At 40.2% G+C, this 127492-nt stretch overlaps 2 protein-coding genes and 1 long non-coding RNA gene across 3 annotated transcripts; 2 read left to right on the plus strand and 1 right to left on the minus strand.

Annotated features, from left to right (window-relative positions):
• Positions 1-5522: 5522 nt before the first annotated feature.
• Positions 5523-55018, minus strand: LOC140623064 (uncharacterized). Its single transcript, XR_012022743.1, has 3 exons — positions 54854-55018; positions 48322-48460; positions 5523-6198 (listed from the first exon to the last, which is right to left on the minus strand). It is a non-coding gene; the product is annotated as an uncharacterized lncRNA (long non-coding RNA).
• RAB8B (RAB8B, member RAS oncogene family) lies at positions 8813-70513 on the plus strand. Its single transcript, XM_072809016.1, has 8 exons — positions 8813-9043; positions 54994-55054; positions 57977-58037; positions 59889-59966; positions 60877-60966; positions 62159-62224; positions 65273-65323; positions 66115-70513. Exons 1-8 carry the CDS (start codon positions 8920-8922, stop codon positions 66205-66207), a joined length of 624 nt encoding a protein of 207 aa, XP_072665117.1. The 5' UTR covers positions 8813-8919; the 3' UTR covers positions 66208-70513.
• Positions 70514-78295: 7782 nt separating this feature from the next.
• Positions 78296-112120, plus strand: APH1B (aph-1 homolog B, gamma-secretase subunit). The gene is made up of 7 exons (XM_072809020.1): positions 78296-78495; positions 79766-79936; positions 86207-86277; positions 87334-87456; positions 100070-100197; positions 107317-107511; positions 111724-112120. The coding sequence occupies exons 1-6, from the start codon at positions 78383-78385 to the stop codon at positions 107482-107484; spliced, it is 774 nt and encodes a 257-aa protein (XP_072665121.1). The 5' UTR covers positions 78296-78382; the 3' UTR covers positions 107485-107511; positions 111724-112120.
• Positions 112121-127492: the final 15372 nt, after the last annotated feature.

Genomic DNA, 127492 nt, shown 5'->3' on the forward strand with positions numbered 1-127492 from the left:
TTTCATTAGCAGTTTTTCTTAATCTGAATATTCATCCTGGCCCCAAAGAATCACCTATTGAGTCTTATTTTTTTCAGCATTGTTATGTTGTCACCATCACTTATAATTGTAAATCTTAAAAATGAGTAATCAAAGAGTTCTGCTTGATTTCATATTAACTGTTTCAGTTCTGTCTGAACAGTCAGAGCAAGGAATTTCAAGAGAGATAGGGTGTTTTATCATAGGTTCTGGAGCATTCAGCATGCTCCCTGATTAACTCCATTTTAATAAGCCTTGCTGCTATTAAACAAGACCCAAAAAAAAGTCTGCATTTAAGGTTATTCAGGAAATGATTATCCATGTTAAGTAGGAATTGGAGGCAGGGATATGACTGGATATGGCTCAAAATACAAAGCCAAGTCTTATTTTTCTCTTAACCTTCGAGATTGGCAACCTAATAAATTGCTGTTGCCACTCCAGGGAAGACTGAAACTTTGCACTCCTTGGAAAAGAGAAGTACAGATAACTGAGTCATAAGGTGAATTGAGTGCTGTTTGGAACAAGGAACTAGGTGTCTTGGGCTCCGTTCCCAACACCACACCCTGCCTGGCCTCCAAGAGACCCACTAGGCTTTGAGGCTGTTGATAAATCCCTTCTGTTCACCAGGGTGTTTGGTTCACCTGGGAGACCAATGTCTGTAAAACCAGAACCCCCAAGACAGGTCTGTTATGGGGGTTTGGATTCAAGAGCCAAAGGATTTTTTTTAACGATTTTATTTATTTATTCATGAGAGACAGAGAGAGGCAGAGGCATAGGCAGAGGGAGGAGTAGGGTCCTTGTGGGGAGCTCGATGCAGGACTCAATCCCAGGACCCCAGGATCGTGACCTGAGCCAAAGACAGATGCTCAACCACTGAGCCACCCAGGCATCCCAAGATCCAAAGGCTTCTCTAGACAGAAAGAGATGATCTAATCTGGCTCCCCTCATTTTACAGATGAGGAAACTGAGGCATAGAAAAGTTGTTCTCCTTGTTTAAGGTCACAGAGATAGTTAGTGGCAGAGCTGGGAACAGAACCCAGGTTACCTGGTGTTCTGTCCAATCCTCTTTCTATTACAAAACCCCAAAATGTAGAAAGTTCAAGGCTGGGATGCCTGGGTGGCTCAGTTGGTTGAGCATCCGATTCTTGATTTCAGCTCAGGTCATGACCTCAGGGTCCTGAGGATGAACTCCTATTGGGCTCCTTGCTTATTGGAGAGTTTGCTTGAGATTCTCTCTGCCTCCCCCCACCACACTCTCTCTCAAATAAATAAATAAATCTTTTTTAAAAAGAAGAAAAAGTTCAAGGCTGCTAAAATGTTGTTTTTGTTTTTGTTTTTTTAAATATTTTATTTATTTATTCATGAGAGACATAGAGAGAGAGGCAGAGACACAGGCAGAGGGAGAAGCAGGCCTCAGGCATGGAGCCCGACATGGGGCTCGATCCCGGGTCTCCAGGATCATGCCCTGGGACGAAGGTAGGCACCAAACCATTGAGCCACCCAGGGATCCCCTAAAATGTTTAACCTTAGCTTCTTGCTGAAGCTGAGTAGAAAGTAGCCAGGTGTGTAAGTGCCGATATTAATTCTGGCTTTGGACCACCCATCCCTTCCTTGCCTCTTCTTCCCAGTTCAACATAAATTCATCTGCTTAAGAGAACAAGTTGGAGTTTTCCTGGATTCAGCTCCATGATTTCTTCAAAAATTCCAACAGAACCAACCATTTAGGGGCACCTGGATGGCTCAGTGATTGAGCGTCTGCCTTTGGCTTGGGTTGTGATCCCAGGGTCCTGGGATTGAGTCCCGCATTGGGCTCCTCATAGAGAGCCTACTTCTGCCTCTTGCCTATGTCTCTGCCTCTTTCTCTGTGTCTCACATGAATAAATAAATAAAATCTAAAAAAAAAAAAAAAAAAAAAACAACCACTTAGCAGTACTCCATACAAATATCAATATGCACGTGACACCGAAACAGGTGGTAGTATTCACTTGTTGGTTCTATAGCCTGTCTCTTCTTTTCTCTGTTTCTAATGAACCCTATGGTTTAGGTTGAGCTTGACTCTCTACTCAGCTCTACCCCAGTTGGTCTAGGCCAGTCTCTTGGATCCTAGGATTGCTTCATGCAGTACAGTCAGGCCCCGTGGAACTCAACTTTAGGGTATTTACGTAAACTTTTGAGAAAGAGGATCCTCTACATTCTGCTTTGCTGAACCTGGAAGCAAAGAGTTTGGGGAGTTTCAGGAAGACATTTTGTGACCACATTGGGCTGGCCTTTTGAAATAAGTGTTGCTTTGAGGAAGCATTGCTAAGAAAATGAAAGAAAGAAAACCCAGGTCCCAGGCATGTCATTTGAGCTGCTAGATTACTCACCTGTCATTAGTTTTATATCTGATTATTTTAGTACATGATTAAATAAATATTTTCATTACTTAAGCCATCTAGTGTTCTATTATTTACTGTCAGAAGCATCTCAAACCTGTTATGATGCTGATACTTTCAGGATATGTTCACTTTGTGTGTGTGTTTTTTTTTAAGATTTTATTTATTTATTCATGAGATACAGAGAGAGAGAGAGAGAGGCAGAGACACAGGCAGAGGGAGAAGCAGGCTCCATTCAGGGAGCCTGACGTGGGACTCAATCCTGGGTCTCCAGGATCACACCCTGGGCCGAAGGCAGGCGCTAAACTGCTGAGCCACCTGGGGATCCCCGATATGTTCACTTTGCCATTGGATCGGAATCCATTTTATAATTCCAAAAGGCTTTCTTTAATCCTTCAAGTTTATAAGAAACTCTACCCAAAATGCATAGTATTTACTACATATGCCTTATTTGAAACAAAATCCTACATAGCAATGTCTAGGTTAATGAGAGGAGTGGATTTTACTAAAATATTTTTATTATTTTTTATAAAATATTTTATTGTCAGAAATTTTATGTTAGAGAAAGAAATATGAGGTATTTGAATGGATTCCTTCCAGTCCACCCTCTAGTAGAGTAAAATATTGATCCCAACTCTCTATGCAGGCTAAGCTTGACCTCCTCTTTCTGCTGGCTAGACTCTACCCAGAAAAGGAAACACTCAGAATTGTTGCAACTTGGGTGGCTTCCTTTGCATTCTAGATGATTAGGTATTCCCTCCTGATACCAAGAAAGAGTTTTGCTTTCATCTGGGCATTGGCCATAGTCCTTGCCCATATTCTAAGGGCCTATGCTATAGATGGCCTCCCATTCAGTCATGTTCTTTAACCCAGGCCTGAAGGATGCAGAATGTCCACATGTCCCTCTACACTTTTTTTTTAATTTTAAGATTTTATTTATTTATTCATGAGAGACAGAGACAGAGACAGAGAGAGAGAGAGAGAGGCAGAGACACAGGCAGAGGGAGAAGCAGGCTCCATGAAGGGAGCCCAACGTGGGACTCGATCCTGGGTCCCCAGGATCACACCCTGGGCTGAAGGCAGTGTTAAACTGCTGAGCCACCCAGGCTGCCCTGATATGCAAAATATTTAGCAGTCTCTTTGGCATGAGCATTTGATCAAGCAGATTGGAAGCCTGACCAAGAAGAATGTATGTCCAAATAATTAAAATGGACACCCAACCAATCAAAAAGGACGCCTGACAAATCTGAATTAAAAGCCAACCACTCAGAATGAACACCTGACCCATCAGAATAAATGAAGTGTATGCAGCCAAATACCCGTCTCCCATTTATCACTGAACTTTTCACTTGTGGATTCTCCTCGTAATTAACTAGGAAGCAAACTGAGGGCAGGGACCTCGTGATAGATCTCTTTGTATTCTCCAAGTGGCCTTGCTGAGCTGGTTTCATAGTGTGAGCCTAATGGATGTTTGTTTGAGTGGACGTTATTCATCCCATGATTACTCAGAAAACATCAGTGGGTGGAAAGAGTACAGTTTGTCCCTCTTGGATGAAGATAATTATAGATTTATCCCACTGGAATATCACTAAACAAATAGCATGTTTTTGGATGACACACAAGTGATAAGAGAAATTGGTATTTTTGAGGGCTTATCATTCAATATGATCTTGACATGATGGAGAAATAAGATATAATCACATTGGTTTCTTAAACACAACAATGAATAGTATACTTACAGAATAAATGACTTATAAATACAAGATAGTATACAACCAGAAAGGTATTTGTGAGGCCAAAAATACCTAGGTCTTACAGCAAATAATAAACTGAAGGTCCCAGCTGATTAAAAAATAGAAAATGGTTCTCCTTCTGCCTGTGTCTCTGCCTCTCTCTCTCTCTCTCTCTCTGCGACTATCAAAAATAAATAAAAATTAAAAAAAAAAAAAAAAAGAAAGGGATCTCTGGGTGGCGCAGCAGTTTGGCGCCTGCCTTTGGACCAGGGCACGATCCTGGAGACCGGGGTTGAGTCCCACATCGGGCTCCTGGTGCATGGAGCCTGCTTCTCCCTCTGCCTGTGTCTCTGCCTCTCTCTCTCTCTCTCTCTCTGTGACTATCATAAATAAATAAAAATTAAAAAAAAATAGAAAACGGGCATGATAGTCAGATGTTCATTCACTTATTTAATAACTTAATTGAGTACCTACTTAAGGCATCATGGTAGGCGTGCTGGGGTCACAGTGAGAAATTAGCAATGTCTTTTTCCTCAAAGACCTCAAGTTTTGTTTTTGTTTTGTTTTTATTTATTTATTTTTAAAGATTTTATTTATTTATGAGAAACACACAGAGAGAGAGAGAAGCAGAGACACAGGCAGAAGGAGAAGCAGGCTCCATGCAGGGAGCCCGACGTGGGACTCGATCCCAGGTCTCCAGGATCACGCCCTGGGCTGAAGGTGGTGCTAAACTGCTGAGCCACCTGGGCTGCCCTTGTTTTCATTTTAAAGAATTTATTTATTTATTTATTTATTTATTTATTTATTTATTTATTTATTTATTTGAGACAGAGAGGCAGAGGGAGCAGCAGGCTCCGGAGGGAGCCTGATGTGGGACTAGATCCTAGGACCCTGGGATCATGACCTGAGCCTAAGGCAGACGCTCAACCACAGAGCCACCCAAGCCTCCCAAGAGCTCAAGTTTTAAGGGAGAGGACAAAGAAGTACACAAACTATTAGATAACAGAGAGAGAACTTATTCAATGGCTGAGTCATCAGTCAGTGAAAATAATCACCATGAAGGACATCTTTGTAGCCCACCGGGACAGCTGTGCTCAACAGATGGCAGAGGACCAGAACCCAAGAGTGTTTGGACAGAAGTGTCAACACTGATGGGTGCAGACTGATGATAAGAAGCTGCTTTTCCCCCTAATTTTTCAGGACCATGTAAGCTCCCGGATTCTTCTAGGGTGCAGTTAAGAGGAGGAAAAGCCCCACTGATGGTAGATACCAGTTTGCCAGCCTTTGACAAGTAGGGATCTCAACTGAATTTAATTTCATTCAAGCAGTTAAGAAAGGTGACTTTTCTTACACTCAAGTTTTATAGAGCAATTTAAAACAGTTGAAAAATGCTTGCATGAGTTTGAAGATTTGCCTAGAGAACACACAGACCCTCAAGAATATGTGTAGATTCTTGGGGGGTCTTTGAGCCCCAAATGAATAAACTGTAAGAAGTGAATATTGCACTTGACATTGTGCAACATGGCAGAGGAAAGCCAGCTTGAGGACAAAATAAACATATAGAGGAGGGCAGCAAAAGAGATTACAGGAAAATGAACTAAAGTTCTGATCCAAACCAGCCTGAAGCTCACCCAGACCTCCCACCATTCAGACCTCCTTTCAGCATCATTACCCCACCTCATTAGAAAATTAGCAGGGAAAAGCTCAGATTGACCTAGCCTGGTCATGTCCACCTCTATGGCTGGAGGAGTAAAGAACCATGACTCACAGCCATGACTGGGAGGAGAGCAGCTTCCCAAAAGCAGGCAGAAAGAGTGCCAGCCTGACAAAAACCACAGAGGTAAACTCCTTGAACATCTAGATGTCTGTAAGTCCAGCTGCTGTGTACACGTTAACCTTACCAAACGCTTCAATAAACATTTACAGAATCAGATTGAATGTGCTGGTCTTGCTAGTGCTCTACAGTGATGTAGCATTTCAAAGATGGGTCTGGGCAACTGGCAAAAAATATTGATGTGGTTTCCTCAGAGCACAGTAGCATGGATTTTTAGAAGGGGGTCCACTGATGCCACCTGGAGAAAGAAAGGAAGGTGGCAATGAGCATCCTGTTCCACATGGTACCCTCAGCTCTACAAATATACTCATTGTCCAGTCTTTTGAGCAAAGTACCTTGATTTAATAGTACTGTTACTACAATATGTTACTAAGCAACATATTGTACAAATGTAAAAATTAATAATGCATAAAGAAAACATTTGGATTCTTCCTGAAATAGTGTCCACATATCAAAATTCTTGAATAGTTCAGCGGTGATGCATAGGCTTACCTACCACCTAGAAAGTCCCAATATTATATACACGTGGTGGTAGAGAAAAACCAGGGAAGTGAAAATAAGACAATTTTTTTTTTTATTCCCATCAGTTAACAAAATTCCCCTAAGGAAATTTAGGGACTTTAAAATTCCTAACTCTGACTTCTTTTCTGAACTTAAGTTCAGTGCCACATCAGTATGTTCTTACTCATAGAGAAAAATGAATGCCAACAGTAGCATGCAGAGAGTGGGGCTGAAGTTTATTTTAATCAGTACACATTTGATAAAAGAAAGATTTCACTGGTTTTTAAGTTTTTCCCCCCCCCTTCTTTTCCAAAATGAAGGTGAGGATATAGAATTGAGTTGTTCATGCTTGTTCAGTCCTAGTTGAGTTCAAATTCACAGATTTGCCCAAGTATTGGCGGGGGGGGCAGGGAGGCTTAGCCTGTGCCAGAGGGCAGGGCCCTTCTCTTGAGGGGACAGAAACTGACATTGACCTCCTTAGAGCTTTGTTCCCATCAAGTGGGCTCTAGGAATTAGACGTCAGATTGGTAACAACTCTCTGGGTACTGTTATCAATAAGTGTGAGTTACTCCTTTCATCTTCTTTCCACATAGAAGGTGAAGGTCAACACTAAGGCCAAGTGAATCTTTTGCCATAGCAAGACTAGGAATAGCGAATCACTGGCACTTTTTGTGAAGTCACAAGGTACTCGAGATGTGTTTTAGAAAAGCCTACTGTCTTGTTTAACTAACTGTCCCAAGTTTTTTTCTTATTCTAATCGTTGAGTCCATTGGCTCCCTTAATAACCTCCTCCAACCTTCTGGAAGGTATTTCCTTAGATCTAAAGTAAATGCCTAAGCCCATGGTTCTCAATTATTTTGACCTCAGGACCTCTTTATCCTCTCCGAAGAGCTTTTGTTCATGAGGGTCTTATCAATCAGTATTTGACATATTAGAAATTATTTTTTTTAAGATTTTATTTATTTATTCATGAGAGACAGAGAGAAAGGCAGAGACACAGGCAGAGGGAGAAGCAGGCTCCCTCCGGGGAGCCTGATGTGGGATCCATCCCAGGAACCTGGGATCACAACCTGAGCCAAAGGCAGACGCCCAACCACTGAGCCACCCAGGCGCCCCGACTATTAGAAATTAAAACTGAGAAGGGAGCAGAGATGAGAGAGGGAGCCCTGACTGGATAGAGTTTCTGATCCTAGACCTCCTTAGCCTTTCCTTGCCCTTTGGCTTTACTTGAGCCAGGAAACCTCCCTTCCAGGAGATCTGGTGGGATTTCTGCCACTAGCAAATGGAAGAGGCCTGAATAATATATCCACAAAACATTTAAAGTATAGTCTAAATCAGTAAGTAAAGGATTAAAGTGAGTATAACACAATGCTGCCCCCCCCCCTTCATTTGTCATCCACTGAGAGCTTACTGAGGGCTTAAAAAGTAACCATCACCACAAACATTTCTACAACGCCTGTGGATGTCAAAGTGCTTTCATATTAAGTTGTCTCTTAATTTTTCTCTACAACCCTATGAAAAAAGTTTGTTTCATGCCCATTTTGCAGGTGAGAAAACTGGGGCGCAGAGACGGAGCAATTAAGCCGCTGAGCCAACACTCAGTAAAATCCAAATCTTATTCTCTAGATCCCAAGGGTCATAGTTCCTGCTTTGCCACTTTATAGGGCGCAGACCTGTAGCACAAGCCTTAATATTTTCAATTCCCAGATTGAGCCCATCGCCTTGTAGGGGGAGAGGGGTGGTCTGCAGAGCAGATCCTCTGAAATACCCCTGGGATCTGGCTCTGGTCTGTGCGAGGAGAACATGACTGGGGCTCAAGTTAGAAAGGCAATCATTCTCGCGGAGCTCTGCAACCGAGGGGCTGCGGGAGGGGGCACCGAGGCGGTGCGGGGCAGGAACCCGCGGAGAAGCCGAGGCGCCCCGCAGATAATCCACAGGCTGCGCCCCCGCAGCGGGCAGCAAAGAAAGCATCCCCGCTCCGGGGCCGGGCGGAAGAGATGCGCCAGTCGTGGGACTCGGGTTCCGAGGTCTGGGTTTGCAAGGCGCCCGCACACAAAGAAACCGTCAAGTTGAGTTCCGGCCGCACGACGCGCGGAGCTCGACGCGGAGCCTTCTTTCCCAGCAGCGGTGGAAACGCCTCGTCCGCCCGCTCGCCCCGCACGCAGCGCATCTTCCTTTATCCCCGGGGCCGCTCCGACCGCGGGCGCCGGGCACGCCCGAGGCTCCCGCAGGCAACTACAAGTCCCAGCAAGCCCCGGGACGCGCGGGCTGTGATGACGAGGCGCCCGCGGATTGGCCGCTCGGGGCGGGGCGCGCAGGGCTTCTCCAGGGGAAGGGGCGGGCTGCGGGGCGGGGCGGGCGGCGGCGGCTCGGCGGACACGCCCCCTCGCCCGCGGCCCCCTCCCCGCCTCTCTCCGCCGCTTCTCTCGCTCCCCGGTCAGAGGGCCGGAGCGAGAAGATGGCGAAGACGTACGATTATCTGTTCAAGCTGCTGCTGATCGGCGACTCGGGGGTGGGCAAGACTTGCCTCCTGTTCCGCTTCTCCGAGGACGCCTTCAACACCACCTTCATCTCCACCATCGGTGAGGGAGGGGCCGCGGCCGGGCGCGGAGTGAGAGGGAGATGGGGGGCGGGTGCACGGGCCGAGGGGAAGGCTGCGGGAGGGCTGGGAGCCCCAGCCGGGGGACCCCGGGGGCTGCAGGGCGGCGAGGGCGGGGGTGCAGGAGGGGGGCGAGGGGCGGGCGGGGACGTGAGGCCGGGGGGCGAACGGGGAACTTGGGGGCAAAGGAAGGGGAAGGGGGAGCAGAGCGAGAGGGACCTGGGGTGATGGGGGGCACGACAGGGTTGGGCGAGCGACAGACAAGGTCTTAGCGGGACAAAGTGTGTGTGTGTGGGGGGGGGACACGGAATCTCATGGGGAAAGAGAAGGGGGTAGTGGGTGTGAGATGGATTAAAAGACAGGAAAGAGGAAGGAAATGCAAAGGGGGAAATGAAGCTTTGGGGGAATGGGAGGGACCTGAAGTAAAAGAACAGAGGACACGAGGGACAGGAGAGGTGAGAACCCAACCATCAGGAGGAAATTCGGAGGAACGAGTGACCGGGAGGCGAGGGGTGGGGGCCCCTGGCCACGGGAGGGCTGGATCTCTGGTCAGGGGAGGGTCACTCTACAAAATTGCAGGATGGGGAGAAGAAAGAGTTCAGGGGACCAGAGGGCGGAGTGAGGACAGGTGGTGGAGAGAGTAGAGGAACTCTGGGTGTGAGATGGAGAGGAAAAGGAGAAGCAGGACCTGCAGCCCTGAGGTCGCGCAGAGAAGAGGGAGAGCATGGGGAAGGGAGAACAAGTGGGGAGCATGGGGCGCAGGACTTTCTCCAGCCACTGGGAACCCTGGTTACCATTTTCTGCCTCCCTTTGCTTTTGCTGCTCAGCTGCAGGAGAAAGAGCGAAATGTGACTAATGGTGGCACAACGTACACAGTGTTGGGTTGTGCTGTGCGCGTTAACCGGTGTTGGGAGAATCGGTGGCTCTTGGGAATGGCGTGGTCAGGGAAGACGGGGTTCACCCCTTCACCACCATCTCCTGACAAACAACATTTCTCAACTTTTTGAATTCTTGGGCCTGACTGTTTAGGGACTTCTCCGCGGAGGAATTGATCTTACATCCTGCCTGCCTCGCCTCCCTGTGCATTTTGCCTTGGTTTTTAATGATCACTCGCTAAACGAATCACAACACACAAGTGTACCCCCCAATTACTTTGAATTAATTGTTTTTCCTGGTCTTGGCTGGGAGCTGTCCTTTCTACCTTTGTACTGGCGGCCTTTGTGCTCAGGTATCAAAATTTATAACTTACCATAAACCGAAGAGCAAATCAAAGCTGGTTTTAAGCTGCCTGTACAAGTGACCTTAACATCATTCCCTTTGTCAAATAAATAGCTGCAGTTAATTAAGTACCTTAAGAATCTTAGCGTTTGGTTGTCTGGGTGATGCTTGTGGTTTCTACTAGTAGCTCACTTAAGCACCTTTCACATGGTTCTTTTGGCATATTTCACCGTCAGTTTCTGGGATTATTATGGGGCTAGTGCTATGGTAACAATCGTATTTGAATATTGTATGTTTTAAGGATAATTTGCCTTTTTTTTTTTTTTTTTAAAGAATGTTTGGGCATAGAGTGCTCTTAAAATTGAGAACTAGGAAAGTCTATGGTTTGTTTGTTTGTTCTGGCGTCTTTCATATGGATTGAGTGCTCTGAAACCTCCCTGGTGTTATGATGTCTGGGCTTAGGGAAGTTTGAGTTGCAAGTTCTTGGCAGTCATTATTGAGTGGGACTTTTTCTTTTCTGAGGAAGCAGATTTTAAATGTCATGTCTCAAGTATATTCCTAAGAGACTTGGTGGGAGCTGTCGCAGCAATTAAAGGACGTTAGTTTTGGATGCTGGTACCAATTTCAAAACCCCCGAATAAACCTTTTGCATTGTTGATTGTATAGTGCAATCCAGATGGTAAAGGACAGTTTCTAACAAGTTGAGTGGGTAGCCTTTTGTCCATTCTCTCTGTGTGACCCTCCCAGAAGCATTCTCCTGTGTCGAAAGTGAGTGAGTCTTGCTGATGCTGTTTCTGTTAAGCTCCTTGCATGACTTTTGCTCATTTGAAATAGCTTTGTTAGTTTCCCCTTAATTTTTGTCCCACATTTTCTGTAAGGGTATCTGCTTCCTTTTGTGATAGTCGCTTTTAAAAATTACTCTTCATGCTGATGGCTTAGAATCTTTCTTGTATGGATTTTTTTTTTTTAAATTGAAATTGGTTCTGTGAAGGGTTGCAGCTATGAAGGCAGGAAAACCAGTGTCCCTAAACTGTGTGGAACGGAAGGTAGACGTTAAATGGGATGAGTTTCATATGTGATTTTGGTCTTTATATTTTCTGTGGGGTGGATGTGGTTAAAAGAGGCTATATCTGTGTCTTCAGTTGACTTGGAGGAGGGGAAATCCATGCCTCTTATGTAGCCCCAGAGCCCAACAGGAAGTGGTATTGCACTGCCTTCAAACAGTAGAAAAATTTATATACCTGAAACCTCATGCTTTGCATTTGAAATGAGGCTGGGAAAAGAAGGTGAATATTAACACCATTCTAGTGGAAAAAGTTCCATGCATTCTTCCCTAACCACAAACATCAGCTTGGGGTGTCCACATCTCTAGCAGCAATAGCACTCCCCCCCGCCCAGACCTCTCCCCCATCAGCTGGTGATCTGAAGATGTGGAGTTGGTGGTCCATCTCCTTCCAGTCCTAATTCTTTTTTGAGGTACCTGGGTGTGTAAGTTCTTGGGCTTTTCTGACTGGGTTTTGACAGGGTCTGCCTCAGCCTTGCTGATGAAACTCGATAAGGTCAACATCACAGGAAAAAGCTATTTCTTAATGGCTGAGGTTTGTGTGTGCACTTTGGTAGATGTGTATGTGTGCTCATTTCTTCCGTGCAGATACATACTTAATTTTAATGTTGCTTTGTCAAAGTTTTAAGTCGTTTTTTTTTTTAAGAATTTATTTATTTATTCATGAGAGACACATAGAGGCAGAGATATAGGCAGAGGAAGAAGCAGGCTCCCCTTGGGGAGCCTGATGTGGGATTCGATCCCAGGACCCCGGGGATCATGACCTGAGCCGAAGGCAGACGCTCAACCACTGAGCTACTACCCAAGTGCCCCTAAGTCATTTTTAAAAAAAGCATCTGCCATCTTTAGACCCTGTTTGATAGTGGTTTTGCTGTCATGAAAGGAAGGAAACAGTCATTTTGATTACAGGTAAGGCCGTCTCTCGAGTACTTTCTTCTCATTTCTTTATTTTTTTTTTTTTTTTAAGATTTTATTTATGTATTCATGAGAGACAGAGAGAGAGGCAGAGACAAAGGCAGAGGGAGCCTGACGTGGGACTCGATCCCAGGTCTCCAGGATCAGGCCCTGAACTGAAGGTGGCACTAAACCGCTGAGCCACCCGGGCTGCCCTCTTCTTATTTCTCTAAGATTCTGCTACCTTCTCTGATATTCCAGCTCCTCTCATTTCCTTTCTGCTCTTGGGAATGGTGGAGGATGCATTATCTTTCACCTGACCCATGGAGAATCTTTCAGTGTATCAGTCAGATAATATTCCTTAACTATTGAGTAGGGATGTTTTATCCATTTGAAATTACAGGCCCAGTTACTAGGACCAGCCAGCCTTTCAGTTCAAATGTTTGAGAACTGAAAAAAAGTTTTTTTCTTCTTCTTCATCTTTAAAAAAAAAAAGTTATTTACTTGAGAGAGAGACAACAGAGTAGAGAGAGCATGGAGGGGGCAGAGGGAGAAGCAGACTCCCTGCAGATCAGAGAGTCCGATGTGGGGCTGGATCCTAGGACCCCGGGATCATGACCCGAGCTGAAGGCAGACGCCCAACCAAGTGAGCCACCCAGGTACTCCTGAAAAAAGTTTCTCAATGAGCTCCCCCAAACCTCCCACGTAATCACAACTAATGTTTTAAATGTCTGCAATATGTGATGTTAAGACAAGTAGGAAATAGTAATACAGTCAGCTCTGCATTATATTTCCTGTGGGATGTAGATGCGGTTTACTATTGATATGAGGCTGTACCAACCCCTTGAAATGGCCTGTCCTGAGCAAGGGGCTGCTGATAGAACAGAAAGAGAAAACCCAGCCCTGTCCTTTCACCTCTAGCTGGACAATGTGAGCGTCTTCCCTTTGCTGTCTCTCCCCTCCCCACCGCATCCCCTTTCCTGTTAGGGTATTTCCTGAGTGGTTTCATTATTTAGTATAGTCATAGTTTGACAGCAGAAAGAGTTGAGATTATCACCTTTCTGCCCCTGCCCCAATTGTGTCAGTAGGAAATCTAAGGTTAAGTTGACAGTGTCAAGATCACACAGCTGGTTGTTGTAGAACTTCTCATGAGCCCCCTGGTTCAAGTTTGTGTGACTTCTCACAGTTGAGCTGCTGCTATTTCTGATCAGTCTGATCATCGTCTCCATAAATCTAAGTTACCACCTTTTCCAGGGAGGAATTAGATTTTGCACATATGTTTTTCTGCGAGGAATTTCTCCTAGGCATAACTCAGCATATTATGGCTGTCCTTTGCCCTTTCTTTTGTGTCCCTAGTTACAAGTTGGAAGATCAAAGTGCATCCTGTCATTAAAATTCCTTCCACGTGCAAAATCGCTAATGAAATCATGTTAATAGCAGCATGCTGGTTAATTGTTGCAGCCTGGTCTCATCAGAGCACTTTTAGATGTTTTATTTTGTAATGCTGCATTTTTTTTTTCTTGGATTCACTTTTCCTAAAATCAGGGGTTGGCAGACTATGACCACGGGGCCAGATGTGGCCTGCAGGTTTTGTGTCATTGACAAGCAAAGAATGCTTGGTAACGTTTCTAAAGGGTTATTAAAATAGAAAACAAAGACCAATACGCAACAGGGACCATCTGTGTTCCACAGAGCTTAAAATATTTACTGACTGTTCCTTTATAGAAAAAGTTTGTCGACCCCAGCTTAAAATTAAAAACTGTTTTTGGTTGGTAGCAATTCAAGGCTTTTATCAAGACTTATTGACTGAAAAACAAACTTTGTCATATTTACATTTTTATCCAAGATGTTATCAACATTTGGCTGAGCATAATCCAGATATGTAGAGCAAGTTGATTTTAATTTTCATAGTTGTTTTCCTTAGTTTCAGCCTCTCAAGCAAAAATATGCAAGGAACATGCAACTTCAAATTGAACATTTTGTACATAAAGTCTTACTTTAATGTCAGTTGTCTTCTCTCGAAGCTGTCAGATTTTTCCCTCTGATAGCTTTCATAACAATACTCTTTCAGAAAGAGTAGAACTTAATGCTTGATAATAAAGGGTTGAACGTAACCTTCTCAATTCATGTTCTAGTGAATGGAAAAACCATTCAGCAAAATAAGAATGGGTGTGGGGAAACTGAGTCTTGGATACAATATGGATGTGTTTTAAGACTAAGCATACTTGAGGGGCGCCTGGGTGGCTCAGTCAGCTCAGGTCATGATCCCAGTCCTGGGATCGAGCCCTATAAAATAAATAAAATCTTAAAAAAAAAAAAAAAAAAGACTAAGTGTACTTAAAAAAAAAAAAAAAAGAGTTTTGCCAGCTGTTCTACATGGCAGCAAATCAGGGAGGAGGTTCTCTGGGCAACAACACCAAGATTGTTTGGACCTACTGAGAAAGCTGGAGGGAAATGGGTTCGGATATTGTCTTGGAAAAAAGTCTAGCCTTTGAAGACCAGGAAAAATTTAGCAGTTGATTTTTTAATTAAATCCGATAACTGAATCTGAAAAGAACCATGGAACCAGAAGTGGAAGACTGAAGAGCTGCTGGCATGGCCTGGAGGCTGGATCTGGTTTAGGTCTGCCTGCCTGCAAACGGGGCCGTTCTGGGGACCAGCTCTCTTGGCTGTATTAGAATTAGGGATATTTTGCCGGTAAGAGATTTCACACAGGATGCAGAGAGGGTTGGAGTGGGGATGGAGAAGTAGATTTTAGCTAGTGAGTAATATTATGGAACATAACATAATTAGGGAGCTTCTGAAATATAAGTAGCAGGTGAAGTGGACTGTGCCATGTTGGGTGTTAGAGAGCATGGCGAAGGTAGAGGAGCAGTGGGTCTGCAGTCAGGTCACATCCTAACCTCTGCCATTCCTAGTTTTCTGGCCTTGGTAAGTTACTTGTCCTTCTAGGGCCTTAGTTCCTTTATCTTGAATGGAGTCTAATAATATTAAACCAACTTCTCAGGGTTGCTGCGAATTCCCTAGAGCAGGAATCAAGCCTTATTCACCTTCTAAATCTCCGAGGCCTGTATTAAATGACTCATCAACTGGATGAATGAATGGCTGGATGGATGAATTGTGAAAGCACTGCATGAGCTATAAAGCACTGCTTGAATTTTGGTTATTATTCTCTTTCATAGTATTATAATTAGATTATGTCTGAGATAAGATCAGAAGTGCTTAATTGGAATCCTTAACACAAGAATGGTATTTTCCCCAGTAAAAAATTGTTACATATCTTTCTATTACCGGTTTTAAAGGGATGTTTTAGACTAGGTAAGATATCACATATCTTTCAGTCTCCATAATAAGCTGTTTAACACCCCGCTTCCAGTCCCCCACTGACATAAATACCAAATAGAAAATGAGTGAAATCATTGGGTTTGCTTTAGAAGAGCCATTTCAGCTTTGTCTCTGCCCATTAGCTTCAAACAATGCAACAGATGCCTGTTAACAGTTTCGTGCCCAGTTTTAATTAGCAGATGGAGCTCTGTTTGTGTCTGTACTCTGCCCAGTGCTTGTTTGAGTGACAGGGTAGTGAGTGGATTGGAACTGGGCTGGGCATGTGGGTTGAATAAAGCCAAATTCTGTTTTGAAAAAGATGAATATAAACATTTATTGTATAGAACTTCTTGTGTATCTCACTGGAATGGCATGGTGTCTAGAGTAAAACTAATGTTTACAGTTATGTTCTCTGCTCTTCTTACTGCTCTAAAATTACGTAAGGTAGAAAAAAATTACCATTTCATGGCTTAAATGAAGGGCTTTACTGTCATGAAGTGGCTTTCTTTGGAGACCCATTTCAATATTTTGGCATAGTATGTTGAGGAATATGCAAAGCTGGGATCCAGTAGACTTGAGCATGAATGCCAGCTCTGGTGGCTGGGTGGCGGCCACCCGCAGCGCTGCCTGGTGGCATCCTGAGAGACCAAGGGCTGTGATGAATTCCTGACCTCTGCCTGGATGATGGAGGGAGAAGGTGGGTGGCATCGCCCTACACATTTGCCATCTCTTTCCTGAAGTGTATAGGTTTGCTGTACATCATCTTCGGGCTAAATTTTAGTATTACAAATATTATCCAGGAATGATAATTGGATACGTATTATCCGGAAATGTGTCCTTTTCCTCTGCTTGTTTTGTGTTTAGAGATTTTTCTTATTTTGAGTCAAATTAATAAGAACCTTAAAGGAATTGGGTACCTGATTGTCTTTAGAGGAAGAAACGTCTGCCTTTTTATTTATTTATTTTTATTTTTTTTAAGTTACTGAGTGAGTAACTCTGGACTTCTTTTGGAAAGCCACATAAAGTGGTGGAGGCAATTGGATGGAAGCTGTTCTCTGCAGCAGACCTGTTACTTGACTGTGGTAAAATACCTTTTTTCTTGGGATCCCTGGGTGGCGCAGCGGTTTGGCGCCTGCCTTTGGCCCGGGGCGCGATCCTGGAGACCCGGGATCGAATCCCACGTCGGGCTCCCGGTGCATGGAGCCTGCTTCTCCCTCTGCCTGTGTCTCTGCCTCTCTCTCTCTCTGTGACTATCATAAATAAATAAAAATTTACAAAAAAAAAAAAAATACCTTTTTTCTCTGTCTTACCTGCAGCATTCTGCATCAGTTTGATTGGGCACTTTGGTATTTACCTGTTGCTGGACCTTTGGACATTTTCCAGGTAGCTCTCACATTCCTCAGCCCAGAATGTTCATTCTTGGTTCTAGGAATAGATGCTAAAGCTCTCTGTGTCCTCATGTTCATCAAATTTAGGCTTGCTGTCACTAAGAGAGAGGCTGGGACAGTGCTAGTGGCGGCCTTGTGATGGCACTGCAGAACTTCAGAGCACTTTGCAAAAGCTAGGTTAGGTATGGAATCCCACCTCATTATAAAAAACCAAACACAAGGTGGCTAAGCAATGTGTAGTGTTGCAGAGCTTTCTGCTGGCAGAGCTGGGACTGGCATGACTTCCCCACATCACATTGTAATTTTGCATATTTTGGCAAAGAACTTAGCGGTGGTTATTTTAATAACTTATAGATGAGGAATATGCAAAGCTGGGATCCAGTAGACTTGAGATCCAAGTTGAGGAAGTTGAGGGATAGTCTCTAAAATATACAGTCAAGTTTTGACATGAAACATAGGGTGATCTATTTAAAAGTTGAATTGTAAGAGTGTGTTTCTTACGGCCCTATGCAGAATTTATCTGGAATAGGTATCACAAAATATTCTAATCTCATACACACAAATACACAAGGTCCATCACAAAGAGTAAATAAATGAAAGTTTGCTTTGTGAGCAGTGACTAACCCTACTATAATTTGTTTGTTGCCTCTGAATTTGGATGGGGTAACTGTTCATGGCTTTCAACAAGGAACTTTTCATTTTTTCTTTTCTAAAGGTCTCTGAATAAAATCTTGAGATAGCATGGGAAACAATTTTTTGTTGAGAGTTAACTCATTCAGTTTTGGAATGATTCAGACCACTGTCTCGGTTCAGACTTCAGTTCACGAACACTTCACCCCTACCAGGGCTTGGGGAAAGGGGTTGTTGGATCGGGAAGAGGAAAAGAATGAGAACAACATTCTGCCCTTTGCCCCTGTCCATTTCTTTGGCTACTCTTTCAGTCTCTTTTGTTTTTGTTAGTCGCTGGAGAAACTATTAGGTAAGGAATTAGAAACTTCTGCCTCTTAAGAGTGTGAGCATTGGGGCATCTGGCTGGCTCAGCCTGAAAAGTGTGTGACTCCTAATCTTGGAGTTGTGAGTTGGAGCCCCACATTGGGTATAGAGATTACTTAAAAATAAAATCATTAAGAAAAGGAATACATAAAAGGGTGTGAGGATTAATGGTGACTTTGACTCCATTGCTGACTTATATTGTTTAGAACTTGTTGGTAAAGAATTGGTGCTTGTCTCAGTCACAGCCAACAATGAACAGTGACAGGTTAAGTTGTTGAAAAAAAATTTTGACTGGGTACATTTCCCATTTTGTCTATTTACTATTATTTTGAAAATTTCCAGTCCTACAGAAGCATGACAAATTGGTGGGACAAGCAAAATAATTCCTTTCACTTCCAGAAAATTCCATTTATTTATTTGTTTGTTTGTTTGTTTATTTTATTTATTCATGACAGACACACAGAGAGAGGGGCAGAAACACAGGCAGAGGGAGAAGCAGGCTCCATGCGGGGAGCCTGACATGGGACTTGATCCCAGGTCTCCAGGATCGCACTCCGGGCTGAAGGCGGTGCTAAACTGCTGGGCCACTGGAGCTGCCCAGAAAATTCCATTTATAATCAAATTTTAAAACATGCATACATAATATCAGATGTGTCTCTCTCTTGGCCCTTCAGCCTTCAACCTTGACAAATAACATTACATTTGAAATTTGTGTTGTGATCTCAGTATACAATTTAGCACATTTTTTGTTGCAATCATCTATTATTGCAAAATATATAATACCCTGAAAAACAATTGGTGCATGTTTGCAATCAGCCCTGCTTAAGCCCCTCCCAAGGACAGTTAGATTGGGCCTCTTTTCTCATTGTGAAAGGCAGATACAGGCTTCGATGGTTTTCATAGTCTCTTCTGGCTGCGGCATTCTGTGAGTCTATGAAATCAAGTAGTGTCTGTAAAGAAAAAAGGATTTGTCCGTTCTTCAGTTAATGGCTATGGGCGAGGGTTCTTTTTTGCAGGTGGATACTACTGTCTTGATGACATGAAGCCAGAAGGAAGAAATAGTAACGCTAGTTAATTTCAGTAAAGCCTGTGTTGATCTTATAAATTGGTTAAATTTTTTGTAGTTCTAAAGAGATTGCTTAATGAATTTGAATCCTGTCCTTAAAAAAATGCTTTGGTTCAAGGTGCCTGGGTGGCTCAGTTGGTTAAGCGTCCAACTCTTTGTTTCAACTCAGGTCATGATCTCAGGGTTGTGAGATCAAGCCCCATGTCCAGCTCTGTGCTAGGCATGGAACCTGCTTAAGATTCTGTCTCCTGGGGATCCCTGGGTGGCTCAACGATTTGGCGCCTGCCCAGGGCGTGATCCTGGGGTCCTGGGATAGAGTCCCACGTCGGGCTCCCTGCATGGAGCCTGCTTCTCCCTCTGCCTGTGTCTCTGCCTCTCTCTCTCTCTCTCTGTGTCCCTCATGAATAAATAAACAAAATCTTAAAAAAAAAAAAAAAAAAGAAAGAAAGAAAGATTCTGTCTCTGTCTTCCTCTGCTCCTCCCCCACCTAAAAAATGCTTTGGTTTGAATAATAAAGCTAAATGTCACCAGAAAAATATCCACATGAAAGTTGGAAAAATATTTTTTTGAAAAGAAAAGCATAAAGTATTTTAAAGTTATCTTGTTTTCTTTACATAAAACGTGGTGAGTGAGGTAGGTGAAAAATAATCTTAAAAGATTAAGAAGGTTTTTTGCTGCTTAGGTTTACTAGTGCTGAACTTCCCTTTGACAGATGAGGGGCCCGAGGCATGGAGATGGCTCCAGGTCCCACAGAGCTAGGCCTTGAGCAGCAGTGTTTGGATTTTAAGTCTCTTTTCTCTTGCACCTCCTCTGCCTTCACTTCTCTTGCTATGAGAAGACACTAATGGTATAGCAAACAATCTGGGCATAGCCAACATTCTGTTGGAGAAAATTCAGGGATTGAACCAGGAGATGGAAAGTCCAAACCCATCTCTGCCCTTGATGAGCCATTACTTTTAGTCAAGGCTTTTAGCTTCTTCCGGTGATCTTTGCTTGCTTTCTTTCTTTCTTTCTTTCTTTCTTTTTTTTTAATTCTTTTTAAATTTTATTTATTTATTTATTTATTTATTTATTTATTTATTTATTTATTTATTTATTTATTTATGATCTTTGCTTTCTTACCAGTTGAAAGGAGAGGCTGGCAGTGGGGTGAGGTTGCTTATGAAGTTTAAGTTTAGGGTGGGAACTGCAGAGATTTTCTAAATTCTTTACTAATGTCAGACACTAAGTTATTCTTCTTTTCACTAACTTTACTTATTCAGCGACATTGTTTCATTCACAAAATTTTGAGAGAGGAAAGAGTAACAGGAGGAGGATTGCCAGCAATTTAACAGGATGATCAAGAGGGCTCCAAAGGGGTAAACAGAAGAGGTTGTGAAAGCGTGGAAGAGAGGTAGAGGAAAGTTTCTAGGAGGGAATGGCATCTAAGCTAAAATCGGAACCCAAAGGAGGACTCAGTTTGACAGAATGGGAGAGCACAGGGAGGGAGGGCTCCCCGCGGCAGGTGCACCAGACAGCATAGCCCTCTGGAGGAGCTCAGGTCACCCTGCTTGGCCAAAGCCTCAGTGAGGTGGGAGGTGAAGTTGAAAGAAATCAGCGGGCAGGCTGTGATGGGCTTTTAACCTGCTCAAGGGTCTGGACTTTGTCCTGAGAACAGCGGGAGTCACTGAGGGTTTTATGCTGGGCCCGGGTAGGTTAGCAGACAGTATCCGTGGCCTCTTCCCTCATCTGGACCCCTGTGTTTCCGAAGGGCTTTCACTTATATGTATATTTAAACTCCTCCATCATCACGTCTATGGATAGAGGTTGCTACCTCCCAGTTCTGGAAGCTACCGTTCTGGGAGAGTCATTGACTTGACCCATCAAGTACAACCCAGAGGAAACCCCGACCACACTCTGTCTACAGCAGGCCCCTCTCTCAGAGCGGGTCCCTGCCTTCTCCGGGGGACTGACTGTATTGGCCCCGAGGCTGTGGTAGCAGTTCCCCCTCAGGGGTCAGTAACAACTGTGTAAAGTGACTTGAGAAGCGTGTCACACGGAAAGATGAAATCAACCTCTCCCCAGACAGGCTCCTGTACAGCTAATGCAAACATGTGTCGCCTTGCCCATTGGCCCTGGGAGGTCAGTGAACTTGTGGTTTGGGGTTGTCTCTTGGCCTCTAACCCTGTCCCTTTGGAAGCAGTCAGATACGGGGGCAGGAAGGGACAGAGTTTAATTATGAATCCAACTCTCTGGTGAAAAGGGACCTAATTATAATGGCATCTTGGGACTGCCTTTGCCCAGGGGCTGTTGGTTGTTAGGCTTGTACTGTTGGGGCCTGAGATTGTAATGCGTTAGGAACAGCTGCTGTAATTGTAAGCTGCTTTCCTTTGACAAATTAAGTTTCAACTTTGTGCTAGCCTGTCCTATTCTTTTTTTCAGGGCGAAACTGCCTCCATTCCAGGTTTTCTTTGAAAGTCCAGTTTAACAGTTTACCTCAGAATCACACGGACATTGTAGACTAGACTCACACCTGACTTGTTTGCTAGCCCCAAGTCTCCAGAATGCTGCTGTGAGCCAGAAAAGCAGAAAGGCCCGAGCAGCTAAACTTGATAAAACAAAGTCCCATTTGCTAAAACTCAGGATGTTGCCTGCTAGGGGAGCTCCTGGGTCTCTTATTTAGCCTCTGCCTTCTGGAGTTTTGCAATGGTCATTTGTTTCTCTGAGCCCCTGGAGGATTAGGAGCAGAGCTGAGGTAGGCCACTGGCTTCTGAGAGGAAAAAGTGGCAGTGTGCCACTGCAGCAGGGGCAGTTGTCATAGGACTGTGGGCAGCTCAGTAGTAAGCTCCTAGGACTTCCATTTCTTCAGAAGCCAAAAGGGATGTCCTGTGCAATACACTCTAAAGACCCTTCCAGGGGCAGCCCCGGTGACTCTGTGGTTTAGCGCTGCCTTCAGCCCAGGGTGTGATCCTGGAGTCCCAGGATCGAGTCCCACGTTGGGTTCCCTGCATGGAGCCTGCTTCTCCCTCTGCCTGTGTCTCTGTCTCTCTCTCTGTGTGTCTCTCATGAATAAATAAATAAAATCTTAAAAAAAAAAAAAAAGACCCTTCCAAAACTCTCATCCTAAGTGATCAGCAAAGGATTCACTGACAAAATGGAAAAAAATAGATTTAGGAACACAAAATAATGTGTAGATAAAAGAACTTGGGCTGCTGAGACAAACTCAAGGTCAAGTTTTGTTCAAGAGTCTTGGGCAAATGATTTAAGCATTTTCTTTATCAATAAAGAAAGGATAGTAACTCCCTTTCAGGCTTTTTGCTTCATTTTATTTTGAGAATGAAATGCATCATCGTGTGTATATTATCTTCAACACGTGGGACACACATAAGAAAGGTCTCTGAAAAAAAAAAAAAAGAAAGAAAGGTCTGTGTGTGAGCAAACTCAGTCCCAGTCCTACCAAGGCTGTGAGGGAGGACCTTCGCAATCCTCAGGCCTTCACTGTTATAAAGCACTTGCTTTTAGTAAAAGCTACATTTATCGAGTGCCTACTATATGCTAGGTACAGGTCTGGGGATTTTACATGATCTAACATTTCTCAGGGATCAATCCATGTAATTCTCAAAATAACCTCTTAGGTGCATTCTGCTGTTATTCCCATTTTCCAAAAGAGGTAATGGAGGCACAGAATGGTAAAATAACTTCACATAGCTGGTAAGTAGTGAAACCAACCCAGATCTGAATTCAGGCATTCTCATTCCAGAGTCTGCTTTTAACTACACTGTGCCTTTCTACACCATCAGGGACTCAGAAATATTATAAAAAAAAAAAAAAAGAAGAAGAAGAAGAAGATTAGTTATCTTCATGGAGGCAGTGTGGTGCCAGGTGTCCTGACCAGACCAGCTGGGTGATGTCACCAAGTCTTTTGACCTCTTTGGTATCAGTTTTCCTTTTGTGCAGAGGATTGTTGTGAGGTGCTTTAATGACGGTGCTGTACTAAAGCATTTAGCACAGGGGCTAGTGTGCAGCCAGGCTCAGTAATTGGTGAGGAGTTTTGTTTTTTCCAGGTAATTTAAGAAGCCCTTGTTAGAATGAGTTCCATAAAAACTATGGGAACATTTTGATTACTTAATGGGGTATGTTTCAGTTTTCTAGAAAATTCGTTCTGAAAGTTAAGGCAATATGCATTTTACAAAGCCAGAATTAGAAATATTTGTCTTTAGCCTCATTCTCAGAGTGAAGGTGATTGTCCCTGGCCTTGGCTGGCCTTAAGAAGGTGTCCAAGAGCAGTCCTTGACCTCAGGGCCAGCATGTCAGTATAATGTAAGGAACGAATTCTCCACAGCCTTCTGGCTGCTGCAGACGCCCGGGGCATCTTGAATTCTTCCTGTGGTTGAGAACAAAAACAAAAACAAAAAACAGTGCAAAGTACCCTGTCTAGGAGGGACAAATGTTTCAATTTAAATATTCCAGCTCAGTGTCCTCTGTTAGGGTCCTGAATTTTAAGTGCAGCGACTTTCTGAGGGAAGTCTCCTGAATTTTAATGAATTTGTTTGCATACATGAATTTGAACAATACATTAAATCTTGAAACACCGTAGCTGATTTTAATGGAGTAAATTACCCAACTTGAAAGTTAGTTGATAGGCTTTTCTTTACCAAATAATCAAGATGATGATGCTTTAGTCTCAAAAAAAAAGTCATTAATCATGATCTTACAATATCGATACATGCTATTAATTTCTTTTTAATCATTAAACTGTCTCATCAAGAGAATTAGGGGAATAAATGTGTCAGTATGAGTGTAAAGCATGATTTCCCCCTCTCATGATATTTTGTACTTAATGAGTGATTACATGAACATGGTAGACATAGAGCTGATATTGGGTTTGGTTTAGTATAGTACTTGCTCTGGACCACAAAGGTGAGGTGAGATGCAATTCCCTAGCTTTTAAAAGTATTTTTAAATATTAAAAACATATATACAAAGCTGGTATAAGAGGTTGGCGGAGGCCATGTCTTAAAGGGCCTCCCTGGGTGGTACAGCGGTTTAGCGCCTGCCTTTGGCCCGCGATCCGCCTTTGGCCCAGGGCGCGATCCTGGAGACCCGGGATCGAATCCCACGTCGGGCTCCCGGTGCATGGAGCCTGCTTCTCCCTCTGCTTATGTCTCTGCCTCTCTCTCTCTCTGTGTGACTATCATAAAAAAAAAATTTTTTTTTGAAGGGCCTCAAGGGCCATCATAAAGAGCACAGATTTGGGGATCCCTGGGTGGCGCAGCGGTTGAGCACCTCCCTTCGGCCCAGGGTGCGATCCTGGAGTCCCGGGATTGAGTCCTGCATCGGGCTCCCAGTGCATGGAGCCTGCTTCTCCCTCTGCCTGTGTCTCTGCCTCTCTCTCTCCGTTTCTCATGAATAAATAAAATCTTAAAAAAGAAAAAGAAAAAGAAAAATCTTTAAAAAATATAAGTTTATTTTGAGGCTTAATAGCATTGAGAAACCATACTCTGGAACTCTCTGGTCTAGTTCATTCTGTCAGGTGACGTTGTATCCAGGAGAGTATCTTATCTTACTAATACTTACTAATAGTCTTCAGATGGTCAGAGTCTTACCTTCTAATAAAGTATAAAGATTGTGATGGTGAGTTCAGTTAATGCTCTGAGCAATGAAATGTGCCAAAATGGGGGAAAGAGCAGAAGCATTCAGAATATCACTTCTGATTCTGGCCCTCTAGAGGACGGGAACCATGACTTGCCTCTTCAGAGCTTGTTTATCTGATGCTCAGGCACACAGTGTTTGTAGAAAAAGTAAACTAACACCATCCATTTCCTTCTGAGGACTGGATCTTGGGCTCCTGCAATAGTGACATCTCATCCATGAGCACATACGTTAGCTTCAAAGGATGTGTAATTATCACCTGTTACTGCTTATGGCTTTTTCTAGATGCAAGAGTGATAAAATCAACCTGTTTTCTCTTTTACCCAGAGAACAAATGCCTGCTAACTTCATTTATGCTCAGGCATACATGCACACTTTCTGGCGCATGGGAGGACCTTGGAATGTTTGTTGAGCGAGTGTACAGTTGATGGCTGATGCCATCTTCTGAAGTCCCAGCCGTAGATGGCTCACTCGTGTCTCTTCCCATAGTTTCTGGAAAAGACCCCACTGCACCCTAACAGGAGCTTCCTCGACCTTTTTCCTTGCCATCTCTAATTTCTGGGTACTTTCACCTTCCCTCGTTTACTTTTCCCTTCTCTCCAAGGAGGCAGTGGTGACCTGTTGATTTCATGAAATACCTTCCCTCTCTCTTGTGACCAGGCCCTGGCAGTTGTCATCTTCTCTCTTACATCTTCTGTTTTTTTTTTTTTTCTTTCTCTTTCTCTGCTGGCCCTTTCTGCCCTGCTTTCAATCCTGTTGAAATTGTCCCCATTTTGATAGGAAGACCTGATAAATGCATTACTTCCTCAAGTTACCCATCTCCTTTTCCTTTGTTGTTTGACTCCTTAAAAGAGAAGTCTTGTCACCTACACTTTTCTGTATGTCCTCATGCATTAACCCCTTGAAATTCTGCTTCACAGGCTTCAACACTGTATCCAGGTCACCCTGTCCTCTTCATATATCCAGGCCAGTGGCCCTTTCTCTATGCTTGTCCCTCTTGGCCTCTCAGCAGCCTTTGGCACTGTTTTATTACTTGCTCCTTGAAACTCATTCTTCTACCAGCTTCCAGAATTGTCTGCTCCAATTTGCTTCCTACTCTTCTAACTGTGCCTCTGTTTCCATTGGTAGCCTCATTTCGCCCCCTCCCCCCCTTTTTTTTAAAGATCTTATTGGGCAGCCCCGGTGGCTCAGCAGTTTAGCGCCACCTTCAGCCGGGGCATGATCCTGGAGACCTAGGATCGAGTCCCACATCAGGTTCCCTGCATGGAGCCTGCTTCTCCCTTTGCCTGTCTCTCTGTCTCTCTGTCTCTCTGTTTCTGTGTCTGTTATAAATAAATAAAATCTTAAAAAAGAAAAGATTTTATATTTATTTATTTACTTACTTACTTACTTATTTTAAAGATTTTATTTATTCAGGAGAGACACAGAGACACAGGCAGAGGGAGAAGCAGGCTCCATGCTGGGAGCCTGATGCCAGACTCAATCCCGGGACTCCAGGACAACGCCCTGAGTGGAAGGCAGATGCTCAACCCCTGAGCCATCCAGGCGTCCCTCATTTTGCCTTTTAATTGAAGTCATTGTCCAAGTATCCTGTTTTTTTTTTTTCTTTTTTTTTCCTCTTTTGGAAATTAGGCACTTTAATACAATTTGTCATCACACTCGTCTGTGTGATTACTGCATGAAGGTCTGTCTTCCTGCCAGATTGACCCTCTGTGAATGCAGGTACCAGCTCTGTTCTTCATGTGTACACTAGCACCTAGTACAGTTAAATAATCTCCAAGTGATAAAGGAGGTAGGCTTGCCCCCTCCAAGTCTTCCATGTAGGACTCCCCAACTTCTTCTTCTTTTTTTTAAGATTTTATTTATTTATTCATGACAGACACACAGAGAGAGGCAGAGACACAGGCAGAGGGAGAAGCAGGCTCCCTGCAGGGAGTGTGATGCAGGACTTGGGTCCTGCAGGGAGTGTGAGGCAGGTCCCGGGATCACGACCTGAGCCAAAGGCAGAGGCTCAACCACTGAGCCACCCAGGTGCCCCCCAACAACTTCTATTTCGTTATATCCCCAGCCTTTCCCAAAGTCCTGCCCTGTATATCCCACCTCAAAATGAGTTCATTTCCTCCTCTTATCTTGTACCCTTTCATGAATTTTCATGTATCTTTTAACACTACCATCAGTTTTGTTTTGTTTTGTTTTTCATTTATCTAGGCTCAAGACCTGGAAGTCCTCTCTGGCTCTTTCCTTTTCCTCAAACCCTGCATATAATTTGTTATCAACTCCTTTCCGTTCTTTCTTCTACCACCCTTGTATATGCCCTCCACACATCTCACCTGGATTTTGCAGTGTCCCCTTGGTTTCCTGGACACTTCCAGCTTTACTTGGGCAACACCCCTGATCCTCATTCTATCCTGTACACTTTAATCAGATTCATCGTAGAGCACAGCTCTAGATATTAATCATACTAATCCCTAACTCCTCTTCTTGAAGGTCTTATTTTTCACTTTGCCAGTTGAATATGTCTTTCTCAGTCCCTCCTTTCATACGGTGAGGCTTCAGTTGTATTTCCTTCTGTTTCTTACAGGAATCCTACACTTAAACCCAGGGCCTCCTGACTTGGTACCCAGCAGGTTGTGGCCAAGCTTTCACCTGACCAGTGTAAGGTTTCTAGCTACTCTTTTTTGGAAGGAATGCCACTTTTAAGTTCCCAAAATTATGTGCTTCCTACATTTTTAGAAGTCAGATGCTCTGTTACTTATAAAATGCTGGTGATAATAGATGGTCATTATTTATCTCACTATCATTTGTAATAGAATTCTTGCTATTTTATTGCTATTTTCAACCTAAGGGAGAAAAGGCAATTTCTAGCCCAGTTTTCTCCCCAAGCAAATTTTATGGGATAACAGTTCCTAGCTTAGTATATTCCTTCTTTCAGCTTCTTCCATTCTCCCTACCACCACCATGTTTTTTCCCCCTTGAAATGTTACCAATTCACAAAGTTAAAAAGTCTAGGAATCACTCTACCCAGAATGGGATGTTTCATGAACACACTTCATATCTGCCTGTTGACATCCTGCCTTTCCTTCCTGATGCTCCTCAGGATGTTCCTTTCTTGTGGTACCATGTCAGAGCTTTTTCCCTGCCCTCATACCTCTGGAAGATACATCCTCTTTCCTCAGTGGTCCTTTGTACGCTGTAGTACTTTGGACTTTTGCATACCTCCCATGTTCTTCCTGTGTTCAGGTGGAACTGGCTTCTTTCTCTGCAGCCCCATCTCCCCACTCCCGTGATAATTTTCTTTAGGGCAGAAGCTTTCTTTGTGTTCTTTGTGTTTTTTCTTTATGTTCTTTGTGTTTTTTCTTTGTGTTCTTTGCATTGCTAGACATTGTAGTTGGTACATAATTGGTGCTCAAAAAAATTGTCATGGAACTGAACTCTGAGGATGATACTGATAAAGTAATTAGGTAAAGCTCACATCTTTGGGGTAAAGGTCTTTAAAAGTGTAAGTTCAGGATTTTTTTTTATTATTCTGAAATTAAAATTACAGTTGCTTACTAAAACATGTTGAGAATAATTGCCCATTTATCTTTACCAACATGAGGCTTGAACTCACGACCCTGAGATCAAGACCTGAGCTGAGATCAAGAGTTGGATGCTCAACTGACTGAGCCACCCAGGCACCTCTGCCCAATTATCTTTTTTTTTTTTTTTAAGATTTTATTTATTTATTTATTTATGAGAGACAGAGAGAGAGAGAGAAAGAGAAACAGGCAGAAACAGGCAGAGACAGGCAGAGGGAGAAGCAGGCTCCTTGCAGGGAGCCTGATGTGGGACTAGATCCTGGGACCCCAGGATCACACCCTGGGCCGAAGGCAGGCACCAAACCACTGAGCCACCCAGGGATCCCCCCCCCCCCAAATTATCTTTTAAATACAAAATCATGTTAAACTGTAGCTATAGCTATCTCAGCACTGGGGTAAGGTCTGCAGTGGTTGTGGTGGTGGAGAAATTACACACCTCATTTAACATCTTTTGTGAAACCTGTGAAATCTTTGTTGGAACATTGATTTTGATTTCATTTTGACAGAGGGGCCCTGCAAATTTTTTTTCGCCCAGGTGATAGGCAAACATTTCTGTGCCTCTGGCTTTCTCTAGAGTTGTCAACACCCCGTAAACTTTGGCCTGATCTAGATAATGAGGCTTTCTCTATGTGTATGAGCAAGCCATCTATGAGCTATATAAAAGCCTGTCACTTTCATTTTTCTTTAAGAAACATTTTTATGGGCAGCCCGGGTGGCTCAGCAGTTTTGCGCTGCCTTCAGCCCAGGGTGTGATCCTGGAGACCTGGATTGAGTCCCGCATCAGGCTCCCTGCATGGAGCCTGCTTTTCCCTCTGCTTGCTTCTCCCTCTGCCTGTGTCTCTGCCTCTTTCTCTCTCCGTGTCTCTCATGAATTAATAAATAAAATTTAAAAAAAAAGAAACATTTTTATAAGTGAATTAGGTTTTTCTTTCCACTTTGTCTACTTCTGCCCTGCTTTCCACCCCCACCCCCACCCACCCAGAATCTTTGGTTACTGAGTTTGAATAATGCAAAAGCACAGCTGGATGAGAAATAGGTAATACAACAGCTGGGTCTCCTAGTATAAGTTTGAGGCAATCTTCAGTGCAAAATAGTTTATACCTTTGGGTTCTTGACCTTCTGTAGTAGGTCATGTTTCATCATTTCCACTGAGGTACTGAGATCATTTTGGACTGGGAAAAATGACAGGGTTTCTGACATAGAAGACCTTGGCAGGAGAAGGAAGATTGTGCCACTGCCTGTTCAGTCTTGCCTCTTCTACTGAAAAGAGGATGGGGGAGGGTGGTGAGTGGTGCTGGCAGTGGTGGCAGCCACAGCTTGTGGGCATTGACCAGTGGACCAGTTTGTAGCCTTCTTTTTTTAAACTGTAGGCTGGTTTTCTCTTATGAGCGACTGGTAGGTAAATAAAAGATGAGAAATTGAATTGTCTCTTGGGGAAAATGAAAGCTTAACATTATACCACAAGCATTTTCTAGCAGCATACTAACAATACAATGTGGTATGGTTCTAATTAACTCAGAAGAGCCAGACCTTAACTCAATCTAAGGAAAGTTCTTTTGCCAAAAGATACTGCTACTCCAGGTGACCCCCCTGGAGCCCTTGCAGTATCAAAGGACAAAAGCAAGGATAGAGTTTGGGAGAGGATTCTAGGGTTTCTTTGAGATATGTGTCTTGTCTGCAAAAGCCCAAGTAAGAGTGAATGATCAACTCTGCTTTCACTGGTTTCAGTGTTTTGCATTAAAATCTCTTTTGGCTTCTCTGGCCTACCTTTTCTGTTTTGACAGGGGGATGAATAATAGAATATCCTTTGTATGTTAGAAATACAGCAATTGCTGAGATCTTGGGAGAAATTCAAGAACAGATGTTTCTGACACTACAGTGAAATTCTTGCTCTGTTACGTGTTGGGAGATTATTGTCTCACTTACTGGGATATTATAACTGTGCTCTGTTCCAGGCTGTATACACTCACGCCATCTCTCATTGACAGGCTTATTTCACCCTGCTGTATCTTAACTGTGTTGGCCATTTGAACAGAAAGGAATATATAAGACCTTAGGGAGAGCCTTAATTTGAGATTTTCTTTGTAAAATTTTTTGGTACTGTGTTTAGTAAATATTTCCTTTAAGTATATCTGTTTTTAAAAGATTTATTTATTTGAGAGAAAGAGGGTGCTCAGGGAGGGGCAGAGGGAGAGGGAGAGAGGATCTCAAGCAGACTCCCCGCTGAGCATGGAGTCTGGTGTGGGGCTCAATCCCAACACCCTGAGATCATGACCTGAGCCGAAACCAAGAGTCAGATGCTCAACAGACTGTGCCACCCAGGTGCCCCAAATATATCCTGTTAAAAGTAAAAGTGAGTGTGGTAGAGTTCAAAATTAACCTCCAATTAAATCCAGTTATAGTTTTGGTGGATTTTTTTTTGCTAAGAGCCACATTTTCCTTGTATTGCCTCATAGTGACTGATTATAGCCCTCATATATATCCTCTCTAAAGGTGAAATGCCCCCACTTAGCTGTTCAGCATCACTAGGAGCTCTGTCTTCCCAGGACAATGCATCGTGGTCCTGCCTGAGTTGGTGCCTTGGTGCATACCGAGTGGAGCGTGCAGAAGTAGTTCACAGCAGAAAGCAAAACAACAACGAAAACTTGATCCCCAAGGGACGCCTGGGTGGCTCAGTGGTTAAGTGTTTGCCTTCGGCCCAGGGTGTGATCTTGGAGACCCGTGATCGAGTCCCACGTCGGGCTCCTTGCCTGGAGCCTGCTTCTCCGTCTGCCTGTGTCTCTGCCTCTCTGTGTGTGTCTCTCATGAATAAATAAAATCTTTTTTTAAAAAATAAAGAAATAAACCAAAATATTAAAAAAGAACAACTTGATCCCCCCCCCAGGTTAATGTTGGATGGGGCACCGTGTTTGTCATTTTTAGGCCTCCGGGTTCGGAGGAAGGGATTTCACCAGCACCTTTTCTGTTTCTGTTCATGTTCACCCGTGACTCATATTTATTCTAGTCTAACCCCACTTTGCTTGGAAAGTTTTTGTATTAGAAAATATCACTTTCAAGTAGGGGAGGGGAAATTCTGCTTGAGCCTCAGAAGAGTCAGGATATTGTGGCTATGATTTGGCCTCACTTTTGACTCAAGAAAAAAATAGGGAATCCTTACAAAGAGAAGTGTTGTCAAGTACAGAGTGATTTTCATAAATAGGGCAAAGAAATGTCATCTCTGAGCTTTTCTGTGGGAAGGAGGGGGGTGGGTGGGGATCAGGGAAATTACTACAAAATTTTCCTGCGTGGTAGGGAGATAGCCTCTGGACTTCCTCACGTTTCTCTATTCACTAACACAACTCTAGTGAATTGCCTCCCGATTGGTATATGAATAGGAAGAAAGACACTAGAACTCTTAAACTTGATCTTGAAAGGCCCATCTTCACATATAATCATCCACAGATGTCTGTATGTGATTATATATTCCCGTAGAGAGGGAATGATAAATGTAAATGAGGACCATGATATAATTTTGCCTTGCTTGCTTGCACATTTTCAGAATATAATTAAAAGCACATGCCACTGTCAGTAGTCAACTATGAGGTTTGTGTTAGGTTTTTGTAAGACTCTGACAGAAACCTAAAGCATGTTTTAGTATGAGTCTTCCCTCTTCCCACCCTCCCCACCCTGCCCGCCTCCCTTCTTCCTTTTTCTTTCCTTTCTCAACCCTTTGAAATCAAAAGGAAACTCATTATTATCTCTTCAAAATGAGAGATCATTTAACCTTTAAGACACAGATTAAAATAATTTTCATTTTTCTGCTTCCTAGCTGGTACCTGCAATTGTAACTAAGTTATACTAGATAATTGCTGACTTCTTTCTTCAAGTAAAATCCGATGAGGATAAAATGTCTTCTAGGCACTATTTTACTACCTAAAATAAGTGGATATGTAGGGAGGTAACACGTGGGAAGGGAGGCAGAGGTTAGGTTAGGGGAGCTAGCATAATATGACTTAGTTCAGTGGATTGGTATTTAGTAAATCATCATTTACTAAATAGTGCCAAATGCCCAGAAAAGCCACTGTACTGCCTAAGGACTTTCTTGTTCATTTAGTCACTCAATTTATGCTTAAAATTGTAATGTATGCCTCTTTTAAATTCCAGTGGGCTGTGAATTTATGACTTTAGATGATGCAGCTTTCATTTAAAAAATAATGAGAAAAAGCTTAAGTTGTAAATTTAAATTGTAAAATGGACACACACACAAAAAAAAAACTGTGAAAAAATAGAACAATCTTCCTCTGGTTAAGGGCAGTTCTTACATGACTTCTTAACGGCTTTGTTTATGAATATTAAAAGTTAAAATGAATAAATTTTGTCTTCCAAGTAACTTTCTACACTTGTCATTTATTCTTATCTCTGTGTCACATCTGCTCTTAAGAACAAAATAAAAGTGGCTTCCTTTTCTGCACCAACTTTGTAAAATGTTGTTTTAAGAAATTTCCAGTGCTTAAAAATTCAAACTGGTCATTCTTTTTAAGATATTACAGCTTGGGAAATAAAGGGTTTGTCCAGTGTAACTATCCAAGAGCTTAATTTCAGTTTGAAAAAAAGAATTCTGCAGTGGTGTTGAATTCCTTAGAAATGGGTGTGCTCAGTTTCTAACTCTTTCCAAAGCTTGTGCATCTGACAATGGATGTGACCAGGGCAGGATCTCCTGCCTCCAATTTCAGTTCAGCAGTTCATTTCTCTTTTCTTGTATAACCCTTGTGATGCGAGTTTCTGCTCTTGAGAGTTCACATTTCTGGGTTTTCCCCTCCTAACTTAACAACTGCATGTTGTTAAGTGGTGGGTTGCTGTTGGGTTTTTTTTTTCCTAACGAAAAAAAATATATTTTTTAAAGATTTTATTTATTTATTCTTGAGACACACACACACACACACACACACACACACACACACACACACACATAGGGAGAAGCAGGCCCCGTGCAGGGAGCCTGACATGGGACTTGATCCTGGGTCTCCAGGATCACACCCTGGGCTGAAGGCGGCGCTAAACCACTGAGCCAGCGGGGCTGCCCGAAAAAATATTTTCTATAAAATACATATATAGTATTTATATTTATTTTTCTTGTTTAATAATTAAGGTCTTTCAAATTGAACAGGGCATCTAAAGCTCTTCTCTCCTCATAACTTGTGTCTCATTATCACAGAGTTAGGTGTCTGCGTTCTCTACAGGATTCCGAGCTGCTTCCCCATTCTAAACAGGGCAGATACCTACTGTTACTGTTTATGACCAAATACCATGTTTGCCACAAACCACCAGCTGGGTCCTGGGGAATCTGGAAGTTGAAGTCTGGTGTCTGCATAATTTGGTTCTAGGGTTCCATCATTGTGCGTACACAGCCCCTCCTCCATGCCTTGATTTGAACATTCACCTTCCTTCACCCAGACCTGTTTCCTCTTGTATAAAATGGGCATATTAACCCCCATATAGGCTTGTTGATGAGAGTAGTGATAAAGTATACTAAGTACCTAGCACAGTGCCTGGTGCTAAGTGGGCTCTTGAGAAGTGATAGCTATTTTTATTAATAATGCCCTATAGCTATCATTATAGCTATCAACATCATCCGTTGAGGAGGTGAGGGGTCTTAGAAGAGTATCTTGAGGGGTATTATTTGATTCTGTTATACAGAGTTATCTAATCTGATGCTCATTTTGCTTGACTACATTTTGTTCTTTGGTACAATTCATGCTGTAGCCATTCTGTGCTGATTTAAACAGGAGTCCTTGATTTTGCAGGCGGTAATTTCGTCATTCAAAAGGTATAGTCCCAGGCAGCCCTGGTGGCTCAGCGGTTTAGCGCTGCCTTCAGCCCAGGGTGTGATCCTGGAGCCCCAGGATCGAGTCCCATGTCGGGTTCCCTGCATGGAGCCTGCTTCTCCCTCTGCCTGTGTCTCTGTCTCTGTCTCTCTCTCTCTCTCATGAATAAATAAAATCTTTAAAAAAATAAATAAAATAAAATAAAATAAAATAAAATAAAATAAAAGGTACAGTCCCATTTCATTCATTTAGAATGAGGTCAATCACCAAACCCTGTTGAACTCTTCTGCCTTTTTGTGATGGACCTTTGTCTCTTTTGCTTCTTGGCCTTAGGCCAGTGGATCAAAGCATCTCAGGTGATGGAGGAAGCAAAACCTCTGGTAATGTTATGCTAAAAAAATTGGGCATGCTGCCCAGTCAGTATTTCCTTTATTAGAATTCTCCTTTCTCTCCTTTAAGGGTTAGCTCCTTGCTCCTTTCTATGTTTCTTTAACCACAAAAGAGAAAGAACAATGGTAACAATACACATACACTCACTTTTTAATGGCTTCTTAAATTTAACAAATATTTTAGTTTTTACTAGGTCCTGTAGTTAGTTGTCTTTGTTTTTTTTCTGTCATTAAAAAGTGAAGCTAGAGTGGCCTCTCCTTATCAGCAATAGATTTTTTTAAAAAGAAAGAAAGCATGTGACCCTTGGTTGACTTCCAGAATGTTCCTTAGGCCAACGTTTTTCAGTATGGGATGCAACCTAATATTGGGTCATGAAGTCAGTGTAGTGTGTCCAGATCAACTTTTTTTTTTTAATGTTGGGGAAGAGAATAGACCAGAATATAAGAGAACAGAAAAGAAAATACAGGAGTCCATAGCATGTACTAAAGTAACAAGGGATAAGTCGACTGCTACTTTGTGAAACATCTGTTTCAGTTATATAGTGTATAAACATGCACACAAACATATATCACATGTGCTGTGATATTAAAAAGTATTTCTTAACTGTGGGTCAAAAAAGCTAGGAATCCAGGGCGCCTGGGTGGCACAGTCAGTTGAGCATCCAACTCTGGATTTCAGCTTAGGTGGTGAGCTCATGGTTGTGACATCGAGCCCCATATCAGCTCTGGGCTCAGCATGGAATGGGCTTGAGATTCTCTCTTTGCTCTCTCCCTCTGTTCCCCCCACTCTCCAAAAAGCTAGGAAGCTCCTGCTATGGTTGCATTTGTCACTGAAGAGTTAAAAAACAATTTTTTTTTTTGAAAAAGCAAGTATCTGGAGGCTGTATTTAATCAGATAAAACCCATTTTTTCCCATGAAAGAAAACTGGGCCTTTTAACTCTCAAGCTTTTTATTGATGGAGGGCTTGATGCTGGTTTGACTTGCTCTGTTTTTGTTAGGGTCTTTTGGGTAGTGAGCCTATTGTCTCTCTCCTTTTCTGGTTTCCTGCTTTCTTTTCTCTAAGTGGACCCTGGAAGCCATTCTGGCTGTTGGAGCAATGGCAGAAGTTTTTAGACAGCAGAGACATCTGCAACATACGGTTTTGTGATTGGTGCCAGAGTTTTTTTGTTTTTTTTTGTTTGTTTTGTTTTGTTTTGTTTTTTTTGGTGCCAGAGTTTTAAGAACATTGTGGTTTGGGGAGAAAGTAAAACTCTTTAACCAACATGAACTATCTAATTCTTTCTTTCCCCCTGGTGGTAGCACATGTATTATTATCCTTCCTGATGTGATTACAAAATTGGTTTTTATTTACTTGTGTGTGGATTTTTAAAAAGCACTTACATTCCTACGCCTGTCTAAATTAACATGTTACTTGAAGGATTAGAGTTGAGACAATGGTAACAACCTTTACTTCAATCCATATCTCTAGAAGAGACTGCATTGTTGTCTTTTTTTTCCCCCCATTCTACAATGAAAAGACATCTATTTTATGTGTGCTTAATACTGTGTTTTGTTATTTTCTCAGTAAGTTAAAAATTTTAGTGTTTGTGTGTATATGTGTATGTCTTTTTTTTAAAGATTTATTTATTTATGATAGACATAGAGAGAGAGAGAGAGGCAGAGACACAGGAGGAGGGAGAAGCAGGCTCCATGCAGGGAGCCCGACATGGGACTCGATCCCGGGACTCCAGGATCGTGCCCTGGGCCAAAGGCAGGCGCCAAACTGCTGAGCCACCCAGGGATCCCCCTATGTATGTCTTTCTTTTGATCATTTAAAATTATACAAATGTTATATAACTTGTCAGTCATTAAGATGGCATACCGGTAGGATCAGTTTGGAGATATGTGAATCTGATTGTATTCAGAAGTAATTAATCAATGTCAAGGAGTAATTTTTTGAGTGCCTGTGAGTGCTTAGCAAACAAGAGCAATTCTTCCTAAAGGAATTGTGGTAGGTAAAAGATGAGGCTCCTGCCTCATAAGGACTTACCTCTCATTCATCCCTGTAAACATCTACTGAGCACCTGCTCAGGTGCATCACTGTGCTCAATTGCCTGCCTAAATCTAATTGCGAAGCCAAAACTTGTTATATGAAACAAAAAGAATAATGAAGTGCCATCTCTAATGATACCGATTCTAAATCCTCCAGGATTTTGGGGTAGAGAGTGAGCAGAATCGGCTAGGGTAACTGGATGACAGAGGAAGTGGAGTTACTGAGTCTTGAGCCATTGTCAGCATTCCAATGGGAAGGATGGAGAATATTATAGACAGTGGGGGAATCTAGACAAATGTTTAGAGGCAGAGAACATTAGAGTACAGCATGAAGGAGGCATTTCTGAGGGTATGTTCTGAGGAATTGTGGAAAATAAGGCTGGGTATGTTTGGTGGGTGGGGACATTTTCTTTTTTTTTTTTTTTTTAACGATTTTATTTATTTATTCATGAGAAACACAGAGAGAAAGAGAGGCAGAGACACAGGCAGAGGGAGAAGCAGGCTCCATGCAGGGAGCCTGATATGGGACTTGATTCCGGGACTCCAAGATCACACCCTGGGCTGAAGGCAGGCACTAAACCACTGAGCCACTCAGGGATCCCTGGGGACGTGTATTTTAAGGTGGAGGGATAATTGTGGCGTTTCATAAGCTGAAAAGGTACCCCACATCCTGTGGGTGCTTGTAATCTACTTCGGGAGTAGGAAGGGATTGTAAATAACTATGAGGCTGTCCTATAAGTACTGTGCTAGAAGCCAGTACTGTGATGGAAGTATTATAAGCCTTGGAGTCACCATGTTGGTGGCCACCCTTGAGCTATATTGGGACTGCTTGGGCTTGGGACCTGGCAACATCGCTGACTCAGTGAAAGACTTCCTTTTTGGAACAGGCCTGGCTCCTGACTTGCCAGCATATGACACTCCCAGTTCACCAGGTCATCCTGTCCCAAACTGCCCAGTTGATTGTGAAGCTGCAAGATCAAAATAGCCAGGGCTGCTTCCCATCTCCGGCTGGGGATCCTGCTGCATTCCTAGACCGGTTCCCAGGAGCTTCTCCTTCGGTACCAGGGCATGGGTAGAGATCTGCTCAGGTACTTGCCCTCTGCCCTAGGCTCACAAATTAATGGTGGAAATGTTTTCTTTAAAGCAATTGTTGAAAATAATTATTAATGTTTCATGTTAATGGAGAATCATGTTTGACTAGCGTTCAGCTTTCGCAGTTACACGTCCGATCTCTGGCTTGTGATACTAACGCACATTTCATTCTTGCTGCTAAGCGTTAACCATATGCTTGGTTAGGTTTCCCTCGGCTATATTCCTCCCTCTTGTCCTGCCGAAGCTCCTGGGTTTCCTGGCTTCAGGCTGGGTTCAGACAGAGACACTGGCAGGAGATGGGAGGAGAGGAGATAAAGGAGACACCAGGGTATTTCTCCTTTTGCCTTTGTGCCTTGGGGAGCTTCTTCAGCAGAAGCTGTTGCTGTGGGGCTCCAAGTTTTAGTGGACAGGACCACCGCCTTATTGGGCAACACCATCTCCTCCTTTTGTCTCTAGCTTTAGGGGTGGTAGTGGCTCTGTGCTCTTGCTAAACCTTTTACCTTCTATCTGCTCTTTGGCTCCCAGCAATGTCATGGCTGATGTAATCAATTCCCTGCATTAAGAAGTTCCTTCTGTGGTAAACACTTGAAGTGGATTCTTTTTCCTAATTAGACTCTGATACACTAATCCAGAAAAAAAAAGAAGTTTTTCTTTTGTCTTTTATGCTTTTCCCCCCCTATGGTGCAGCCTCAGAAATAGGTATAAAATAACCTATTTCATTTATCTAACTGAATGTCTCCTAATGAAACAGTGTGATGTAGTGAAAAGAGCACTGGGTTTGGAGCTTCAGTGATGGCACAAGACAGTCTACCGGCTGGTCCTCTTTAAAAATTTTTATGAGCATTTGTTGTTATTTCCAACATAGTTTCTTTCTCATTATAAGCTCAGAATTGGAAGATGCAACCACCATTAGATAGAAACAAGTTATGTAAAGCATTTATCTCATGTCAGAAGACGTTAATGTGCATGTAAGTTATCCTCCAGGTGGCCAGGAAGCATATTTGACCAGTGATAATACTCTAGGCATCCCATACTTCTTCGATTCTTCCTAGCTTTCCTACAGAACCAAGAGCAGATTCCCTAGGGCAGCATATAAATGTCATAGTTCCTGTCTTATAGACTAACATGGGATGGATTTCAGTCATAAAAGCAAACAATTGCTTCTTCTCCTTCTCCTGAAATCTCCTTATTTTGGGCCTTGCCTTGGTGGAAAGATTCAAATAGACTTGCAATGATGGAGTCTTTTCCAGTTTGAAAGGTGCCAGGATGATCAGATCTATTTCAGATTAATCCAGAATAAGAATTCTTTTTTTTTTTAAGATATTTATTTATTTATTTATTTGAGAGAGAGAGAGAGAGAGAGAGAAAGACAACGCAAGCAAGTGGACAAGCTGGGGAAGAGGCAGAGGAGGAAGGAGAAGCAAACTCCCCACTGAGCAAGGAGCCCTGTGCGGGGCTGGATCCCAGGACCCCAGGACCTGAGCTGAAGGCAGATGCTTAACCGACTGAGACACCCAAGTGCCCCCCAGAAAAAGAATTCTTAATGCAATGACTATACTAAGCATACTAAAAGGACTCAAAGAGGGAATACCTAACATTCAAGTCCCCTAAGAGTGGACCTGTTCTTCTTCCATGATATAGAGATGACCTGGAACTAGATTCAGCTTTCAGTCCTCTGTTGGAAACTGGTTCCTCCCCAATCCTTTGTAATCTGAGTTAGTAGTACATGGCGGGGAGGGGCTCTGGAACGTCATCCCCTTGTTCATACCCCTTGAGTCACAGAATTCTCATTCTTAGCATAGTGAATGGCCCAGTAAAGGGAGCTAGGCAGACCTGGGTAAATATCCCATCTTTGCCACTCACTAGCTTGTCATCTTAGACAAGTTACTTCACCTCTTTGAGCCTCAGCTTCTTTCTTGGTGAATGTAATGGAGGGTAATGATAGCTATTTCCTAGAGTTACACTTGGCACATAGTAAGTTCATAGTAAATGGTAGCTCTTTAACATAATTTCATCGTGCTTATCAGATAAAGGACCCGGAGTCAGGAACTCAGGATTACAGCTGAGCTGCAGAGGTTTGCTGAGCCCCCGGCCTTAGCCAATATAAGTTAAAATTGACAGAGTTTTTAACATTCTCATTCCCTGTGAATGTTACGTATGCTCATATTGATTTTCAGTTAGTCATTAAAGTTCTTAGAGTTCAGAGAAAATTTCAACTTGACCAAGACAATAGTATATATACTGGAGTGATGGCAGGGAATGTGAAAGTGATGGTATAGTGAGTGCCCTTTTTTTTTCTTTTAGAGTTTGTTCATTCATTCATTCATTCATTCATTCATTTTAATCTCTATATCCATGGTGGGGCTCAAATTCATGACCCTGAGATCAAGAGTCACATGTTCTTCTGACTGAGCCAGCCAGGTGTCCCCCCTCCTTTTTTTTTTTTTTTTTTAACTGTCTTAAACCTTAATTCAAATTGGTTCCTAAACAGCAGTGAAAAACTGCTCTTACCGTGTTTGCTATTTGTGATAGACAAATGCCACTTGTTTACTCTCAGCCTTTGGGGAGATAATTCTACACTTGCCTGTGGAAATGCCAGAACTAAAGCAGGCAGTTTCATATCCTAGGAAATCATGTTTCTGTTGGTTCATTCATCTGTCATTAGTTCCTTCTTCTGAGGAGCAGACCTTAGAATATTACCTTTAATAATAGACACAAGTGAGGCATAGGATTTTCACGGTAGGAGATTGTAATGACCAATCATAGCCCAGGAGCTCTTTCAGGCCCATACCTTCATCTCTGTGTTCCTCAGTGCCTAGCATAGAGTCAGGCTCATGTCAGGCTCAAGACTTCTTATCAAATTACATATTGAGGGGCACCCAGGTGGTTCAGCAGTTGAGTGCCTTCTGCTCAGGTCATGATCCTGGGGTCCTGGGGTCGAGTACCGCATCGGGCTTCCCATCGGGAGCCTGCTTCTCCCTCTGCCTATGTCTCTGCCTTTCTCTGTGTGTCTGTCATGAATAAATAAATAAAATATTTTTAAAAAAATACATTTTGGGACACCTGGGTGGCTCAGCGGTTGAGTATCTGCCTTGGGCTCAGGGTGTGATCCTGGAGTCCCAGGATCAGTTTCTACATTGGGCCCCTACATGGAGCCTGCTTCTCCCTCTGCCTGTGTCTCTACCTCTCTCTCTCTCTGTGTCTCATGAATAAATAGATAAAATCTTTTTAAAAATGCATATTGAAATTTGACCTTTCATTACTTGACTTGATTTACATCTAAGCTACACCTCACTATATCTGTTATAGGTGCTCAACTACTCCTTAGTGGATCCTTTGTGTAGCCAAGCAGTCAGTTTTCTGTTTTATAATTTGAATAATAGACTGTAGTCACACACAGACTGAGGAGTTGATTGCAGAGTTGACAGAGGCCCAAATCTGACACTTCTCTGCCTCGGGAGAGATCGTAATCTCGGGAACGTGGACTTCAACCTTGAGGCCCACAAAGACTTATCTGAAGTAGACTAAATATCCATTTTTCTGAATGTACAGTTTTTTTGCTTTCTTCTGTTACGTTCAGAAATTCACGCAAATAATTGCACTCCAATGGCTAAACTCTTTTGTTTCCCCAAAATGCCCAGTGACATCTTCCTTCACGTACCTCATTCTGCTGACAGACCATTTAGGGTCAGAAATACACAGTCATTGTGGATCATGTTTCTTAAGTCCATTGTCATATGCATTTCCTGACCTAATGGCGACACTGCCCAAACTGGGAGTGCTAACGTTGTGACCACCAGATGTGGAAATCCTGCCCCAGGCTTGCCTGAGGACATCCTTAAAATGACAAGTGTGTCTATAAAGTAATCATGTGAGTGAATAATTCTGTTTTTGCTTTTCATATTAATTACTGAGGGTTACAGTTAAGGTGCTCCGGGGCACTTTTGGGTCAGTCAAAATCTGGGTAGATGAATTTAATGTTGTGAAATGCCACCTTTTCAGTGACAGAGGTACAATTTTCACCTCAGCAGCCAAGTGTGTTTTGTTTAGCTTTTTCTCAATTCTATATATATGGCAAGACTCTGGCTCAAGCCACCCGCTACACACCCAAAGGCCAGAGTTCTCTACCCTCTGTGTCCCTGAATTTACCTTAAAATAGTCTGCCTACACCTGCTGTTTCTTTCTTCCAAATCATATCATAGTATGGGGCCTTATGAGTAGAAAGATGAGTTAAAAATATACAAAGCAGATTATATACGAAGACCACTTTTGCTCGTGTTGTTTGTGTGTGTGTGTGGGGGGGGGGGATTCCCCATGAGCCTCAGCTGAGCAGCTTTTAAAGTCCAGTGAACTCACTTTATGAAAGCTTGCTCTCTTGCCCTCTCCTGTTTTAAGCTGATTAGATTAATTGAATATGATTAATAAATTATAGTATGGCAAACTCAGAATTATCTGTGTTAATTAGGGACAGGAATAGCATGGAAAAATGAAATCTTCAGATGTTGTCTCTCCTCTTGGCTTTGTCTCTGCAGTTGCCACAAAGACGCGTCATGTGAAAGCAAGCTCACATTTCCTTATCCCTTTCTTTGTTTTTCCATACATTCTTTTTCAGGTGACAGCAAATAAACTGGAACTGAAGGAATTAGGGAAAGAGGGGCAAATTTGTTCAATCTATTTGGGAGATACTGGTTGCAGTCTTCAGTTAGGACTCTTTTAAATGGAGTGCATGAATTAGTTATTTGGTGTACTTTTTTAAAAATGCTTTTCCCCCCAACGATATGGCATTATACTCATTTTACTTTAATCTAGAATTTGAAGTATAGTTGTAGTGAGTACTACTTCAGCTATAGTATGTGTGACCTTTTTTTCCAAAATCACTTAATGTTATAGACATACGTATTTATATTTTGTTCCTGTTATAATATTATAATATAAACGCCTTCCAAGTTTCTGTATAATCTTGATAACGACCAAGGTATACTTTTAATATATTAAAATGTAATACTTTAAAAACATTCCTTCGTGGTGAAAAAGACACAAAGTCTTCAGTGGTTATTCCAGCATTGAGAAGTAAAGGGGGGGATGTGGGAGGTTTGTGTGTTATTTTCAAAGAAGTATGGGGGAAGCCCTGGGTGGCTCAGCGGTTTAGCGCCCTGCCTTTGGCCCAGGGCATGATACTGGAGTCCTGGGATCGAGTTCCACGTCAGGCTCCCTGCATGGGGCCTGCTTCTCCCTCTGCCTGTGTCTCTGCCTCTCTCTCTCTCTCTCTCTCTCTGTGTCTTTCATGAATAAATAAATAAAATCTTAAAAAAAAAAAAAAAGTAGTGTGTCTCTACCTCCCTAAAAGAAGATGTCACTCAGGGGTACCTGGGTGGCTCAGTGGGTTGAGCCTCCATGCAACTCTTGATCTGGGCTCAGGTTTTGATCTCACAGTTGTGTTTCAGCCCCACATTGGGCTCCATGCTGGGTATGGAGCCTAATTAAAAAAAAAAAAAAAAAAGATCTCACTCACTCTGGTATTTTGTGGTAGGCAATAAAGGACATTGTCCTCCAGGACCCAAGGTCAGACTGGAGACCTTCAAATGAGTCTTCTGTATCTTACTTACATGCATGTCATTTGGGGCAACCTCCTGCTTATGACCTGTTTAAAAAACATATTTTGTGTTTGTAACTTTGAAAAACTTGCCTGAGAAGAAAGACGGGTGCTAACATTCAGTGATCCTCAATGCATTTCTCCAGGGTTTGGAAAGAATAGTCTATTTTGAAAGAAGTGGGTAAAGGGAAACATAAAGTGAATAATTTCTTTTATCCAAGATTGAGGGCCAGAGTGGAAACTGCAGTTAGTTTTCTTGCTCTGATGCCCAGGTCTTCTTCTATAGTTATTGGGTGCAGGGATGGAAAGCCTTGAGTAGTGTTCTGCTTTGAAGTGGTTTAATAAAAACAAGCTGATAAAATATAATTTGAAATGTTTTTTGTCAGGACACCTGGGTGGTTCAGCTGTTAAGCGCCTGCCTTCAGCTCAGGGTGTGATCCTGGGGTTCCAGGATCGAGTCCCACATCAGGCTCCCTGTATGGAGCCTGCTTCTTCCTGTGCCTATGTCTCTGTCTTTCTCTCTGTGTATCTCTCGTGAATAAATAAATAAAATTTTGGGGATCCCTGGGTGGCTCAGCAGTTTGGCGCCTGCCTTTGGCCCAGGGCGCGATCCTGGAGTCCCAGGATCGAGTCCCACGTCAGGCTCCCGGCATGGAGCCTGCTTCTCCCTCTTCCTGTGTCTCTGCCTCTTTCTCTCTGTGTCTATCATAAATAAAAATAAATAAATAAATCTTTTAAAAAATCTTTAAAAAAGAGAAATGTCTTTTGTCAATTTTAGAAAAATTATTTTATGTGGTACTGGATGATTCTCTGAGCCATTGATATCACATATCAGGACAGCTTTCTAGAAATGGTCTCTTATTAATATTGTTTAGATTTTCTTTCCTTCTAACCCCAAACACAGGATTTGGAAATAAGGAGCATAATGATCAAATGGAAGGTCTGAGGGTAGCATTTTTTGATAGCTCACTCATTTTATGCTTTGATAGAATTACTCATTTTTTAAAGATTATTTATTTAGTTATTTGAAAGAGATTGTGTGGACAAGAGGGAGAGGTGGAGGGAGAGAGAATCTGAAGCAGACTCTGTGCTGAGTGCAGACCCCAATGTAGGGCTCGATCCTACAGCTGTGAGATGACCTGAGTCGAAACCAAGAGTCATATGCTTAACCAACTGAGCCACCCAGTTACCTCATTCTTTGTATTTGAAGGGTTAAAGTGGCAATTAGCTGGGAATAAAGGGAAATGAAATATGATGTATTCTAGTCCTTCATTAGTCCACACTGCATCCTGTAGATCTGAAATATGAGTGAGAGAAGATCTTGGATTTACCAACCCAGTTAGTACTGGGTTTTGGTATCATTGTATTCAGTTAAAAGCCAAGCCAAAGAAATAATGGATGGCAGCAGCCTCTGTCACCCTCTAAAGTAAATAAAATGTCTTAAGTATATAGAAGTGGAGAGTTTTATATACACACACACACACACACACACACATATGCATACTATATATACTGTAGAGTATATATATAATATATACTATATATAGTTTATATATATAGACAAAAGGCAAAACTATATATATATATATATAGTTTCATATACATATATATATATATATGAAACTATATGTAATGGGTCCATGGAAGTGTTTACTTCATATGCATGTAAGGTTATACTGCTGTTAACTTTAAACTTTTGTATCACGAGGGAGTGCATTTAAAAATCAGGATGATATAATCATTTGTAAAAGTTTTTCATTTTTGATTGGGAAAAACTATATTCTGTTCATGCCATTTTTGTTGATCTTTGTATCATCCTTTTACTTGCATATACTCCATCTGTTTGTTTTAACCTTATTCATTAGGAATAGCTTATTATAATTACCCATCTGTCACCCTGGCTACCGTGAGCTGTAAGTGCTGCTTAATTTTACTATACTTTTGTGGCACTAATATTGGTTTTGATCAAGAACAAGCTTTTTTGCTAACTAGATTCAGAGCACTGCAAGTTTGCAGTTATGTTTGTTTATTTTATACTCTGATCACTTTCCTTTTATCTAAAGAAAAATCAGTGGGAAAAGAAGGTGGGAGGGGGTGAGGTAGGTGTTGCAGGAAAGAGATTATGACTTGATAGTTCTTCAGTCTGCCGTAATTGGGTACGGACACTACCCTTTGCCTCCCCCCTGCCATTTAAAAAAAAAATGATTTGTATTAACTTGGTGAGGAAAATTACTAAATTTTGCATTTTGTACCAATACAAGCTGAAATCTTTCTTAAACAAGTGATTTGGAAATTTTCCTGAAAAATAATAAAATTGTAGCTAAAGTTTATTTCAGCCTTGGTGCTGATATATTACATTGATAAAATCTTGTTTTTCCTCTTTTAAGAACTCATTCTTGAAGGGAAAAAATACATAATTTGTTTTTAGTTAGTTGTATCACGTAATGTTGTTACTTAGTTATTTTATATGTATTTTTTTTTCTTCTTAGCTTTCTTTTGCCTTCAAATGAATGGAAAATATGATACATAGTCAATACTTGGAAAGATCCAAAGGATCAGTTTTACTGCATTTTTGGTGCAACATCATTGGAATGTAGTTGTAATTTTTTCCAGTGATAATTCCAGTGATTTGGCAGTATGGTTTTCCCACAGCAACAGTGTGTCAAATCAGAGATTTGCTTTTCTATTTTCATTTTTTGAATAACCACAGTATTCCCTCACCCTTAAATGAAACCAACCTGACCCCGAAGTGTCAAAGACAAACAAGAAAATTCCAGGTTTAGGAAACTGATAGTGACTCATACTGGAGAGGTTTGCCTGCTACAAAGGTATACTTTCTCAGAAACAGTGGCTGGAGCAGAAGAGATGCAGCTGATTTCATTTGGAGCAGTTTGGTTCTTGAGATGGTTTTGAATTAATAATGGGGAAAGGGATAGAAATCTCAGAGACATTCTGAACTTTTATTTTTCAGGAAAGCTTAATTCATATATTAGGCTCTTTATGAAAAGAGATTTTATTGAATGTAAAACATCTGTTCATTGAAAACCTCTAACATCCACATTTTAACAACTTCAAGCATATTACTACTTCCAGATTGAGTAACACTTAAAACATATTTCCTTTTGAAAATGCAAGATTTGCAAAAGAAACTTGTCATGCATTCATGTGGTCATTCTCAAATGGTGAACTGAATGTTGGATAATCTCTGCTGGCCCCTTAATCAGATTTAAATTTTTCAATCCTTCCTAGGTGTTTCTGCATACTTTATCTGAGTTGTAGTTGTGTTATTGCACATTTGCTATTTTTGGTGTGTGTGCGTGTTTTCTCTTGACATTTGTATAGTTCTAGCATTAAAACCTTTTGTTTGTCATTCAACACATAGATTATCTTAGCATAAATTATCATTTGGTATATAGTGAGTTGTTATTTTGCCCTTTTATTTCCCAAAGACATTTTAAGGATTAATTAGATCTTCATAACTTAATCTATAAAGCCCTTTAAGACTCTCAAATATAGACCTTACTTAAAACTATTCTTATCTGTACTGTTTTTATATCTGTCATACATACATTTATGTATGTAATTCTTCCTAATTTCTAGAATTAGTTTATGAGTTTATCTTTTGTTGGTAGGATTAGATTGTATGGGTACAAATGTCTTACACCAAAAATGCCAAAAGTTGAATTTGATTCAGTAACAAGTACAAACTTTTAAAACAGTGTAAAGATGTGCAGCTATTTCAGCAGGAAGGAGTAATATGTGTCACTATTGATTTACACCATAAATGAGGTTTAATTTAATGCTTCCTATTCATAGAATAGAGGAACCAAAGAAATCTGAAAACTTCTGTCTTTTTGGTATGATGCATGTCTTTTTTAAGGGCAGACTATATTCACAGACCACTGTGATCATTATAAACTGTTGTTAAATACCTTCTAAGCTTACTTTTTTTTTTCTTTTTGCTGCTAAACTTTAGACTTTCTGGTTTTCAAAAAGGAAACCATATTGTAAACTTGAATTTAAGCAAACTGAAAAATTAAGTGGTTCTAAATATATGCAACAAAATTGGTACTTGGTGAACATGCTTTTATGAACTTACAGAATGTGTATTCACAGAACAATGCTTTGAACTCCTCTCTTTCAATCTAAGTAACATTCTTTTTTTTTCTTTTTTTTTAGAGTGGGGAGGGGCAGAGAGAGGGAGAGAGAATCTTAAGTAAGCACTTTCCACCCTGAGCACTGAGGCCAAAGTGCAGCTTAATTAATCTCACAACCCTGAGATCATGACCTGAGCTGAAATCAAGAGTCAGACACTTAACCGGCTGAGTCATCTAGGGGCCTCAATCTAAGTAACATTCTTTATTTCTACTTTTACACATTTTCTCAAGTCCTTTATTTTGGAAAAAAAAAATATTTTAAAGCTTCAAACTGTGATTCTTATGTTTTCCATTTCAGTAATTTGTTTTTGTAATTAGAGATTTTAGCTAATTGTCCTAAAGTCAGCTACTGTAAAATCTCATTAGTCTCCATGTTGAAAAGTTCACCAAAAAAGCCTAAGCAAAATGAGGTTGTCAAAGTTGCAAAACTGGCAGTATCCACCTACCCCATATCTTCATCATTAATAATAAAAATCTCAAGAAAGGAAGTGAATGTAGCCATTTCTTTAAAGTGGATTTCAATATTTGGGACACTTTTTTCTATTTCTGGAGTATGTCTGAAATGTAAATAGACCAGCCACATAACCCATATTCTGATAGCTTGGGATCACAGATGTTTCTAAATGTACTTTTGAAACCAAGTACATTTTTCCCCTTTTAATTGTGAAAGTGCATTTTTGGACTTCTGCTTCTTAAAGTGGGTCAGAGGGGATAGATAGATACCCTGTGTTTTTTTCTTGTTGATGTATGGCACCATGAGTAAACCCAGCATTAGAATCTTTCATTGTTCTCATTCATCGAAAGGGTAAATGTCCCAGAAACTTGAGTTATTATTTTTTTTCATGGATCTCTTGACTGCAGCCAAGTGGACTTTTTATAAAAGCACTTGAGTGGGAACCAGGTATGGATCATGTCAGTTCAAGGTCCCTATTGTTTCCCCACCCCTCAATTTTCCTGGGTCAGCTTCCTTCCCCAAGTAACCCAGCATAGTTCTAAGGTAGAAGAGAGAGCTCTGTGTGTTCTAAGCTACAGTACCTACAGGGCAAAAATGCACCCAGATCACAGCGAGTCTGAAGGTCGGGACAACTGGCTTGTTCCAGAGTTGTGAAAGCCAGAAGTGGTCCTTCTTCATACTTTTTCCATACTGCAGCACAAAATCAGGGCAACCTCCCTGTGCTCTTGAAACAGAAAAGATTGTTAGTAAATAAACATCTGTTGGCTGACTAATTTGACATCAGTGTAAAATAATTTTGTCAATCTGTTCCCTCTCTGTGTTAAATTATATCTAATTTGTGGAATGACAGGTGGCCCAGTACTGCTCACTCCAAGATCTGTTAACTATAGACTTAGGTCAAGTTCAAAGATTCCTTCCCTCTGTTCTACTGGCCAGGCCCTCTCTTCAGCTGCTTCCAACCACACTGCTGGTTTCTGAGAAATAGCTGATAAGCAGTGCTTTAGGCAACTGCTCACGCCAGGTTCCTCCCAGAGCCTCACTGCCAGGTCTTTGCCTGTTCTTGTTAACTTGGGGCGCCCCAGACAATGCAGAGGCCTCAAGTACAACTTTACCTTCTCCTGAAAGGTGCAGGGCACAGTTCCCCACCCCCATCCTGAGGGGGAGGGAGGATATCCTCTTCCTTCACCCACTGGAATGGAAAATCAGAACTCCTTTGTTCCTCTCCTAGAGTGCCACTCCCAAGTGACCAAATGTGTATTCTTTCATTATTCTTAGCCCAGATAGAACCTTCTTTTTCCTCCAGGAAATGCCCCTGAACTCACTGCTTGAAATCTAAATGGCTAGCACTCCTTGCTACCCTAAGCCCTCACTTTCTGAACTTGATCTAATCTTGCTATCACCCACACCCAGTCACCAGGGGCTCACAGGCCCTCTGTATATTGAACAACGTGGGAGTGAGGTAGTGTCTGCTTTCTCCCCCCCACCCTGCCCTTGACTCACTCCCACTAAATGTTTTAAATTGCCTTTCCTCTAAATCTGGTTTCGTTTTTCTACTGTCATGAGTGTCTTCAGATGTCATTTCTTTCAAATAACTACTTATTGCTTCTTAAAAATTAGGAAAAGTTTCAGGCATACAAAAGTGTACCTAATATAAAACAGTCTCACATTCAGGTACCATCACTCAGTTTTAGAAATAATATATGATAGAATTGAAGTCCTCCTGAACCTCTCGTTAATCACCTCTTCTTCTATTTCTTTTCAGAGGTAGCAGCTATACTGATTTTGTTTTTTGTTTTTTTTTTGGGGGGGGGTTGTTTGTTGTTTTTTCTTAAGATTTTATTTATTTATTCATGAGAGACACAGAGAGAAGGCAGAGACACAGGCAGAGGAAGAAGCAGGCTCCCTCGTGGGGAGCCCAATGTGGGACTCGATCCCAGAACTCCAGGATCATGCCCTGGGCCAAAGGCAGACAGATGCTCAACCATTGAGTCACCCAGGTGTCCCTGTACTGATTTCGTTAATAGTCCTTCTCCTGGATGTTTTTATACTTTAATTTCACATGGATGTATATGTAAATGATACATACCATGGTTTTTGGTATTTTTGAAATTCTATAGGAATGGTTTGAGTCTGGGAAATTTCTGCAGTTGGCTTTTTTCAGTTCATATTATGTTCTTAGATGCCCCGTGTGTTGATAAATGTGACTCCTGTTCACTGCTTCTGGAATCCCCTGTGTACCAAGGTACTCTCCGACTCAGGGATGTTCCCTTTGTTGCTAGTGATTTGCTGTGGACTCTTAAAGAGCAGGCCTCCCCCAGGGAGACATGGACATCTGTACACGCCTCTTTGGAAGGCCTGATCTTTAAATGCCAGGTTTGATTTTTGACCCCCCCTTTTGAGTAAGTCTTTGTGAAACTGATTAAGTTGCTATATCAGCCTGGGCCTCAGTTTTCTTAGGCACACAAGGAGGACCGAACTAATAAACCTTCTCTGAGGTTCTTTCCAAGCCTAGAATTCTGTGATTCCTTTCCAGCTTGCTTCTCTGCCTCCTTATAGTGCATAATGTATATTGGTTATGAGCTACTGTTTAGCGTGAGAATCAGTTCGGAAAAAGAGAGAGAGAGAGAGAGAGAGAGAGAGAGAGTGTGTGTGTGTGTGTGTGTATTTAAATTCAAAATGAAAATGACTTGGAGCCCCTTGGGAATGTTTTCTTACAATGTAGGTTTCCTATTTTATTGACTAGATAAATATTAATGACAAAACTGGCTCTACTTTAAAGCCATTAAAATGTTAATATTGGGGCATATTCCAGTAAACATGGAAGCAGTGATGGAGTCTTCTCTCCTGAGCATAGATGTTGGGCTGTGTTGCCAGCTGGGCAGGCTGCATGAAGCCTGGTGGCTGATGGATTGCTCATGAGTTGGGATGACTCAGGGTCGTCATTTTGAACATGAGGTATCGTATTATGTGCTGCCAAGAAATGATGCTTTCTAAACGATTATTGAAATATGAAGAGCTTTTCTTTTTACCCTAAGCATAATGCCCTTCAGAAGCTGTGTTTTTGAGATTGTATAGTCCTTTTAAATTAAAAAAAAAAAAAAAAAAGTTGCTCCCTTCTTGCCAGAATGAGCTGTGGTTCTTGTTGCTGTTGATATGATAGTGCCCTCCTTCTTTGCAATCTCTGATCATCTGAGGCTAGGGCACAGGCCAGAGCTTTGGAGCTATAGTCTCAGGGACTCTTGGGCAGTGAAGTTCGTGATTTAGTGCAGAGATATTGTGGCAACTATCTGGGTTGCTCATTATTTTTATTTTTATTTTTTATTTTTTTACTTCATACTTTCTGTTTGTGGCTAAACACTAGATGAAGTAGTAGAGTTATCACCAACCTAGTAACATACATGTTAGGGTAGTAGTGATAGCTGTTATGATTTGTCCATTTCATATAGCTATGAATATAAAATTTTACTAATTGATAGATTGGAGTATTTTTCCAACAGACGCTATGACTGATTCAACAGCTTTTCTACTCTCTCCTATTTTTAGCAATCCTATGGGTCAGGGAAGTGACCCAGCTCAAGGGATGGGTCTTGATTAATCTAAATTTAGGGATGAGTTTAGATTAATCCAATCTTGGTGACTACCCATGGCTGTGATTGGTTCCAAAACTCAGCATTAGGTCCTAGGACATGACATTCTTATAGTTACAATTCTAGAAATGAAACATGAAGGAAAGGTTGCTGGAGGCCCTGGGGAAACATTTCCTCACTTTGAAGTGAGAGGTGCAGGAAGATGATATCTTTTCTTCTCAGTATTGTTGTTGTGGTCAGGAACCGTTATCCGTCAGGGGATGAAATTGATAGTCCCAAAAGGGCAGAGCCAAAGGAGGTACAGAGAAATGAGCCGGAACTACTGGATTGAGCCATCCCTGAACCACTGGGCCTATTCTATGAGTCAACAAATTACCGTAAGCTAGTTTGATTTGAAGTTTCTATTATTTGCAGCAGAAAGCATCCTAATTGATATAATTACATTACTATATTATAACTGGTTATTCTAATTCTGGAGTAGTCTCAGGAAGTTATCTTTTCTTTAAATTTTAAAGTAAATGTTAATCCAAGGCGCCTGGGTGGCTCAGTCGGTTAAGCGTCTACTTCTTCTCAGGTCATGATCCCGGGGTCCTGGAATTGAGCCCCACATTGATTGGGCAGCAGGCTCCTTGCTCAGCAGGGAGCCTGCTTCTCCCTATCCCTGGCCTGGTACTCCCCCTGCTTGCGCTCACTCGCTCTCTCTGTCAAATAAATAAATAGTTTTGTTTTTTTTTAAGTGAATGTTAATCTACCATGTGGTCTACTGATGTTATTGTTAAACTAATTAATGTAAAGATCTTGATTTTCATTGTAGTAGATTTCTTAGCAGGCTTACTATTGTCACTATAGTATACTAAAAAAACTTTGAACTTAAAAAGGTGTTCTTAGTTCTCCCCACACCTAGTAGAATGTAACCTTTACTTACTTACCTAAGAGTATTTAACCTTTTATCATCTACTGTATACGTGTTTCTCTATGCAGTCTAACTAGCAAAGAGAGGATGGATGGACCCCTTGCTTAATTTGAGAGCAATTCAGAGTAATATGTTAACAAAACCAAATAGCACAGGAAGAAACCAGGACTTGCCACATCAGGGATGGACATAGCCGAGTTGAGAGCTGAGAGAGAGGCCTGGGGAGGACCCATGGGTAGAGTGAAGTCCTCAGGGAAGCGGGCAGAGCCAGGTGAGCCAGGTGGCCATGCACATGCAGAGAGGAGGAGGTGTGGGGCCAAGCAGGGAGGTGTGTGGTGGCCCTTGGAGAGAGGCCCTGAGGGTGACTGTCAGGAGAGCAGTGCCTCTGAGAGGCTGTATTGCCAGGCAAAGGAAGTTGGACCCATAGCTTCTTAAGTATCCCGGTGCCATTACCACAGAGATTGTGAACAGTTATTCTGGCAGTGTCGTGCAGGGAAGTTAGACCAGGGAAAGATGTTGGCACAGAGTCCTGGGAAGCTGTTACCACAATTCATGCATCAAGTGATAAGAGCTGCAGGATAATAGCATCTGAATATGTAATATCTTACATTTATATGGAATTTCAGAGTTCCCAAACCACGTTTAAACACGTTATCTAATTTATCTAATTAGGTCCCCCTCCTTTTTTTTTCATGGATGAGGATACAAAGGTTCAGTGCAGTTAAGCAACCTCCCAAAAGTTCTCAATGACAGAACCCAATCTACAGTCTAGGTCTTTTGAGTTTCAGGTCCAGTGCTTTTCGATAATAATATAAATGGCATTTTTCATTTTTATTTTTTATTTTTTTTAAGGATTTTATATATTTATTCATGACACACACACACACACACACACACACACACACACACACACACGCAGAGGGAGAAGTAGGCTCCATGCAGGGAGCCTGATGCAGGACTCGATCCTGGGACCCCAGCCCTGAACTGAAGGCAGGCGCTAAACCGTTGGGCCACCGAGGGATCCCCCCATTTTCCATTTTTATGAAATTTAGGTTGTACTGTTTTGTCTATCAGCTGGCTCCTGACAGCAGTGTAAACAAAAGCTAAATACCACAGCTCCTAACTCTTCTAAACATTGAAAACCTCTGAATAGTGAAAAGATGGTTAAGTATCACAGATAATGGTAGAACTTCCTCAAATTACAGAAAGGTAACCCTTCTAACAAATACAAAAAACAAGAGGCTGGATCCGTAGAAAATTTCCTAAATGTTTTTAAATGAATGAAGAGTGTTTGAAACTTTAGGGAGCCTCCAAGTGGCAGCTTTTATGGGTGCTATCAATATTTATATGTAGAAACATTGTAGTAACATAGCTGTTGAAGGCTTTTCTCCCCCCACCCTAGCCCCCCAAGAACAGCATTTAGTGTTTAAGTCAGTTTAGGGGATATGTAATTGACATATTTTCTTGAAATGTCCTGGAAACCACTTTTAAGGGGCTCTGGACAGAATACAAAAGAATAGAAAAAAAATCTAAAAGCTGAATAGCCAGATGATAAGGATTTAGCAAATTGCGTCCAGTTGTATTCGTTAACTTGTCTCTTCAGAGAGTAGCAGCTTATTGCTGATAAGTGATAGAGCGTTCTGATGTTTGTCAAGGATTTTGTGGTTCTTTGTATTGAAATTGCTAAGCGAGTTTTGAACTACCATAGTCGGGGGGGAAAGCAAGTGAGGGAGGGTTGGACTTTTGACCCCCAAATGACTTTCACATGGTTCCTGGCAGGCCTGCTTGAGTGCTACTTACAAGTTAGAATCACCTATTTTAAAATTAGCAGTGCACAGGTCCCACCCTTGACCAACTAAGTTAGAATCTCCGAAATTGGGGAAAGGAGCAGACCTAGTCATAAGTAGTTTTTGAAAGTTCTCCAGATAATTTTAAGTTCAGCCATGGCTAAAAACTATTCTAGCTATTTCAGCTCCAGCCAGTAAGATGCAAGAAACGTTTATTAAAATGTACAAAAGAGGGACGCCTGGGTGGCTCAGTGGTTGAGCGTCTGCCTTAGGCCCAGGGCGTGATCCTGGAGTTCCGGGATCTAGTCCCACATCGGGCTCCTGCAAGGAGTCTGCTTCTCCCTCTGCCTTTGTCTTTGCCTCTCTCTGGGTCTCTCATGAATAAATAAATAAAATCTTAAAAAATATGTTTAAAAAAATAAATGTACAAAAGATACTTGCTGGCTGTATAAAATAAATACGCAGATTTTCCCATTCTTGAACTGAAATAGGCAGGTTTGGGGGCTTGAGGTTTTGTTTTTTTCCTTAGCCAGTTGCAGATCCTAAAGAACACATGGAAGGAGATGGAGGAAGACATTGTAAAGAGGTCCCACGGTGATTTTTAGGGAAGGATGGGGCAGGAAAGGGGGTAGGAATCATTGTTTATATGTATTTCAGGAAGCAGAAAATATGGCATGTTCTCAGTCTATCTAAATTACGTAACTTTGAGGGATGTGATCCATTTGTATCAAAATAATGAAGCATATAATACATTGCATTTAACATGTGTGGGAATTCTTTGCAGAGTAATTAGCATTCCTTTCTTCAGCCTGTATTCAGAGGAAACATACCATTCACACCCTCTCTGTGTTCACATTTTCCAGTGCGTTGGAGAGCTTTTTTTTTTCAATAGAAATCTTTGTCCTTTTCCTAATAAGACTTGGATTATATTTGGAGAAATTTAGTATTTCTTTCTTTCTTCTTCTGGCAGGAATTGATTTTAAAATCAGGACGATAGAACTAGATGGAAAGAAAATTAAGCTTCAGATATGGTAAGTAAAAAATAAAAATAAAAAATTATACACAAAGTTTCTACCTTAATCAGGAATTGAAAGTGGGAATTAAAATGTGAATTGTGGTGAGTTAGAGGTAACTTATGATAAATAAAACATCTATTCCTTATCCGAACCAAGGGGAAGTGGGTAACTATTCAAAGGTTTCTCCACCAAGAATGGGAAGGTAAGGAATGATCTTACAGCTGAGAGAGATCTGAGACCTCATTCTTCCCAAACCCTAATTTTGTAGGGAAGGAAACCAAAATCTCAAGAGTGCATGCACTTTTTCATTGTAGTTGTTGCAGCTTTGAAAACAGATAAGGCAAGAGTAGTCAAGTGGTAGGAACCCTGAATGCGGGATCCCTGGGTGGCGGCAGCGGTTTGGCGCCTGCCTTTGGCCCAGGGCGCGATCCTGGAGACCCAGGATCGAATCCCACGTCAGGCTCCCAGTGCATGGAGCCTGCTTCTCCCTCTGCCTATGTCTCTGCCTCTCTCTCTCTCTCTCTCTCTCTGACTATCATAAATAAATTAAAAAAAAAAAAAAAAAGGAACCCTGAATGGGTTCTTCTATGGAAGTACAGATCTAGGTTCTAGGTTCTACCCCTGAACTGAGGGCTTGGGCCAATTGCTTCCCTTCTTAGGGCCTGTTTTTCCTCATTGGTAAATTGGTTGGTTAGCCTGAAGACATCTAAGTTCCCCTCCACATCTGACACTTTATATTTTCATGTTTCTTCTCTTTAAATAAAAAAATGGGGATCCCTGAGTAGCTCAGCGGTTTAGCGCCTGCCTTCGGCCCAGGGTGTGATCCTGGGGTCCTGGGATCAAGTCCCACATCAGGCTCCCTGTATGGAGCCTGCTTCTCCCTCTGCCTGTGTCTCTTCCTCTCTCTCTCTCTGTCTCTCATGAACAAATAAATAAAATAAAATAAAAAATGAGGACCACTGAACCGATCCAGTGTGTAATGATGACAGCAGTAGACAAAGCTTAGAAATTTAGAGCAGCATAGATTAAGAAGCAGATAGGGCAAAATAGTAAAGTAATTTATATCAGCTTTTTCCTTGGGCTCTCTTTCTTCTTTGAATCTCAGAACCAGGCTAGAACTAGAGCATGATATTGAAATCCACTAGTCCTTCTTTTACAGAGGAAGAACTTAGGACTTAGAGTGGTTAAGTCCATCAGAGAGCATCTGTCTGGGTCAATGATAAAGCTGGGATAATGACCCAAATATGGAGCATTGTGTCAGCTTCATATATTAGCCTAGTGTAGTGGTTCCCAGTATATTCGTTGGAAAACATGGTGAAGGTTACCATAGGTTTCCCTTTGCATCTATTGATATTCACTAAGAGGCCAGATACTTTAAAGATACTAAACTAAAAAAAATTTTTAAGGAGAACCAAAGAGAATTTCTGACTGTGCTGAACAGTCCTGAGCATAGCACCAAGAAGCATTTCTAGGAGCCTGTGGGCAGTCAGCTAGCAGTCAGCTAATTAGAACTTAATATAACATCATAGCACTATTTATCAATACTCTCAACAGCAATAGACTACATTCAGTTTTCACAGCCTACATTTAGTATGGCAGGGTTTTTCCTCCATCCTTACTGCAGAGCTGGTTCTAAATAAAGTAGTATGTTAGACCAAAATAGTTGGTTGGCTCAAAGTTACTTGGCTTCTGTTTTCCCCATGATGTGTTTGCCATATACCAAACTCCGGTGCCCTGGGTATCTAATCCTGACCAGTGAGAGAATGACAAGATAAGATGAATACTGTGGTGGGGAGCCTGGCCCTGTCCTAAGCAGCTGAGACCTAAGATGCTTAAGGGTGTTCAAGGTTCTGAGCTATTTAGTGGTTTAGTGGTAGGCCATAGCCCACCTGAGCCTGTTACCTCTTCTGCAGAATGAGGATGGGGGTCCTACCACTATACTGGGCTGTGATGGGCATCATGTGAGCACAGATGAAAGTATTTTGTGAGGTATAGATGAATGTTAAGGTATTTATTAATGTTTTTGATTTGTTATATTTCCCTTGGGCCTCCATCTCTTGTTTGGGTTGGTATGCATCAGAATTATAGTATATTTCCACAAATGCCTCTCTCTCCCCTGCAATTAAATTGTACAATTTAGTTTGCCTTAGTAGCACAGGGAGTGGTTGTGCGTGGCAAATTTAGAAATACTGATTTTCCCAGATACCAAAGAAATTTGACTCCCTTTAGAGGGATTGTTTCAATCAACGTAATGAGAAATTTCTGAATTTTTCCGAATGTATTTTAAGAGAATGCCATCAGCCAAAAAGCAAGAATACATGAAAGCTTATGTAATTTTGAGGTGGTATTCATATTTTAAAATCTTTGGAAACATTGTCAACCATTATGTGTGAAACTCCAGGCTCCCATTTAATCCCAGGCTCTATAACTGAAAAAGTTCTTGAGGAGATCCATTTGAGTGTGCTCTGCTGAGCAGAATTTACACAGTAGTAAGTCCAGCCCAAATGCTTGCTTTGTACAAAAATCAGACTTTCAGTCAAGAGAGCAAAATGCCTTAATCATTAGGCATTTATAAAAAGAATTATAACTACCTACAGGGATCCAAGAATTTAGAACTATTCTCTATTCTCTCCCACGTGTGTTTGACTAATAGAACATGCCAGTTCCTAGCAGGGCCATGTATTTTCCTGTTGCTGCTTTTATCATGAAGGTCCAAGTTTCCCACCAGAGTCATTGTGAGCTCCTGACAGGCCCCTGTGGCCACCTCCGCCTCCAGCTCACAGACACACAGCAGGCTCTCCTGGTGTCCCATTCCCCTTTCCCTTGAAACCACTGCTTTTGTGAGCAGACCAGAATTCTATCCACAGCTTAAGATTTCTCTTCAGTGATGCTGGTGATAACTTTTAAAACCACTCTCTCCTTTGTTTCAAATTTTAGGGACACAGCAGGTCAGGAAAGATTTCGAACCATTACAACAGCATATTATAGAGGAGCCATGGTGAGTGTGTTTAAGGGTTTTATAACTCTTCAAGTGAAAGTAAAACATGAATATTCATTTGTCAAGTTCATAGGATCCAAGCTAGAGTCTGGTACAATGGGGGAGATAGGTTTGGGGATATGGAAACAAGACATTTAAAGGCTTTTTGTTGGTTTTTTTTTTTTTAATGTTCTTTGTTTAGTAACTGCATGTTTTGCCATTGGTCTTCATAATATTAATCAGGTAATTAACTTGTAGATGTTTTGGAACTCCTGCATATGTTCTGAGCGATTGTATATTTTTGCAAAAGCTGGGAGACCAGTTAAAGACAATGACAGTAATTCAGGTAAAGGCTAATAGATGAGAATATGAATAAGGCCATGCATGAGAGTTGGAGGGTCAGAATCGGGCGATATTGTGGTTGTCAGGCCTACAGGACTTAGTGACTCCCTGGCTATGAGGAGGTAACTCCCAGGGGTCTGCTTGGGCTGGCTGGCAGGGTTCTATTGCCCTTTAACAAAACGAGAATACAAAGAGGAAGACAAGACTTAGAGGGGACAAAGACAAGCTTGTGTTTTACTCAGTTGAATTTTGGTGACCACACGGGACATTTGGGGGCTGCTATCCGGTCATTGGTCTTCAAAGCACATCTGACCCTGTCTATCTTTTTCATTTCATCATGTGCCCTTCTCTGTCGGATCTGTGCACTCTTACCAAGCTGACTTTCTTTCACTCAGTCCAGTGAGTTCTGGGCCATTCTGGTCAGCAGGATACTCACATTTCTGTTGGTGTTGGTACGGTGGCTTTCCCTTTCACCCCAGCCTCAATTCCATTGCCCAGTTCAAGTCTGCTCAGACTTCAGGTCTTGGCTTTACTGTCATTTTCTCAGGGAAGACTTCCCTGACCAACCCATCCCCTCAACCAGATTAGATCGGCATTTGTACTCAAAACTCCCCATACTTCTTTATAGTAGTTGTCAATGTTAAAACAAATTGAATAATTATTGGTTTATTGTTTTCTTTGCTAGCCGTCCATGAGAGAGGAAGGGGCCTTGTCTGTCTTCTTCACTGCGAGTAGCACAACATATAGTATAAGGCACATAGTACGTGCTCACTAAATACTTGTTGAGTGGATAGACAGGTACATCTAGCACTTAACACAGGAGTGTGGTCTAGTGATAACAGATTTTGGAATAGTTAGCATACAAGTGTCAGTTGATATATTTAGAAGATAAACCTTTTAGAAATAGAAGATATGATGGCCTTTAAAAATATGATGACAATGCCTTTCCTTAAACCTGTATAACAAATGTATTATAAAAAAAATGTATTATATTTTAAGTGTCTATGATTTATGTAGACAGTGACACTTTGAACAGCCCATATAAGAAATAATTTTTTTAAGTGAAAAAAGAAATAATTTTAAAGCGGTATGGATCTGATCTTAGTACAGAAGTAAGAAACAAGACATTTCTACTTGCAATAAACAAGTACACAACAGAAGTGATTATCTCTTTCTCTCATCACTATCTCTGTTTTAACTTAAACACTCCTTCAACTCTAGTTGGTGCTGATTCTTATCACATGCAGTCAGATATAAAAGGTGTATCACCTTTACCATAATCACTAATTCATTAAAGGTTAACAGTAGAAATGTTTACAGACTATTTATTTACATGGTGTGATAGTGTAAGAATTTATTTATTTATTTTTCCTTCTTTGTACTTTAAAATTTTTATTACAAATCCCTTTTAATTAAAAAGATAAAATAAAGGACAAACAAAAGGTTTCTGGAGGGTAGGAGTACACTGACATTATATTCTATAACTTTAAGATATATGAAATACTAAATAAAGTTTTTTTTTCCTTACAGGGAATTATGCTGGTCTATGACATCACAAATGAAAAGTCCTTTGACAATATTAAAAATTGGATAAGAAACATCGAAGAGGTATGTATGGGAGGAGAATGATGATAGTAGAGAGGAGTCCTGCTGGGTGCTTGCTAAGGGCTCCTTCTGTCTCTGGAAGCGGCAGCTGAGCTGCTGAGAAGTAGGGCATGGGCAGGTCAGGCCCTCTTGTTCTGAGAGCACCACAAACAGAGTGATCTCTGGTGCTGCCAGTCCGACCACTGTCAGACGGGGAGGTACAGAGAGAGGAGCAGTTTCACAGAATTTTAAACTTGGGCCAGATCTTGAAAATACTTTAATACAAGTCCCTAGGTTACACATGAGAAAACTGAGGCCAGAAAGAAGGGACTTGTGCTCCTATAGCTTTAGCATCTGACTCCCAGAAAGATATCTCTTTATTCTAGCAACTTATCATTTTTCCTTTCTAACATTTTCTCCATCGTAGATATTTGAAATTTGTTTTAATTCCAGGTTGATTGGTATTAAGATTTTTTTTTATGTCTTTGACATTACAGAAAGAAATCTGACTTTAAAGTCATTTTGTACACATTTATATTAACTTACATGATTTAATATTTTGTGTAGTTCAGAATCCAGAATACTTTCTCCATTGGCTCACTCACTACTATTTTCTTTTCTTCTTTGTCCCAAACTAATATTTGGAAGTTTTGTTGTTGGATAACCATAGATTTTATTTCTGTTTGTTCATGTACAAAAAAAAGGCCTAAAAATGGCTGCAAGCCTTTGGGGGAAAAGTTTGCATAGGCTCTTTGCTGTAGCTTTTCCCTCCTCCCATCTTTTAAATTTTTCTCTGCATCAGCCCTTGTGTTGAGCAAAAGATTATTTGTCTTATTATTAAATTTATGGATGTTTCTGACAGGTTAGGATTTGTTTATTGAATAACTGTGTTTTGCTCAGGCTGTTTTTATAACATACGATTTTCTCCTTGCAGCATGCCTCTTCAGATGTTGAAAGAATGATCCTGGGTAACAAATGTGATATGAATGACAAAAGACAAGTGTCAAAAGAAAGAGGAGAGAAGGTAAATTTGAACCGAATGCATGAAGATTGGAACCTATTCACATGAAGCATTTATTTCCTCAGTATTACTTAATTATTGATTTCAGTGTGAAAATTATCTGTATTTTAATCCTTTAAAAAAACAACAAAGAGATGTAATCCATACTTGAATGGTATGAATTAGTATTCAAGATCCAGCTCCATATACTGTGTAGTCATGACTCATTCCTGAAGAATTTGCTGTTTTCTGGGAGATACAAATTGCTCCTTTTTCAAATTCCTGCAGCTTTAGAGTTCAGGCTCTTTTCTTCCACATCTGTGTGAAAATGCCCAGTTTTAAAGATCAAGTAAATCATTCTCTTCAAATAAAAGTAATAAGATAGGAGAAATTTAAACAGTAATCATTTCCAATTCATTATTTTTTTCCTAAGAATATTTTACTCCATATTAGATTTAGGTCATTATGGATAAACTACTTTAAGTTACCAAACTGTGGGTGTCATTTATAGGCATTTCTCTATTTTGTTATCCTGAAAAATAGCAAGAGTGTATTACATGTACATATTTACTCCCATGACATTTTTCTAAATTAGCTTAGAGGCTTCAGTTTTTAAATCTTGGAATTTTGCTTTAGCCTTTTTTTAGTGATACATGCAATATATATTTTGTTTTTAAATCTGTCTGCGAAGTTTTTTTCCCTTAAGAACGTTCATTTAATCTTGTTATTTTAAATGAACTGGGAGCTTTTTGGAGTAGATAGAAATAGAAACTAAATAAAAACAAAAAGCAGTGCGTGCTCAGTATTTAAAGCTTTCATTCTTTTATGTACCAATTTATTAACAAATAATAAGTCAGTATAGTAACCATTGGAGAGTTGTACTTTGGGTCAGGTGAAAGGGATCAGTGAAATCCCCAATTAATGATAAGAGCGGGTATGTGTCTCATGGTTTTTCTTGTAAATATATTAGAGAGCTAAAGTATAATAGAAAAAAAGAATTACTTAAGTTATGTTTTGAGTTGAAGTGCTGCCATTTTATTTATGATGATTAAGTGAGATGTCTACATTTCAAACATAGAAAGCAAAGAAATTATGGACCACAAGAGTTCTCCACTAGATCCTCTACCTTTGAGACTTTGAACAACCTAGAAGATGGAAATGCTTTTTATATACTGAAGTAACTTGAATGGAATTTAAATGTCTGTTTGCCTTTCAGTTAGCAATTGACTATGGGATTAAATTCTTGGAGACAAGTGCAAAATCCAGTACAAACGTAGAGGAGGTAAGAAGGAAACTTTCCATGATTTATTATGTGGTAGCATTAGAGCTTAGGTCTCTGTGTTCAAGTGGTCCTCCAAGACTTGTCATTTTCTTAGTGAATGCCTTCTGTGAGCTCCACCTCCATTTTGTGAACTTTTATGCTTCTAACTTTTATTGTGGACCCAGGTTGTTGAATTTCTAGCACCCAGCTCCCACGTGGGCTATAGGAGATTGCTCAGTTAAGATTCACTGAACAGAAGGTAGAAGGTCCTTCAAGTTCAGCTTTGACCTTTGTTGGGGAAGCCAGAAATCCTGTACTTGCCGACCAAGCACTGTGTTCTGCTTATTTATCATGGTTCATGTCATCCTTTAGTAGCCTATAGCAGGAGAATCTTAATTACTTTCATGTCTGTACTCTCTCAAGAGAGAATTAAACTGATTATTTAACAGATTCCCTAAGATTAAGCATGACAAATTGTAACACAACAGCCGTTAGTAGAAACAAGCATGTTTATCAGAGATTAGTTTTTTTTTTAAAGATTTTATTTGTTTATTCATGAAAGACACAGAGAGAGAGAGGCAGAAACATAGGCAGAGGGAGAAGCAGGCTCCCCGCAGGGAGCCCGATGTGGGACTCGATCCCAGGACTAGGATCATGCCCTGAGCCGAAGGCAAGAGCTCAACTGCTGAGCCATTCAGGCATCCCTATCAGAGATTAGTTTTAATAAATTTTCAGTAAGTGAACTGTTAAAGACAACCAAATCATCCAGAGTCTTCTAAGAATAGATTTTCTTTACAAAGGGCAGAATTGTTGATAATATTTTCTTTCTTTAAAACATTTTATAGGGGTGCCTGTGTAGCTCAGTCAGTTAAGCGTCTGCCTTTGGCTCAGGTCATGATCCCAGGATCCTGGGATCGAGCCCTGTATCAGGCTCTCTGCTCAGGGGAGAGCCTGCTTCTCCCTCTCCCTCTGCCTGCTGCTCCCCCTGCTTGTGCACACACGTGCTCTCTTTCTCTCTGTCAAATAAAATCTTAAAAAATATATTTTAAACTGGTCGTAAAAATGATACATGTGTGTTAATACATATAATTCAATAAACTGTAATATTAATGGTTTTGTAGACATTCAATTTCTTAGGTTACTCACCATTTATCATAACATTATGGCTAAAAAATCGACATTTAAATTACTTTATTGGCTAGGGCACACTGATCTGAACTTTTTGTTTTCAATAACTAATACTAATTTTTCAGGTTGGCTAATGGATGTTAGGAAACAGGAAGCTTCTGTTGATTTATTTACACAAGCATAGATAAGCAGAAAAATACTTCCTCCTGCTTACCACAAAAGGATTTCCTTCCGTCAGAAAGAGGGGAGCCTCTTAAGTAGAAGTAGGAGAAAATTTGTTCACTGAGATGGCCTAGATTGGGTTGCTCTCACAAAGTGAACTCCATACCCTGGCTTGATGGAGCAGGCTTAGTCTCTGTGGCTGTACCCTGATCACAATCTGTGGCTTACAGAGAGCTTTGAGTTATGGAAGTACAGAGCGGGGAGGTGCCCAAGCTGCTTATTTTGACCAGGTATTCGACTGAAATTAGGACTTTTCCCCGAGCTTTATTTTAGTGTAGTTAGCTTTTCATAAAAACTGGGATCAGCTTCTTTAGAAATTTAGATTCAGAGGTGACCAGTGTGACAGTAGAACATTGATAATAAGTGATAATAGTGGTTATCATTGTTTCTGTTCGACTTGATTGGACATAATCTTTCTGCTGAACATCTTTGGGGGGCATCAGGAGTGGTTGGGGACAAAGAGACTGACAGTTATGGGTTTAGCATGGGGACAACTGAAGATTCTTTAAGAGTCTTGGCTCTGTAGAGGTCACTTGCAAGGTACACTCAGTGGAGCATGCAACTCTTGATCTTGGGGTTGTGAGTTCAAGCCCCACACTGGGTGTAGAGATTACTTAAAATCTTTTTTTAAAAAGTCTTGGCTCTGTAGAAACAAAGTAGAGATGGTAGGTTTAAAAAAATGTTTGGTCTGGGTCAAGAGGCACTAGGCACAAAATGTCACTGAGATTAATCAGATTTGTCCTATTTGAACTGATTTCCACAGTGAGGAATTTAGCTGAGCTAAGACAGAAGATGATATAATTCTCAGATACAAGAATGAAAACAATTTGAAAGAGAGGAGATTGGGGATAAAAGAGATTTTTGTGAAAATGGATTCTAAAACTAGAGTAGTACATAATTATTCATTTGATTATTGAACAGAGATATTCAGCATCTCGAAAACAAGGCACTGTGCCCTGCTTTGAGGACCTGGGGTGACTGAGAGTCTCTGCCCCCCTACCCCCAACCCTGGTGCTTTTGGTGTACTGAGGAAGCCACCTATGACTCAACAAATGTCACATTAGGAACCTGTGCTAGATATAATGTGCAGAAAATATTTGATGACTGAATGAATGTCAGTTTTTTTTTTAATTTTTAGTTTATTTATTTTAGAGAAAGAAAGAGCATGGATGTATGAGCAGGGGGAGGAGCAGAGGGAAGAGAGGGAGAGGGAGATAATCTCCAGCAGACTCCAGAGCCTGACTCTGGGCTCAGTCCCACAATCCCAAGATCAAGGCCTGATCTGAAACCAAGAATCAGATGCTCAACTGACTGAGCCACCCAGGCGCCCCATGACTGACAGTTTTGTGATATCATTGAAAAATAAGATACAGTATTCACATGTGGACTGTGATTAAGGTTCTGTTCTTTCTTAATTAAGTATCAAATGTGGGCAGCCCAGGTGGCTCAGTGGTTTTGCACTGCCTTTGGCGTAGGGGGTGATCCTAGAGACCCTGGATTGAGTCCCGCATCGGGCTCCTTCATGGAGCCTGCTTCTCCCTCTGCCTGTGTCTCTGCCTCTCTCTCTCTCTCTCTCTCTCTGGGTCTCTCATGAATAAATAAATAAAATTAAAAAAAAAAGTATCAGATGTCTTATAATGAAATAATGAAAAAGTTCTACATTTCTACTTAAGACTATATTATAAATATTTATTAATACAATTTTTGGTTTACCTTTAGGCATTTTTTACACTTGCACGAGATATAATGACAAAACTCAACAGAAAAATGGTTTGTATCACTTATAATTTTTATTTGCATTATGCTATTTGTTAAATTTGTTCTCTTATTTTTGCTGTTTATTTATTTGATCAATAGGATAGGCCTGATGATAATATATTCACACTGACTCATTTCTTTCCTGACCCATATTCACCTGGTTGAAGCTTGATTCTTATTTCTATTTCTTCAAGTTTCTTTTAAACTGCAGCTGCTTCTGTTTTTTCATCTGACTCTTTAGGTGGTCTTTAATAGAATTTTGAGCAGAATAATTAGATTAATAATGACATGAAATGATCTAGCTTGGTTTTCATGTGACAGATATTTGTATCTACATATGAATATGATCTTAAAGTTGCTAAAGTTCACTTAAATTAGAAATGATGTCAGTGACAAATCATTAGGACCACCTTGAAAGTTTGTTTTCATCAGAATCCTGAATATAATTGTATACCTTACATTAGCAACTCTTTTTACCTCTGGCAAGAGTTTTGCCTATACCTGTATCTTAACATTAGCCTTGAAACTTAACACTCCATTGGCTGTAATTTCTCTGAACTGGAAATAGGAGCTTCGCATCTAATATATTATTAATATAAAAGATGCTATCCTAAAAATATTTTTCTCATCTTAATCCACTTCCAAAGATACTGACAACATCAAAGCCTGATGAGTTCCCTTTCTAATAAAATACTCTATGGAATACACATTTGTGGTGTGGTTTGATGCTTGTATGTTTTAAATAATTGAGATCAAACCACGAAACTTTTATTTCCTTGGTAATTTTATGTTCCCTTTTTTAGAATGACAGCAATTCATCAGGTTCAGGTGGACCAGTGAAAATAACAGAGAACCGATCAAAGAAGACCAGTTTCTTCCGTTGTTCACTACTTTGATGAACTCTTTCTGAGAGACTGCAGCACACCTAAAGGACCCTTTCCTGCTTCTCTGAAAGCACAGGTCAGCCAGCCTCAGAATCACACCACCCGGCTGCTGCTGAGAGCACCACTGAACCTAGACTTCCCGACACAGAATGCCACATGGTTTCCAGCCTTCTAGAAGGTCTATCAAGATAACAGGCTCCTTTTTTCAAACATGGAAGCAATGAAGTGGAGACATGCGCAGGACTTAACTTGTTTCTTCTTTGGTTTGTCCCAGAAAGCTGCTATCTTTTCTTTTTCACTTTGCACATCAGTGTTAGTCTGTCCCTGCTACAGCACAGTCTCAGACTCGGATTTGCACACTTTTGCCTCCTGAAGTTCCAGACAAATTTGTGCACTTGGGGATGTTTGAAAAAAGCAAAACATTTAAAGCAGAGGTTAATTTACTAAAATTAAAAGATGTTTGGTGTGGTTCATGTGGCCAAATGTTATTGCATTGACAGAATTTTTTTAAGGGCTCTAATTTGTGATTTCCTTAAATAAGAATCATTGAATTCTGATCAAATTGATCTTAAAAATGTCCATCTATTCATCAGAGGCCACAATTCCTTTATTTCTTCAGGTAGTTTAGAGTTTTGCTTCATTCCTGACCTTTTTGCCAGAGAGTTTGGGTAGCTGACTAAGTCACTTTTTCATTGGCTACCTCTGTCTAATCAATAGAAGCTACATTTGGAAATTACCTTAATCTCACTTTTCCTGGGGTATTTACTATTTTTTCCTGTTTGACCAATTGTAACCACTCAGTTATCAAAAACAATGTATTTGAACATTGTTGTCCATTTCTAATTGTGAACTTCTTGAGCTGATATTTTACATAGGCAGAGAGATGTACTATTTAGGTTTTATTTTAGCATCTTATTGTGGTTCTGTTATATGGGCATCGTAATATATGCAATATATTTTTTCTTAAGTTCACTCTTTAGCTTGCCGGTTTCATTTGTAATACCCAGTTCCTACTGTGATCCCTGTCTGCAAAAGTTAAGTATTAGATTTAGACTTTTTTTGTAGAAAATTTAACCTATAGGGAGAGAGAGACTAACTTGTTGATATAAATTTAATAGAGATAACTCTTAGTAATGGTGAACAGAATTATTTTTTATTGTTTTTATTTGGGCTTTTTTTTTTTTTTAAACAAAGGTAATTAGACCTAGTGCAGCCTCTAGGAAAAGTCTTGCCTTTTCGTTAGAGAAAATATGAGCAAGGTTTCCATTTTAAAACAGCTGTTTTTGAATGCGTAGAACCCAGTTCCATCTGTTCAGGTTCATTGTTATAGAACTCGGTCCAGTCATTTGGGCCAAAGCCAACCAAAAGCTTAGCTGCCTTTCTCGCCAGACACTGGTACTGGTATACCTTTTGTAGATGAAACCTTCACATAAGGAAAAAAATGGTATTTAGCATTAACTTATGTGCCAAATTCAGATCATCTTGTCGTTGCTGTTATTCTAGCCTTTCAGCGTCATAATACAGAAGGGAGTGATGAATAGGTAATTAGGGAAATGAATCCTGTCAATAATTACTCTTCCTCTTAGGCCTTTTGTGTTTCATGAAGGTTACCATCATACCATCATGCTTGATAGTTTAGAGGGGAGATGAAAATGGAAATGGATTGTTTGTTACCACAGAGCATCGTGCTTCAGATTAAGACGTAGTGTTAGAATGCTTGGACCAGTCAAACCTTTACTACTTGTTTGAAAACTTCTGTACAGCTTAGCGGCGGCAGATAGACCAGAGCTAGTTTTGATGGATACACTAAACTTAATGTTGACAAATTTCAGCCTTCTTGATTCTTTTGTTTTGTTTTTTGTATTTACCTATAGGCTTAAAGGCACCTGTTGGTATCCCAGTATAATCAGTAGTTGCTTGGTTGGAAGTTGATTGTACATCTACCATTTTAAAATTAGATGCATTTTTGGAAAGGAAAAGTAATCTTAGAAACATCTTGTATTTACTAATTTTCTGAAAAAGATCCAAGCAGTTGAGCTTTCTGAACGGTAACGAAGTACTTTGTAAAAGGCAAGTGCTAGGACACCATGAATGAATGTAATCCTCCTAGTAATTTACCTCTGACTATTTGGTGTCTTAACACTTTGGTTTATATCTCAGGGGTTGTCTGCAAACCAAAACTGACATATTCTGTGGTTAGCTTTTTTTCTTTCTTTCTTTCTTTTTTGTTAAACACAGTGCTTTGCTTTTGTTTCATTCCTTCTCTCTTCTTTTGTCTTACGTGGGTTAATAATTAGTCTCCATGAAATTCCCTTTGAAAGAGCCTGTAAAAGTTAGAAGAGTCTAAAAGTGCTCTTTGAAGTAGCAGCAACTTGGGGGGATACGCTCTGTTATATAGAAATAAATCGTCCTTGCTATTTTCTTACATTTAGCTTTGCTAAATTGTATATAATTTGAGCTAAGACCATAGGAAATTCACTTTCTGCATGGTAAAATGACCCAATAAATATTCCACTTTGCTTAATAATGTACATAGAGTGCATTATTTTTTCTATTGGTAGATGAATTTAGTGACAGATAACTGTCTGTTCCCTGCTGAAACTGAAGAAATCTAGTTTTGTGTGAACATGTTTGTGGTCTAATGGATAAGGTACATGAAGACTTTTGCAGCAGTATTAGTGGTTCGGTGGCTGCACTTTATTATCAGTGTGCTAATTTTTGACAATGATTGGACTAGACCTTTTCAAATAGAGTCTGAGGATATCAGACACTGAAAATGTGCTGTAACTCAGTAGCATGTAAACCAGTTGACTGTAAAACGTTTCACTGGGAATTTATTTTAGCTATGTTTTATTTCATACAGATTAAGAGAAAATAATCCACCTGTGCATTGGTTAGGAGATGCCACAGGGTTTCTTACTATTTACATGAACATTTTGTGCAGTCTTTGTTATAAATGTTCAGAAGACTATACTCTTTACTTTGAAGGACTATTTTTTAATTATACCTCATTTAGCTAACTAGTATTCTAATACCTGGTAGAAAACCGGTGAGCCAGCCTTTAAGCATCCAACACCGTTTAGATTACATGTTTTGTTTTGGACTAAAGACATCATTGGAAAAGGTAGGAGATAGTTTACTCTAGAATAGAACATACATGTCATATCCACTAGTGCAAAAAAAGGTATGATCTCCCTGTCTCCATTAAGAAATTTAGTTGTGCAATATAGATGAACATTTGCAGAAATTTCTAAGTAAGAGATTATAACTCCATTTTACAGATTCTGAATGCTGAGAATCTGTATTAAGACTTATAAACTTTTTCCTGTGAACAGTAAGTGATGCATTTAAGCAGACCTTTTTTTTTTTTTTCTAATTCATGACTTAGATTTCTTTATAAATTTAGTACTTAATCTTTAAAGATGAGCTTCTAAGCTTCAAATTTTAAAACAGCATTTCATTATGTTGGTTTACTTATCTCAGATTTTAAGCACTCATTTTTGCTGTCAGGGTTTTTAGAATTTTTCTTTTAACAGAAAGGACATTCCTTTTTCCCTTCTTGTTATATCCAAAGAAGGGAGGGAAATGGAATGTCTAAAAATGAAGTTCCTTGTCCTAGAGGGACCTAGAGGGATAGGATATGCTAATAAAATTTTAAATCCCGGCACAATTTTACAGAAAATCAGTCTTTTTTTTAGATTAATAAAATTAATGGGAGTCCTGTTTAGGATGAAAAAATTCTAAATGACTGAACTTTACAGAAGTGAAAATTAGCAAATTAGTTTAAACTAGTTTAAACATCCCCATTAGTTTAGGGGTGTTTTCAAATTTTACTTCATTTTTTGAAATGCTTGTGCCATATGCAGTTACATTTATTATTGCCAAGAACTAATAGAACTTCTTGTTTCATTTTCTTACCTTTTTAAAAATGTGAATTTATTATAATTCATTCCTATGGCCTTACAGATGGGTTTTATTTTGTTTGTTTGCAGCTGACACTGCAGTTTCTTTAGTGCAACATGCCATAAACTATTTGACTAAAATCATGCCCCTAATGGGAAATACCTAGTTTTTCCATAGAATTATCCTTCTGTGTACGTTTCAGCATATTTTATTTTTGCTTCAACAGCTTAATGTGAAAAGCTCCTGCAGATAAAGTGAACCTGTCATGTGGTTAATCTTGTTTAAGCCAATTCATTAACTGTATACTGATACTGATGCTGTGGTTTTGTTTTGTTTTTTTTTAATGGATTTTATTCCAGGTGAACTTTTTTTTACAATAATGTTCGTCTAAAATAAAAACTACGTAATGAAAATACTCATGACTCTGAAATGGATTACACATTTTAAAAATGTTTCTTCAAATTTGCTCTAAGTGTGTGATTCAAACCCTGGTAGGCTTGAGATATTTTAGCAAACTTACCTGAGTTGTGTGAAGACTCAGAAAAATGGCCAGATCTGCAAATATACAGAGGTGATTCTGTTACAGAGCTGCATCCTTAAAGTGATCATCCTTCCCTTCTTAGTCCTTGCAAGTTTAGTTTCTGTTGCTTGGTTTTGACTTTCAAATGCCACAGACTGAGGTCCCAGCCCTGTCACTGATCTAATACTATGCACGTTCCCAATCCTAGCCTTCAGCATTCATCCCCACTGCCATTTTGAACCTTCACTGTTCTTAAGCTTCCCACTTCTCTCCCTTTACTCTTGGTAGACAGGTCTTTCACCTCCTGCCTCTCAGAGAAAAGCATCAGTCAAAACAAAGGTCCTTAGCCACCTCTTCCTCCCTCACCTACTGCCTACCATGGGTTGGCGCCCAATGCCTCATTCATCCTCACTCCTTCCTTTTGGAGCAGAAGCATCCCTTCTCTTCTGTGCCTTTCTCACCACTCCCTCTTCTCTGGACTCATCCTCCCACCTCTGCCCGTCAGAGGACTCGCAGTTTTCTCTTCCACCTTCACACTCTTACCATGTGTTATGTGTTACTCCTGTTCCCTCAGCATCTAAGGAGCAGTAACCCTCCAGCTGTTGGCCTTGTGTTTCTCTCACCCATTGCCCTTTTTCCTATTGTTGTTGTTGTAGCTAAGCTTCTCCACAAACAGTTGCCTACAGTTACCATCTTCACTTTTTCATTTTTCATTTATTCTTCAGCCTATTCCAGTTTAATTTCCACCTGGGCCACTTCACTGACATTGGCCTTACCGTGGCCTAGTGGCTAAAGTGGCAATTTTCAGTTCTTATCTCTTGGTTAACCTCTTGGCGGCATTTGACCAGGTATCTCTTCCTCCCAGAAATGTTCTCTTAGCTTCTGTGACAGTATTCTCCTGATTCTCCACTTTTCCAAAAATAATTTCATCCTTTTTAATGGCTCTGAAATGCTCTTAACTTCTGTGATCAGCTGAATAGTGGCCCCAAGGATGTTCCAGGCCCTAATCCCTGGAAGCCATGAATATTACTCTGCATAGCAAAAGGGACTTTACAGATTTGGTCTAAAGGCCCTTGAAATGGGGGATTGTCCTGGATTATCCCAGCAGAGGACATGTAATCCCAAGGGTTTATGGGAGAGAAACAGGACATATTGGAATCAGAAGGAAACTATGTGGTGACAAAGAGGGAGAAAAGGTGTGATCATGTAGGCGGGTGAGCCAAGGAATGTGGATAGCCTCTGGGATCTGGAGAAAGGAAGGTAAGAAATTCTTTCCTAAAGTCTCCAGAAGGAACCAGCCTGACTTTGACACCTTCGCTTTAGACTGTAAAACTCATTTCATAATTCTGCCCTCCAGAACTCTAAGAACTTAAATTTGTGTTGCTTTAGGCCACCAAATTTGTGATTATTTGTTACAGCAACAATAGGAAACTAATAGGGCTTTCAAGTTTGTATCTCTAGCCCCAGCCTCTGCAGACAGGCAGACTTCCAAGTTGATCTACCTATTAGACATCTCCCCTGGGATCTGCTACAGGTACATCAAACATGTCTAAACTCAAACTCCACTCTCCATCCTTCCCCTCCCCAGCACTTCCCACCAACAACCCTTAAACCCGGAGGAGAAAGTTGTTCTCTCTCCTCTTTTCTCCCTCATGATAGCATGATCATCTGCCTAGATCCACACACAGTTTACCAGCCTCCAAGTCTTAAAGATCAAACCACCTAAACCTCTTTCTTTTCTTTTTTCTTTTTTCTTTTCTCTTAACCTCTTTCAAATCCACCCACTTGTCCATTATTTCTGCCCCTGTGTTCCGGCCTCATCTTTTGCCTAGATCTCTATTGCCTTTCCTAACCAGCTGCCCAGTCTCTAATCTTATTTTCCGCCAAGCCAGTTTTCACAGTGCCAACAGGAATCTATCACTGCCAAATTTAATCCTTCAGTGGTACCTCATAACCTTGGGGTAGAAACTAACCTCTTTAGCCTGGCAAACAAAGAGCTTTGCCAGCTCCACATCTTTCTCTCCAGCCTTGGATCTTGTCATACCTTAATTCATACCTATTTTGAAATCACCAGTAATTGCAGTTTTCCCGAACACACCATGCTTTGTCATTCCTTTGCTTATGCTGCTCCTTTTACTGACATCCTACCTCTTTCTGGCTCTTTCTTGTCTTTCAAGACTCAGGAAAGGTTTCTCTGGGAAGACTTAGGGCATAACCCATCCAGGTTAGGAGTCCCCTCTTGTGTATGCCCACAGTGTCACTGCACCAGATTTGAACTGTCTCCTTATTCGCTTCCCACCAGACTCTAAGCTCCTGTAAGTGTGGGGACCGGGTCTTCAGCTTTTGTATCCATGGTCTCCAATAAGGAGCCTGGAACATAGTAGGTGTTTATTAAGGGTCAGAAGAAAATCAGTGAGCTTCAGGAATCATCAAAGAGAACATGTTGAAGAAAGATAACTTCGGAGCTGTTTTCCATTTACTTCTTAATTTAAATAAAATTTTAAATTCATCCATGCCTCAGTAAGTACAGCAGTAAAAAGAGGAGCTTCATTATCTGTTTGTTTTTGTTAAGATTTTTTTATTTATTTGAGAAAGAGGACGGACCCGGGTAGGGGGGTGGCGAGGTATGGAAGCAGGCAGAGGGAGAGGGAGAAGCAGGCTCCTGATGCTGGGGATACCCATGTTGAGGACGATCCCAGGACCAGGACCCTGGGATCACGACCTGAGTGGAAGGCAGATGCTCAACACACTGAGCCACCCAGGTGCCCCCATTATCTGTTTTTTATTCTGGCCCTTACCTTACATTATTTTAAACTTTATTAAATACAGAAGGATTTCCTTTTAATAAGATAAATCACCCAGAATGCTACTTACGTATTGATAAATGGTTAACCTTTTTTTCCCTTTTCTTCATGCATCCTACCCTCAAAATTTAGGTTTTCCCATATTAGTTGCAGGAATATATGAGGATGCCCCCATAGCAAATAAAGTTAATTTCTGTCCCTTAGAAATCCTTTGCTTTCACTTTGAGGCCTTTCCACTGTTCCTCCATTTCTTCCCTATTTTATTTTTGCCAACTCCTTTATTTTTTTTTTTAAGATTTTATTTATTTATGAGAGACAAGAGAGAAGGCAGAGACCGAGGCAAAGGGAGAAGCAGGGTCCTCGCAGGGAGCCCGATGTGGGACTCGATGTAGGATTCGATGTGGGATTCAATCCTGGACCCTGGGATCAGGCCCAGATGCTCAACCGCTGAACCACCCAGGAGTCCCATTTTTGCCAACTCCTAAGCAGAGACCTGAATGAATGAGTATTCTCCTTAACAAAATCTCACATATCTGGACTGGATGCCCTTCGCCCTTGCTGTATATTCTCATGGCATCCTGTATCCGCCTGTCTGGCTTCCCGCTAGACCATAAGCTCCACGGAGACAGGAGCACATCTGTTTCTTGTGTATTCCCAGTGCCTAGCACTGTGCCTGATATTTTGTAAGCATTCAGTATGCATTTTGAATGAGTGAATAAATGGTTGAGTAAATATAAACCTAGGGGGATCCCTGGGTGGCTCAGTGGTTTAGCGCCACCTTCAGCCCAGGATGTGATCCTGGAGACCCGGGATTGAGTCCCACATCAGGCTCCCTGCTTGGAGCCTGCTTCTCCCTCTGCCTGTGTCTCTGCCTCTCTCACTCTCGCTCTCTGTGTCTCTCATGAATAAATAAATAAAATCTTTAAAAAAATAAAAAATAAAAAAAAACCTATCAGCACTACCAGAAAACAAAGCTCAAGTGAATTCATTAGTGTCTTGTGAATTACTTGTGGGTCTGTCAAAGCCTTATTTGATCAATTGCTAAAATATGATATTGCTTTTGTCTACTCACCCCGCCTCCTGACCCCCCTCCTCCCAGCTCCCCACATGCACCCAATTCTGAGGAATTCTCAGAGGTCTATATCCAGATCTATTGTATATGCCAGCCTCCTCTGCCCCTCACCTCTTGGGGATTATTTATTTATTTATTTGAGAGAGAGAGAGAGAGAGAGAGCGTGCACACATGAGCAGGGGGAGGGACAGAGGGAGAGGGAGAATCTTAAGCTTAGCATGGAGCCCGATGTGGGGCTTGATCTCAAGACCTTGAGATCATGACCTGAGCCAAAATCGAGTCAATGCTTAACCGACTGAGCCACCCAAGTGCCCTACCTCTTAGGGATTTAACTTCATCACTTAGTACCTTATGTTTTCAAGTCTTGGAGAGAAGCTAATAGTAAGTACATAAAAACTTGGAGTCAACAGCACTGCTACTTAGCTTCAAACCCCTCTCTTGTAAACAGAATTGTTGAAGTCCGTGTAAAAGTGCTTTTTATATTATTTTAAAGATTTTATTTATTTATTCATAGAGATGCAGAGAGAGAGGCAGAGACACAGGCAGAGGGAGAAGCAGTCTCCACGCAGAGAGCCAGACGTGGGACTCGATCCAGGGTCTCCAGGATCACGCCCTTGGCTGCAGGTGGCGCTAAACCACTGCGCCACCAGGGCTGCCCTAAAAGTGCTTTTTAAACACTGCATTGTATAAATGTAAGGAAATGCATTGTATGCAATGCATTGCATAAATGTAAGGCAATTTGAAATTAGTTTTTTGGTAAATAACCATGAATGTTGATGATTATTTTATTGGTGAATTTGTCCATTTGATCTAGCTGCTTTCTTCTTTTCTATTCCAAAAGATATCGGTTAAAGATGTCTTTACTGACATGGGAGACAAACTCATTACATTTTATAGTACCTTTCCATTTTTTAACTAGATTTGAGGACTAAGAGTGAACTGAAACATGGTCAAGATACTATGAATACAAATTCTCCCAACTTCTAGTTTTGCATGTTGAGTTGCCTACTTCCAAAATATTTGAGGCAACTTTAACCAAGACAGATAGATCTAGTTACAATTAGGGTAATCAAATCATTAAAATAGGGATCAAAGGGACACCTGCGTGGCTCAACAGTTAAGCATCGGCCTTTGGCTCAGGGCGTGATCCTGGAGACCCGGGATTGAGTCCCACATCGGGCTCCCTGCATGGAGCCTGCTTCTCCCTCTGCCTGTGTCTCTGCCTCTCTCATGAATAAATTTAAAAAAAAAAAACTTAAATAAATAGGGATCAAAGAATAAGTCATTTTCTGAAGTCATGGCAGTAATTATAATAACAAAAACCTAGAAGAATAGTTGCTACAATTGACTATTAAATTTATCCCTGAGCTTCTTGGGAGTCAAGATAAAGCCTGAATACGATGATTTGGCACTCAGAGCTAAATATATGCATTTGTCAGGAGAAACAAAAATGTTTTCTAGCCCTGAACTCAAATAGTAAAGCATGGATCTGTGAAAGATATTGAACAGTGGTAATTAAAGTTTTATAAAATATGGAGGAAGAAATGTAGATGGCCATTGTTGTATAAAATCTTAGTTTATGCTAAGGACCTGAGTACATTATGCTTCTGTGAAGGCATTTCTGCTTGGAGCTGAAGCAATGGAATTGCATTTGATAACTTTGATTCAGGACAGAACCAAAAGAATCTATGCAGGGGTGAGTCACTCTATCATTTTGAACTGTTGTCTCAACCTAAGTTTCAATAGATGCTTATATAAGACGTTTCAAAATGAAGTATTTTGTGAAGTAAATAGAAAATATATATGTCTGTTTTCAATGGGTGAAGATGACATTTTACCATAAGAATTAAATGCTTTTATTTGAAGACCCATTTTCAGAGATGAGATGAAAAACCTCTTCAGTCAGGTCCCAACTTTTGTCTCCTGGTGTTTGTCTTTTCAGTGTTGACTTCCAACAGTTTCACTCATGATAGACATTAAATAATGAATAGGAATGGCTAACACTTAAATAGTACTTACTGTGCAGGCACAATCTTCAAAATAACCCATGAGATACTATCATCATTCCTGCTACAGGTGGAGAAAAGTCTTAGATGTGAATGATCAGGGTAACCTTCTGATTTTAATTTTAATTTAATTTATTTTTTTTTAAATTTATTTGTTTATTCATGAGACACAGAGAGTGACAGAGAGGCAGAGACACAGGCAGAGGGAGAAGCAGGCTCCATGCAGGGAGCCCGATGCGGGACTCGATCCCAGGGACCCCAGGATCACGCCCTGGGCCAAAGGCAGGCGCTAAACCGCTGAGCCACCCAGGGATCTCTTGATTTTAATTTTTAAACCTCTCAGAGATTGTTAAATTAATATAGAATAGCAAATATTTGTAAGTTCCATTTTGTTAATTAATTTTTTTAGCTGAACAGATATTTAGTGAGCAGCTTTCAGGTGCTGTGGAAACAGAGAAACAAAACAAAAAGTCCTGCCTTCCAAAAGCTTAGATTTTAACTGGCGACATAGATGAACAAGTGAAAACAAAAGGGAGATTTTATCGTTACTATAGGATGGGTGATCAGAGAATGCCTCCAAAACTAACTTTTCGGGAGGCGCCTGGGTGGTTCAGTTAAGGGGGTTTGACTCTTGATTTCAGCTCAGGATCTGAGTTGTGGGGTTCACACCAGGCCCAGGAGCCTGCTTAAGATTCACTCTCTTCCTCTACCCCTCCCTAAACAAAACAAAACAAAACAAAACAAAACCCCTTTTCTGAAGACTTGGGGATGTGGGGAGGACACACAAAACAACCCAGAGAAGGACAACCTCCTCCTTTACTCTTTCATACTTGCACTATTGTGAGTTGTCGCCTGGGTTACCGCTATATGGGTGCTGTATATGACAAAGCACGAAGTTCCTGCAACTGTGCAAATGGCAAAATGTGCTCTAAAAAAAGACAAGTTTATTCAGAAGAAAAAAAAATACAAAATTTAGATGTGTAATCCTTCTGTCCAGAGCTGTTTTTCTTTAGTTGATCTGGACTCTTTTACCTGTTCTGATTCCAAAGAGGGCTGAGGAACCTCGCCTCTCCCAGGTCCTCTCCCTGCAGGCACCGACGGCCTGACCAAAGCGCACCAGCGAGGGGTGATGCTAGTTGCAGAGGGTCCGGGCTCCCGCAGAGCCGCCACCCAACGCGGCCTCGGCCTCTGGGCGGCCCCACGCGCCAAGTGGGGCGCAGAGCCTGGCGATGAGGCCCCGCCCCGCCTCCCGCCTCCCGCCCTCCGCCGCGCCCCGTCTCCGCCCCGCCTCCAGCCTCCAGCATCCTCGGCCCCGCGGCGCCCGCCCCCGCCCCTGCCTCCTGCCTCCAGCCTCCGCCGCCCCGCCCAGCCCGCTCAGCCCCGCCTCCAGCATCCAGCCTCCCTCTGGCCCCTCCAGTCCCCCCGGCCGTGCCTCGCCCCGCCCCGCCCCGCCCCCAGCCCCCTCCGCCGCGCCCCTCCACTCCTCTTCCACACCCCGCAGGCTCCGCCCCTTCCGCTCCAGCCCCCTCCCCGCGGCCCGTCCCGCTTCAAAGCCCCGCCTTCCCCGCTGCGCTCCGCCCCGCCCCTCCCCTCCTCCAGCCCCTCCTCCTCCCTCCGCCCCTCCTCCCCCTCCCGCCCTCTCCGCCGCGCCCCGCCCCGCCCCGCCCCGCAGGGCCCCCACCGCCTCCCGCTCCGTCCGCCGCGCTCCGCCCGGTCCCCCCAGTCTCCGCGGCGCCCCGCCTCGCCCCCCCAGCCCTCCCCAGCCCCCTGCTCCCGCCCCTCCGCCGCTCCCCGCCGGCGGCCCCGCGCCCCGCTCGGCTCCGTGGGCGCTCGACGCAGCTCGCGTCCTGGCCAGGCCTCCGGGCCGGCTCCCGCGGTCGCCATGACGGCGGCTGTGTTCTTCGGCTGCGCCTTCATTGCCTTCGGGCCCGCGCTGGCGCTTTACATCTTCACCATCGCCACCGAGCCGTTGCGCGTCATCTTCCTCATCATCGGGTGAGGCGGTTGCTCCGGGACACCCCGGACCCGGGCCCCCCCCCCCCCCCCCCAGCGGCTCGACCCTGTCGGCTGTGGCCGGGAGGAGGGTCGGCGGGGAGAGCCGCGAGCCCGCCCCGGCGCCCCGGGTCCTCCGAGGTCGGCGGGACCCCACGGGGCGGGCTGCGGGGCGCCTGACTGCGCCGAAGCCATTAAAATCGTATCAAAAATTGTGGGTGAACTTAAATATTCGTGTTTTATTTTACGGAGGGGGTCCCTAGCTTCCGTCGGACTGTCACGGGCGTCTGTAATCGACCCCGAAGGGGTTGCGAGCACCTTAGCACCGGGGCCTCGGGGCCGTAACGACGCCCCGGCCCAGCCCTGCCGAGATCAGCCGCCTCGCCACGGCCAGGGCGCGGGCTTCGGGCTACGGATTTTTTTCTTTTAAAGCTCCCCAGGTGATCCAGGTGTACACCCAGAGGGTGGAAACCCGTGAAAACGGAAGCACCTGTCAGTGCATCTCTGCAGGAGCTTGGTAAATAGTGAACTCTGGCGGCGACTGTGGTCATAATCCCGGTTTTCACGCGTCTGGCAGCGTTTCCGGGGCTTCCCACGGCCCCCTCCATCCACCCTTGAGGCTTAGTACGAGGAGGAACAGCCGTGGTAGGCCGGTGATAACCACCTTTTCTGAGCTGCTTCAGTACTGAAAGTGCTGCATCACAGGTGTCATTTGAAAACAAATGGAGATTTGGGCAAAAGGTTTGCAAAGCGTGTCGTTACAATCATTAAAATCCACAGGTATGTTGTACAAGCCAGGCCTGGAAAGCTCGCTTAGATTTCAACAGGTTTTCAACCTCTGAATTTTATGCTAATCACTGTGTTCATAGAGATGTGGATGTTTTTTGGGGGGAAGAGATATTTATATATGGATTAAAGCATTAAATAGGGAGAGTAGCAGCAAATAACCAAGTTTCCAGCCAGACAGTCCTTGGCAGATAGTCTGCAGGTGTACTTAGAAGCAGCAGGGCCGCTGGAAAAAAAAAAAAAAAATGATTGTTAGGAAAAACCTCACATTGCTTTTGGACTGCATGTTCATCTCACCAGGGAAAATGAACCATTAAGAACAATTAATCCAAGGGATCACTTATGAGGACTCCCCCCTCCGCTTTATTAAAGAGTCAGGAAATCTCTTCCTTCTCAAGTAAGGTTTGTTTGTTTTGTTTTGTTTTTTTCACTTTTAAATCATTATTAATCCTATTCATTATGCTTTTTACCCCCCTCTAATTTTCAGAGCTTTTTTCTGGTTGGTGTCTCTGCTGTTTTCCTCCCTTTTTTGGTTCGTGGCAAGAACCATTACTGCCAACAAAGATGGACCAATACAGAAATATCTGCTGATCTTGGGAGTGTTAGTCTCAGTCCTTATCCAAGAACTGTTTCGGTTTGTGTATTATAAACTTTTAAAGTAAGTAAAATGTTTGCTTTACCTTTTTTCCATTTATACTTGAATTAGATTTAGTAGTTTGAAACATTAATATAGTGTGGCATTTGAGAGTCTGTGCCTTCATACAGAGTTGAAAGTCAAGGGATTGTGTATTTCCAGCCTGAAAATACAAGTATTTTTCTTAAGTTTATTTATTTTAGACTGTGTGCGTGATGGGGGAGGGTGGTCAGGGGGAGAGAGAGAGAGAGAACCTGAACCAGATTCCCTGCCAAGTTTATTAAACTTTGGGAACTTGATCCCACAATGCTGAGATCATAACCTGAGCTGAAATCAAGACTTGGAGGCTCAACCAACTGAACCACCCAGGTGGCTTGCAGATATCGAGTATTTTAGCTTATGGACATTTCTTCACTCATTCAAAAAATATTCTTGAAAATTTACTCAGTGCCAGGCACTATCCTAGGCACTGGGGATACATGATGATTAAAAGATAATCTGTCTTCATGGAGATTATATTAGAGTGGAAAGAGACAACACTGGATGAATAAGAAAATACATTATATGCTAGAAGATAATATGTGCCCTGTGGAAAAGTAAGCTAGAGAAATAGTCACTGAAACAAGAAAAACGATTCTAGCTTAGAATTTATATTTGCTTCTCTTTGCCATCACTCTAAATAAATAAATCTTATGGAGATTATGCCTGCCATTATTTTGACTGCATTAGGGAAAAGCAGGAGTTTATTTTGTGATATTTCATATCTACAATAGAAAAATATATTTAAAAAGAAACCATGGTTCCCTTTTCAGGCCAGGAAGTAGGTCACCTGTAGGATCCATGAGGATCTCATATGAAACCACAGATTTGAAACACAGTTTGAACTTGGAACTATTTTCTTTCAGGCAGTCATGAGGTTGGCTTTGAGTACGTAGTAAGGCTTAATAAAGTGATAAGTGTCCTTTTGTAATTCTGCAAATGAGATAATTAAGGCATACCACAAATTTCATACATTTTGCCAAGAGAAAACCTCAATAACATCTCTTGTAATAGGCTTCTGATAATTTGTTCTTGCCAGTATGCAGGGCCTTCTATATTTTTTACTTGATGTGTTTAAAGATTTTATTTACTTATTTCACAAAGAGGGGAGGGGCAGAAAGCAGGATTCTTAAGCAGGCTCCCAGTTAGCGGATCCCACCTTAGGGCTCTGTCTCAGGACCCTGAGGTCATGACCTGAGCCAAAATCAAGAGTCACAGGCTTAATCGACTGAGCCACCCAGATGCCCCTACTTAGCCCTTTTTTCTTTTTTAAAAGATTTGTTTTAGAGACAGGGGGTAAGGGGCAGAGGGGGAGAGAATCACAAGCAGACTCCATGCTGAGTGTAGATCTCTTGACCTTGAGATCATGACCTGAGCCAAAACCAAGAGTTGGATGTTTGACTGAGCCACCCAGGCACCCCCTTACTTGTTGCTTTTAATAACAGGTATTGAAATTTAATAATGAAGTAATTTTAATTACAAATAGCAAATCAGGAAGCCAGTGCTTAGAAGCAAAAGTCTTAGGAAAGGTTTAAAAATGAAATTCCCATCAATTTCTGGAAACGTTAAAGAGCAACAACCAAATATGAACAGTTAATTTAAGTTTCCACAGGAATACAATCCTTAACAGATGGACCATCTAGTCAGCTGTGGTTGAATGTTTCTGGTATGCAGCAGTTACTTTCATTCCAAAATTTTAACTGTAGAAGATATTAAGGTAATCAAAATCTTCCCCTTTCTGTCCTGTGCTCCACATAGCCAAAATAAATCTTTTACGTGGTTGTCATCTTGTGTCTTTCAAGGTTACACATACCTCATTTCTTCACCTGGCCCTCAGAAGACATAGATGAGGCTTCTAAACTTTTTCCCTCTCTGTTCTTTTGTCAGTCAACGTGCCACTTTTTGTTATTAACTGGAGTTTCCCTGGGCTTAGGATGCCCCACAGTAACCTGCTGTGGTCGAAGCAGTACAGAGAGCAGTCGCCTTTCCCACCCTTGCTTGAGCACTGTACTTTTTTTTTTTTTAAGATTTTATTTATTAAAAAAAAAAGATTTTATTTATTCATGAGAGACAGAGGCGGAGGGAGAAGCAGGCTCCCTGTGGGGAGCCCAATGCAGGACCTGATCCCAGGACCCCAGGATCACTACCTGAGTTGAAGGCAGATGCTCAACCACTGAGCCACTCAGGTGCCCCTGGGCATTGTACACTTATTTGGGCTCAGGTTGCACTGGTTTTTTTTCCTGTCAGCAATATCACTGGCTCATGTTGGTTTTGCATTTTCACATATGTTGGTTCTAATTTTGAGAGACCCAATTTTGAATAGATTTTCACAGTTTAGGGACATGGGTTTAATAACCCCTTAGGGGGCACCTGGGTGGCTCAGCCGGCTAAGCATCTGCCTTCTGCTCAGATCATGATTTCAGGGTCCTGGGATTGAGCACGGTGTCAGGCTCCTTGCTCAGCTGGGGGTCTGCTTCTCCCCCTCCTCCCCGCTCATGTTTTCTCTCGCCTTCTCTGTCACTATCTCTGTCCCTCAAATAAATAAAATCTTAAAAATAACCCCTTAGGACTTTAGGTTCTAAAATCCAACTTACGTGGAACGACTAAATCTGCTGTTCTTTACCATCTGTTTACCATCTGTTTTTTTTGTGTGTGTATTCTATCTAGAATTTGAATAGATCCTTTTATTGGTACTGTCCTACAGTTCTAAAGGACTACAAGCTGAACATAGGTTGCCATTTTTAATGAAGGTAGTGGGGAATTGGGGACATATGGGGAGGTCAATCAAGGCCCAGTAAGTTCAAAGAAGCCAGTAAGTTCAGTAAGTTCAAAGTAAGTTCAAAGAAGCCTCTTTAGCCTTCTAGGGAAACCATGTTTATTCCTCTGAACAGGCCTTTGGAAATTAGCAATCAGATAATAGGACAAACCTTTGTTAACAGGTGTCTGTCTACTTGCCATTGCAAAATGTATCTTCACCAGGCCTTTGGATTATTGTACAGTATTTTTCTAGCAGATTTCAGACATGTTGGCTGTCATGTAGTTGTATGTTAAAATAAGTCTGTGAATTATTAAGATACCTTATTCATGACATAAATACGTTTAAGTTGCTCTCATATGCTGCACTACATTCAAATATAGAAACTTTGGTTTAATTAATATTTTAACTCTCTACTTCCAAAGTAGGTTTTCTTTAAAGTACTGCTGCAGTCATATTTTTTGCTATCTGAATTTGGTGCCAAGATTAAATGTGGACAATTTGTAGCACTTTTTTTACACACATGGAATTTAATCAAAATATCACTGCAGTCTAATATAGATTTATTTCATGGGTCAGGCCTTGGGAACAGTACTTCATCTTGAAGAATGAATAAACAAATTGTAACTTTCTGCCTAGCAAAGAGTTGTACTGTAAGAAACTGGCGTGTAGCCATAAGTGATAGACGTTCCTATAGTAATTTCTTTAAAAATCCAAATTATGGTTGCATACATTGCCTAAAACATACATTAAACATTTTTTGCCTTGGGGCACTTGGGTGGCTCAGTTGGTTAAGCATCTGCTTTCAGCTCAGGTCATGATCCCAGAGTCCTAAGATCAAGCCCCATATCAGGCTCCCTGTTTAGCAGGGAGTCTGCTTCTCTCTCTGTCCCTCACCCTGCTTGTGCTTACACTCTCTCTGTCTCAAATAAATAAAATCTTCTAAAAAAATCTTTTTTGGGGCAGCCTGGGTGGCTCAACGGTTTAGCGCCGCCTTCAGTCCAGGGCGTGATTCCGGAGACCTGAGATCCAGTCCCACATCAGGCTCCTTGCGTGGAGCTTGCTTCTCCCTCTGCCTGTGTCTCTGCCTTTCTTTCTCTGTGTCTCTCATAAATAAATACATAAAAAATCTTAAAAAAAAATTTTTTTTTGCTTGAATTGAAGCTTTTGTAATTTAATCCAGTTTTGTCTTATAAATGCTGATACCATGTTTCCTTATTTTAGAAAATCTTCCATTTATAGAAAAACGTTAAGGTAATCATTACTACAATTTTTTTTTTTTTTAGATTTTATTTATTTATTAGAGAGCATGAGCAAGGGTGGGGTGCAGAGGTGGTGGGAGAAGCAGACTCCCTGCTGAGCAGGGAGCCTGACACAGGGCTCCATCCCAGGACCCTGAGATCACAAACTGAGCCAAAGGCAGATGCTTAACCTACTAAGTCACCCAGGTGCCCCACAAAATTTATATTTTAAAAATTGGACTTTTTCTTCTTTGTTCTTGGAAAGAGGAACAAATGCAAACAGAGAATTTTCCACTTCAGTAAAATGGTCAAATTAAAAGCACTGTCATCATCAATCATGTGTTCTATCCATCAGGAACATGGAAACTAATGGTGTTTTCTACTTTTTCATCCTAACGTTAGCATTGAGAACTGTTAATGTTGTAGACCTTCCCTCTCACAAACTTGCAACACAGAATGAAGAAGTTTATTAAACTTTTGAATTTATGTATTTCATACATTTGTGATAGCAGTACTTTGCTTTTAATCATTATTGAGCAGCTTATATAAAACAAATCCCCCCAATTTGATTTTGTTGTACCATTATGTCCATTTGTTGATAGAGATTATTACTGCCATATATGCCTCTAAGCTTTAGTCTTTAACAATATTCCTATGACAGGTTATTTTATTTTATTTAGGAAAATGAAACATTTTAGTTGGTTACTGCTAGATGATATAAGATGATATAGCCACTTAAGTTTTGATTAATGTCCTTCCTACCAAATAATACTTCTAAATGGAGAGCTCTGAAGTGGCAAATTGTTTCTTTCAAGTCTAGAAAAGCAAAAGGCCTTTTTCATTATATTTATTATTTTGACTGAATTCTGCATTGCTTTAATTTAAAGTAATCAATGATATTTATATATTTATGTAATTAATAGACCAACTATATTGAATATTCATACCTTGAAATTTAAATTAACACAATACTCAGAATGTAAATATGTTCTGGTTAATTTCCTACTGTTAGAGTTAACCTAGCTCATTTTGTTTCAGCACTTAGTGAAAACTCAATCTAAAGTATTTGGTTTCTTTATTGCTTTAACAAATATACCCTCTTGTAAATATAATGTAAATATCCTTTGAGTCAGGATCACTGTTGCAGAGTTTCTAGCCAACAAATAGTGACAGTAGTAGAACTGACAGCCACACTTTGCATTCCTACTTAACACATCTGCATGGGAGCATGGACTCAAGTTTATGAATTGTTCACAACAGAAGTACAAATATGATCACTCTGAAGATCATTTCTTACTGAGCAGTATTCTAACGTTTAATATAGATACTCATTTATCTCCTTTTCTGAAGGTAGCATTTTATTCTCCTCTGATTAATTCTCCCCTGAAGCCTGATTGGAATATGAAACAAATCTGTAGAATATTTTATCATCTGAAGACCATATGATTACCCATATGAGGGCTCAGACGATGAGCATTCTAGGATTTAAGAGTAAGGAGAGATTAGCGATTACCAATCATTGGTAGAGGTGAATTCTTTGAGAAGCTGCTGACTCAATGAGACTTTGGAGAATGAGTATAACTTAAGTTCTATGCAGTGAAAGGTAAAAGAGAGAGTAGCAAAATAGCTATAGCCTATGTGGAAGATAATACAAAGTACCAACAAACTGGGATTGAAGATATAGTACTCTGGAGAGAAAAATGTGAAGTGATAAGAGGCCATAGGATATTGAATTAAATATTTACCGAGCTCAGAAAGTAGTCAGAACCATTGCTTTTTTTCTTACTAATTCAATCCCTGGTGGCTTGTTTACTTATGTTTTTCTTATTTTTTCTCTTCTATGTCAAAAGTCAGATAAAAGGCAAGAGTTGTGTGAAAATTTTAGTTGATTTTAGTTAATTGAAAAATTGCTGAGTTTTGTTTAAATGGATTCAATTTGATTTATTTTTTTAGGTTTTACTTTTATTCCAGTTATCATATAGGGTAACTAGTTTCATTTCTATAATACAGTGATTCAACACTTCCATACATCACCCAGTTCTCATCACAAGTGTACCCCATCACCTATTTAACCCATCTCCCCAGCCAGCTCTCCTGGGGTAACCATCCACTCTCTATAGTTAAAGTTATTTAAATATATTTTAGATGTAAAGTATAACCTGATCAGGAGCCTTAGTAAGTGTCTAGATTTTGAAATATCTTGCATATTTTCCTGATATACTGCTTTCTCTCTAAAAAAACTCTATGGTTTTATTTTAGAAAAGCCAGTGAGGGTTTGAAGAGTATAAACCCAGATGAGACAACACCTTCTATGCGGTTGCTAGCCTATGGTAAGTTGGAACTGCATGGTGTCATTAAGTGAAAAAACCAGACTTGACATAAAAACCATTTTTATTTTTTATATCTTTGTAGATTATTTTAAAAAATAAATTTACCCATTAGAGAGACAGTGTACAGGTGCACACATGCATCTGTGGGCAGGAGTGGAGGTTGAGGGGAGGAGCAGAGGGACAGGAAGAGAAAGAGAAGCTCCAGCAGACTCCTTGGCAGAGCACTGAGCTCAACATGGGGCTTGATCCCATGGACCCTGAGATTATGACCTGAGCTGAAATCAAGAGTTAGAGACTAAACAGACTGAGGCACCTAGGTGCCTCATCTTTGTAGATTTTAAATAGTATTTTATTTTTGCCTTTGCCTTTTGGTGTGCGTTGTTTATTTCTAGCTTTCCAGGACCATTATGTAAAGGGAAGTAATTATAGGTGATCTGTATGTCCATTAAATATTAACCAGGTTTGAAAGTTGAGTTTTTAATACGCATATACTTTAGTTAATAGTTTTTGAGTGATGTTACTGTTATATTCTCTGGGTGGTTACCATGACTTTGGCTGTAGTAGGACAACTTTTCATATTAATGCAGTTAATACCTCTGCAGGTTTTTCTTTCAAAATTATGTTTTAAATATTAGATCTAGATCCCTAAATTGAATCACCCTAGTTTGACCCAGGGATTACTTTCTATGATACACAGTCATCCCTTTCAGTTCTACTTTTAAGCCCTCAAACTTAATTCTACAGACTGTTATCATAAACCAAAGCCAAAACTTCAGCACTGTGTCCTTGGTCTCACATATTGTTTCTGTGCCTTTCTAATAATTTTCTTTTTTCATTTCTTTGCTATATTCCACTGTTCATTTCCCTTACTTTTGCACTATCCCCTGTTTATCATTTAGCCAAGCACTTAACTTCCCTGAGCCAGCCTTCCACTACTTCTCCAACAGTCTCTGTGCCTTTTCCCCTTCAAAATAGTATTCTCTAGTCCTTGGAAACTTGATTTGAAGAGAAATCATAGCATGAAAAGGGTCTAACAATGTGTTTCTTCCTTTTTAGTTTCTGGCTTGGGCTTTGGAATCATGAGTGGAGTATTTGCTTTTGTAAATACCCTTTCCGACTCCTTGGGACCAGGCACAGTGGGCATTCATGGAGACTCTCCCCAGTTCTTCCTAAATTCAGGTATGTGCCTACTAGTTGTGAAGGTTCAGTCTTCTGGTCTCGATGATCATTTGTATAGGAGGTCTCTGGCTTAGGAATTTGAGTGAATATAAATTTATATGATACCTTCTAAAGGCAAAATACTATTAGACATCAGAAGTAAAGGACATAGGAAAATAAAAATTTTGGTGAGAGTATTTTATAATTTTAGGGTGGAATTTAGCATATATAATTTTTTTATTTTACTATATTAATAGTGTTGTGTAGTTGTGTTATATGTGAATTTTTATAGGCTGTATGCTTTTTGATTTGTATTGGTTTGTATTTATCTTCAGTATGAGCCCTAGTGTTTAATTAGTCATCTTGGCCCCTTTTCAGGATAGGCAGTATAACTGAATTTTGAAATTGAGAGGAGAAAAAAATGCTTTCTAGTTTAATATAATGTTATGCATCTAAAATGTATATTTAAATATATAATTTAAATAATAACAACCCATCTTCTCTTTTTCTTAAGAACTAGAACATTAACAGAGTCCCTTGTTTCTTTGTTTTTCCTCCACAGGTAACTAATTCTCTGATCTTGTGTTATTAATTCCCTAGGTTTGAAAATTGGGTTTTTTAACATGTATACATGTTTTGTTTTGAAGGTAAAACATGAAACTTTTATTCTCATGAATGTATCTGAAAAAAATTAATGGTTTCCTGCTTTGAATATTTAAAACTGAATCATGCTATATTCTTCAAAAAAAGAAGTTAAGGGGAAAAAATAATAAAATAGATGAGTTGCCCTTTTTATACAAAGATGCAGTATAAAAGGACCAACTCATTTCAAACTGCTTTTTCATTCACCAAGTAAAAATTGTCATCATGATGCAGTGATCATCCATTTGAGAGTTGGTAGTGTACATAATTAATGTAAAATTTCTCTTAAATTTTCAAGAGGAATCTTTAAAAATAGTATTAAGAAAATGCCACTGTATTTTTTATCTCCACAAGCTATATTATTAAATTAATTCACCCCATGTGCATATTCTATTAATTAAATATTATTTATTTAATAATATTGAAGAAATTTCTGTCCTCAAGGAGCTTACCCTACTAGAATACTATTTCTCTAGTAGAGAAAATAAGACCCCAAAAAAGTGAGTATTTTATTACAGTTTAAGGTAATAGTAGAACCAGATATAGGAAGGTAAGTCAGATTTTAAAAACTGCTACAATAGTTTAGTCATCCTTCTTGTTATAGTGATCCTTAAACCCAGTAGACTCTTGCTCCTTATTTTAGTCCAGGCCTTGGAATCTCCTGTCTAGATGACTTCCACCAACCCTCAACTGGTTAGTCTTTCCTCAACACACTTTTCGTATGAATCTATCCTGTATGGAGTCTCCAAAATGATCTTCCCTGTACAAAAATGTGTAATGACTTTCAAAGGTTTCTCCTTTCTAAGAACTAAGTCAGGGCTCATTACATCTGGCTACAAGTTCATAGGTTGGAATTATTTAGTGGTTCCTCCAACAAAGCAAATTTTTTTCATTTTAAGCATTCCATAATTAGTACATTTCTGACCGTTTTTTGATGGATTATAATAAGTATTAGTGTTTTTTTTTTTAAAGATTATATTTATTCATGAGAGAGACACAGAGAGGCAGAGACATAGGCAGAGGGAGAAGCAGGCTCCCCGCAGTGGGCCTTCTGCGGAACTCGATCCCTGGACCCCAGGATTACACCCTGAACAGAAGGCAGATGCTCAACTGCTAAACCACCCAGGCATCCTGAATATTAGGTTTTTATAATAAATGTAATGTTAATAGTTAACTCTCTATGAGAGTCCAATATAAATGAACGAAACATAATCAGAAGGGTACAGGGTACTACTGCTACAGTTTTCTATATTTTCTGGAAGTGGTCTATTATACTGCTACATGAGCAATTTTCCTTTGGTTCAAGTAGCATTCCCCTAATGGAATTTATTTTTTGGCTAGCTTCTTTCACTAGATGGTGCTAATTCCCTTTCATAAGACTAGCTTAAAATGATTCTTTTGGAAGAAAGTGAAAGAACAGTGTGCTAGCAGTTTGAGGGTTGTGTTTGCAGTTTCTTTAAATTCAAGGGAAAATTCATTATTCAAAAGAAAATAAAGTATTTTAATGTCTTTAGCTGTTAGGATGGTAGGCTGACCATGCTGTGAATATATATGTATACAGTTACTTTATAGTTAAAAAAAATAGTTTACCATATGCAAGAGTTTCTTATTTGTTGTAGCATCATTCTTTGGAGCATAAACTTTGAATTCTAAGTTTAAGAAATTACTTTTCATTGCATTTTAAAATAACCCCAAATATATATATATATATATATATATATATATATATATATATATATATATATAAATATATGTATATATTTGTGTTTGTTATATGTATTATTTATAACTGCTGTTGTTACCACTTATTTAGGCATGAGCTCATTTTTAATTTGTCAGTTAAATCTGTAAGTTTATATGTTAGTTTAACATATTTCATTACAAATGCCTAAGTAGTACAGAATAAATAGGCCTATGGGGTCACTAATTAGTATATTTATGTTAGTATCAGAGATATACTGTGATACCTGTGTGTACATAGGTTTTTTTTGTTACAGGTAGGCATAGTTTATAAATATGTATGTTTAAGTTAATTATTATTTGTAGTTGCATACCAGGCTGGCATTACCTTTTCTTAGAATCATTACCATTTATTATTAATGCTATATAAAGGCAAAATATGGAAATTGGAGTCCTAAGTTCAAGTCTTATTCCTGTTCATTAATTTAGTATTTTGGGCAAGTCCATTTGATCGTTTAAGCACTCATTCTACACATGAGTATTAGTGTTTTTAGTAAACAGAAGTTATACCAAGTTATAACAATACAATTTAGTTAATGCCTGTATTTTCCACTCATAGTGGGGAATAAAGACAAAGCTAATTATTATACAGTGTGATAAATGCTATGATGAGGAAGAGCCATGAGCTCACAAAAGTCAAGCTCTAACTCACACTCAGGTGATATGGTGCTTCTCTTTTTGTAGTACTTTCTGCACTTGTAATTAATTGGTCAACTGTGTAGTTATTTATGTCTGTCTCTCCAAGCTGGATGCTAAGCCTTTTAAATGCAAGAACTGTGTTTTGTTCACTCCAGCACCTTTTGGAGTCCTTTAACACTACATGGTCTCAAATATCGATTGAAAAAATGAAAACTCTGCACAGCTTGTGGAGGAAGTGCTATTTGAGTAGAAACTGAAAGGATGAATAATAGTAAGGCAGGCAAAAGAAGGAGGTTGTCAGGGAGGAAAGTTCCAGATGGAGGGAAGAGGTGTTTCCCTTCTGGCCTAGAGGTAAGAAAAACATTGTTCCCTGAACAAAGGAAGTACTGGACTTCTGTCTACCCCTCAATTTCCTTATCTTTCAGGAAGAACAAAAGTAATACCTAGCTCAGAGTTGTAATGAATTAAATGAAATTAATTTAGAGAGTATATATTTAAGTGATCTAATAAACTGTAAAATGGCCTAAAGAGAATTTGTTCTTATCGGGGTAGAGAATTCGGTTCTTGAAATTAAAAAACAGAATTTAGAGGATAATTTCTTTATGTGGAATCTGGATTTATCACTCTGAATTGCCTCTCTTATGCTTTAGAAGAAAAATATCTTTAACTAGTACTCAATAAGAAAGTAGTTAATATTTTATTTTTAAAACTTCCCTAAATCAGGGGCACCTGGGTGGCTCAATGGATTGACTGACCCTTGATTTCAACTCAGGTCATGATCTTAGGGTCCTGAGCTCAAGCATCATGTTGTTGCCATTATAGTAGTAGTTGTTGGACTCCCTGCTGAGCAGGGAGTCTGCTTGAGACTCTCTCGCTCTCCTTTTGCCCCTCCCCCTGCTCATGTATGCGTGTGTGTGCGCGTGCTCTCTCTTTCTCAAATCTTAAAAAAACTTCCCCAAATCATTTCATTTACATTTTCTAGGCAGTGTTCCTGTCTAGGTAAGGTAAGCTTTTTAGCCACTCACTAGGAGAAATCAGTACCGGTCAGACCCCATGTGGAGTATCATGTTCAGTTCGGAGCATTGTGGTTTAACAGGAATACTGTAGAACTAAAATTGGTACAAAAGAACTTGTGAGTATGATGAAAGATCTAGAAACCATGTCTTAAGAGGACTGATTGAAGGAAAAGGAATGTTGAACTTGAAGGAAAATAGGAGTAAGAGGAATATAGGATATTACATTTTTGTCCCAATTTGTCATTCCCTTTTATAGAATTATACATCCACATTCTTATATGGCTTCATGGTGGCCTGGATGTACTTCTCTGCCCCAAGATTGAACTCAGTTATGTGGCTTCAGTTGGTTAATTGGTGAATGTAAGGTAAATCAGAAGCTAAAAAACCACTTGCATGGTTGGGTCTGTGCTTTTGAACTCTGGTCATGTGCCATGAGAACATGTCCTACATAGTTAATGCCCACTTGACCTCGACCTCAGAATGAACATGTATAGAGCAGACCTGTGTTGCAGCTGCAGTGAGGAGTCAAACCCACCTGTACCAGTAGCCTACAGCAGTGCTGCCCAGGCTGAGTCCAGCCTTAATCAGCCAAAGCACAGTCAACCTTTTAGACCAATGAGCATGAGAATAAATCCTTGATATTGTAACCCAGTGAGGTTTTATTTCATTCATTCATTTTTTTGCCACGATACTTTAAGTATAATCTTTATGTCAAGTCTGTTACATGCTTAGACTTCTAAATGAAAGCTCTTTGTAGGCCAGATTATCTTGATTAACTACATTACTAATTCCAAAGTGGTAGAAAAAATATAACATCGGGATTCCTGGGTGGGTCAGTGGTTGAGCATTTGCCTTTGGCTCAAGGTGTGATCCCGATCCGGGGATCGAGTCCCACATCAGGCTCCCTGTGAGGAGCCTGCTTCTTTCTCTGCCTATGTCTCTGCCTCTCTCTGTGTCTCTCATGAATAAATAAATAAAATCTTTTTTTTTTTTAAAGAAAAAATATAACATCTATTAATGATACAAAAAAAACTTTTAACAGTAGAGCTTAATATGCAACTCTTATTCTTTACTGAATGAATTAGAATCTTAATTTCTTATAATAAATTATCATAACTGCCACTGCTTATGACACAGGGGTATTCCATATGCTGTAGTATGTCATCAGTGTTGTCATCAAATATTTTTTCCATTTTGTATTTTCATTATATCAGTAGTGTAATGGTCTTTCCTTCAAGCTGCTCAAGTAACTGAGAATGGAAAATTATGTTGGATTGTCCTTTCATTAAATCTTGGCCAGTTAGAGACTAAGTAGCCTGGGATATGTTACCACTTATGCAAAGCACAGGTAGCCATCACATAGCCTGCACATAGCCTGCAAACAGGCAGCTCAGTGGATTGCTTCACTGAGTTTGGCTGAAAGAATGATTCAGTTTGTGGCTCTAGGACTTAGTGGCTCCTTCAAATATGTTCCAGGCCGCATTCTGAGACCCTGCTATCTCCTTTGCCGCACAGCCAAATGGCCAGTGCCTGCTGACCCCTGCATGGCTCAGGCGCAGGCTGATGCCTTCTGCTTCTCATTTCTCTTCAGGCCTTGTTTCTTCTTCACGTATGAGTCAGTCCTTATTTTCTTTATCCACTGCTGCCTTTAATTTTTGGTATTTTTGGGGATGCCTGGGTGGCTCAGTGATTGAGCGTCTGCCTTTGGCTCAGAGCGTGATTCCAGAGACCCGGGATTGAGTCTCACATCGGGCTTCCTGAATGGAGCCTGCTTCTCCCTCTTCCTGTGTCTCTGCCTCTCTCTGTGTGTGTCTCTCTCTCTCGTGAATAAATAAATAAAATCTTAAAAAAAAAACTACTTTTGGTGTTTTTTGTGTTTAGTTTCTTTTTTTTTTCCTAGAAAAACTCCCAGAGATATTTTTCGTAATGATGAGCAGGGGCAGCCCAGGTGGCTCAGCGGTTTAGCATCGCCTTCGGCCCAGGGCCTGATCCTGGGGTCCCAGGATCGAGCCCTGCATCGGGCTCCCTGCATGGAACCTGCTTCTCCCTCTGATGTCTCTGCCTCTCTCTCTCTCTGTCTCTCATGAATAAATAAAATCTTAAAAAAAAACAACAACAAACTTTTGGTGTCATTTGTTACACACCATTTTTGTGGCAATATCTGAGTAATACAGAAAATTACATTTTTAAAAAATGTGCCACATATGGGGACAAAATAGTTGACTTGTGCTTCTTCAAAAGCCTTCCTAGGATCAACAAGCAGGAGTTGGAATAGGGTCTCTCAATGGCACTGTTGACATTTGGGATCAGATAATTCTTTGTTGGCAGGCGATAGAAGGATGTCTTGTATGTATTGTAGGGTGTTAGAAAGCATCTCTGGCTTCTACCAGAGCCAGAAGTACCCTACCCCCAGTTATGGCAACCAAAAATGTTTACAGATATTGACAAATGCTCCCTGGGGGCAAAATTGCCTCACTTGTGAATCACTTGAGTTAGAAGGCAGATTTTGGTTGAGTTTGAGAAGGAACTTTCCCACAGTGACTGTTTTTTTTTTTTTTTTTTATTCATGAGAGACACAGAGAGAGAGGCAGAGACACAGGCAGAGGGAGAAGCAGGCTCCATGCAGGGAGCCTGATGTGGGACTCAATCCCGGGACTCCAGGATCATGCTCAGGGCCAAAGGCAGGCACTAAACCACTGAGCCACCCAGGGACCCCCCCCCCCCACAGTGACCGTTTTAATGAAGCAAGCTTCTAATCTGAATTTGAAGTGGAACCTGTGGGATATACTTTTTCATTGCATAAGGATTAGATTAAAAAACATCTAAGAGGCCTCCCAATGCTGACTCTCCAGAATGATGAATTAATCTGAAGAGGGAATTTCATTACTCTTTAACATTTGCTAGGGAGACTAAACAAAATCATATTTTCAGCAGTCTGTTCAACTCACGAACATACTTCTTTTTAATGTTAATGTTAATTTTTCTTTAAGTTCAATTTGCCAGCATATAGTATAACACCCAGTACTCATCACATCATGCCCCCTCCTTAATGCCTGTCACCCAGTTACCCTATCCCCCCAGCCACCTCCCCTTCTGTAATCCCTTTGTTTCCCAGAGTCAGAAGTCTCTCATGGTTTGTCTTCCTCTCTAAATTTTCCTCACTCAGTTTTGCCCCTTCCCTTATGGTCCCTTTTGCTATTTATTATATTCCACATATGAGTGAAACCCTATGATCATGGTCTTTCTCCTATTTATGACTTATTTCACTCAGCATAATATCCTCTAGTTCCATCCACATTGACATAATTGATAGATATTCCTCCTTTCTGATGGCTGAGTAATATTCCATTGTGTATTTTTTCTTTATCCATTCATTTGTCAAAGGACATCTCCACTCTTACAGTTTGGGTATCATGGACATTGCTGCTATAACATTGGGGTACAGGTGTTCCATCACTTCACTACATCTATATCTTTGGGACAGATACCCAGTAGTTCAATTGCTGAGTCAGAGGGTAGCTCTATTTTTAACTTCTTGAGGAACCTCCTCACTGTTTTCCAGAGTGGCTGCACCAGTTTGCATTCCTACCAACAGTGTAAGAGGTTCCCCTTTCTCCACATCCTTGCCAATATTTGTTATTTCCTATCTTGTTAATAGCCATTCTAACCAGTGTAAAATGGTATCTCATTGTGGTTTTGATTTGTATTTCCCCTATGACAAGTGACGTGGAACATTTTTTCATGTGCTTGTTGACCATGTGTAGGTTGTGTTTGGAGAAATGTCTGTTTATGTCTTCTGCCCATGTCTTGACTGGATTGTTTTTGGGTGTTGAGTTTGATAAATTATTTACATATCTTGGATACTGGCTCTTGAACATACTTTAGGAGCATTTCCATAAATATGAAGTGATAAATGCTATTTAAACACCAGTAGTCATTCAGATTACTTTCAGAACACTTCCTTTATGATCTGGCTGGTATTAAAGGACAGTACTACATCTTTCTTATTGCTATGTACGTATGTATGTATATGAGATGGTTTTCAAAATGCCTCTTTTAAATCTTGGAGAATGTTATTTGATTAGGAATATATATACTTCTGTATTATAATAACTAGGTCACAGAATTGTCATGTTTTTTAAAGCAAGATTTTTTTTTTTAAGATTTTATTTATTAGGATGCCTGGGTGTCTCAGTAGTTGAGCATCTGCCTTTGGTTCAGGGCATTGATCCCGGGCTCCCTACATGGAGCCTGCTTCTCCCTCTGCCTGTCTCTTAAAAAAAAAAAAAATTGTATTAATTTATTCATGAGAGATACACCGAGGCAGAGACATAGGCAGAGGGAGAAGCAGGCTCCCTATAGGGAGCCTGATACAGGACTTGATCCCAGGACCTCAGCATCACGACCTGAACCAAAGGCAGACGGCTCAACCACTGAGCCACCCAGGCATCCCTAAAGCAAGATTTTTAAGTTAAATCCCTATTATAGGAAAGGAATTTTCAAAAATATTTAGTTCTGTTGCTTGACTTCTACTTGAACTAGGTCATTGGAGATCTCTTAAGAATCCAGAGAATTTCTGCAGCAAAGAGGGACGGAGAAGAGTCCCTTACTTCACAGAACCTTGATACCCCAGACTATCTTCTTACTTGGAAAAAGGCGAGAAGCTCATTAGTAATCACATCTGTCTCTAGGCAGTTGAGGCTAACCCTTGGCTTTGCAAAGTCCTCCTCTGCCTGTTGCTACTACCACCCAGCAGCAGCCACTGGCGCTCTCTGGTATAGTTAAAGATTCTTTGAAGTTGTCAGAGAAAGCCAGATGTTAGCAGTTTCTGTACTGGTAGAATCCAGTGTTAGAATCAGTTGCTATTTTAGGCCATTGACAGAAAAGTAAATATCAGGAATAAGGGAGAGAGGGACGAGCGTGAAAATGAGGATGTTTATGAATCTGTGTACTAGAACATTTGGAGTATATTCAAGAAGGAGAAAAGAACCAAATAGTAAATATAGCCTCTTCTTTTTCTTTTTTTTAAGACTTATTTATTGATTTGAGGGAGAGAGCATAGCAAGAGAGGCAGGAGAGAGAGAGAAAGAGAGAATCCCAACTGCAGACTCCCTGCTGAGTGTGGAGCTCAATGTGGGGCTCCATCCCAGGACTCGGGGATCATGAACTGAGCCAAAATCAAGAGTTGGATGCTTGCTCAACTGACTGAGCCACCCAGGTGCCTCTAAATGTAACCTCTTAAAGATAACTCTGAAACATTTTGCTTAGAAATAGGTTGAAACAAACGTTCTTTACCAAGAGAATTTGACTTAAAAGATTGTTGGACATCCATTATCAAACTGGCAGCTGCAAATTCATAAACATATACATACATAAACATACATATACAATACTTGTTAGAATTATTTTTCCCTTTCCCTCCCTCCCTCCCTGAGAGAGAGAGAGAGAGAGAAAAGTGCGCACACATGGGGGCTGGGGGCAGAAGGAGAGAGAATCATGAGCAGGCTCCATAAGCCTGTTGTGGGGCTCGATCCCATGACCCTGAGATCATGACCTGAGCTGAAATCAAGAGTCAAACGTTTGAGCCACCCAGGTCCCCAATCTGAATTGTTCAGATTTCTGATAAGTGTTCCAAATCACTAAAAATTATGGAAGCTCCTTTAAAAATCTGGATTATAAATGAATCATGATATTTTTATTAGTTCGGAGAGATTTTTCTACTTTTATAAATATTAGAACAAAGCAAATTTCAGAGTTAGATTTACTGAAGGACTTTTAGAATTTTATAGTTAGGAACATGAAATGAGAAAGTTTTAGTCATTAAAAGATAGTATCCTAGAGGTACTATTAGCGAATCTTCATTTCTAGTGGAAATTAATTCTATTTACTAGAGAAAAGTATCAAAATAGTATGCATGTATCTCTAGCTACCTGTATGTGGCCCAATAGATATTCTGGTCTCAGTTTCTCTTGGACCTCTGATCAGTTACAGACGGAATAAACAATGAATTCCAGTATCCTAAATAGCACATTGTAATAATAAAGGCTTATGATGACATGGAAGGCAGCCAGAAACTAATGCCAGCTGAATAAATAAGCAGTCAAGTAAGCACAGAGAGTGTTTTAACAAATGTCTGAGAGATCCCCTTTGGATGCTGTTAATAAAACAGTAAACTGAAAGGATGAGGCAAAGTTCCTTGAGATTGTATTTTATGCACTGTGGTAGCCCCAGTGCCAGGAACAGTACCTGCCCGTGATGGACATCGAATAAGTACTTGTATGGATTAAGGAAAGGGGAGGAAGAAAATAAATGTAAAAGGTAATACAGGTCAGAGGAAGAAATAATCTGTAAGAGTGAAGAAGAGTGCATTTTAAAAAGCATACTACCCAGGAAGCTGGGATAAATGTGATATTGCTTGCTGCTTTGCCTTGCTTTCCTGCCTGACCGTATAAGTCACTGAAGGCCTTGCTGTAGTCATCTTTGAATCAGGAGACTATAGCACATAATAATATCATTTATTGAAAAGCTGTGGTTTACAAAACACTGTTCTTCACTGCAACAGCCCTATGAGATATTATTGTCCCTATTTTAGAAATAAAGGAAACAGAGGCAAAGGAGTTAAATAGTTTGCCCACGGACACATCGTGGAGCTGGCATTCCATCTCGGGACTGTGTGACTCCTGAGCTCCTGTACAGAGTCTTCAGGCCAGTCTATCCAGGTGCTCAGTAAATGTGTGCTGAGTGTTTTTAAAAAATGAAGAGTAGGTGTCAGAATTCACCAAGGAGATGGCATTAAGCTAGATATTAAAGTAAGATTTGGATGTGGTGAAACGGCAGGGAAGTGCTGTGTATTCAGGAAAAAGGGACAATCAGTTAAAAAAGTAAAAACAGAGACATAGGATATAAGAGTTCTGGTTTTCTGCTGTATAGGCTATATTTGAAGATTAGTAAAGGATGATAATATGGGTCTAGGATGTAGAGGGCCTTGCGTGGTAATCAGATATTTAGACTTTACTTTGGATACAATATCAGTCCTTCAAAGATTTTTTTTTTTTTTTTTAGCAGGAAAGTACCTTACGTCATTTGAGTTTTAGTCTACTGTCATCCCAAATATATATTTTTAAATTCCTCCTCTATTTAAGGTATTTACCATCATTTACTGAAATGATGGCACGCTGTCACTAGATAGAAAAACTTGGTTTGCTCCAACCACAGTAGTTATGTCCTTTTAATATTGTTTTTGGATGTTTTAGATTTTGTATAAATAGGGATTTTCCCACAGTATGCTTTCTTACCTACTCAGCATTATATTCGTGAGATCATTTATATTAAAGATCATATAGTGTACCATTGTATGAATACACCACAAGTTGGCCATTCTGGTAATGATGGAAATTATTTGTTTCAGCAGTGGTTCTCAAATTTGACTGTACATCAGAATGCCCTGCAGGGCTATTTTTTTTTAAGATTTTATTTATTCATGAGAATACACAGAGAGGAGAGAGAGAGAGAGGCAGAGACACAGGCAGAGGGAGAAGCAGGCTCCATGCAGGGAGCCTGACGTGGGGACTCCATCCCGGGTCTCCAGGATCACACCCTGGGCTGCAGGCGGCGCTAAACCGCTGAGCCATCAGGGCTGTCCATCCTGCAGGGCTATTTAAACACAGGTTGCTAGGCTCATTTTCTGATTCAGGAGGTCTAGGGAGGGTCCCAAGAATTTGCATTCCTAACAAGTTCTCAAGTACTAGTGATCTATTAATCCAGGAACTAAATGCTTCAAAATATAGATCTAGCTGTGGAATTGTTGGAGTGAAATACATATTTTCAACTTTACTAGGTAATGCTGAATTGATTTTCTATCTGCAACGTGAAAGAGAATTATCAGACTTGAATTTTTGTCAGATTGGTGGGTGTTAATTGTATTTTATTTTGTGGCTGAAAAGGAAAAGTGATTTGCCTTTTTTTTCATCTTAAAACTTTCAGAATATATGGAACTTGCCCTTTTTAAATGTTTCCAGGGCATAGGAGACAGACACACACACACACACACACACACACACACACAGACTATTCCACAGAAAAACCTGAGTGTGCTGATCAAATTCAGTTTCAGTTGCTTAAGAAGAATCTAAGAGAATTATTGCAATTTTTAATATTTTTATTCTTCCATTGGCTTTTTTTTTTTTTTTAAGAAAAGGAGAGAATACAGGAGAAATTCCACTTTAGTGAGCAGACTGGTTTAAATTGAAGGTAGTCCATTTAATTGAGGAAAGTGCAGAAGGCTAATTTGGAAAGATCTGATTAGATACCACACTAGTTGTATTTCCTTCCTCAAACTTTTTGAAAGCCAGGTCCAAACTGACTTTAGATTTAACAAGTTCACATTTAGATGAGAAGGTGCTGCAGAGCTGACCCCTTGTTAAGAAGTATTGCTTCCCAAGGTACCATTTGACCAAATGTATGTCCTAGTTCTGACAGGTGGTGTTTACTCTCAGTGGTGTGGTGTATCCCAAGAGCTTGTGTCATGAGCAGGTGGTCAGTGGGTTTTGGCATCTGTTGTCTATATGACTGGACACTAATGGATGACTGTCTTTCAGCTTTCATGACGCTGGTTATCATATTACTGCATGTGTTCTGGGGCATCATATTTTTTGATGGCTGTGAGAAGAAAAAGTGGTCTGCCCTTCTTATAGTTCTTTTGACCCATCTGCTGGTGTCTGCCCTGGTGAGTATTGCCACCATGCTCACATTGTTTTTTGGAACTCAGGTCCCCATATCTAAAATGGTAGATTCCACTATAAATGAAATACATGCTCATAGTCAAATGAAGAAATTCAGAAAAGTTATTGAGTGAATGGTAGATAAATAAATCATCTAAATCTTCTTATAGAAAATAACTATTTGTTGGTTGATTTCGTTAAAGATTTTTCTCCATCTTTCTTTTAGAGGTAGAGTCAAATCTGAAGTAGTTTTGTATTATGTTTATGTTATGTAATATATTTTAAACAATTTCCATATTACAAATCCTTTTAATATAGAAATTTTAATAATCTTATTACATAAAAATTATATTACCGTTTGCTTAACTGATTGATCACATCTTTTTCTACTTTTGCGTCTTACAATGCTGTCTTGAACATCTTTGTACGTGAAAGCTTTTCAATATATTTAGATTCCAAGGAATGAAAATATGAAGTTAAAATGTATAAATATTTTTAATACTCTCCACAAAAGTTGTATCATTTTTGCTCATTCTGATCAATAACAAGAGTGCCCAGTTTACTCTTTTCCACACTGAAATGATAAGTATGCCAGTTTTCAAAATAAATAAAATTTAAAAATAAAATTTGACTAGATATATTTTTAAAGAACTATTTAATGCTTTGGGTCTGACTTTCATTTTAATTTGTCATATATTTACATTGGAATTATCCCCACCACTACCTTCTCCAGACCCTTGTAATTTTTCACTTCAAAGTATTGAAAAGTTTCCTCATGCTTCTCTCTTCTCCATCATTTAAAATTTATTTTTTTTTAATTTTTTTATTTATTTATGATAGTCACACACAGAGAGAGAGGCAGAGACACAGGCAGAGGGAGAAGCAGGCTCCGTGCACCGGAAGCCCGATGTGGGATTCAATCCCGGGTCTCCAGGATCGCGCTCTGAGCCAAAGGCAGGCGCTAAACCACTGCGCCACCCAGGGATCCCCATCATTTAAAATTTATATCAAGTTCTCATACTGGACTCCTTGACCTTTGATCCATCTAAAATGCAGTTTTACAAGGGTGCCTGGCTGGCTTAGTTGGTAGACCTTGTGGCTCTTGATCTCAAGATCATGAGTTCGAGTCTCAGGCTGGGCATAGAGATTACTTAAAAGATAGATAGATAGATAGATAGATAGATAGATAGATAGATAAAAATACAATCTTACTGTTTCCCCTACCTTAAACCTTTCAGTGGTGCAGGATACTAAAGTTACCTTTAATATGATGGCAACTATGTGAAGCCAAATCTTCATGGAAAAAAGACTGGAAAGAGACTACATTAAAATATTAACAGCATTTATTCTGAGTGGCTTCTTTTTTTCTTCATAGTTTTTGGCGTGTTCCAGATTTTCTGCAATGCACACTTTTATTTTTATTTTTTTTTTAAAGATTTTATTTATTTATTCATGAGAGACAGAGAGAGGCAGAGACACAGGCAGAGGGAGAAGCATGTTCCATGCAGGGAGCCTGATGTGGGACTGCATCCCAGGACTCTGGAATCACGCCCTGAGCCAAAGGCAGATGCTCAACCGCTAAGCCACTTAGCCACCCGCTAAGTCTCTACAATGTACACTTTTATAATCAGAAAGGAAATTACATGAAAAAGCAAATGTCCTTTTTATGGATCCAATTGGCTATTAATTTATTCAAATATTTACTAAATGCCTTCTGTGTTCCAGACACTGCTCTGGGTAAACAAAATAGTTTAGTGAACAAAATAAAGATCTGTTTTTACAGTTCAGTATTAAACAGTAGATATAATAAATAATAAATTTTATAGTGATAGGTGCTGTGGATAGTAAATCAGGGTAAAAGGAATCCAGAATATAGGGAGGCAGGAGATGTCAAATTTTTGAATTAGGTGGTCAGTGTAGGCTTCATTGTGAAGGTGATATTTGAGCAAAGAAGTGAATTAGATTGATCATGTGGCTGTCTGGAGAAAGAGCACTGGACTGCACAGCCAGTGGCAAAGTCCTAAGATCAAAGAACTTGTTTGGCATGTTTTTGGAAGTGAGGGTGGCTAAAACAGAATGAGCTAGGGGGAAAGTTAGTAGGAGAAACTGTTATAGAGTTGAAGGTGGGAGGGAAGTAGAGGTTGGAAATGAGAACCACATCTGGATAATGCAGAACTTTGACATTTACTCTCGGTGAAAGGGGAGTCATTGTAGGGTGTTAAAGAGAGGGACATGATCTAACATTTTAAAAGGATCACTTTGCTGTTTTAAGGGTAATCTGTATCAGGGAAAGAGATTATAGTCATCAAGAGGAGGATGGTGATAATTTGAATGAAATAGCAATGGATAAAATGAGAAATGAGATTGAGAACATATTTTTGAAAGTAGAGCAAACAGTATTTCCTGACAGGCTAAGGCATTGGAGAGAGAGAAGAAGAGCCAAAGGATGTTTCCAGGATTTTGGCCTGGACAATTAGAAAGATGGAGTTGCCATCAGCTGGGATAGGGAAGCTGGTGAAGGGAGATCAAGAGTTTATCTGGGCACATTATAAATGTAAATAGCGGTACCTATTGGATGTCCAAGTGAAAATGTCTGTTAGGCAGTTGGATGAAGAAGTCTGGAGTTTGGGAGAGAAATCCAGGCCAGAAAATGGTGATTACAAGGAATAAGTTTAAGCAGACAAGAGAAGAGGCCCAGGGACTGAGCCCTGGGATACTCCCACATTGAGGCTGGGAAAAGAGGAGACTGCAAAGGAGATTGAGAAGGAGCCACTACTGAGGTTGGAGAAAAACCAAGAGGCAGGTATTCTGGAAGCCAAGTATTTGAGAAAATGATCAGCTGTAGCAGATACCCAGACTTCTTTGTTTGACCTAAGCCTTTTATCAATCTTACTGGGTGTAAAATTTACCTTCTTGCTGCTTCCCACAGTTTACATCATGTACTCCATCTAAATTGATCCATTATGGCTACTCAACAGGCATGCCTTGTCCATGCTGTTTTATTTGCAGTGACTCCATTCTCTCTAACCTAAGTCAATTTGGAAAAGTACTGATTCAGTGTGAAACATCCCTGGAAAAGGTGTATATTCCAGACTCAGCACAATGGCTAGCTCTTAATTCATAGCTGTTATAACACTTATCCTCAGAAAGCATTATTTTATTTAATATAGTTCTTATATCTATCTAGAGTTTGGTCATCAAGATGAGACCAAAGATTTTATCAATCTTTGTATCCTCAATCCAATAAATGTTGTTAATTATTGAATAGTTGATATTCTCTTTAATGATTAAAAAGAACCCAGGAAAATAAATTTAAAAGAACCCAGAAATTTGAAAGATTATATGCCAAAATGTTAACAGTAGTTATCTCTGAATAGAGATTTCAGAAATGTTTAAGTGATTGTCATGTTAAAATACACATACAGAAAAGCATACTGATCAGAAGTGTACATCTGGATGAATATAACCTATGTAACTTGAACCCAAATGTAAACTAAAACATTATCAGCTTCCATGAGCCTTCTACCTTAGTCCTGACTTCTAACACTGTAGCTTGCCTGCCTTTTGGTATTTTATGTAAACAGAACCACATAGTATTTGCTCTTGTGTCTGACTCCAATTTCACTCAACAGCATATTTGTGAGATTCATTTGTTTGTATAGTTATTAGTTCATTTTTTGCAGTGTAATATTCTACTTTGTGACTATACCTTGTTTTATCTATCCATTATCCAGCAGAAATGGTATCTCCAGCTTCTGTTGTGAACACTAATGCTTTGAGCATTCTAGTATATGCCTCTTTTGAAATATGTACACATTTCTTTTGGATATATGCCTAGGAGTGGAATTGCTGGTCATGTGGTGTACAAATGTCAACTATGTATACTACTCAGTTTTTAGAGTAGTTGTATCAGCTTACATCCCCATCATTAATTTGTGAGTGGCAGTTCCTCCATTTCTTCCCCAACAGGTAGTATGTCACACTCTTGTTACTCATCCCACTAAGTATATTGTAGTATCACATTATGGTTTTTGTTTGCATTTCCCTAATGATTAATGAGATGAAGCATGTCTTCATATATTTATTGGCCATTTGGATAATTCTTTTGTGAAGTGCCTGTTTAAATCTTTTTCCTATAATCCTGTTAGGTTGTCTTTTTTATTTTTAGGAATTCTTTCTGTATGCTCTAAAAAGCCTTTGTCAGATGTACATACAGTAAATAGCTTCTCCTATATTGTGGTTTATCTTGACATCCTCTTTATGTTGTCTTTTATATGATCAAAAGTTCTTCATTTAAGTGTAGTTTAATCAATTTTGCTTTATCACTTGCAGTTTTTGTTTTCTGTTCAACAAATATTAATTTATCTGAATTTCAGATGGTAAAATGTTTATTTTACTCATTTGTACATTTTAATTTTCTACAACAATCACATATTGATTCTGTAATTGTTTAAAGGAGAAGAAAATTTAAAGAGATATACAAAAGAGCTTAGCACTCTGTGAAGTATATTAAAATTAAGTGGATTTCTGGAGAATCCAGAATATGCTCAATACCTCCCATGCCCACAGATGCCTCTTGAGAAAAGCATTTTTCTGCAGAAGGTGCCACTGTACTACAGAATCAGCCCATTTTCCTGGCCAGAGCGAATAGTCAGGATTGGTGTCTTAACCAGGGGCATGTGCAGGTAAGGTGAGAGTAAGGACAGTGAGGAGCCATGGAGGTGAATGGTGGATAGGTTGCCCCAATTGAATGCTCCTCTTTGTTAAGTATAAGGGCTGGGCTAGTTGGGAACCCATCTCCCCACCTTACTCTAGGTAAAGGATGTATATATCCCTCCTTCTCTCAAAGGCCAATCCCTCCACCTGGGCTCTAGATCCAGTTCTCTCCAATGAGGACTTCACTCCTCTGATTGTGCCCTCCATCCCACATCACCAGCTTTCCCTCTCTTCGTCAGCATATAGACATATCTTAAATAAAACTTTCCACTCTTGCCTTTTTCCCCTTCTAGCCATCACTCCTTTTTTTTTTTTTTTTCTGTTCCTCATCATGGCAGAATTTTTCAGTTATTTCCACTAATTTTGTTTGCACTTATTCACCTCTCATAGTTGTAGTTCCAATCTGGTTTCTACTCAACTACCCTTCTAAAGTTGCACTTGTCAAGATAAAAAAAAAAAAAAAAAAAAAAAAGACCTTCATTTCTCCAAATCGAATGGACATTGGTGTTTTTGTTTTCATCTCAGCACCTTTAAAAGAATTGACTACCACTCTCTGTGAAACATTTTCATCTTTTGACTTCAATGTCACACTGTCCTGATTTTCCTCTTACTTCACTGTTTGCTCTTCTCAGACCCCTTTGCTGACTCTTTTTCAATAAGAGTCAAGCTGATAGAATGGTGTTGACACTTTTAATTTGCTTCTGTGATACTAAACAGCACAAAAAATTTAGGGGCTTAGTCTTGACTTCTCCTTTACCTTCGCTCTACAATAGCTCCCTGGGTAACTGCATTCAGAGCCATGGCTTTAAATACTGTCTATAACGGTGCTTCTGTATTCCTTTTTCTAGTCCAAGCCTTTGTTCTGAGCCCCATAGCCATATACCTAATGCCAAAGGACATCTGTCCTTTGAAATCTCACAGGCACGCTACTCTTACTTAGCTTGTCTTCATTGAACTTGATTCTCACCCATTACTCTGAGCTTAATCTTTCTCCAAGTCTTTGTCATCTAGCTAAATAAAAAGCACCACCATTTACCAAAACCAGAAACATGGAAGTCATTTTAGCCTCCAATTTTCCCTCATATTCCATCCATCAGCAAGTCCTCTCCATTCATATTCCCCACTCACTCACTCATCTCTACTGCTGCCACCCTGGTCTAAGTCAACATCCTGTACTCCTCAGCCAGTGCTTGTAACGGGTCTCCTTGCTTTCATCATTGCCTCCTTTCATCCGTTCTGTGCAGTTTTAAATATCGAAATCACGTTATTCAGCTCCCTTACCTTGACCCCTTCTGTGGCCTTCCATTACACTGGGGATGAGGTCCATTCTCCGTATCAACTTGCTGCATTAACTGTTTCCTACCTTTCTCTCTGACCTTATCTCATGCACCCCCCCCCCCGCCATCCCTACACACATATTAATATCACTCTTCTCAGGTTCTCAGCTGCACCAAGTTCTCTGCTGTCCTATGGTTCCCTCCCTCAGTCTGCACAAAGCTCGTTTTCTCCTCCAACTATATGTGTCATTTTAAATGCCACTTCCTCAGGACTTCCCCTGAGCAACCTAAATAGACCACCTTGTTCTTACTTAGCATCATCACAATTACAATTATTCTACCTAGCATTCATCATAATATGTAATTATTTGATTCCTTTATTTGTTTCTTCATTCATTACTTGTCTCTCTTACTAGCATATAAGCTTCATTAGGAGAGATCCTAATGAAGTGTTCAGTGTTGTGTAACACCATACCTCTTGGCATTTCATCAGTATTTTTTAAATGAACTTTTCAAACCCTCAACAATTTTTCCACTGAAAAAGAGATGCTGTTCCCTCATGTTCCCTTGAATACTAAGGATTCATCCTAATGTAACTTGGACTTGTCTTACTTTTTGGCACATTATAAGAGCCGATTAACACAAATTATTTTAAATGGTTGTATAGCATGTATCTCCTATTGGGTATTCTGACTTGTAATTACCCTCTAGGTTTGCCATTTGAATATAGTAAAGCACACATCTATGTGCTAGTGTCTGTTGACTTGGTTAGCTCTGTGTGTCTTTGTGGTACTCAGTATGTGACATACATCATATGTTTGGTGAAGCACCCCAGCTGTTGAAAGTGTCTCATGCAGAACATGAAAGACTCCTAACTCTGGGAAACGAACTAGGGGTGGTGGAAGGGGAGGTGGGCGGGGGTGGGGGTGACTGAGTGACGGGCACTGAGGTGGGCACTTGACAGGATGAGCACTGGGTGTTATTCTATATGTTGGCAAATTGAACACCAATAAAAAATAAATTTATATATTAAAAAAAGAAAGTGTCTTATGTTTTCCTTTATCTGTAGTGACTCTACATGTTTAATAAGCCTGCTGTCATTATGCAAGCTGATTTATTTTTCTTTTGCAGACCTTCATAAGTCCTCATTATGGAATAAATCTGGTGTCAACATATATGATCATGCTACTCATGGGCATCTGGGCGTTCTTTGTTGCTGGAGGCAGCTGCCGAAATCTGAAGCTCTGCCTACTGTGTCAAGACAAGGACTTCCTCCTTTTCAACCAGCGCTCCAGATAACCCCCAAGAACCAGCACCTGCCAAACAGTAAGCTGCATCTTTAGAGGAAGCACAACTGTGCCTTTTTCTAAAAATTCCTTTTCCTGGTGGAATCTAGAAAAAAACAAAACCATCTAGGTAAAATATGACTTTCATGCAACAGCTCTCTGAAAGGGATACATTAGTGGATGTATATGTCCTGGCTGCACATTAGAATGTCACCTGAGGAAGCAGAAAGGAGATTGTTCCCTGGGCTCCACCCTCCACATTTAATTGGCCCGGGCATTTGGTAAATTTTAGGATTTTACTTATTTATGTGAGTTGGGAGGAGCCAAGGAAGAGGGACAAGCAGACTGTGCTGAGCTTGGAGCCTGATTTGAGGCTCAGTCTCAGTACCCTGAGATCATGACCTGAGCCAAAACCAAGCATCAAGATGCCCAGCCAACTGAGCCACTCAGGTGCCTCTGGACATTTGGTAATTTTTAAAAGCTTCCCAGATGACTCTGATATGCAGCCAGGTTGAGACTCATTGGTGTCCAAATGGGAACTTCCTGAGAACACCATAAATGAATAAATGTCAGATGTTTAGCTGTCTCTCAACTCAGCTTGTGCTGAGCAGGTAAATCTGTGAATGTCCAATCCTGCTCGGCCTTTGTCTTTTAAAGTTAGGTCACAAAAGGCTAAAGGGCTCTCATCCCTAAGAACTGTTTTCATGCTCCTTACTCATACCCTATTTTATGAGGACATGGTAGGTTGTGCTTCTACACGCAATAGTAAATTGCACGACTTACTATGATACTTTAGCCAAAGTAAGCTATTGATTAACAAGCTGTATTTTTTCCTGTAGTTTTTACATTCTTTTTGCTTTTTGAGGCATTACATGGTTTGTGAGCATAGATTCAGTTTCTTTAACTAAAACTAATTATTTTCTGATTTCTGGGAAGGTATTAATAAACCAAGAATTTTTGTGCAACTTCTGTCTTTTCTGGGCTTAAGGCTTTTTATGAGTTCTACCCCCAAGGCAGTGTTTACCAGCTGAGTGCTGGTACCTGGGCTGGCTGGGGTGAAACCCATTTTTCTAGCTCTGAGCATTCTGCTGGTTGCTGAGTGATGTACCTTGGACAGGCTTCACTAGAGCTGGTGAAAGTTAATAAAAGCCAATAGTGTGATGTTGACACTTTAAATTTGCTCCTGTGATACTAACCAGCACTTCCCCACCAAGTGATATAGTGTAAAATTGGAAATGTCTTAAACTGCCAAATTCATGCTTTTACAAAATCCATATAATCTTTGGATCTAGCGAATGTCTCTGGGTTTTAGTAGCAGACATAACCTTGCCTTTGTAGGAATACCCAAGGTATTTGTTCAGCTTCTAGCAACCCTTTTGATTTCCTTTATAAAGAGGAAATGCCAGTGAATTGTGCCTTTAACTAAAAATTGTTCCCAGTTGATGGCTTTTAGAGAGTGGATGGTGTGCAATGAAAATTCCCTATACATTAAAGTGATAAGCTCAGTGGATCCCACATATACAGTAAAACATCCAAAAGAAATGGGAGAAGCAATGAGAGTGTTCCATGACAGATGGAAGAATTTGACAGTACTGTCGGGGGGAAGAATAATGGACATGTTTTAAATGAAAATGTGGCCAGTATTTTGGGCTAGCCACACATCATTTCTGGGGCCAGAACTTCTCACATGAACTAGACCTTTATCAGTGAAATCCCCTCTCATGGTTAAATAACTAGAATTTGTCAGTCTAGGGATTCAGAAGAAATAGGATTTCCAGCAAGGCTGTAAACAGTCCCATAGCAGTTACAGTTATTCCCCTAAAGTGTACTTTGCAACACTAATTAATACCAATACTTCCACTAGAGTTTGCAGTTTTCCACCATTATACAAGATTTTCCTTAGACTAGAAGAGTCATAGGAAGAGTCATGGACATAGAGACAGAACAGTGAAATTTACTGTGCAGAGTTGAAGGAAATGAAATACTCATTGAACTGGGCTTTATTCCTACTGGAACGTGCCATTCTTTGATGAACAGAATAAGAAACATACATAGTTGGTTATCACTGTTGACTTACAAATCTCCTAAATGGGTAGTCTGATAAAATGTTTGATCTGTAAAGTATTGAAAAATATGAGAATATTAATATTACTCATTGCACCCTGAGGATGTCCTCTGTGCATTAATAGTTTAATATTAAGTAAAGAAGTTGGCTATTGTAAAATCTCATTTATAAAAACTTGTCAGGCAAGAGGAAAATCTTTGATGGTGAGACTCTTGTCTGAGGAAATTATTTAATAATATTTGATTTGCTGTGAATAAAGGAACTTTGTAATCCTGATTAGTCTTAAAATGTGAGCATTGCCATAGTCAGCTTAGGCACTATTTTTACAAAACTCTGCTTTGCCTAATGCCAAGGGCACCCAGAGGGAGAGTACAGTTTTCCTCTGTGGCTGTGTATATATTGAGATGCCTTTTTTTTTCCTCCCTGCATTTGTTATTAATGATGAGCCTTCTGATCCCTGACAGTATTTGGAGAGGAGGAGGTGGTGTTGATATTTTATGTTCTCCTCCCCACAAAGTTTTCTCAGTTTGGAAGGAAATGTGGATATAGTTAAAGTTGAACTTGGAATGTGAATATTGTTGCAGTGCTTGACTATTTTGCCATGTGATTAATACAGTTTGATTTTGTTGCTCTCTAATGAGTTTATATATATGTTTTATTTGTCTAAGTTAGTAGTTATAACTGGAGAAGTTTTGTTACCTCAATCCTGGCCAGCCTGGCTGGTAATATTGTAGTAGCAGCCTCTTTAGAGCATCTAATGAAAAAGTGGCTGAAAAGAAGAAATGATGATAACTGCAGATTGCATAGAAAATAGCTTTTGTTCTCATTGTTAATTTTTTTTTTCTTAAAGCACATTTCAGTGTTTGCTGAGAGTGGCAGATCCACATAAAACATACTGGGTGTTCTTATCCATAGAGTAGGGTCAGGACAAGCAGTTGTGACAGAAGCTTCCTACTACCTGTGCTCCTTCCACTTTGCAGTCACCTCAGACTAACCCCAAGGCAGGGATTGGCAGTCATTGTGGGCCTGAGGGCCTCAGGGAGGCCAGGGTGGCCACCTGTCTTGGCCAGCAGCAGCTTGCTCCCTGAGAAGAGCTCCTTGAAAGTGCTAGCTTTCATTAGTTTTTCTTGGGTCCTACTGTTCCTAACTCCAGGTGGGCAAAGTAGGTATCACAACAAAACAATTTTAAAGTGCATTGCTTAGAGCTTTTTGTTTATGATTGCATTGTTTACAGTTGTGATTTAATAAAAGGTGTTACTTCTATTAAATTCTAGCATTTAGAGAGGTAGCTGCTGTATCATTTTATATAAGTATACAATGTGTATCATTTTATATCAGTTATGCTGTTATGTGTATATACTTGTAATATCAGGCCTTGCATTCAATACACAATGCAATAGACTCTTTCCAGACCTGTATTTTTCTGTGAACAATAAAAATATTGTTTGGCACTACTCATTTCCTGTGTCCTCTTCTTTGGAGCAGTATATTCTTCAGTATCTGTGTTACAGTTTTTGTCTTTTATAAAACTTGGCTGTATATTCTGTTTGTGACTGGTCAGCTCTGACACTTTTTAAAGAAAAATCTTTGTTATCTTAAAATTCATAAGGCCTATTTCATTTCTGTATGTTTAGAAACAGTTTGGTGCAGAGGCATTCTTTGAGGTGTGTCAAACCAAGTGAAAGATTGTTTTCAAAGATCTTGGAAATCACCTTGAAAACTCTGTTCTAAGTAATTGTTAAATAGTGAATTTATAAAACATCATATAATATTGGCTAAAGATGGCAGTTGGTTGACAAGGAGAGTAGTATTTGCTTTTTATCCAGTAACCCTGAGCAGCCCATAGAGTCCTTTTGTTTTTTTCTCCCCTTGGTATGGAGACAGTGCAGCTAAGGGGAGGAGCTTGGCTTTCACACATCAGGCAGACTATATAGAAAATCATTATGGCCTGAAACTCAAACCATGTGATGCTTGTTCACTCTGGTTGGAAATGAGGCTCCTCCAGGTTTATGTTGTGTCATTAGATGAAATATCCTCAGAGACCAAGAGCTTTTTAGTCCTCACTTGTAAAGCCAGTGGAAGAGGTGTGCGTTTCTTAGGTAATAGCCCAGATTTGTATACAATTTTTTTGGCCCTTCCCCACTGAAATTGTGGCTCTAGTTTAATTGTTGTTTGTTTGGTATTTAGCTGGAATAAGGACTTCCCTGTGACCAGCCTCAACACATGAGAAATCTCCAATGGAAAGAAGTATCTATTTTATCTTCACCTCATTGAAAATACTGAATAGATGGAACCACTCAACTGGCTTATGGATTCAGTCTCAGTAAAAGAATTTTTAAGGATTTAACACATTCTAAGGTGACTGTAATAGATGATGATCCCTGAGCAGGTCTTGGCTTTAAGACTCAATAATAGGAAGTACTTGTATACATGTAGATCACTGTAAATCCTTCTACCTAGTAGTAAAACCATTCATTTTTCAGTGCTTGAGCAAAATCAGAGGTGGGGTTTGTAGTGTTTAATCAGGGCCTTCCATGTACAAAACACTGTATTAAATACTTTAAAAGGATGGAAAAGAACAAAATGGTGCAGATTTTTGTCCTCTGGGAACATATAACCTAACTGCCTAGATTAAAACACATAAATATTACTTTACAGCAACTAAAAAATGTGTACTACCAATTATGAAATAACATAGAATAGGATGAGTGCATGATACTTGAAATTTTAGTAGTAGATAAAAGGCAATGGATGGATAGCAGTAGATGAAGGGCAATGGGTAATGTATGTAGATCCAGAGGAAAAGGTAGGACTGAGGACTGAACCCTGGGCACTCCAGTTGAGAGGTTGGAAAGAGGAAATGGAGTTGTCCACTGAGGAAAGAAGGAAAATCAGGAGAATGTGGTGACCTGAGAGGGGAAGGTATGTCAATGCTGTTGAATAATGAGTAAAATGAGGAATAAGAATTAATCATTATATATGGAGAGATGGAATTTCAATGTAGGGATGAATACCTAAGTGGGGTAGATTATAGATATTGGGTGTTAAGGACATTGACACAGCACATCAAGTACAGATAACCATTATAATTACAGTAGGGAAATGGGATGATAACCCGAGGAAGATGAGGGAGAAACAAGAGTTTTTTCTCCACACTGCCCCCCAATAATCAATCATAACAGCATGTTTGTATGAAGATGGGAATCATTCAGTGGCAAGGGAAAAATTGATGATGCAGGAGATGGGGAGATAGTTGCCAAAGCAAAGTACCTGAAGAAGGAGTAGAATGAAATTTTTAGCATTAAATGCTTATATAAGTCAAAATGTTTAAAATCAATGACTTCTAAGCTTCTACTTAAGAAATTAGAAAAAGAACAAACTGAAGCTAAAATAAGTAGAAGAAAGGAAGTAAGGAAGAGAATAGCAAAAATCAAAAAGCAGAAGAACAATTGGAGAATTTTAGTAAAACAAAAATCTGGGTTTTTTTTAGAAAAAATCAATAAAATTGATAAAGCTCTGGCCAGATAAGGAAAAAATGCATAAATTATGAATAGTATTATAGATCCTATACTTATTAAATAAAAATGGAATATTATAAACAATGCCAATAAATTTAAAACTTAGATGAAATGGACAAATCCCTTTAAAAAACAAAGCTCACTCAAGAAGAAATTGAAAACCTGACTATCACTTCAGACTGTGTTTTTTCTTGTTAACATGCTTTATAATTACTTATTAGAAACTGGGCATCATATATTGAGTAATAGGATCTAGTGTTTTATGTTGATCTGGGCAAGAGTTGGACTGTAATTGGGGTTTGTTGCAGAGGCTTCAAATTTCCTTGTGTTCTTGTTTTTGTCTGTCCCCTTGACATTGAGCTTCCCTGTATGCTCTTCATCGAAGAAAGTCTATGTCTTACAGCTCTCTCAGCTATAATCCACTGCTATTATATTGGAAACCTTTTGGTGTGGCAGTAAGATGGAAGAGAAAGAATGTGACCTATAATCTCAAGATTAAATTTTAATTTTTTAGGGTTGCCTAGATGGCTCATTACTTTGGGAGTCCAAATCTTGATTTTAGCTCAGGTCATGATCTTAGGGTCATGAGATTGAGCCCCATGTTGGGCTCTGTGCTGAGCGTGAAGCCTGCTTGGGATTCTCTCTCTCCCTCTCCCTCTGTGCCACATTCCCCTCTCTGGTCCCTGAACTCTGATGCTTGCTCTCTCTAAAACAATTTTTTTCATTTTTTTTTTTTTTAGTGGGCCTGCATCCTTAGACTAAGTGTCTCTTAGCTTTTTTGCCCCCATAGGTAAGACATGAAAAACAAAGTGGGTTAGAGTAGGAGAAATGCCCTTTTCCCTAGGTAGGATAAGTCTGTTTTAAGGTCTTTTTAGGTCTTTGTTATGGAGAATACTGGACATATTTTACAATGATTGCTCTTACCCTTTCCCTGCCAGAGCCATGGAAGACTGACCATGAGATTCTGGTAGTGTTCCTGGAGATAAAACCTACAAATCATGAGCCTCCTAAGATTGTGTGTTAGTCTTAGGAATTTCTCACTGTTCTACGATTCCATACTCAGACTCCAGCAATCTTTGGATTCACCTCTGTCTTCAGATTTCAGGGTGATGGCTCATCCTGAGACATCAGTTCTTTAACAGGTACAAAGACATTATTGATTTTTAGTTTGTTTAGCGTTTTCTTGTAAGGATGGGAGTGACAGCTTCCAAGCTCTTTACATGTCGGAGCTAACCCGAAATCACCTATATCTATTAAAGAAACTGAATTTGTAGTCATGAAGGAAACTCCTAGAAGTCTTCACTGGAGAATTCTACCAAAGAGAAAGAAACGATACCAATTCTACACAAACTGTTCTAGAAAACAGAAGAGATGGCACACTTTCCAATTCATTCTATGAGCATTACCAAGCAATACTTTAATAGCAAAACCAGACAAAGGTATTAAAAAGAAAACAAAAATAAAAATAAAGCTACAGACCAGTATCGCTCATGTTGTATATATATGTAAAAACCCTCAACAATATTTTGGAAAATTGAATTCGATAATACATGTGACCAAACTGAGTTTTCCCAATAATACAAGATTAGTTTAACATATAAATATCATTCAGTTTAGTATGTTAACAGACTAAAACAAACAAACATATCATATCAATAGATACAAAAAAAGCTCCTGACAGAATCTAACCTCCATTTTTTTGAATTAACAACTCTTGGCAAACTAGGACTAGAAGGGAATTTCTCTAACATGAAAAGAAGACAATCTACATAAAACCTATATCTAAGGCCATACCTAATGATAAAGAACTAAATGCTTTCTCCACTAAGATTAAAAACAATACAAGGATGTCCACTCTCAGCACTTTGATTCAACATTGTACTGGAGATCCTAGTCTGTACCAAAAGACAAGAAAAGGAAATAAATCATGGGATTGGAAAAGAAGAAATAAATAAAAAAAAAAAAAAAATAATTAAAAAAAAAAAAAAAAAAAAAAAAAAAAAAAAAAAAAGGAAAAGAAGAAATAAAATTCTCTATTTTCAGATAATATGAATTAGTAGTGTAGAAAGTCCTAAGGAAGCTACCAAAAGGTGACTGGAAGTGCTTAGTGAATTTAGCAGGTTATGAGATTCAAAACTGACATACAAAAATCAATCATATTTCTCTATACAAATGGCAGACAACTGGAAATTGAAATTGGTTGGCTCTCTAGAACTAGTTTGCCTCTCAAACTCTGTAGTGAAGGGCTATTTATTTATTGATTTTTAAATTTAAATTCAATTTGCCAGCATATAGTATAATACCCAGTGCTCATCACATCACATACTTTCTTTGATTGAAGGGCCATTAAAAAAAAAACAAAACAACCTTCCTAGTCCATTACAGATCAATACTTTTGTAAAATACAAAAAAATTAATTATAAAAATATGATAAAGCATTCAAATTACAAACCCAAAATTGTTACTAGAGTCAACAGTTACAAAATTATATTCAATAAATAAACAGGAAAAAAAAGAGTTGCAGATGTATGTTTATTGATAATATGCTTAATAGGAATTGATGTAGAATCAGTATAACTGAACAAAATCTCATGAATGAAAAGACAACTCTCCATATTAAATGCCTATTTAACACACTATGAAAGATTACCCAGTATATCAATATTTGAAACTTTTTAGTGTGATAAATAAACTTATATCTTGTTAATTTACCTAGTCTAGAATGGGTTGATAACAATGCCACTTTTAGAGAATAAAACCTTTCTGTGTTTATTCTACTAGATACCAAAATATACCATAAATTTACAGTAATGGATATGGATAGAAATTCCAGAGCAGGCCTATGTATATATGAAAATCTAGTATATAATATAATTGGCATTTTAAATTAACAGAGGAAGAATTAGCTATTCAATAAATGGGCTGTTTGATTATTTATTTGATTATATTTGGGGGGAAAAGGAAAGCCAGGTCCTTATTTCACTTCAAAAAAAAATATTTTATTTATTTATTCATGAGAGAGAGAGAGAGAGGCAGAGACACAGGCAGAGGGAGAAACAGGTTCCATGCAGGGAGCCCGATGTGGGACTCAATTCCGGGTCTCCAGGATCACACCCTGGGCTGAAGGCGGCACTAAACCGCTGAGCCACCGAGGCTGCCCCCTTATTTCACTTTTACTATAAAACAAAATGTAAAGATTAAAATTGAAATGCAGGGGCACCTGGGTGGCTCAGTGGTTGAGCATCTGCCTTTGGCTTAGGTTGTGATCCTGAGGTCCTGAGATCGAGTCCCGCATCAGGCTCCCTGTGGGCAACCTGCTTCTCCCTTTATGTCTCTGCCTCTCTCATGAATAAATAGAAATCTTTAAAAAAAATTGAAATGCAAGAAGTAAAACTATAAAAGAACTAGAAGAAAATCAGAATACAATTGATCCTTGAACAACACAGGAGTTAGTGGTGTTGACCCTCCCACCCACTCCGCAGGTAGTTGAAAATCTATGCATAACTTTTGACTCTCTAAAAACTCAACTACCATTATTAGCCTCCCGTTGACTGGAAGCCTTAGTGATATAAATAGATGATTATCACATATTTTATGTTATATGTATTATATAATGCTTTCTTAAAGTAAGCTAGAGAAAATGTTATTTAAAAAAACCATAAGAGGGGTGCCTGGGTGGCTCAGTTGGTTAAGTATCTGCCTTCAGCTCAGGTCATGATCTCAGGGTCCTGGAATCAAGCCTCTCATCAGGCTCCCTGCTTAGCGGGGAGTCTGCTTCTCCCTCTCCCTCTGCCTCTCCTCCTCCCTTATGCTCTCTCTCTCAAATTAAAAAAAAAAAAAAAAAATCTTGAGATGCCTGGGTGGCTCAGTGGTTTGGCACCTGCCTTCCACCTGGGGCGTGATCCTGGAGACCTGGGATCGAGTCCCACATCGGGCTCCCTGCGTGGAGCCTGCTTCTCCTTCTGCCTGTGTCTCTGCCTCTCTCTCGGTGTCTCTCATGAATAAATAAATAAATAAATCTTTTAAAAAAATAAAAAATCTTTTAAAAACTCATAAGGGAAAATACATTTACAGTACTGTACTCTATTTATTAACACTGTAGTTTATGATGTGTGTTTGCAAGATGAATAGTCTTCCAGTACCTGTATCAATATTTTCTTATACAAAACACTGTAGACATTATATGTATTACTAACACTAGACATTAAAAATGAAAAGATAAAAAATTTGTATTTACATGTATAACAACTCATGCATTGATAATGAGGAAGCAACACTGTGATTGCTTTATGGTAATCATATTTTTATGTAATCAATAAAATTGCTTCATAGTAGCCTAGCCTACATACTAATGAATGGTCATAAAATTTTTATGGCATAGGGTATTATAATCATATTCATAATATACTATTAGAAACATTGTTAATTTTGTATTTTTAATTTATTTTTATTTTTAAAAAAATATTTTATTTATTTATTCATGAGAGACACAGAGAGAGAGAGAGGCAGAGACACAGGCAGAGGGAGAAGCAGGCTCCATGCAGGGAGCCCGACGTGGGACTCGATCCCAGATCTCCAGGATCAGGCCCTGGGCTGAAGGCGACACTAAACTGCTGAGCCACCCGGGCTGCCCAACATTGTTACATTTTTTTAAAAAACACTTGTGATGATAGGCTGATAGGCAGTTTCTCCAATCATGAGAGGCATACTGTAATTCTTGAAAGCAAAGTTCTAAAACAGAAAACAAGGGCAGCCCTGGTGGCTCAGTGGTTTAGTGCCTGCCTTTGGCCCAGGGCCTGATCCTGGAGACCCGAGATCGAGTCCCATGTCGAGCTCTGCATGGAGCCTGCTTCTCCCTCTGCCTGTGTCTCTGCCTCTCTCTCTCTGTCTGTCATAAATAAATAAAATATTAAAAAATTAAAACAAAACGAATACATTGTTAATTTTATATTAACTCTCACTCACCTTATGCCTATGTGAGGGTGGGCTGTCCACCTCCATACCAGTCTCCTATGCAGTGTTCTCCATGGTGAGCACTTGAGTGATGCTGGTAATGGTGACACAGAAAGACCTCTCACAGTTCTTGTCCTGCAGTTCTTGGGATTTCATATGAAGACATGTACATAATTTATTGACTGTACAGCATGATGGTTATTACTATTCATTAAGTGAAAGTGACATCATAAAGGTCTTCATCCTCATCATCTTCACAATGAGTAGGCTGCTGAGCTCAGAGGAGGAAGAAGAAGGGTTGGTCTTGCTGTCTCAGGAGTGGCAGAGGTGGAAGAGGAGAGGCAGGCACACTTGATGTGACTTTATGGAATTACATCATAATTTCTGTGTGACTTTTTTTTCATTTCTTTAAAACTGTTTCTCTATGGTACCAATACTTTTTCGAACATCTGCTTTAGTTTCAGTGCCTGTTTCACAAAAGGATCCATGTTGTAGAAAACCAAAGCAGTCTTAAACAATCAGAACCCTTCTGCCAGATAGTCTAACGTCAACTTGTTTTCTGGCATTGCTTATTCTCGGTCTCCTTCCCCATTATCTGGCACTGGTTCCGAGGCACTCATCTCCATCAAATCATCTTCTCTTCACTCTTCTGAGGTGATGTGTATTAGCTCTTGAATTTCTTAAGATCCATGTCTTGGAATTCTCACCTTTATTGCCATATCCACAATCTCCTTTATGATTTCCTTGATTGACTCTGTCATAAATCATGTGAAGTCATGCACAACATCTGGGCAGTTTTCTCCAGCAGGAATTTATTGTTCCTGTCTTGATACTTTCATGGCTTTTCCTGTAACAATGGTGGCATATTGGATGGTGTGATCCTTCCAGACTTTCATGATATTTTCCCTATCAGGGTTCTTTTCCATAGTGTTAACAATACTTCCCATAGGATACCATATGTCATGACCTTAAAGGTTTTATGACCCCCTAATCTAGAGACTGAATTAGAGATGTTGTTTGTGTTTGGGGGTAAGTAAACCACTTTGACGCCTTCTATGTTGAACTCATGGGGTTCTGGGTGGCCAGGAAAGTTGTCCACTATCAAAAGAACTTTAGGAATGCCTGGATGGCTCAGCTGGTTAAGCATCCAACTCTTGATTTTGGCTAAGGTCATGATATCAGGGTCTTCAGATTGAGCCCTACATCAGGTTCTGTCCTGGGCATGGATCCTGCTTAAGATTCTCTCTTAAGATTCTCTCTCTCTCTCTCTGCTCCTCCCCACCTCAAAACAACAACTTTAAAAGGCAGTCACTTACTGGGGCACATGGCTGGCTCAGTCAGAAGGGCATGCAGATCTTGATCATGGGGTCAGGAGTTCAAGCCCCAAGTTGGGTGAAGAGAATCCAAAAAAATAAACTTAAAAAAAAGGCAATCACTTACTTGGGAAGGTACTTCTTGACCTTAGGGACATTGATTCAACCAATCCAGAAAGAGTTCTCTTCATCTAGGCCTTCTTACAAACCAAAAGACTGGCAGCTGGTATTTATCTTTTTCTTTTCAAGGCTGAGGCTTAGTAGCATTATAGATAAGGACAGTCCTCATCATAAATCTGACTGCATTTGCTCAACAGTAGAGTTACCCTATTCCTTCTTGCCTTAAAAAAATGTCCTTTGGGGCATTTTTTTTTCTACAATGGGGCACTTTTGTCTGCATTAGAAACCTTTTCAGGCAGATATTCTTTCTCAACAATGATTTTCTTAATAAGTGACTAGGAGCTTGCCTGTTGCCTCGTGGTTGGCAGAAGCTGCTTCTCTTGTTATCTTGACACTTTTTAAGCCAAACGTCTTTCTAAAATTATCAAACCACTCTTTGCTGGTGTTAAATTCTCTAGCTTTAGATCCTTCACTTTCCTTTTGCTTTAAGTTATCATATAATGACTGCTTTTTCTCAAATCATATTAGAGTCTATAAGAAAGCCTTTCTTATAGCAGTGCTGCACTCAAAAGCTGCATTTTCAATACAAGATAAAGGTATTTTGCAAAAAAGTACAAGGTTTTTGTGCCTGCTGGCATAGCCGCAGTGACAGCTTCATGAATTTCCTTCCCCCCACCCTCACAATGGTCCTTGCGCTGGATTAATTTACCTTGAAATGGCAGACGGTCACAGCTGCAGACCTCAAACTATGGTACATATCAAGCAATTCAACTTTTCTTTTAATGTCATGATTTTTTTCTGTTTCTTGGGAGCACTTCTAGAAGGGTCTCATAATGTTATCCAAGGTTTACAGTATTGCACTGAACATTATGAAAAATATGTGAGAATGGGAGAGATCACTTTTTATTGTGATATGCAGTTTTACTGGGGAGGTGAATTGGTCATGCAGAGATGATTACCATCACACAGCATTTTAAGCAGATACTTGCAACACTTGAGTTCACCTCAATAGCTATAGGAGGTGGCTATGAAATTATTACAGTAGTGCAGTATATACTGTAGTTAATTTTATGCATTTAAGTTTTTTTTAAAAGATTTTATTTATTTATTCATGAGAGATACAGAGAGAGAGAGGCAGAGACACAGGCAGAGGGAGAAGCAGGCTCCAAGCCGGGAGCCCGACATGGGACTTGATCCCAGGTCTCCAGGATCACACCCCAGGCTGCAGGCAGCACTAAACCACTGCACCACCAGGGATGCCCTTAAGATTGAATACTGCATTTTTGTGTTTGTTTGCATTTCTTTTGGCTGAATGGTGCCATGTACAATCTCTATGTACATAAATTTTGATAAATTTTAACTTTTTATAATAGATGTGTGTATATTTTATGGAAGTAAATGATAAAGTAGACTGGTATCTGCATCTATTTTCTGCATGAGATACCTAACACTTTCTTAATTTTTTTGATATTTTTCGACTATATAGTTTGTCTACAGCATTTTTCAAATTGTTGCAAGTCTCCAAAAATTTTTTAATATACTTATTGAAAAAAGTCTGCCTATTAGTGGACCAGTTCAGTTCAAATTCGTTCAGGGGTCACTGTAGTTTCATAATCCTAAGGTGAATAGAGTTTTTCTTAGCACTGTACTATAAATCACAAAGGGAAAAAAATGGACAGATTTGACTGCACAAAATTTAAGACAGCAAAAAGATACTCTAAACAAAAAAGACTGGAAATATCTTTGGCTTATATTACAAAGAGTTGCCTCCTATAATAGAGAAGGAGCTTCTGTGAATAAAAAAAGATGATTGATTTAGTGAAGTAATCAAAGGACATAAACATATAATTCACAGATAAAATATAATAACCAGTAAAGATAAGATAGAATGCTAGACTATTAATTAATGAAATATAAAACAAGCAATTTTTAGATTATCAGATTGTCAAAGATGAAAAAGATTGATAATATCAAGGATTGTTGAACATATGGTGGAAGCAGCATGTTGTGAGAAAGCAAATTAGTACAATCCTTTGGTGATTTAGCAAAATTCATTATAAAATTTTGAGATGTAAATATTTTGAACCAGCATTTCCTTTTCTAGGAATTTATCCTATTGAAATATACTCAAGTGCAAAAGGATCTTGTGGTAGTATTGTAAAGGTAAGGAATTTGCAGCACTATCTGTCCGTAGAGCTTTGCCTCAAAGAGCTAAATACTTAACAGCCATTAAAAAAAAAAATGAGGATGTGGGGCACCTGGGTGGCTCAGGTCGTGATCCCAGGATCCTGGGATCGAGTCCCACATCAGGCTCCCTGTGGGGAACCTGCTTCTCCATCTGCCTATGTCTCTGCCTCTCTCTCTCTGTCTCTCATGAATAAATAAATAATGAGGATATTTGGAACGTGTTAGAAAACAAAAGCAAGGTATAGATATTCTTTCATTCACCAAATATTTCTTAGCCCAGACATTGTGCTAGATACTGGGAATGTGAAAGTGAAAGTAAACAGGCATGGTCCTAGCTCTTATAGAGCATACAATATATATCTTATCTGTCCATTGTATTAAAAATGAGCACTAAAATATGCACACATGTACATAAAGGCTAGAAAGATGAAACAATTCTTAGCAATGCCTATTTGGGGATTTGGGATTATGGGGGACCTTTGGCTTTATACATATATTATTTGTATTTTTTTAATGAGCATACATTGTTTATGTAATCAGCTAAAACTATACTCTAAGCACTTCCATGATTTCTTGTTGTCCTTGTTAGAAAGTACGTATCATTCAAGGGCTTTCACAGTCTGATCCCAACCACTTTTTCCTGCCTCCCACCATTCCCCCCTCTTCTCTTCCCAGACATTATTATCAAGCTCACCTGTAAGATCTCTATTACGACACACTGGACTTTCATATCTCCACATACTTGCTCTTGTTTTCAATTCCAACCAGAAAGAAAGCATCTTATTCCTCCTTCTAGGTCCTGCTCAAATGTTACCTTTTGTGAAATCATTCCTGATGAGACTCAAAGCAAGTGTCATTGTCCAGTTACCCCTTAGCAGATTTTTTTTAAATCAAGGAATAATTTCCATACAATAAAATGGACAGATTTAAAGTATACAATTGGATGAGTTTTGACAAATATTTACATCTATGTAACCACTGCTCCTTCCAAGATAGAGAACACTGCCTTTCTCCAGCTGGTTCCCTTGCACTCTTTTCTAGTCAATGGACCCCGCCTAACACAGGTAATCGCCACTTCCAACTTCTGTCACCATAGATTAATTTTGTCTTGAACTTTATATGAATGGAACAACACTAAATTACTCTTTTATGTCTGAATTCTTTCATCCAACATAATTTTCTGAGATTCATCCATATTTTTTGTCTATTGGTAATTTACAACTTTTTGCTGAATAGCATTCCATCTTTTAGATATTCAATTTGTTTAGCTGTTCTTTTGTTAATAGGTACATAGTATTCTTTTCGGACTATTCTTCTATATACTATGGTTAGTGGTTTCTGCTTGCTTTCCCAAATGCGATTGTTATACCAATTATCATTGAATATAGGAACTCTCTCTGAATCATGTTTGAATCCCCATCACTTAATATGTGCTTAACAGATAGTAGTTATTCATTAAATTTTTGCTTTTGAATAAGGAGGTATGAGAAAGTAAGTCAGTTGAAAATTACTTTGAATAACAGAAGAGAGATAAAGGAAAATGCTGTTCTGACACCAGATGTGTGAGTTTTTCCACACTAAACAATTCAGTTCTCTGTGGACACCAAGTAGGTGTTCTACAATTTAACTCATTTCTGACACCAACTGCCCAGTGTTAGTACAAACCCCACAGATTAAGGGCTCAATCCCACAAGACTGCCCCCCACTTTGGATACTAATTGCCAGTTGCAGGTTGTCACCTGTAATTCTGACCAACTGGGTATAAACTGTGGGTTCCTATGAATCACTCTGCATGTCTGATAATTTGCTAGAACAGCTCACAAAACCTTTACTTATATTTACTTATTTGTTATAAAGGATATTATAAAGAATACAGATGAGCAGTCAGATGGGAGATATGGAGGTCAAAGTATGGGAAAGGGGCACAAAGCTTCCATGCCCTCTCTGGGTACCTCCAGGTATTGGAAGCTCTCTGAACTCCATTGTTTAGGGTTTCTGTGGAGGTCCTGCTATGTAGGCATGATTGATTACATCAATGGCTATTGGTGTTTGAACTCAATTCCCAGTCTTCCCCTGGAGGTCAGAGGAGGTAGGGCTGAAAGTTCCAGCCTCTGGTTCCTCTGGCAACCAATCCCCTATCCTCCAAGCATCACTTCTTTAGCATAAACTTAGGTATGGCTTAAAGGAGCTTATTATGGATAACATTTGGGAGCTCTGAGCCAGGAACTGGGGACAAGTACCAAATACATATTTCTTATTATATTCAGTATCACAGGAGATAAATTTAGGTTTCACCCAGTGGCTAAGGGGAAGTGATAAGCTCCTGACCATGCTTGTTCTCCATGGGAAGATTGTACTTCATTTAGGAAAACTTTTCAAATGGTTGTTTGTTGGGGGATTGGGAAGGAAAGAATAAGATGCTTGAGGTCTGCTGTTGGATGTCTAGGTAGCTTGGGAAACCAGTTTCAGCAGATGAATTGAGTGGTTATGTTACCTGCCTCACCAGAAGAGTCTTTTTTTCTTGCAGAGAAGCCAGTAGACTCTGTCATCATTGACACAGAGTTCTTACAGAGGTCTGAGTTTGTCCTTGAACCCATAGTCCTGTGTTTGTTGTCTTCATTGCAGGTAATTAAAAGTTAATATTTGAAACCAGTGAGCTCAAGCAGAAATAATGACTTTGACTTACAGTATCAAAGAGGTCAGAGCTGGATGTGGGAATAGAGATCACACTCCTTCCTAGGCTACCACCCACAGGGTGGGTCTCAAGGAAGGTGCCAGTTCTGGCCAGCCTTCTCCTTCTAGATGGATGAGGATAAGCTCTCAATGGAAATGCCAGGACAGGGCAGGGTGTCATTTGGCTGTGTTTTCTTTTTCTTCTTCTTCTTCTTTTTTTTTTTAAGTTTTATTGAAGGATAATTGGTGTAAGACAAATGACACATATTTAAAGTGTAAAATTTGAACAGTCTTGACCTATGTGGAGAAACCATCACCACAATTAAGATAAAGGACATATCCAACACTTCACCAATTTCTGGTGCCCTTTGGGAATCCCTTCATCCCCCACCCTCCACCGTCACCTCATCCCTGGGTGACCATCAATCTGCTTTCTATCACTGTAGTTTATTTTGTACTTTTTGGAATTTTATACAAATGCGATAATAGAGTATGTGTGTGTGTTATTTATTCCTTCTCTCCAGTTCAGCCTTAGGAATAGAGAAAGTTCAATGAATACATCCTTAGGACATATCAGGTTTGCTGAAGAGGTGAGGGTAACATTGCCGGAGCTTGAGCTGACTCCTTTGTCTGCTAGCAGCTGGCAGTCTTGGTCAGACTTTTGCTGAACAGAGGCCAGGGTTTAATATTACCAAGCAGATTGGAGCAGGAGGTTGTTGACTTTCCAGAAATATTGGCACAAATGCCTTTAGTGCCTTTAGCCTTTGGGGCTTCATGAGGTTGTGGCATGATTGAAAGAAGCATGGTAAATTCTATTACAAGATGTTTCCATGTCCCTGGAGCTGCAAAGGGCAGACCCCATACTGTCACTGAAGATCAGAGAGCTGCAGGAGCTGTGTGACTTTAACTTAGCCCAGAGCCAGAGCCCTGTTTTGGCTCTCCACTTTTGAGGGCAATGTTTCCTCTTTCCTCTCTGCCTGGGCTGTGGGATAATGGAGTGAAGGTGCAGTCTAGGATACACAAATGAGAGGCTTACTGAATCCCTGATTGACCTGCAGTCATAATGATATACTGACTTTGTTGTAATAATTTTTTATGGTGAATAATTCTGTATCATAAAGCACTTTGGCCCTTACTCCTGCCAATGAAAGGGCACAGGTGGAGCATGGGGCCCCTCCTCTCCAGCTTTGTCTGGGCCTCCCTCCTTCCCCCCTACCCTGTCATAATGGAGCCTGAGCCAGAGGACCACAGAGGGTCATGCACCCTGCTGGGGTGTGCACAGTGTGGGCATAGAGGCAACTCCAAAATGCCCACTGCACAGATGGCACCTCTGCTTCCCAGCAGGCAGCTGCAGAGGTCTCCTTTCCTCTTGTCTCATAACTTCTCCCCACACCTTGAAAGAAGGCAACTTGCAACTCCTTCCCAATTGAGGAACTGGGCCAGCTGACAGTTCAAGTGACTCAGGTTTCGGGTGTTTGCTCCCTTCAGGCTGGCCAGCTCTGGAATAGCAGAGACAAAACAGGAATGGTCAGACTCTGAGGAGATCAGGAGGGGGGTGTTTGGGGAACAGTTAGTTCCTGGCACTGGGCCAGGGTCCTGCAGTGAGGTCCCCCAACAAGTTGACTAGGCGCCTTCATGCCTGTAGCTCAAGCTCCTCCTGCAAAGGCACCAGAGTGCTCTAGGTTGAGCCACTACTGAGCACCTGGACCCCAGGTCCTGGCCAAAGGACATTGCCAGGGCAGGAAAGACTGGAGATTCCCTGTGGAGCTACAAGAAGAGGTACAAAGAGGAGAGAGTTGTGCCTAAGGTCTGCTGGTCTGTTCCCCTTAGCCTGATTTTCCATCTGCTTTCTTTTCTTCCATCCTCCATATCTACCTACCTGGATCCCCCCATTCCCTCACGCTCACAAAACTTTCTTCTCAGTTTGATTTTGCATGAAAGTTCTCTAGGTTTAACCTTGCCAAAGGGTATGCCAAAGAAGAAGGTTCGTCCATATCTGCACAGCGGCTGGGCTGGCCTCTGGCCACATGTGGCTACTTAGCACTTAGGATGTGTCTAATGAGAGTAAGAAAAACTTATTTTACTTTAATCAATTTATAAGCTGATAGTTCAGTTTTTGGAAATCTTCTAAGTGTGTTTGGAGCAACTCGGGCATGTGAATCTGCTTCTTTAACTGTAATTTTGTGAACTCTAAATACAGATCAAATATTTTCAATGAAAATCTAGCGTCTGAATCAAGATGTGCTGTAAATGTAAAATACACACTAGATTTCAGAGACTTACTATGGAAAGGAAGAATGAAAATATCTCATCAAAATGTTGATTACATATTGAAATTATAGTATTTTAGATCCACTGGGTTTTTATAAAATATATTACTAAAATTGATGTCACTACTTCCTTTTTGGGGTGTGTGGCTACTATAACTTTAAATTTTCATGTGTCTCACATCATATTGTTTTATAGTCTATTGGACTGTGTGCTCTAGATTGTCCATATACCTGGATTTACACAAGGAGATAATGGCCAACCTGAAGAAAGACTGGAGTCTCCTCAGCCAGCCCATGGCTCTTGCCACCACATGCCCCTGATCATCAACCCCAATGAATCTTGAGTTCAGGGAAAGGGGAGAAAAGCTATGGAGGGAGGAGGGAGGGAGATGACTTCTGTTGCTCATGTTAGTCTCCCCCCTCCCCTGCAGTCCCAGCCCTATTAGCATGGGAGCAAGTGCAAAGGAATGAGAGTTGCACGGGTACTTTGTGAGTGCCTTGTTCCACCTGTCCTCACCTCAGAAGGATTTAGCATCTGAGAGGGTGAACTGAAGAACACCTGTGTTCTGACTGAAGAAACCATCAAAACCTGGAGGTTTATAATGTTTCTATTTCAAAGCTGAGCCTGCTGCTTTATCACCTACTGGAGCAAGATTACCCTTGGACAGTTCATCTCTTTCCATCCTTGGGCAACTAAAGTGAAAATTCGTTTGGATTTGGAAGCTTTTCTAAATAAACAAACAATGATGGTGCCTGTTTATAACCTTGACAGGATGCCTCTTTCAGCAAACCAGAGGTGAAATCTGCATTTAGATAAAAAATTACATGAAAGATGACAGCATGCTTGGAAAAAAAATCCAAAATAGGTACCAGGCAACCAAGAGAGGCTACCAATCTACTCAGTGCAATGCCTAGTGAAGTA

This window comes from Canis lupus, chromosome 32 (assembly GCF_048164855.1).
Source record: "Canis lupus baileyi chromosome 32, mCanLup2.hap1, whole genome shotgun sequence".
NCBI lineage: Eukaryota > Metazoa > Chordata > Mammalia > Carnivora > Canidae > Canis > Canis lupus.

Coding starts and splice junctions, on each gene's coding strand:
- RAB8B (XM_072809016.1), top strand. CDS start 8,920: ATGGCGAAGACGTACGATTATCTGTTCAAGCTGCTGCTGATCGGCGAC. Junction 60,967..62,158: donor CAAAAGAAAGAGGAGAGAAG/GTAAATTTGAAC, acceptor TTTGCCTTTCAG/TTAGCAATTGACTATGGGAT. Junction 65,324..66,114: donor CAAAACTCAACAGAAAAATG/GTTTGTATCACT, acceptor TCCCTTTTTTAG/AATGACAGCAATTCATCAGG.
- APH1B (XM_072809020.1), top strand. CDS start 78,383: ATGACGGCGGCTGTGTTCTTCGGCTGCGCCTTCATTGCCTTCGGGCCC. Junction 87,457..100,069: donor CCAGTTCTTCCTAAATTCAG/GTATGTGCCTAC, acceptor ACTGTCTTTCAG/CTTTCATGACGCTGGTTATC. Junction 100,198..107,316: donor ATCTGCTGGTGTCTGCCCTG/GTGAGTATTGCC, acceptor TTTCTTTTGCAG/ACCTTCATAAGTCCTCATTA.